General features: G+C 31.7%; 2 protein-coding genes across 2 annotated transcripts in view; one reads left to right on the forward strand and one right to left on the reverse strand.

Moving 5' to 3' along the window:
• Positions 1-53,888: 53,888 nt before the first annotated feature.
• LOC132926963 (T-box transcription factor TBX20-like) lies at positions 53,889-115,675 on the reverse strand. The gene is made up of 6 exons (XM_060991392.1): positions 114,592-115,675; positions 112,110-112,386; positions 93,651-93,924; positions 91,737-91,904; positions 56,286-56,362; positions 53,889-55,698 (listed from the first exon to the last, which is right to left on the reverse strand). Exons 1-6 carry the CDS (start codon positions 114,926-114,928, stop codon positions 55,065-55,067), a joined length of 1,767 nt encoding a protein of 588 aa, XP_060847375.1. The 5' UTR covers positions 114,929-115,675; the 3' UTR covers positions 53,889-55,064.
• A 28,123-nt stretch (positions 115,676-143,798) lies between these two features.
• LOC132925239 (zinc finger protein 271-like) overlaps positions 143,799-144,179 on the forward strand; it is a 702-nt gene continuing 321 nt past the window's right edge. Inside the window, exon 1 of the mRNA XM_060989649.1 lies at positions 143,799-144,179. This exon is cut by the window's right edge and continues 321 nt beyond it. Within this exon, the coding sequence (XP_060845632.1) occupies positions 143,799-144,179 (381 nt within the window).

Raw genomic sequence — 144,179 nt, forward strand, 5'->3', positions numbered from 1 at the left:
TAAGTGTGAACGAGGGATTTACAATATTTTGAACTAATTAGAACTTTTGTAGGTACAAACGTATACCTACTTATTGCAACAAGAAATGGGGCTACCGTGAAATTATTTTGTCTCTACTGCAAGACTTACGGCCACCTTTGAGTTTGTTATTGTGTTTTTCGCGATCGAGTTTATCGAAGCAAATATTATAATGTTAGCGAACCGTCGACGGACTACGAATCGCAGCGACCGCGCGTGAAATGGTCTCACGTAAAATAGTGTACGATATATTATTATATTAATCGAACTACTATTATTATTATTATTATCATCATCATCATCATCGTGAACGCGTCGAGATGATAATTATTCGTCGGCGTGCACCGATGCCGTGTAATAATAATAACACATCCGTACGTAATAATGTAATATATACATATTATATTATGAAAAAATTAAAAAAAATGTGCACTAATAATAATTGTTGAACCGCACAGCTGCATTACACTCATCTGTACCTAATAGTAATAATAATAATAATATTGCGGGCACGTCTCGCGCGGCATTCTGCGTGCCCAATAACAGACCATATCATATATATATATATATATATATACATACGAGTATTATAATAATAATATGTAATATACGAGTACATTATTATTATATAAACGAGTTTCTGGACCTAAAATCGGAACGATTTATTCGCCTACTCGGTCGGCCGCGGATTCAATATCGCCGCTTCGAATTTTATAGGTATGGTAATGGCCGGGTATGAGAAGTTATACTCGGGCGGCGATAACTAACTGCAACTGCGATAAATAATAACAGTCTGCACGACAATTGCATATATATGATGGTGCGGCAACAGCAAGTACACGCGTGTCACATTCCGGCCGCCCAAGGATCGATATAAATCCGATGGATAAAATAGTGATAATAATAATAATATTTTATGATTGCATAAACGCTGCGTGTGCCGGATTATTAGAGACTTTCGTTACGTCGTCGCCGGAAACGCTAACCTGAAACGCAAATTTTATTTTATTATACGCACGCGAATAACGTTTTTCCCTTTTTTTTTTTTTTACGACATTAATACGTTTTTCGTGTTTCGATTTTTTTTCTTTTCTATTTTTATGTGCGCTCAAATACAGGGTGACTCTTTTATCATTAAACACTCATTATATTTTGTCAAGTTTTTTTTTCAAAATATTTTGTTTTATGCTTATCTCAAACTGTATGAAATTTTTATTTTTTCACCCTTTTATTTAATAGTGAGACCACTATACAAACGTTGGATTTTCAAATGGCGACTTATATTTAAATTATACTATATAAATAGTGCTATTTTCTTAATGCATTTTAACGTTCAAATTATTATTTTTCGTTAATTTTTTAGCGAGATATATAGCTTTTTAAAGTTGGAAGGTTTTCGGTTTTTTATTGTACTTCTTGTTTCATATAATCAATAATCATACATTCATACGTAATAAACTCGTTATCGACTATCGACGCAGTGATGAACTTTGTAACGGTAGTTACCAACGCTTCACGGCCATAATAACCTGTAGGACGAACAACTTAAAACCTCAAACCATCCAACTTTGAGCAGCTATAACTCAGTAACAGTTAATTGAAAAATAATACTTTTAACGTTTAAATTCATGAAAAAAATAGTCCTTACTATTTTATGATACCTTAAATATAATAGGTTTCTACTTGAAAATAAAATTTTGAGTGATTTCAATATTAATTATAAGGGTGAAAAAAATAAAAAATTTATATAGTTTTAGAAAAGCATGAAATTAAAAATTTTGAAAAAAAAAATAATGAAAACACTTTTTGAAATAATGAGTGTTTAATGATAAAATAAACACCCTGTATACTTATTTTTTATAAGACATTTTTTTGACACTGAGTCACAATGCTTTGGTGGACACCACTATAAATACACCCCCACCCCCTCACCAACTCGCTTATATTATATAATATATACATTATATGACTTCCTTTAAATGTTAATATATATATATATAATATATATTATATTTACACTTAACCGGTCACAGGAGGGAAATAGAAGATCAAGTCATATTACATATTATTATTATTATTATTTTATTGTACTTGTTTGTGGGCACGTGACAGCATAATCTCCGTTTTTCGCGCTAATATTCCATTTATTTTACAAATTATACGACACTACGATCATAATAATAATATTATGTTATGTACGTTCTAACGGTTTATGTACAGGGGTATAGCAAAGTTATTTTTTTAATAGAGGGGCCAAGTCCATTAGGCTGACTGAGTGACTACAAATCAAAATTGACATAAATCTATAAATAAGTTTGTTTATTTATATAGTTTTAAACGTATTTTTTTATTTTATTTAATAGACCATTGTTTGGCAATAATATTTAGCTTAATATCACCGGACCACAGACTACTCATGTATATTTTTTCGAAAACGATAACAGCAGATTGATCAAACGTGAGTCACTCTAATGATCATTTAACAAATTTAACTCGCTAAATATAAACACTCATTTTCTGCAATATACAGTTACCTGAGCTGTATTGAGTATAGCAACTAGGTAGACCTTAAATGATACATAACATGTTCGCTAGGTATATTTTTTTGTGACATGCATAATAATATGTCAAATGCATATGATACAGTCCGTACTTTTCATTAATATTAGTAATATTACTGCTAATTTTTGTTCATAATCGTATTATATAAAATGTAGAATAAATGTATCCACGTCAATGTTTTCATCGAAAACCTGAATCCAATAATAATGTATGTTACATATTCTATGATGATAAACTTATTCCTATCACTCACCACTTCCAAATACTATAGTATTCACTGAAGGTTAAAAAGACTAAAAACGTTTAATGAGTATCACTGATCTTGTTAAAAATCTTATCGGTTAAGTTCGTAGGACACCAAACAGTGAAGTTAAGGAATAGAAAACAATTTAACGGATAAGTAAATATTTGTATAAAAATAATATACACTCTCTATACCTATAGCTATACGATTATAATTTTTACTTTAAAAATAAATTAATCCTATATATAATAGGTACTATATTGTAGGTACTATGGATATACATATATTTTCACATTACAGGAAAATCAATTTTACGTTTTATACGACTAAATATGTAAATATATCGCAACAATAAAAAAACTAAAAAACTAAACAAATATTAAGTATTTTAAGAAATGGAAAAATGTTGAGTCTGGTAGTGTACATTTCTGTATCCAGATAAAACACATAAAAAACACGATATCTTTCGCAGTGGTAGCGTTATTATCTGTTTTACTCGTAGATATAAAATAATAATAAGAGTGTTGGTACACGCGTCACGTATTTTTTAATATAATGCGTATTTATACGCAAACAAAAAAAAAAAAAAAGCTAATGACCACAATAATATATATTACACTTTTGCGTAGGTACGCAATAATATATGTACATAATATACATTGTTACACTTTGTGACTGTTTGGATTTAGACCTTTTGCATGTGTACCTATGATGGGTGATAAAGGCACATATTATTATTATATAAAACCGAATACGTGCAGTTAAAATGTATATACGGTTAATTTTGCAGTCCCGACGTTGACATCACCACAGTTTTGGTTTGAACGAAAAATAGGTAATGATTATTATAAGCTGACAATTTATATGGTCGAAATTACACTTGAAGGGCTTTAGTCACTTTATCGGCAGTGCGTATAAGGTGATTCATTTAAGTGTCTCCATTCATTGTTTCAAACCCTTAATTTTTTATAAAAAACTTTTTTTTTACATTAATCTGATGTTGTTACAAAGCAACATAATATATTTTGAATATGAAATCAAATGTTTAAAGTTAAAAATATGACAACAATAAAAAAAATAACGCTTTACAGTGTAGGTATACAATTATTTAAAATGTAACATTAAAACTTTCCATAATATTGAGCGTAGATGTAGACATTTAAATGGATCAACTTTTAGCTTCTATACACATGTACGCATATGTGTATAAAATAAATGTCAAAAAAACGGTTTGCTGTTATACACGTTAGATACAATGTAATTGATAAAAGGCCTTAAAATATAATAACATAATTATTTTTCACTCGCATCATACATTTTTTCGGTGATGTGCGTGACACTGGAAAATAGTAATATATAAGTGCGTACCTTGTAGCGTCTATTAGTTATATTAAACTTCAAAAATGTAACGCAAAAACACAATTTCATTTGAATATTGTTTATTATAAAATTGTGCGTAAATGTATGTATGTACTGGCTACTATGAATGCGTAGACAATTAATAATACGATAATATATAATGCGTATAAAAATATAAAAGCGATGTAGTATATAGCCAAACGACGAAAAAACTTGGTTTAAACTTAAACAGTATCGTCTATGTACCGAAAACGATATTTATTTAATTAACATATTGTAATAATTAAGATTAGATTCTTGTAGTTAATGGTCCAATTTTCCAAAGCTGTAAAAACGAACAAGTGGATCGAACAAAATCTTTGTTATTTGGATGGAATTGTTTTTAAAAATTGAGTTATTTTGTAAATTCCGTGGTTATAGATAAGAAATAATCATTAAGTTATGTTACTTACGTTCATATAGCAAAAATAACAACTGTTATTTTAAAAACATAAATCTCATTGCAAAAAATTTAGAATATTATTATATTTGTTATATTGATATCTGAAAGATAGATAATTACTGATTGCGTAAAATTATCATACACAAATTAATATGAATAATTAAACATTAATTTATGCATACGCGATACGTTACATAAAATATACTTTTTTTTTAAAAGAAGTACCTATCGGCTATCATGAATCCTATACAATACTTCAATCTTTGAGCTGTTTTTACATAGTTTTTGTTTAAGCGTAACACTTTTCTTTATTTTTTTCTGGTTTTAAGTTTTTGTACTTCGGTCTTAAGTTAATCGTATTTATTCTTTATTCTTAGTTGTTTTCATACATGAATTTGGTAATTAAATTGTATACATATACAATTTAATATATTTTATATGATTTTAATAATAGTTTATTTTTAATATTTTGTTAAATATAATGAAGTATAAATGCAGAACTGATATAGAAATTGTTTAAAATAAATTAACAGAGCATACAATACTGGTGCATTATGCTCAATAAATATTTTATTCATCTTGTTATGCATTTACGAGGCTAGAAGTGTTATATCTAAGTATATTATATTTATATGACATGTGTGCAGTTTAAGTTTACTTCGAAGTAAATCATTTTAAGAATGTTTTTCGTATGTCATGTTGTATATTTTTCTCGCTAAAAATAAATGTCTGAATCTGAATAGACTACATTTAAGCTTGAAAAAAGTAGTTTTTACTTAAATTATATATTTTGCAATAATATTTGGCAGAGTTATAATATCTATAAAGTGCCTATTACAGACTACTACTAAGATCATGAAAAGATTTTTTCAAAAAATCTACCTAAAGGTATATATTGTTTTATTCTAAGATGTTATTAATTATTATTTAGTGCATTTATATAAATTATAAATTTCCAACACATACTTTCAAGATAAAAATTTTAATTTTTTTCGAAATAACGAGTATTTATAGTTAAAAAAAATCACCATGCATATACCTAATATAATTTAAAATAATACATAGTTACATACCAGTGTAGTATTTGGTATTACATGGATAGGTGTGTAATGCGCACAAATTACACCTTTGTACATATTATGTGCTGCTAATGTTACAACTGACTATATGTAATTTTGCTAAAAAAAAAAAAACCATTATAATTTTATTATAATTATATTACCTATATATACCAGCTAACATGTATGTCGTATACAAAATAACTATGTTGTACTATAACGCTATCGGCTATATAATGCAGTAAATGACTTAATAATAACAGTAACGGACAGATAAAATAATACGTATTGCGAATATTGCAGTGCTCAATAATAATAATATTATTATAAAATTATATATTGCAATGCGAATTTTAAAATTAATGTATTTCAGGTTATGCGTAGGCTAGACTGCTAGAATATAAAGAGCATTATTGGTCCGACCGGTGATGGGCATCGCGAAAATAAAATGTTTTCCAACTTGCATTTTTCAAAAAAAATTTTTGAATCACTAATACCTATTAACTATTTACCTATTATAATAATATTATTTACTTATTACAGTGATCGGTTAAAATAATAACTCGTGTCGGAGAATGTTAATTTGTTTGTTTCAAACGATTTCTCTGTATTATTTTATTACTATGACTTAATTGTTTAATTGCAAACAGCAAAATATTTTAAAAATAAAATAATAACCCAAAATAATAGGTATGTTTGAAAAAATCTGTACAATTTGTACAAATGCATTAGAAAAAATCGATCATCTTCACTGTATATATTTTTTGGTAGAAACGTAGTTTATCTGTATAAAAGCTAACTATACACATGTATAATGTATATAGTATATACATTAGCTGAATTTACCTATAATGTTTGTGGGATGCTAATAGTACCTATACCTATTAATTACTATATTATATAGTATTTTGTATACGCAACGAGTAACGACTGTAATATTATTATTTATTACTATTAAAACAAACAAATACTATAAATAGCTCTGTATTTATAAAGTGTTTCAAAAATAAAATTGTTAACAGTTCCTTTTTAGCGCCGAAAAATAAACAACGTTTAATCACACACACACACACGGGGCGACAAACGAAGAAAAAAGAAGAAAAAACCGTTTCGCTTTTTATGTTTGTTTTTTTTCTCGTCTTCGACGTCGAAACACCTCGTGCAAAATAATATATTATAAACATTATTTTTCGACTAGTTCCAGAAACGTCATTCAGACGGATCATAAAAGTCTGTTTTAGTGTCGTAAAACAAATATGGGGACACGGAAAGGACGTATAATTCACGTTTAGGGGACCACCCAACACATACAGCAGCAACAGCAGCAGCGAACTCGCACCCTCGCCCCACACGACATCAAAAACATACCTACTACACACCGCGTCAGACGCATAATAATATATGCACACGCACACGGTCGTTTAATAATTGTTTGCGTCGGTCATGTTGTTTAACCCGTACGAGCGCATATTGTTGTTGTTGTTGTTGCAATGTTGTTGTTTTGTTTATTATTATTATTAATATTATTATCATTATATTATCGGCTTCCCGAGTGCAGCGGGCCGTTACTTTAATATGGTGATATTAAACAACGCGTGAGTTTGCCATCGGAAGGGGGTGCAAGTCGAAATTAGACGGAAGTCCTACTGCAACGCGACATCATTATATATGTTATTAACAATATAATTATCAAGAGTGTAGGTATGATGTGCGATTTGTACGTATATACAGGGACGCCCGCAGAAATGTAACTCAGGGGGGGCAAAAAAATTACAAGTACCTAAATAGGTACTTGTGGGAAGATTTACTGCTTCATCTTTCATCTACTAATTCTTTGTTATAGTATCAATATTACAGTATCATTAATAATTGTTTAAAAAGCTTAACTAATTTCAGTTTATATAAAATTACACTATTAGTTCTTATATTTATTAGAAAATATAAAATAAAGTTTAAACTAAAAACAAATTTTTGTGAATGAATTTACATATTACATCATATTTTATTATTTTATTCAAAAAGTAATGACAATCTCCTTTTGTTTAAAGCAAATAAATTAAATGAATCATCAATTTGTTGATTAAAAAATTGTATTTTGAATCAATTTTTTAATTGATTTAAAAATTAACGATAAATGTACCTATAAAAATAATAATGTAATAATATCTGTCAAAAAGTTTCAATTTCCGTCGACGATCGTAATGTTTTTTTTTTACAATTGAATACCTCCTTTATGACTTGTTAGATACAAGGATTGTCCAATAGTCGCTAAATACCTAAGACCAGCTTTAAGTAAAAAATTTCCATTTTTGTAACTAACACGAAAAATCTCAGGGGGGCAATTGCCCCTACTGGACCCCCTTCCGGGCGTCCCTGTATATATACCTATACGGCTATACATACATTTTGTTGCGGTGGACATCACGATTTTATTGCTGCAGGGTGGATCAGAACAAAGTAAATATTATTATATTTTTGTATTAAATATTATATTTTGAAGAATAAAAATGTATTGTTTTTTTTTGTAATTTTTTGAAGGAGCTTATTGTATTCGATCACACTTACTGGACAGTTGCACATTGAAAATAAGATTTTTTTGAAAAAGTAATATAAGTAACATTTTTGTAGTCCATAACAAAGAAATACAATTTTTTGAAATTTTTGATTGGCTGACGAAAGTTTGTTATCATTAACTAGGTATTTGTTTCTTTTGAGATTGCAGAAATAGATGTGCGACAATTACTGTAAACGAGACATAATATTATTCAGACAGAAAAAAAAAGTGTTGTGATTCAATACGATAGAGTGATGTATTAACAATTAATTAAAGAAGAAATTTGATGACTTGATCTAAGATTCCTAACATACTTCCCAAAATTGAAATGTTAAAAACATATAATTTTTTTTTTGGTATTTATAATATGAACTCTGTAGTCAGCTCCAGAGCGACGTTTATATTTAGCAGTAAGTTCTGTAAAAAAAAAAAAATTGTAGAGTTTAAACGTTAAACGAGCATGTGTCTTACTAAAAATTAATATTTTAAGTTCGTAGGATACCAAATGGAGGAAATTTAGGAATAGAAAAAAAATTAACAGATAAGTAGGTATAACATTATAATATATTTTGTTGATAGCATTAAGAATTCGTTTTAAGCGCCGTGGAACACTGCGGATGGATCATTCATATTATACAGTGAAAATATACTTTCTTCATCAGAGGAACTCAAGAAACATAACAGTTATCACGCGATAATTATACACATAACACTCTTGTTATGGAATATGATTATTATTGATCATAATAAATAATTTTTTACGCAATTGATAATAAACATGTAACATGATGTGACGCATAATATCATAAACCGCGTAGTTTAGTTATAAGCAGAAAACTTGTTAATCGTGGACAGCTTTTAATGTTTCAGAATTTCAGTTGGTAAACAAAAATATTTCACATATTCTCAATGGAAAATCGTTGATAGTTAAATAATATATATATATACATTATACATATATACAAAATTCATAGCCTTTTTAATATTCTGGATTTCTACAATTATAAATAGATAGTTATTTCATATTTTATCAAAAACAATAAACTATTATTCTTTATTTGAAAATTAAAAATAGCTTATGGTGCGGTTCGATACTTTGTGATTATGATCATAATAAATTCCATAACTGAGTTTACATAATCTTCTTATTATACTCGTAATATTATAGTAGAATGGAAAGCATCGCAAGTTAATGATATTTTTTTTTTAAACTCAGCTGAGTTATCTGTTTTTTTTTTTCAATTTAGATTGAAAATTAAATTAATAGACATTTTGAAATCATTAGTTATATTAGAAATCAAATTAACAAATACCCTAAACTTAACTTAAATTAAATTAAGAAGTTAAATAAATAAAAGTTTGATATACATATAAATATATAACTAATAAATCGTAGGTATAATAATTACTAGGAAAATAATTCAACATGTGTTATTGTTTTGTATGTATAAGGAGAATGAATGGTAAAATTCATTCACTATATTTTAGGTAGTATATTGTCTTTATGGTTATTTACATAATATTATGTTTATTTAAGGGCAATCGGTTGTGGTAAACACTAAGTATTAAATAGATATAGTAATTTGTATAATAATTAATAAAAAATAAAAATAATATTATATAATATTGATAATTCAATTATGAAATATGAAACGACGTCATACTATAATATAACGGTTTAATTGGTGTATACAACCTAAATATTTTAATATTATTATTAATTATAATACATTTTATGCAGTGCTAAAAGTTTAAAAACAAACTATATTGAGGAACAGCATTAACGATGTTTGGGTATTTATAGAAGAAGGTTTGTTTTTTTACACCCCCTCCAGCCCTGTCTGAACTTTTATGTGACAAATTGTTGGAAAGTTATAGTGATATATTAATATATCAATCGGAGAATGCATAAAAAATATTTATTTTATACTAGTTTAGTTTAAGCTCAGAAAAAACGAAGAAAAACTTAGTTAATTTAAAAGATGTTTGTACAAAAAGTAATACAGCTAAGTTTATGGTTGGCAATTAAAAATTTATTTCAACGTTTTAGCGAAGAATGTTAAATCCGTATTAAGACTCAGTAATTATAGTTTAAAAAATATAAAATAAATTAAGCTGAAACGTAGAGAATAGATTAATTATATTATTTTATACTCGTGTAAAAATAATTATTTTAATAAATATAACTTTGTCGCGGTGACATCGCGACAATAAGTATTTTTCATAATAATTAGGTACCTCTATATAGAAGTGCGAATCATTCGCGTTAAATTAATCACAGTCGACACGTATTGAATTGGTCGATTGCGTATTATAGCAAACTATGCGCATGACTAGTTTATAGTATTGAATTTTATAGAAAATATTACAGAAAGCTTTTGAACTTACCGATACCCAGTCCGGTATAGGACCACCTATTATATATGATCTATAGACTCTATACGATCAGTCTGTATCTCATTACATTACATAACAATATAATATAATATCATTATGTTGTATACATGTATATATAGGTTTTGTTGAAAATATTTTTATCTCCAAGTGTGCAAATTAGATTTCCGATCCCATCCAGGCCCGTCTTCCATAATAGCCGACTCAAGTGTACAAATAGCGGTTTTGAAACCGTTCACATGGGAAATCATTTTGAGTATATTATTATTATATACACCACGCGCGTATACACAGACACACATTCACGAACGCTATATATACTTGTTTATATTTTATTGTTATTTCATTATGATATACTTACACGCACTAGTAAACAATTATTTGAAAATCGTTTTGGCATTACGTTTCGTATATACAGGGAAAAGACAACATTTTAATCATTTACCAGAAAATAAAATATTATACGTACCTACCTTTAATATTATGTACCTACAACCCCGCACCTTTACATAACCGACCTCATATAGTTTAATGATAATATTTGATATTTTTGAAACGAATTTTTAGAGTAGCTATGCCTATTAAATACCCTGTTACGAGGCCTACAATTAAGAGCTCTTTCACACGAGACACAGACTGGCCTGCAGCCACAAGAATTGCGCTACAGTTTACAAAAGTGTCTCTCATTGATTCACACGAGACACTTGCCGTACACTAGTGTCTGATTAATAATTATGTAATACGTAATGTACGTGAGAACCGTACTCACAACTATTCGTAATCACGAAGGTGGACGAAGCAATACTGTTATATTTTCTTATTAAAAAAAAAAAATAAAAAAAAACCTGTTAAAAGGATTAAAAAGATTTATTGGGTACATCCTGTTTTTCAATCCAGAAAATATGAGAAAGGAAATTTTACTTGCTTGTTTACTGATTTACTTAAAAGTGAACAAAAATTGTTCAATCACTTTTGCATGTTCTCCAAGTCTTTTTTTGAACTGCGTGATTTATACTTCAGAATATTCGCACCATTATCGGTATCTGTGTGTTTACTGTCTATCGCGGTGAAAGTCAATCGAATTGAACTCCGCGCGAATAACCATACAAATTTACTGTGTATATTATCTAATTTGTTTTATATTCGTTACTTCCCAACGTTACAAATACTTAATTAATAAAATGATTTGCGTTCGTTCCCATGTCTTACGAAAAAATAGGTTAATTTGCTACTCCAACGTATTCATTCCGGTCTATTAAAAAAAAGTAATTATACAATGGTATTCGAATATTATCTTTTGAAACATAAATTTTAAATGCTGTAATTTTATCACGTCCACAAACTTGAATTAAACATGATCGTGATACAAGTATATGGATGAAGTTCGCGCGTGCATGATTTACGTTGTAATGTATACATGGATAGTGATATAGTCTTGGATAACTCAAAATGAAAATAAAAAAAAAATTCATTCAAAAAAAAATAATAATAATAATAAAAAATAATTAGTATAGGCGGCGTATATTATTTATTTTGTGATTAAATTATTTCCATACATATGTATTACACTTTTCCCGTTTAAAACATCTATTATTACATATTTACATATTATAATTTATACAATGGTTAATTGTACCTATACAGTTTTTATATTAACGATAAATATTGTCGAATATTTTTCTAAAAATATTTTTAAGTATACTTCACAATAATTCCACTGTAATCTATCATTAATCGACGATTACATAATATAATTGTATTTATCACCAAATAATGTTGTACTATGTTATTATTATTGACATAATTGCTAGTTATATAATAGGTATACAGTGAATGTAATAATTTACATACAATGTCGCGTGATCTAAAGAAAAAAAAATAGTAAAAAAACATTTGGAAAAATTATTTAATAGGTATTTCATTAATGTACAGCTATTATTATACTCCCACGATTGATACGGCGCGCGTATACATTTTGCTTGCTTGGTGTGTGAATATATAATCGAAATTAATGATGTTATGGCCTTCGACGTCCGTCGAAGTAATGGTGTACGATGAAAACATTATAGTACAGTGGGTAGGTAAAAAACGACAGCCGGCGGTGGACAGTAGTTGAGGGCCGTGTCACCCACATTATAATAGTAGGTAGGTATCGTATAAGCGAGCAAATAAGGTCAAAATTCTTGCTTATAGGGAGGATTGGGTTACTGGTAAGACTCAAGTGATATATATGATGTTGTCATATTTTCGACCGCATATATTATGTCTTAAGTATCTCAAATTATACCAAAAAGAAAACGTAATCTAACGTGACAAGCCCTATAAATATAACACGGTTGCCCCACAAGTCACAACCACTATTGCGTACATTCAATATGCTTTTATACGATTTTGTGTGATTTTGTGAGTGTGTGTGTGTGTGTTTTGTTTTGTGTAATACACTAAAAACTTGATATATTTATGCATAATTGTTTATAGTAGGTAAACATAAACGTACGAGGGTAATGAGGGTATACTTCGTTATTTTTAAAGAGAAAAAATACTACGACATACATTTTATTATTAATTAATAAAATACAAATACTTTAATAGTAAGTAATAGGTAAACGGTGCAGTTTATATATTAATAAATTGTACATTTTCGCGTTGTTTATCAGAATCTGCGCTACTGTAGTTTTTATCGACATTTATAGAAATAAAACTAGAAAAAAATGAAGCGAAATTTTGAATGAGTAGGAAATAAGCCATATAATAATTATTACTGTAATTTGATCTTATAGTTATTTTAAGCTATAATAAGATCAAAGTGTTTACTAACCCAATAATGTAAAATATGAATGTGTAAAATGTGTTTAAGGGATGATACGCAATGAAGGATCGAAGAGAATTAGAAATACTCAGACGCTTCTCATAATGTCTTTCCCAGAACCAATATAGTAATTTTCACACAAAAAATACTATATTTCATAACGATATAATCATCAATAAATTTTTCTTAGACAGATATAAGACATAAATTCGTGTGATTTAAATATTATAGGTATGTATTATGTCTTTAAATCTAATCATGAACTGCCTATCTTACTCCGAAATGCAGTCACTTGGAATATGTATACGAATAAGACGTTTCGTCCTGCAATGGCCGCCACAGAAGACGTCTATAGTGTTCCAACAATAATAAAGAGAATATCAGATGTACACGTACAAGTTTGAAATTGTCGCGTCCTCGAATAAAAGGGGTTCAGTAACGATTTTAAAACGTTCTGCAAAAGGACTGGCGCGCGGAGACGTCATCCGGGTCAGGAATTAAACTCGGGCCGATCCCTTTTAACGCGCCGCAGAGGGCAAAACACTGTATATATACGAATGCACTCGAATATATTATCGTCATATAACGTCTGCACAATACGACGCGCAATAATTTATTAGGCATTATCATCGTTATTATTATTATTATTATACATTTTTACGCTGTGCGAGCGCACGCGCGCGTGTGGAAGTCGTCCGACCGGAGTTGTTTTAATTTTCCGAAACATTGGGTCGCTGCGCATCGTGTTTTATATAATACAGCAGTATAATGTAATACGGTCGTGACGGTCGTCCAGTCGACGCGAAGGGAAAACGGATTATTATCCGGTCCACACTGTATCAGTCACTCGGGGTGCGGAGAGTAACAGCTTTGCCGAGGATAATTGGTCCATTAATTTTCGCAGCTTCTCCTCCGCGCGGTCCGCCGGCCGACACCTCGTCGCGATCGACCCGCGCCGCGACGCCGCCGGGGGATTACGAACGACTGCTGTTGCTCCTCCTCCTCCGCCGCCGCCGACACCGTCGCCGCCACGGCGCAAAACCGAAGGGAGAAAACGTTTTCGCCGAAAACGCGAAAACCCGCTGACTATATTACTGCTACCGCCGGTGCTTCCGCTCGCCGACAACACAAAAACATATAAATGTATATTGTATAATGCGATACGAAAAGTTTATATTATTATTATTATTATGTACACGATGCACCACTACAGCATCACGTAATCCTCCCTCTCGGTTCGCTTTATCGTCGGCTCGAACGACATCGCGCGTTTGTATATATAATAGGTACACGAGGTGATTCTTTAAAAGGTAAACACTCATTTTATCAAAAACAAGTATCAACGTATTTGGAAATATTCTTTTTTTTTCTTTATTAATTCACTACTAAAATCTAAAACTGGGTACTCGAAATCATATTTTCAAAAAAATTCGGTTTTTACAGTTTCCGACGACAGCGTATACATCATTAATATCATGCTCCAGATTAGAATATTAAAATAATATTGAAATTCTAACTATATAACAACTTATATAACTTAACTGTTGTTTAAAGTTATATAATATTATCAATACTGGGAATTATATGTGTACCGAAGAAATCGTTTATATTAACGGCATATGTTAATTGTTATAGATGACTGCAGTGTAATACCGGGTTTAGTGACCTGCTAATTTTAAAGGCATATAAAAAAAACGCCTATTGTTTATAATGAAAAGTTCTGATAATGTTTACATTTGCCTATGGTACTAAATATATAAAGATCCAATTGGCATTCAGAAAACACCTAAAAAAATTGAAAATCAAATCAGTTTTACTGCTCCAATTAGCAACGATGGACATAACCAAGTTAAGCTGATCTTTAATTTTTACATTTATATTTTATTAACTTAAATATTAAATTCTATGATATAAAACAACATTACTTATAGTAAAGTTTTTAGTGTTATTATATTATTTATTATAACTGATACGGTAGGTAACTAAATGTACTGTTTGCATTCAATGATAATTATTATTTTTATTTATTTAGATTTAAATAAATATGTATATAATATATTATGTGTGTGTGTGTGTGTGTGTGTGCGTATTATACATTATTTTAGTTTACAATAGAGCAATTTAAATGGTAAAAGTAGGAAATTAAATTTGTTATATCAGTGTGATCGGGTAAGTCATATTATAGGGTTATAGATATACGTAAAGGAAATTACAATGAATATTCATTTAAATTCCAAAAATATAAACAGCATATTTTTGCATATATTACCAAATATTTAGTAATTACAAAACACATTCAAAGTTTTTATACACACAATAATGTACGAATGCGTGTTTTGTAAGTTGTAGCTAAAGTAACAATTTTCTACATCATCACACAAATATGAATATATACTTTTTTTTAAATAATATTAAAACAAAAAAGTTTAACAAGTAAGATTAATTTACGATAATTTTATGTTTTAATTACCATAGTATAAAAAGTAAGAACATTAATGCTTTAAATATATATTCCAATTTCTAATTATCTAATTTTTGATTAAGTTATGTTACAGACATACGACGTTCCAAATGCTAACACGTGCATACTATTTTATTATAAAAACTACAAAACTTAAACCTAACAATAACTTATTATTTGTTTTTTGTAATCTAAAATATTTTTTTTAATTTTTAATTTTTGCATAATTCATGGATGCTAATGCCTATGAATTTTTTTATATCAATCTCAATTTGTTTCCATATTGTAATATACTTGTGACTTTTTACAACTTCAAAGAAAAAGTTTACAATTTCTGTTTACGTTAAAATCAAAGTTTAAAGTTAATGCATGTTATATTGATTTTGTTAATTATATAGTACTTATACGGGCAATTGGTAACAATAAATAATATTAATCTCTCAGATAATAATAGTAATAAATGTATAGTAAATACATTTTTGGATATTTTAATAATTTTAGGATAATTATGTAATTTTGAAAATTATTTTTTATAATTTATGCATGTATTTTAGTTATTTTTTTAATGAGTATACATTTCATTATACAATTAACTAAACTAAACAAAACTTAACGTATCTACTTTTTTTGTTGTTTATAAAACCAATTTAAGTGGTCTAACTATATATAGTTCGTATTTTGAGTGGTGGGTGTGGGATTCTGATCCCCTGTGGCCTTATTTATTTTTAGGGAATTACAAATACTTAAAAACGCTCGGTTAGTACATAAAATGTGACAGTTTATAGGTTTCCTCTCAGAGTATCCTCTGATGATACAACATTTTTCTCTAAATGAAAATCACTCTATTAACTAATAACTAATAACTACTAATCAAATATATTTAGATACCGTTGTTAGCTTATATTTATCATATTGTTTACAATTAACTAGGTACATAAACTATATATCTATCACCGAATTGTTACCATCAAAAATAGTTATACACTGATGAGGGGAGAAGTATAATTCACGAAAAAACAGCACTTTATTCAACCAGAAATATTACAATTTTAAACTATGCTGTAACAATAATTTTAAAATCGATAAATTTCTCTGAAAACTTAATTTATATGTTATTATTTATTATATTTATGTATATTCTCATTGTGCATTTGGGTACTTTTGAAAAATTTAATTTATTGTTATTTGAATAATTATTTATTTTCTATTGTATGTAGGTACTAGGTTCTTCTAATTTATGTATTTAAGATATTTATGTACTCGAATACTTAACAGCGTTTGAACATTTTTTAAATATAGCCCTCCACAACATATACGGACAAGAAAAACTAATAACTCTTCTTAGAGTTAATTAGAGAGTGCTAAATAGTCTTATTCAAATTATTGACAATGTGTGCCTATAGTCACTAACTTAATATTTTATTTATTTAAAGTCGTTAAAAGTCGCACGAACACAATCGATGATGATCACTATTCGTATCATAAAAATCATGTAGAATTATTTTAAAATTTGATCCACCATAAAAATACGCGATTTCCATTTGAAAATAATTACCGTGACTATGATGTTGACGATTTAACGATAAATTAATACTACATAGATTCGTGCATTTTATGATTGGTTATTTATTAGACAGTGATGACGACTTGCACGTTAATCAAAAACAAAGGCCGAATCCCAGATAAAGGTAAAACAATAATATACATTATTATAAATTTATGATCGTGCGAGTGGACAATAATTATTGCATTGAACAATAACGTATAATTTATTTATTGTCGCGACTCGCGATGGTATACTAATCAAGTATTAATGTATTAAATCCATGTTTAAGTGTTTGTAGACATATATAGGTACAGACATTAAAATATTTATTTATTTCAAAATCAAAGAGGTCAAAAGCACTGTTGAACTCAAGATTATAGCAAAATAGTTAATACCTAGCTATCTACCTTGCACACATCATACGTGCTATTCACAATTGCCAATTGGTAATGACCGATTGATTTACAGTTTACACCCAACGTATAAAATAATTTATTACTTTTGATTAAATTCAATTTTCAGTGCACAACAGTTTCGTTGATTTGACTACCGACAATCACATGTTAGTTTTACAAAACGGATTTTAGAAAAGTATATTTGTAGAAAGAGTGGTCCGATATTCGACAAATCACATTAAAACTATACTTCCCGATAGCAGATTGCAAGGTACAGTTTGTATGAACACTATGAACTATGTACATATATCTGTAGTTTTTTATTTTTTCCAGATCAAATTTACAAAATAGTGGTTTTTTATAAAATCGATTTTGCTGTCTTGCTATAATTCATAATATGTATAAATTATTCTAGTAACTCGAAACTTTCAAAATTATTTATAACGATAGTATACCAATAATATTACATTTTTTAGAGTTTGGTGGACTATGGATGTTTTAAATAATTTAACATATTGAAAAAGTTGTAAGTTATTTTTTTTAATATAAGTATTGAGTTATAGAGAGAAGTTAGAATTTTTTTTTTCTTTGTTCATACCTCATAATATATTAGGTATAATACTTTAATATATTATAACCCATGCTCAAAAGGCTATAAATAAATTATAGGTAGGTTCCTACAAGTGAATAATTATTTATTTATTTATTTTTTTTACTTATTCACATCGTTCATATTTTATACATTGTATTAGCTACAAAAACAACGTATTCCGATTATTGAATAGAAATTAATTATTAAATAAAAAAAAAAAAAACATTTCCATAATGTCATTTGTGAAAACGTATAAATGAACATTGTTACAAACAGTTCAACAATGAATTTGATTTTATGACAAATGCATTTTTGTAAACACAGCATGTATATATTATGCATTATTATTTTTGTTGCAAATATTTTGAAAACATATTATCAATGTAAAACGATAAAAAAAAATCGATCACTTTTATAACCGTAGTTTTGAAAAAAACTGTATAATCGTGACTCGTGTTGGTAATATAATAATATATTAATAAATTACACGGTACCATATCGATGGGGAGTTTGGAAAGCAGCTAAATCAACTCGTAGTGGTGATCGCAAGCAGTACCATACGAGAGATGATAAAGTATGGAGCGCAACGATCTAGGTTGCAAGTATATGTTATTATTATATTATTATAATATAATGTATAAATCATCATCGCGGCTCACTTAACAAAATTTGTTTTTTTCACACAAAATATATTTTTACTCGTGTTTGCCATTTTTATATTAATATATAATATAGTGTCATACTGCCGTAAATCACCCCGAAATATAATATTTTTCTGTGCACGTGTCTGCGAAGATTAAAGATAAATATTTTGTACCGTATAAAAAATTTAGGGCATCGCGCTAAGCTGCGTGCGTGTATAATTGGGTGGCGTATAGCCGCCGTTCAATTTATTTGGGGGACACTATTCTCGCCTCGGCTACATTGCAATCATTTTAACTCGGTATTGATGTCGAAAAATATAATATACAAACACAATTAATTGTAAAATATATATTTTGATATGTTATCGCGAATTCAAAAATCCTAATTAGTGCAGTTAAATCATTTCGTATAGGTACAGCTATAGAATTGCAAACCCCCTACACAAGTGTCATCCGAGGCGTTCGCCTCCGACAAGCCATCGCACTACCCCCCGGTGGCTACGTCCCTCGTCCAGACTGCGTGTATTCATTTATTATTGTTTGGAAATTCAAACATCATCTATCACGACGAGTATTATATTTGTATTGTTATAAGTTAAACAGTGCACACTTAAGTGGTTTGAGCAGACAGGACTAGCGCCTTTTCAGGTGTGGCGGGGTGAAGTATAGGTGTATGGACATTTTCCCTTGCGCCCGCAAAATGTTAAATTGATTATTCCCTCGGCGGCGACATCGGTATAGACTGCGGTGGTGCGACGACGGGGGCGCGCGTGGGTGACACGAAACGCCGAAAATAATACAATAATAATAATAAAAAAAATCATTTTTTTCTCACCGTTCACACGAACAACGCGAGACTGACGTGATTTAATCGATACGGTCGATTATTATATTACGCACAACGTTTTTGTCGCTGTCACACACACACACACACACACACACACGTGCAGTCCGTATCGTCTGTACAATAATATAATATATACAGCGCAACATAAAATAAAATACTAAAACGCAACGATATAATAATAATAATAATAATAATAATAATAATATAATGTATACACGAGGAAAAAAAAATGACCGTCGTATAATATTCTCCGTGTACTACCCGAGCCAAGACGTCGTCGGGCCCCCGCTCGGCGCACACACATCGTTTCCCGCTGAGCCGTTTTTATGCGGGCGCGTCCGATGCGTCCCGTGGGAATCTCTTCGTCGTCGTCGTCGTCGACAAAGTCCGCGATCGGGCCGGACCTCTCGTAATAATAATAATATTATATTGCTGTATACCTACCATACGCTCGTCTTATTATTATTGTTATTTTTACGGGGCCGGGCCGCGATTGCCGGAGCGCAGCGGCTCGTCGTCCGCCGATAACATCGGCTTCTGCAGCGAAATTCAGACGTTAAGAATGACAGATGCGTACGACGACTGAACGCGCTGCTGCGGCGCGCACGACGCGGCAATAATATTATAATTGATCGTTTACGATATTATTGTTTACTCTCTTCGATTCGTCATTTCGAACCGCCGGCCGTCGTCGAAACGATATACAGCGGTCGAGGTATACACATATTAATATTATACGAGATGGTTTTTTTTTTCCAGGTCGTCGGATTTATCGCCGTCCGATCGTCTCCGTATAGACGATTATTACCACCCCTCACAGCGCGCGCATCGAAAATTATTGTACGCACGCGCGCCTGTGCACAACACGTTAATATTATTATTATACACGTCAAATAATATGTATACCTACTACACGCGCGTTACGACGGTAATATTATATTTCATAATTTCACGTCCGTCCACGACTGATAGATAGACATCTCGTCCGGCAATAACGCGGGAGTCTATATAGACGACGGCTGCTGCGGCGGCTGAGCCCGAAGATAGAGGAAGAACGACAGCGAGAGATTGACGGAGACGGGGAGAAGGGATACCTCGTGGATTTGGTGACGTACGTTATCCGTACGGTCATCGCCGAACGGTATGAGGCGCTGTCGATTATCGTTCAGAGAATGCGCCTGCGGTATGCCACTGCGGTCCGGCGGCGGTGACGGAATCTCTCCTCCGTGATAATCCGTTTACTATTTCGTCGCTGTGTGTCGTTACGATGACATCATATTATTATTATTATTTTATAAGGGTATAACGGGGCTTGGACCCATTCTATAGTTTTATTCGGCTCAGGTTTTCGTATTTTAATACTCACGAGGTACACATACGGCGGATGAAATAGTTTCCGTACTGCAGGTTTAAGTGAATTTGGATACTATTCAAGGGCATACAATTATCATTAGTAATTAGTACGGAAGTTGAGAAATCAACTAATTCAAACTAATTTCACAAGAAATCATCACATTTAACCTACCCTAAAGCGAAGAATAGTACCACTTATCATTTTAGATAATCATAATGTTTTATCGTGTTTAATGTTTATTTTCTATTTCACGTACCAGGACGACTTTGTGGTCTAAATAATTTTGTACATTATAATTAGCAGTTATTAGATTTTCAAATGAGGAATAAATTATTTTGTTATCGAAGAAATCCGCAACGGAAGTGTGACGGGTCGTCAGTTGGTCTAAAGACTTAATGGCAAATACGAAGAAGGGATGTCGATTGGTTTTCCGGTTTAAAATTAAGATTTGATTTTCCCCAGATGCTTGGTTATCTTTAGCCATAGATTCATATAATACGATTACTAGACATTTATTAAGTTAATGGAAGATGACTGAAAAAATGCAGCAATTTAATAGCACTTTTGAAACCATTAGAATTAGCTACAGCTGTCTTTTGTACAGATAAAAAAGTTATCATATCCATTGTAAGGCCTCAAAAACAAATAGCTTGTTATCGAATAAATTAAAAATAAACATAAGTGACAATGTATTAAGGCAGAGCCTCGCCTAAAATTGTGTAGTAAATAATACTCAAAATGTGAACTTCTTAGTTCACTTATAGCACATATTTTGCTAATAATTTTTAATATTCATGTTTATTTTTCACCACGGCTCTTTCATAATAACAACCGATACCGCTATCAAACGATAACTGTTTCACTGTCAAGGTTACAGAGAAGTTTGTTTTATTATTATTTTTGAATAAAGTAACAACGATTACATTCATAACCAACGAGTTCCGTGTTTTTCTTCTACTCGAAATTCATCTGCCATATTTCGTTATCCCAAACTGCGACCAGCCTACCGTGGACTACCATCAACGCATCTTTCCGTAGCTAAGACATATTGGCTCCCCGAAAAAGAATCATCAACTCAAGACAACGCTAAGGTAAGAGTTTTTCACGCTGACGCATACTTCAGATTATTTGCTTATATTACTTAGTATTAAGAGATTTAGCTAGAAGTGTGTTTTCTGGTGAGCTAGAATTCCTAAGTTATGATTACGTAATGAGTGTTCTGGTACGTAGAAGGAATTTCGCACAACCAAAAATAACTCTGATACGACTGTCTAAAGTAGTTACATAATGTGCCACCACCCCACCAAATATTTGCCTTCCAGTTTGTATCGAACGAAATGTTAAACGCATTAAAACGCTAGAGAGCGGAGGGTTAAACAACTCCGATTTACTATATAAGAGCCAACCCAGTCGAACGTCGTAATTAGGATTTTAAAGAAATTTTGCGCGCACAACTCTTCGACGGCAATCATAAATCTTAGAACACAAAATTACCCGCCATCCTACTTTTGATTCGGAACAAGTCTAACGAATAGACATACTATCCACCCATGGTCCTTATCCTCGGAAGAGAATGCAAAAAACCCAGGGACTGGGCGCTGTCAAATTCGGTTAGGTTTACATTAAAAACTTACAAGATGAGAGGGTAGTGCGGGAGATACGCGTTTCGGGGTAAAAGATACTTGTAAAACCGAGTAAGAATACCAGAACATCGGTAAGTTCGGCAAGGGCGACGTAGTCTACTATACAAAGCACATCACCTATCTAAGGCCCACAAAGATTTTCATGTCGGATTCGTGCCAAAATGGTGGGGCCCGGTAAGACTAGCGAACCAGGTCGGAAAAAGAGTCTTTTTCGCCGACCAGCAACCACCACGGAAAATATATGTGTCCTACCTAAAACGCGCACCCATATAAATAAATAAAAATTTAATTACTGTACAAACCACCCTTTACAGAAAAAATTAGCTACATGGAAAGAGCCGACGGGTGGAGAATGGTAGCCGACCATGACCAACCACAGACAGCAGTTCAAGTGGCATGCATGTCAACCTACCAAATACTTCAAAACCCGGTGCGAGAGGCCATTTACCGTAGGGGCTGGGAAGACCAGGCGGCGAATTTTCTGAGGATGCTCAATGAACCGCGGTACAGTGCCCCGCAACAACCTCTACTACCGCCACGCCAGCCACCGCAAAACTCACCGGCAAATCAGTCATGGCAACAAGCGGCAGCAATGACAATGAGATGGCCTAGCCCCACGACGCCTATTGAGCCGGTACCGGAACTCAATGCGTCCGGAGCACCTCCCAAACCAGTAGTGAAGCAAATGACGAAACAACAGCTGGCTCGAAAACGTAGAAATTTAATGAAGCTGAAGGATAAGATAAAGGCTAAGAAGCAACTAGCAAGGCAGCAACGAGCAAGGCAACAACTCGGGCAACCTGCACCAACCGCGGATCCGGAAGCCGCCAGCTTCGTACCCGCCATCACCCAGGAGCAGCTAAACCACCGCTTGGGCCCACAGACACTAGCTGACAACACCTGGATTACTCGGTTTTCGTATTTGTTTGCACCGTGGCTCCCTCACAACAACTACTGATACTACTATGGCACCGACAATTGTTTCCTTGTCAAGGTTACAGACAAGTGATTTATTATTATTATTGAATAAAGTTTTCATAACCGACGAGTTTTTCTTTTACTCAAAATTCAATTTTTGATTGGAATAGGTACATGTATTTGTTGTGTATTGTTCTTTTTGGAAAATGTTTAGAGTTTAATAGCATATATATTTTCATCCATACGAGTTTTATCATGTGATTATAGATATGCATTTTGTTTTTCAAAGTCATTTTTGAGTATTTTTTTTGGTATAATAGGTCTGAGTATAGAGAAAGTCGTATATTTAACTTCAATTTTGTTAAGTGGATGTGTTTTACCCGTGTCGGTGGGCGGTAAGACCTACCTGTTTAAAATGCCATTACAAAGAGGGACTCAATTGTGTTCCAAATTTTTATTACTTTTGCATTGTTTTATTGTAAGTACCAAGTATCTATATATATAATACTATTATATTATTGTAGTCCAAAATAAAGCATATATAAGCAATATCATATTAACATTATATGTTCAAGTAAAATCCAATGGTTACAGAGATCAGGAATATAATGGCAATAATAATAATAATAATAAAAAAATACATGTCAGATACTCAGATGTCCTGCATATTGTCACATAGAATATAATTATACTTGATGTCACCCGTCCTTATTCTCACGGTATTTTGATATTTTTTTTTTTTTTTTTTTGTTATTATTGTGAACCAGTGTTTAAAATTCCTTTTCATAGAAACTTATCATCGTGGTTGGTGGCAAAGGTCCCCTGTCGCGCATATGACGAAATATATTACAAACACTGTGTCAATATTATTGATAGTTAAATAATTGTAAATTTGTAAAACATTTCTTCACAGTGAATTATATTTTTGCGCGTTTTTTTCTACAAATGTATATAACTTAACTTGCCCATGCAATAATTGAATGCGTTTTACATGTGCTCATTTTTGTACGCAACAATATTATATTGGTCATTGAATATAAAATATAGAAAGAAGTAGGTCCACCGAATATTATTCTAAGTTTCTAACAACTTATTCGAATATTGAAATAGGTTATGATAATATAAGTTGTGCAAAATATGCCAAATACATACATTATCGCGATAAACATGAATGTGCCGTGATTACAAATTATTTATGAACACAAGGCCACGATTCACTATGGATATATTTTAATATTATATTATCTCAATCAATCATTTACCAATGTATTTAAAACATACACTGGGATAAGTTAACTACAATCAGTTTTTAAGAATATTTTTGAAAATTATTCTTAATATTACTTTTAGTTAATAAAATGTAGTATTATATAATAATTATTATTATATAATTATAATTCAGTAAATAATTATAATTTTAGTTTTAGTTACAGATACATTTCGAAAAATAATATAATATTATAATATATAGTTAAATAAAGTATCACAAAGGTTTATGTTATGAATCATAACTTATGATTCTCAATTTAGGCATATACGGCGTTAAGCACAATTTTATTTTATATTTATTATTATTATTATTATTATTTAATGAATATTTGTATTTTTTACCACTGTTTTCATAATGCTCAAAAACACAATTTGTGTTTTCACAAATGAAAATAGCTGAGCGTAAAGCCGTGGATGTTATTTTATCATATTTTATATATTTAGATATTTTACGTATAACTTTGTTGGTTTTTCTCGATGTTCGTAAAATGTAATAATAAAAAAAAGATAGCGGCTCGTTACGAGTCACTGTGTAACGTTTGAATTACGTGCGTAAAAATACTTTTTTCAAACCACGTTGTTACATAATATATAGTAAAAGATAAAAACATTTTTTGCTTTGGTTACTGCAGAATAAAATTTATTTACCCATTTTTTAGTTTCATTTGCACGAGTCTATCCGTGAAAATATTTTATGAATTATTTTATGTTTAAGTATGAGTTCGTTGAAAAAAGTTTATTCCGACACTTGAGTAGAAAAATACGACGTTGTAAAAACCTAAATAGAAATTCATTTTAGATTCTGAGCAAATCTATGATTGATGTATTGGTTTTACAATGATGTGCTTTTTTAAAAAAAATTATATTTCTTACATCTGACGTCATCTCAAAGATCAATATAAATGCTTCGATTTTAAATTTATAAGATAGTTGATAGTATTAAATCTTGAGGGAACTTTTAGTATTCACAAACCAAGTAATTTATGTCTCAGTTGATAACATTGGGTGTGATTGTGTGAATTATTTCATGCATTAATATTATTAATTAAAACAAAATTGTATTTTGTAAGCTATAATATTTGATCAATTCAGCAGAAAGGGCACTATTATTGTATTATATTTCTATAGTAATACTATTAAAACTTCTTTAAAATTAACTTATAGTTCGATACAATATATATATCAGCTACAAGGTACCATACAGTTTAAAAAAAAATCAATTTAAAATGTTTCGGGTGTACTATATTTTATTATTATATTTTTATTTTGTTAAACCATTGGATTTTATTCATAATTAAAATTATTATTATTATTACGTTGACTTACTGACATTAAAAACCTTATAAACTTTTATGGACTAAAATAGGTATAATAGCAGTCAATAGATTTATAGATGTAGCCGATGTAGGCCTCCATCATGACTAGTTAGTAATGTTAGTATAATTACGACAAACTGTTGAACCTAATATCATTTAAATTACCTACCAATAATTATTATGCTATATTTTGTTTACACAATAATATTTTGTAATTTATAACGTTTTATTGCACAGTAAAAAATAATGTTGCGATTGGATAAAATCGATTTTTAGTCCACATCGCGTCCAACGTAATTCACGCGCAATTGACCACCCCGCAAACTAATAATAAAAAATAAAACGAATTTTGACCCAAAACCTACCCTCGAGGGAAACAAGCCCTCCGTGTTCTCTTATTAAGTTATTGCGAGAAATAATGCAGAAAATACAGTCAGAACGGTTTGTGTAGAATTGACCCAATTTAACCCTGCAGCGACAGTTTTGTGGAAAATACGACGTAACTAACAAATGGTTATGACGACGATAACTGCTATACGTGACGAAGGGTAGTATGCAACTAAACCATTAAAACTGAATCTAATTTGCTTGTTTTGTGTGAATTTCTATAGAAAAACGTCTTATATGGATGAAAATTATAATTCGTATGGGAACGACTTGGCATCCAAAGCGAATATACTTTTGGAACAATTTTTTTAAACCGATTGTTATGTGTATTATAATTTATAATGTATATGCGGTAATTGTATGCGACCTCATTATTATTATTATTATTATTATTGTATTATGTTACATTGTTACATGTTTAATATCACTTGTAATAGAAGACAGATGTATTTATAACTCAAAACTGAAATATCTCATGGTTGATTGTTTTGCGTGAAGACAATATTACCTATTATGATATGTTTTATAGGTTTTGAATATTCTTTAATCTTTAGATAATTAATAACCAGTTTTAATTTTATAAATACTATGCGTTGATACATATTATTCATATTAATATGCATAGTAAGTTCATAGATGATAGAAAATTATTTTAGTCAGAATTTAAAACTTATTAATCTGTGATAACTTAAAAATAATTACTAAAAATTTACATTTGTATAACCTTATAAAATTGCTATATATATATTTTTAATTAAGAATTTTTATACCTAATTATAAGAATTATTATGAATACAATTTTAATGTAGGTACGTTTAAAATTTGTAGCCAAAAATACCGAAAATGATTGAATTGAAACAAGAAAATTGGTACTCCAAATTAATGGCATCCAAAAATTTGGAAACAGAAAAACATTATCTACCTATACATAATGTATAATTTTATATTATTAGAAACTCGAATTTGAACATTTGAAGTGTAAATATGCATAATAATAATATATTATAAATAAATACTAAGATATGTTCTTAATTTATCAGAAAGTAGGTTATTTTATTACGAGTATAATATTAATATAGTAAATATAATAATTTGTGAATTTTTTATATTTCGGTTTTACTAAAAATCAGTAATTTTATCATTCATGAATCGAAAAATCATAAATAGTGGAAAATATGGAATGTGTATAAATTTCAAAGAAAAAATAATTTTTTGAAAATGTCTAAAAATATTTTAAAAATGGCTGTTTTCAGACTGTTGACCTATACAGACCCGAGCACATCGGACTGACCATGATATCATCGATAATAGTAAACTTGGCCTCAGATGTGAGATAATAATTTTCACCAAGAATGATGAGACAATGGGCTGCTAGTATTTTTCTGTCACGGTGATAACAGACCGGGACTTCCGAATTGTATGACTTTGTCAAAATTATCTTTCTCAAATGTGTCCTCAAATCGCCGAGATTATGGTCCGGTGGCATCTGCGAACTTGTTGTTAGAGATTTTTTGACATTTTATACATTTTCTAGACGTTATTTACAATAACTGCAGTATATTCTTTGTATATGCATGAATTTGCACGGATAGTAGACAGACTCCTATGAATCGAAATTTGGCGCTCTTTCAACGTGTACTGCAATATTTACAACGAAAAGACCAAGGTGGTATGCAATAACACAACCCAACCATAAAATTGGAACGTCCGACTGAAATCGAGAGTGTATATATGTATACGTCTTAAGAATCGTGTATAATTTCAGACAAAAAACATTTATTTTTGTCTTTTATTTTACACAAACTGTCTTTATTGTGATTTGCGATTAACCGCGTGTACTAGTGCTCGGTCACACTGCGCTGAAATATGTCGCGTCATACGTGATTTTATATAGAATATATGACTTATATTTCCCGTGGGGAGGGGGTGCAATACCCAACGTCGTAAGTAGTATAATGCAATATTGTTTATGTAACGACGCGCGAATTCAAAACCCGCATAATTTCTATATTGATAATCTATCAAAATTAGGTGTTATTCGAACGACTACTAACTTATTTTACGGATTTTATAATGTAATACGTTTAGGCCGAATAGTTCTGATATTTGTTTGGCCTATTTGCTCGCATTCTTTTAGAGCTCTCGAGGTCAGGAACATCGAAACCCCATGTACCCGCGTATACGGATGGAGCATAATTGATTATTATCATTGTGCGGAGAACGACTCCGGAAATCGGCACGCGTGGACTCGCGGTCCCCCGGGGGAGCCGCTATACCGTGTGGGAAAAATCGCTCGCGAAGACGCGGACCGCCGCAATCGAATTATTTAGTCGGTCGCGACCGCCGGGGAGGGGAAAAAAAAATAGAAAAGTGCGAGGGGTGCCTGACCCCGAGGGATGCGTACGAGCATCGATATAGATGTCGCGTAATGACGAAAATACATTATTATTATCGTCGCCGTCGATTGCCACCACAGTGCAGCAGTATATGCGCACTGCACATCACCGTTTTCGCCGTGTACATATCATATAGATGACGAGCTGCCGTCGGTCGCGTGTACGATATTATATTATTATTATTATTACTATTATTACTTTAATCGCCGGTCGAGCAGTGTATTATAATATCGTTGTGCGTAATAATAATAATAATAATAATATGTGCTCGCGACGGAAGAGCATTGCACTCGTCGTGACGAGAGGGGAAAACTGTTAACCTCGCAAGCCCGCGATCGCATATATATACCACTGCGTAATTGTATTACCACTTACCAGTGCATTACACGTTCGCGGTCAAACAGTGTTTACATTATAATAAATAATGTTGTTACGACATCGTTACACGTGCTGTGGGGACGCCGGTGCGGCGTGTCGTCAAAAATGGTTTTCAGAAAAACGTCAACCGAGATAATGACACGACAATTGTCGGTGGGAGGAGGCGGAGGAAATTAGGTATGACGGCTGATGGGTATATAAATAACAAGTCAAAACGTCGAAACCAAAATTATAATGAACGTCAAAATATCAATAATTAGGTTACGCTAGGTTAGGTCAAAAAAGCTACAAATACTTACATTTTATACGATATATTCACCTGCTAGTTAAAAATATCACCGATAAGGCGATAAATATGTATTGATTAATTTATCTTTTGCTGACTTGCAGTCAACAGAGCTATGAATGTTAGGGACTTTGGCACTCCGGGGCACTTATAAAATATCTCCATTCTTTTAATATACCAAAGGGGTGGTTTCAGTATTAAATAATTAAAAAATACATAAGACAACTCATATAAAACCATAGTTGTGTTTATAAGACAAGTACAGTAAGTTGTTTTTAAACAATTATTTTCTTCCCTTGGAAACTAAGTTCGAAAAATTCAACGTCACCATTGGAATTACGTTTGACATTTTGGGCGACCGTTAGATTGAGGGCGTTTGGTATACGTATTATTACTTATTATAGTTATTATTATATTACCATGCAATTACGTCCAGACGTAGATTTTGCTTTTTAGTAAGTAGTACGTACAATATAAAATAAAATATTAAATAATAAATAAAGGTAAAAATGAAGGTCAACATAATAATTTTAAATTACTTAATACTATAATTCACGCGTTAACTCACTAAAATATTTTAAACGCTAAAATCCAATTAAAAATAACCCGTAAAAAGAATTGTTTAGTTTTTTAAGTTTAAAATACCAAAAATATCCCCATTTTTGTCGGTCGGTCCGTTACAAATAGATCTACATTGCTAGAATTGTCGATTTCAAGTGTAAAATATTTTAATAGCACGGTTGAATAAAATACATGATTATAAAACGGTTTTATTCGAAGCAAATAATATACGCGAACAAGTATAAAAAAATAAAGGTACCACATTATAAATGTTATCAAATTATTTTTAAATTGAATTCGTAATAATTATATAATATAGTTTATTTCGTTTAAAGAAACACACAGTGAGCTTTCGGCTTTCCTAACTCGAAGCGATAGACAAATATTGCGTAATATTTGAATAGGACATTTTAATACGCATTTGAATATTTCATTTCTCGTGTTGACTCGTTTCTTACCTAATTTTTACATATTTGTATATACGTCCCGCTGTATCCGTTTATCCGGCAACGGATATAGACGTTGCGGAAGACCGAAAGGATATTAAGGATGGTCGGCGCTGCAGGGAAAACCGTAAACGTGGTATATAATATGCGGTAAACAGCCGTTACATATTGCTATTATTATTATTACTCCATTCGTATAATATAGTCATGGCGTGGTGTGCGTGCGGATGTATATAATGCGTTTTGCGGGTATATCTAATTCACCGGCGGAGGGCCCAGCGGCGTTGTCGGCGGCGATGATATATATATATATATATATATATATAGTATAATAATACTATCGCGATACGTATTATAATATGTATATATCAGCTATACGGTCGCGTTGTCGTCGTTATGTGTTCGCTAAGGTTTTGACGACGGTATCTATCTCCGTGTCGCACATTACATACACACGAAGTATCGTTGGTAGGTATTATATGTATAAATAGGGCCGAGTACACTTATACACATACATTATGTGTATATATATATATAGGTAGTGGGCACACGGGACGCGTAATTCGGTCGTTAATCCGCTATGCTCGTTTCGCCTCCCTCGACCACCCACCCACCACATCACGCCATTTTCATCCCCCTAAGCGAAGTCCTTTCGAGTCGGAACGCCTCAGTTGCTCAGTCTTCCGCCAAACCGTCCCTGTGGGTCGCTTCTATCGTGCGCGCGCGCGAATTCTTGCACTCGCCTTTTCGCCACCGCCGTCGCCGACAACGGAGTTTTCGCAAAATCCAACTAACCCTCACAGCCTTTGCAGCGTATAACACAACGGCGTTTATAATAAATATAATAATAATATAATGATGATGATGATAATAATGTATTAGGGTGTGTACGGGTAGTGCTTTTACCAGGGTGCAGATCGTTCCCGGACTCCGCATTCCTTGGACTTCTATAATAAACTTAAACTAAGTAAATTATACATATAAAGAGTTTTTGTCTGAAGTTTCTTTTCTTAATTAAAAATAAATCTAATAAACAAATAAAGAAATTGAATGTATTTTAATATTGTATTATAAGATCATTGCAGGATATTAAATTAATCTTTATAAATATAATATGTAACATAATTTAGTATTAAATTGTATAATCTACTTGTAATCATTTTTTAATTTTGTAAATAGGTATATATTATGAAATTGAGACCTAAAATATATTATATATGTAGTTTATTAAGTACTTATTTTCTATACTCAATCTTTTTTTTTATATATAAAAGGCCAATATATTTTTGTAACAAATATAATTTTCAAATCATGTACGTTATACATAAATACGTAAAATGTTTATAAAATTCAACTTATTAACAATATTTACAGTTAACAATGTGGTTATCATTTGAAAAAAAAATGATTGTATTGTCACAACCCATCAGACACTCCATAAATGATCTAAAACAGTAATTATTCGATAAAATGACGTTTAAGTAGTATATTTAAAAATCTGTTCTGTTCTTCGAATCTGTGCTTCGCTTCCACACCCTTCTCGGCGAGAAGTTCTCGTAGGTAATTTTTAACAAATATTTTGTTTAATATTAAAACAATATTGTACCGAACCAAATATTTAAAATAAAATAACTACCTAATTATATTTTATTTCCATAATTCATAGCTTACACACAATTTTAACACTCTTGCGATTATATTTAGGGGGGGGGGGGGCTTGATGGGCTGTTGGCTCCCCAAGTCCACCGCAATGATCATCACGCGAGTCGAATCAACCCGTATGCAAATATTATTAATATTACAACAGTGTTTCGGCAAGGCGGCGGGCACTATATTAATTTGTTTAGCCGTTTCTGCAGTTACAATAATACAAAATAACTACAAAACGATATTATTATATTGTGATTCGGGCCGACGACGCGTGGCTTGATATAATAACATTACGGTTTATAATATAAATGACGGCGGACAGGCGGTATCGCGCGTAACGCGGTCGTCGCCACGTCCGTCCGTCGGCGGTGGGCTGTCGGGCGTTGAACGGCGGCGGCGGCGGCGGTGGCGTGCGATATAGCAGCGCTGATGGAAATGTCACCGCGAACTCGAGTATAGAGCGAGTCGAAATAACGTCGCGCGGAAGAGCCGTGAGTTAGTGCGGGGGGGCGTTCGGGGATCGAGAACGTTATTATTGTATTATACGGCGTTTGCAGTGTATACACAGCATCCTGCAGAGACATACGCTCGGGCGAGTTCGAGTAAAACGCCCGCGAACCCCATCGCCGGTCCGACGGGCGGAGTCCTGCAGGGACGCCGCCACTGCCGCGAGCCAGCAGCACTGCCAGCCATCACTAGCAACCGCAGAGCGTCCGGGGATCGCGAGCGAAGACGTGAGCGCGTGAGAGGGGAGGGGGGGTTTCCGGCGGGGCGAGTGAGAGTGGCCTTTTTGCAGCAGCCGACCGTGTCTCGGTGGCGAAGGACTTGACGCTTGTTGCGGTGCGAACAGATTATATATATATACGCACACACACACACACACCGATACGCCGCGTATATATATTTTCTGTCTGCGCGGGAGGAGATGAGAAAAGTCGCGGCGGCGGTGGATCGCGTTGCCGGGGCGACCGATCACGGCTGCGGTGCGAGACGTGGTCCAGACCACGCCCGTCTCCTCTTCCACGCGCGCGACGACGCGTCCTTATCTCGCGAACGCCCGCGAAAACGCGCCCCCGGAAGTCCGGCGATCGGCGGAAAATCGGATTTCCGTTCCGTCCGCGACCGCCGACCGTCCGATGTGTGTACTTAATGGTACCGCCGTAACGACGCGTATATACAGAGTGGATCGACGAACGTGCGCTCGCCTCTTTTATTATTCGTCGACAATACAAGACATATATGCAGTTACTATAGCAAACACAACGTTGTATTTATCTAGTTATATAGTTTCTACGTTCTATGAAAAATATTTTTTTTCCAGATAGTGTAAAAATATTCAAAACCGGCGGTTTTGGGAATAAGTTGGTTTTAAATTGATGCAAAATAGTTAAGTTATTAACAAACTATTTTATTATTTCATTTCATCGTTATTTGTTTACAAAAGCATTGGTCATTAAATTCAAATTTAACACGTCTATTCCAGTGACCTACTCAAGAGAGTACACTCAAAACTCAAAACCAAATAGTTAATAGTGACTTTTCCCGGTTCTTCACTAATAATATACTTCTATTACATTTATTATTTATGATTTAGCTAGGTACTGCTGTTTGTAAGTTTACAACTGTATATTATGTATTTCATTTCACAAATCGTTCATTTTAAAAGACATTAAAAACTACTAGCTGTTCGTGAGGTCGAACGCTTCACTTTATATAAATAGGTAATAATTGTGGTTTTTGTTAGTGTTAAACACCCGATAGCAATTTTATAAGGAAAACATTTATTTTATCTTCTACTATAACTGTATATACTACATCTATATTAACTTTCATAACTAAACAAATTCAATACAATACTAATATTATGTTCTATGCACTTATAATATTTAGTAATACTCAACTAAATCTGACCATCCGTAGATTTTTGGAAACTGATTTAATTACGTCTATAAACATTTTAATTCCTTCATCTATAAAGGAAATATTGAACTTGATAGTAACAAAATATTAGGTATTTCATTTGAGTAAAATACAATGTACACCTCAATGAAAATTAAACACGTCATGTAATAACCACTATTTAATGTAGTTGTAATATTTATCATTTCGCTGTTTTAACAAAATAGTTTTTATTTTGTATTCGTTATTTTCGATTTGTATTTTATCACACCTCCCCTCCAAATGGACAATATTACGCGCCGTAGCGATATATAGCAATATTATATTATGAGATGTAATAAATTTGGATAACAGCACATTGATTAAAAAAATGAACTTTAGTTGGAAATACTCACTAAAAAATTAGTATTGAACGATTGAAAATAAAAACTTGACAATAATTACGAGTATATAAGCATATTATATTATATATTATAATATAACATATCAATTCACCGATTTGGCTATAAAGTTGTATACTGAAGACTGCAGATAAACACGATTAAAATACAATGTCTGATATCTGCTAGCTGTTTGTGTCGTATAAAGGATATTTGTTTCGCATTATGACAAGAAAAAAAAATTACACAACTATATGAAGAACGTTTCGTAACGTTCGATACATCAGACGAAGCATTGACCCCCTTCCTTGAAAAAATTCTGATTGCGTATTGATTAATAATGGTAGGTTTCAATATGACATAGCGTATATATAATGTTCATGTTAAGTTAAAGTATACGAAAGACGAATGATGTATACATTACAACTACGGCTGTGTGGATTAAGTACAATAAGTCCATCACACTTTAACAAAATGTACGACAAAATAATTATTCGATAATAATCTAATTAATACATTTTTTCTTCTGTAGGTATGATTTGGCTTTTTTTTTAAATATAATGAGTAACGACAGGATAATTGAACCATTTCAAGTGTTTGGCGTGTTGAAAATTATACCAACACAATTAATTTACATTTAAAGAAAGTAATATATTTTTACGTTTAACGGTGAGTATCTCAGTGCCTGAGTTAATAGGATTATTAATACATTATCTACAGAACACCGTGGGTTAATGTGTACAACCGTATAATGAATATATATATGTATTAATAATTTATATATTACATACTTATGCATACATGGATATAACTTACATTACCCGTAACATTTATAATATTTCATAAACTTCACAAGCACAATATATTTATTATACATATTATCAGTTATCACCCCGTATACGCAGAATAGGTAGAAATAGACAATTTAAAATCATTGATATATTATTACCTATACTATTATAGTGTTATGATTATTAAATTGCCGTTTTTCAAATTTCTGGTCGAGTGGTGATAATACTTACACAGTGTGTGTATAATATTATTATAATAATTAAGATAATTTTATTTGTACCTGTATCAAAACACACAAGTAAATTTAAATTTTATATTTTTTAGCTCAGTCGTTCTATACAAAATACATATAAACACTTTAAATATAACATTTTCAGCCACGTACCTACAATATTAGCTGCTGATACAAAACAAATATTGTCATATTATATAGGTACTTTCCTATATTTTATTGATTTACTCCAATGGCAGCTATACTTTTAGAAAAATGAAGAAAATAAAAAGAAAAAATAATATTCAACAAACTAAACGAATTAGGCAAACATACAATAATACTCACAGGCGTAGATATCGATAAATTATGAAAAATGAACAACTATTATTACCTATGTGCCAATCATGTAGAGTGCAAATAACAATCAAATAAATATATATATATATAGGTAGAAAAGAAAAAAAGAATGCAAATAAACGGAGAGAAGATCAGCGGAAGACCTTACCGAACAACATAATATTATATCAGTCACATGGGACCAAATATGAGCAAACCAATTGCCACAATTATTGATATTATGAATTCTATAACTAAATCTAATTATTATTCATATTGGAGGTATCTGCAACAGATATTTCATATGCATATGATCATCATATTGATGTATAAATCAAAATATTTCATAATGTAAAAATAAGTATAATTTCAAATTCGTTTTTAGTTTCAAAATCACACTTGGTTAGGTTGGGTCATGTATCGTTTTTGATATTTCGAGTAAAAAATTTAATAATAATTAGTTTTTAGTTTCTTCTATAATTGGTGAAAACGTTTTTTTTCATCGTTCGCATCATTCGTAAAGTTTAAAAATAATAAGCTACATTTTTAACATGTAATTTAAAGTTGATGTATTTTTAGTATGCATAAGATACTCGTATTTTTTCTAAGAAAACATAAGTCTTAGTCTAAGTCTAAGTCTTTTTTTTAAATATTTTGTCGATGACGAAATTGTATAGTTAATATTATTACAGGATTTACTTTTTACACAAAATTAAATTAATGTGAATTTTTAAAATGGCCCACCTCGAGTTTTTATCAAAATTAATTGTTTTACATTTTTTCATTAAGACAAAGGACGCACCTCGCTCATATGTGATTCAATGCTAAAATCACAAACGCCTTTTAATGTATTTAAAAAAAGGACTTGAAACCAAAATCTCTTTCAATCGTTTTTTTAATAAAATCTATTTCCAAGAATATTATTTTGTGTTGATATAACGTTTCATAATAGTCTATACTTTAAGATGTCGAATTTTTACAACAAGTCAAATCTTTTAATAAAAAAAAATCATATCTATGTGTTTTACGATTCAATATTATCTATTTAATACTCATAGATATGAGCCCTTTTCGGAAGTTCACAATTCAAATATACACCGACCAACTAGTATTTAGAATAGTGTTTTTCTTGTCGTTATTCAGTCTCTATCCAGACCCCCTTTTGTAAATACTAATTGCCGATCCCTGTATAATACCATGGTCATCAGTTGAACTGTTTAATCTAGATTGACGCGTCGTTACCTATTATGTATAACAGTGCATTATCGTATTATTGTAACGGCCGCGTGTCAGTAATTCATCGATCGAACATAACGAGTTGATTAATTAATATCGTGATCGTATAATAGAACGCGTGTTATATGTTGTTATCATTAGGTATAATGTAGGAAACCAAAGCAACGGTTTTACTTTTATATTCGTTCATATTGAGTGATTTTTTTTTAGTTTTTATTATTCATGAGAGGTAATTTTTCGTTTTGAGATAACACGTTTTATTTTTGTGATTTTGATTAATTACCTTAGGTGCCATAAACTTGTTTTTCGAGACTTCAAATCTAGGTAAAAATCTCTCGCTAAATTACTATGATAATAATAATAATTGTAATGTATAAAATACGTATATATATAATATGTATAAAGTTGAATATCATGTAAATTGTATGGGTTCGTATAATTATATAGCACAGTTAAAATTATTCAACGGGTTTTAATGTTCCGGCGAAACAAGGCGTGAAAAAAAATGAAAAAAATAAAAATAGTAATTTACCATATTATAATATTATACATAACCACACCGTATCAGAACGCTCATTAAACATCGATATTAAAAAGGGGACGTATTTATTTTCAAATTATCACTTTATATTAAAATATAATGCACTATATAGTGTTATAAAGGAAAAATGTACATGTACGTGGGAGTACAAAAAATAGATCTTTTATTATTTCATAATTTATTGTATAAAATAATTTTATCAGGATCTTCTTCTAACTCTCCAGTCATCGCTGTGAACTCTATTTTTATATTATCCTTCAAACTGATATTATAGACAAAGCCATTGCATTTAATTAATTATTTGGGTTTTGGATAGGCTATAAGAAAGTTCTTGATATATTTTGACTGAGTCAAGTTAGGTTAATGGGAATAAATTAAAAAACAAGTTTAAAGTTAGTATGATTAAATTAATATTATTATAATTCAGTTAAATTAATAATTTAATAGAAACTAACAATCAATTTAAGTTATATTTTTATTTTTAATATACCCAATACGTTTAAAATCATAAAATTAATAGCGAAAATATAATAAATGTAATATCGGATACGTACCTATATCATATTTTTTTCAAAAATCGTACTCATTTATTTTTTGCTTGCATAAATATTTTTATTAAATGCCCATAGTATAAACAATAAGTTATTTTTATTGAACAACAATGGCTAATGATGACATAAATATAATAATTCCTTATTTAATTATGTTTATTGTTTATAAATAAACTTAACTTAGATTTAATTGAAAGTTTCTAGTTATAAATTAAAGTTAATTTCTATAAATATAATTACGATAAATATTTATTCGGGTTTCAAGTTAACCAGTATAGTTTAAAAAGAAAACATTTGGACTATGTATACTATAATGTTTTGGGTTTTGGATTTGTCAAGGGTTTTTAGGAAGTTTTCGAATTCTAGTTAATTAGGGTGCAAGACTCAAGACATAATTTATTTAGGTACCTACATTAAATTTAAATCATTAAAATGACGACGGTAGTTTTTGGAAGGACTTTCGATGTGGCCAAACAAGCAATAGTTTGTATATGTTTCAGACTAAATCATTTCTATGACAGTAAAATATATAAGTATAGCAATAAATTGCACAAATTAAGATTTTTGAATTTACTCAAATAACTTTTAAATAATATATTAAACAACATACGAGTTATTTTTTTATTTTATTTTTATACATATAATTACATTAATGCAAAAAAAATCTGGTTCAGTAGTCGTAACACTAGAAGAACTTGTAACCCAATGCAAATTAATTTTTTCTTACCAATTCGATTTATATTAAAGTATAGTTCGGTCGCCCACCCATGATCACATCATATTATTCTTAACCTATACAGTTTTTATAGGCGTACCTACCTATATATATATATATATATATATATTGTAGTATACAATATATATATATTGTAGTATATTATTATCGTGTTCGGTGTTATATACGCGTTTAACATATATTTTATATAATGGATCTTTCGGTGGACAGATTCCTAATCCCGCGGCGTTGTCAATATAACACAGGACGACAGCCGGATTGATTGATCGATTGCCATTGTACATAAATATATTATATATTGTCGTTTTGGAGCGATCGTCGGGACACTCGTGCATTATATAGATATATATGTATACTACCGGTTTGACCTATATAATATATATTTATGCTATATATTCTCTGGAGAGGATTGTTTGTTTGTTTCACTATGTACCTACCTACACTCTGCACCCTACGCCGTTTTTCTATACAAAACGAGTTATCGACATTTTTTATCTTGTGCTCATTGAAAATTACAACTACAGGTCATAAAATAATGACAATAAAATTAATACGGCAATTGAAAACTTGTCGACCACTGAATATGCGTACAGTTATTGCTGATCGGTTCATAATGCAAACGGATATTGATGTTATTAATGTTATTACGACGCCGTAATAAAATTTCGTACAAACTTATTGGTATTGCATTATCTGTTTTCTATAGCGCGATATTATGTCGATAGGTATACAATAACGTAAAGAGCTGTTTTTATTATTCATATTTTTAATGCATTCGTATTTAAATACTTTAAACTATTCAAATGTATTTTCCATTGAGTATTTAAAATTTAATTACACTAAAAAATATTTCAAATATTTTTAAATAGGTATACTATGCATAATAATATATGAGCATTTTTAAATCTCACTGTTATCTCTTAAAGCTTTATCCAGGACTGGTATTTGACTTAGTAAGGTTTCTAAAGCATTATTTTCTACGTATGATAATTAAATATTTTTTAGTAATCGTATACTAGACACATAATATTGTATACTCGAGGGTGGGGAAACAATCATTGCCTAGACATAATGCGGCGCTCATATAGGAACGCATTTAAGCATAATATAATGAATATATACACTAGGACATTTTTTATAAAAATTTTATAATTTTAATCATAAAATCACAACGACGAGTATTTGGATAAATAACTATTTAACGTTTTAACGTGGTATTATAATATTATATTAAAAGCAAAAAAAAAAAAATAAAACATTGAACAAATCGATCGGGTGCAGTAATGACATACATATCTATAATGTTATAATGTATTAGGGATATACATAATGCCGGTGCATAACGATATTATATATTGTAATACAAAAACATTTATCATCGCGAGACACACGCGAAGATCGATTTGTTTTTTGTTTCGGGAACGCGTGTACGGAGAGAGAGGTACCTACCATGCTACCTATCGGTATCCGGCGATCTCGGCGTGGCATTATTTTATACATACATAATATTACGGCCGGATGATGGTTACGCGATGCAAGTAATTCGGGTGCGCCGGGATTTTCGTCAAGAGTTTTATTATCATTTGTTATAATACATAATATTATAATGAATTGGTGCGCGCGCGCGTGTGTGTGTGTGTGTCTGTTAATTTATTGTTGATTTTAAAAAATGGTCTCGTGATAATATATTATTTCCCCACAAAACGAGAAATTATTCAAAATCATATTTACCCGCGCGTCTAAGACATATTAAACACGTATATGTGTACCTACCTACGACCTACACAATATTACAATAACGACTACCATAATGTTGTGTACATATTATTATAAGTACACACACACGCGTGCGCGTCGTATACCTATTGCAGCCCATTTGCAGACGCGTTGTGTATGTATATAAAGTTACATAATAAATGCCACCAAGTCCTTGAGCGTCATCCCCGGGGTGTACGGCGCTGGTATATCATTTGAACAGGTATACTGTGTTTACGTATTTGAATACCAGATAGGTATATATATATTATTATGCACGTATGTGAAGGTATGAGACGATTGCGTTTTATGTGCAATACACACGACTATAATATAATAATAATATTGTTATTATTACCATTATAATACGATATAACTTATAATATACACGCGAGTCCAAAAACGGATAGATTTATATTATGAAAAAAATGAACTCGAGTTGGTTAGAGTTAGTTAATTATTGATTAATACGAATAGTTAGTTATTATAACCTCAAGTAATAATTTATTTGTTATAATAACATTATTAACGGAGAAAATATTTACTCATCTCAATTAAAAATGAGTTAATTAAATAGGTGTTTTCAATAAATATACCTGTGTCACACTCACCCACATTGATATTATAACATTTTTAATAATCATTTATTTAGAAAATAAATAAATCAGATGAATTAAAATGAAAAAAAATATTTTTTAAAATAGTTAATATACTAACCTTTAGTGTAAAATGTATTATGTATTATCCATAACATGTAAATATTATTTAGTGTGTGACGTATTTAGACCAAAGTGGCCTTTGAGCAACCTCTTGATTATTTTTGGCACTACATGGAACATATTCGAGGTAAATGTGTTTATCGGGGATTTTTCAAAAAACATTTGATATAAATGACTGATTGTTGGTACGCCAAATAATAGGTGTTCCGCAGAGATCATAATATAGTTACTGTATTTTGGTTGATCTGGTCATATGTTTCTAAAGTTTGTCGTGTATTTGTTTTCCCTGTCGAGTTTACCGTAAAATGTTACTCGTACGTACATTTTGTTTTGGAGGATTATAATTTTTAGGTATAATTGGCGTGTACATAACAAAACAAACTATATTACGTAACGTGCCTAATTTCAAATTATAACAGTGTTACATATACACATACAATATTAAGATATGTATGATATTGTAACATAGCTATAGGATGTCAAACCTTTCTACACCCGTGTGTCAAATAAAAAATAATAGTGAAATGAACTTTTTTACTTTTTATTTGTTAAACTTAAAAATTGTCTACAAATGATCTTTTTTTGGGCAGTTGCGTGTGTCATTTGTTCATCATTTCAGTTATTTAATAACGTATGTCAGAATTTACTATATACGTGGAGATTATTCTAACACGGAACGAGTATCGTGATAGGAATAAATCGTATTTAGGTTATATCTTAGATTTTGTAAAATAAAAAATCGAATTGTCATCTTCAGTTAAATTTATATCAATACAAACATTTAGACGAACGAATAATTTCATTTAATACATTTAAAGAACAATTTTATGCGACCTGCCATCAGTGTGTTTAAATATCAAATCACAATTATTCACTTGAGTGGCTAAAATAGTATTGTATACACGCTGTATACTGTTTACCCCGTTTGCTTGAGTCTGTCGTCGGCCGAGAATAAACATATTATACGCCTTTAAGAATAATGATAAAGGTAATAATATATAAGTGTCCTATACGCGCACCATTATATAATATTATGTTGTTTATACGTGTGCACATACGTAGTATATTAAAATATTAACAATATAAATAATAATGTGTGCCTGTCAAAAGCAATGACTAATCGTACGAAGTTATTTTTTATTTCACCTTCGTCCGCGGAATATTTGTTTAAGTCTTCGACATCAACGTGTGATCATTCGAAATAACAATGCGACGCGAATTGCTGACAAAACCGATACGGCTGGATGGGCATTAATAATGTTGCCATCATAATTGAATAAAAGACATTGGAAAATTATATACCACAATTTAGTCCCGACTCCGAAGTTGAAATGTCATTGTATTATATTGAATACGATTGTATTGTCGGAGTAAGATAAGAGATCGCGAAGATATTTAAAATGAATTGATTTTTTTGACAGTTCAATGCGTTTTAAGCCAACTGTGGTAAAGATTAAATAAGTGGTAACTTATTATACAAATCGCTTCGGCTAAAAAATGACATCGATTGTGTAAAATATAATGGATACCTTTTGATGATAAATGAATACTTAACTTGTTTGATGTAGCGTGATATTGTTTTTGGATTTGGACCTCTATAGCCTTTGAAAAAATCAAAATAATTAATTATTTAAATTTATTAATCAAAATGTTCTATAGTTTAATGTTATTGTGTATGATTTTGTTTGGGTTTATGTATATAAAAATTTTAAACATCTACATAATATACATCTGCATATATGCAAATAATTTTGTCAAAACTAATTTGATTGTTTCGTCTAATCATCTAAAGCATTCTGATCTTTTATAATTAAATTTATCTGTAATTTAAAATGTATAAAATAAATTATTTTAAATTTTAATTAATTATTAGGCTATATATTAAAAAAAAAAAAAAAAAATTAGTTGACTTTATTTGTACCTTATAAAAACAATAAATAATAGGATGAATTGATAAGAAATGTATACAATAATAATAATATAAAATATTTTCAGAATATAAAAAAATATTTGTTTATGATCCAAATCATTTTTAATTAAACTACATTAATTTTTTAAGACAATAAATAATATTTGTTCAAGTTTACAAAATGTATACAACCTAAATAGTAATTAATATTATTAATTTATTTTTTTTAAGTGAAAAAATTGATTTATTAATGGTATTAAATACAATTCATTGATGATGTTTTAAAGAATTCATTAAATTTATAAAAAAAAACTTACATAGCCAATGTTCTATTTATCATAGATTTTCAATGATTTTTCATATTATAACAATATAATATTATATAAATCAACGGAATGAAATTAGTTTTAATAACAATTTATTAAATTCTTCAATTTGATCGATCGCTTGTGCTGTCAATATTTATAATCTTTATTTTTATTATATTTATCGTTATTTTTGATAATTTTTATCCTTGTTAGCTAAAATATAGTTGATAGTAAAATAATATTGAAGAAATAATTAATAAATCTTAACAGTTGGTGTATTTTAATGTTAAAAAGAGTTTAACTTTATATGGATAGAACAATTTATTATGGTTGAATAGAAATAAAAATATAAATTAGCAATAATTGCTCAACTTAAATGGATAAAGGATCAATTCAAGTTCAACACATTTTTGTATTTTTTAAAGTGTTACTAACAATTACAGTTTTAAAAATTAATAATAATAACTATAATTCGATCATTATAGTTATTATTATATAAAATATAAATATATGATTACACACTGTTAACACTAAACTTGCATATTATATTATTATACTTTAACAAAAACAAATGTAGTTTTCGCGTTTTAGTGACTATGCGCGTGTAAATATATCAAGTTGTATTTGAAACACCTTGGCAAATAATATTATCCGAGCAAGAGATACAAGTTTACGAGTTGATATAAAAATTATACTCATAGAGCACGCCATACAATTTCTGCGGTTAAGTTGCACATCATTGGTTAGGTACGCCTTCGAATTCTAAAAGAACACATAATTATTAATTATATAACGTATAATATTACCATTGCATTGACCGGATGCGCTGGACATCTCATTTGGACGTTTTGTCTCGAATCGAAGTAGTACGATTATTAATTATTAAAGTGGAAGCATAAACAAAATACGTACTGGATTATGCGATGGTCCCCGTGTGTAATTTGATATAGGGGACGCCCGTTCCAATGATGTCACGATATTATACCGGTTTGGGATTTCAACGGCAGATATAATTCCAGAGGAATTCCATAGATTATCAATAATATTATTTTTGTCTTACCTATAAGAAAAAATAATTATTATTATTATCGTATAATGTTCACTACTAAAACACTGTGTGCATTCGACTTCGGTCGAAAACCAGCACGATTTCATGTTAAGAAACGTGGTGTCAACGTATTTTTTTGATAAATTATATTGTAGGTATTTATTTTATATTATTATGAAAATATTATAATTTATAATCATATTATATGTAGCCGGTTATTGTGGCATAACACAGCCTTAGTCAACAATTATTATTTTAGATTATAATGATATGTGTATTCACGGTATCGATGAAACTATTTCGTTTCGGTGTAGAGGACGTCGGACGCGACGAAATGCGTTCCGTAGGGTATTTGTCCAATGTCCACATGATATTATTATCGGCTTTCCGAACTAATAGTAGTGGAAATGAAAAACTGGCTATTATTGAATGCAAGACAAATAAAATAAAATACCATTACACGCCTAAATAACGGTTTACGATTGGCTATAATTTATAGAAAACGACTTGGCGTTTTTCCACCCCTGGGCAGCGCTATAAAACGAGTATCGCAGTCCTAAAAGCTGATGTATAGATCAATTTAATTTGGTGGGAAGGTATGGCCATTGATATTTGTTGAAAAAAAGTTGGCGGTCTTTCAAACAATAGAATTGTTTTGACGGCAATAAAAATACGAAGATTTTATTAAAAAAAAAAATATATATATATAAACTTGTATATGTATTATTGGATTCCTTAAAAATTATAATAGGTAATCAATAACGGTTAAATCGAATCAATACAAATGTAACAATATTATATATAATTTACAGTTTACACCCATAATATAATATTGAGTTCCAAATAATTAATATCTACTTTGATAAGCGGTCGCATAGCAAAACTGTTTGTCATATTATACATAATAATTTATCGTTGTGGCTTTTCAAACAGACGATTATAATTTATAATAATAATACATATATAGTTATTGGTCTGCACTGCAGACAAGAGGCGATCTAGTCGAAACGAGTTGCCATCGTCAGGTACCATCACGCATAACGCAATTTTGAGTGTAAATATAAAATACGGAGTAATCTCATGGTATTTATTTTCCGTCGGAATGACTTATTTTTGTAGTTGATATTTTGTAAGTGCTATTTACGATTTGAGAGGCTGCGACGAGTCACGAAAATCTATCACTGCGTGTTTTATATTGACAAACTTTGAAACCGAAAAAAAAAACCTACTTATTGTTTTAGCGTTCCGTACAAAATATAATCTTCTGTTATTACCGATTTGTTTTAAACAACTAAACATAGCAAAGTTTTAAAAGTTGAATTATATCGTTATTTCTATTAAGTTCGCAAGTGCTTAATGGCCGCAGCAGGGTAAGCCGTAAAGTTTTAGCAGGAGACATGTATATATATATAAAACAAACATAGCACTAGATACTCTTTATATATATATAATAGAACGGTCGTGTCTCCTAAAGTATATAATATTATGTATATACGGATCATATAACATATACATATATAAACGTAATTGGGATAATTTGGAAAATTTCAACCACAACGGCGTATATAAATTATACAATATATATATATATAATATTATACAGGTATATATCGTGTATGAAAGGATGGCTAAATATAGCGGTCCGAGCATAGATGCTGCGCGTTAACTATGTTCTGCGCATACTCAGGACGGCAGACTTACGTGTGCGCATATATTAAATAACACTATATATACATCGGACCGATAGAACGATAATGTCACATAATACCGTATAATATATATATATATATAGTGCTTAATCCTCGTCTCAGCGGAGCCGCGAGCCGGCGGAGTCTTTTCCTCCCCAACTTGTATATACATATATTATTATTATCATATTATGTGATAGTATTATATATGCGGGAGGTATATATATATATATTTATCTAAACTCTCCTCGTCGACTATATACACGATATTATGCGCGTATATATACGTATACCTATCGATGCCGGTCCTATACGGTACCATTATAATAATATTGTGTTCACATTGTTCGAAACTCTTCTGCGCCGTGTACGAGTCGAATTCGGTACCCGCGCCCGCGGTTTACCGTAATAACACCGGACACGGGTATAGGTAGGTATGTACCGCGATGACCTAACGGTAATCCCGCGCAGGACTTCCCACTGCGCTTTTCGGCCGGACGACGATTAGGCATTGTGGCCCCTTTACGCTCTCTCGGGCGTGTTGTATATTATTATTATTTACATACACGCGTATTATATATACAGGTATTCGATGTCACAAGATTTGTCACAGTCTGCGCGTGTTATTAAACGGATGTCCCGCGATGTCCGCATTCGAACGTGGCGGCGGCGTGTAAACGAGTACCTCTTTAGTGTACATAATCGAGCGCGCCGCGGTCAAGAGACTGCTGCAGTATTTATATAGGGTGGAGTGAGGCACGTTGTGGGTTTTAACGCAGAATTAGGGTTAAAATCATTTATCATCAATATCGGTTGATTTATTTACGGACTGAAACGCCGCACCTATCGCGTACATATACACCTATTATACGAGTTGAAAAATGTCTAGACAACGCCAAAGGAACTGCAGCCGCCCTCTATCGTAGATTAAACAAGCGGGGGTTTCACGATTGTATTTGGTGCACACTGGGGGGAGGCACGAATCTACCACACGTGAAAATATAAAAACGTCGGCCACGATGCGAGGGCTCTCGGCCCTCGAAGCCATTTTTTCGAGACCAAAAATTCCCAATATTACGGAATTTTTCTCTTGAAATTCTGATAATTTAAAATAATAAGGATTATTATATTCTGTAATGTAATAAATTGTTATTTTTTTTTTTTAATTTATATAATATGTCTGTGGTAAAATAAAATGTAAATAATAATATCATATTATTTTTTTTAGCGATCACCAGGGTTTTTATGAAAGTGTGAATTGGACCGCCAACCACAAAAAGTCAGACTAACCTCATTATATTGCACACTCTTATAATTTAAACCTAAACATTTTCATTTTACTAATTTCTAATATTGCATAATTACGACAAAAATCAATATTTTTAATCTACCGATAGTCATAATTTTCCATTGTAAGTCCGTGTAAAATGGAATGAAAATAATGTTTTTTTTACGTTTGAACGCAATTATTCGTGTTAAATATCACCAGGAAAAGGATTTCGGTATACGCGATTCGTGTGCAGTGGATGATGTATATCATAATATTATAAACGTTGGTAAATTTCGGTACGCCATATTATTAGTGTATACGCGGTCACACCAAATATAATAATAGGTGCACATATAATACGTCTTAATACGACACGTCGCGTTTTTGCATAGGTACAGTGACGACCGGACATCACGTAATCCGTTGTATTATATTATGTGCTATATAACGTCCGCGACATTCGCGTTATCGGCGCAGAATCGGAATTGTATTGCCGGCACAAGATCTAGAAGTACGTACGCGTGAAACGTGTATTGAGCAATAACAATATGATAATAATAGTTTAATATAACATGTAATAGTATCGACATCGCCGACTCGAATATTATTATCGCGTGATAGAATCGCGGTTTTCGAAATATAATATATTATGACTGCCGCCGAGCGGAACGAGCAATCGACTATATTATATTAACGCGGGTGTAACCTAACCGCCGGTGTGAGGTTTTTTTTCTCACTTACACGACATAAAACAATGCTACATAAATATTATTACGGTTCATTATGTTATTATGTACAATATAATACAAACCCGTAGACGTGGAGTCTGTGCCGCGTTCGAGTTACTCGAGAGTTTCACGCCGCCGCCACGACCTATCCGCATCGATTGGAAAGTACAATAAATATACGCACGTGAAATGTTGTATTATGCGCGTACTTGCTGCACGATGGTGGTTACTGCTGCAGCGCGCACACGGTGCAGAAAGGTCGTCGCGGTTCCGAATATTGTTCAAAGTAGTTTTCGAGGGAACATCAAAACATGTAGCAATATACGATCTACCTCGTAGATGCTGTTATATCAAGGACCAGATGTTATCGATGACTTTTACATTATTTTTTTTTTTCGTTTTAGATGACTTACGCTATCTTCGCTATCCTGGCTAAAAATGAGTGCCAATAACAAACGGGTCGACGTTTTATTTTGTATTTTTTGAAATGTTAAGGTAATGTTTAGTAATATCAGCAAATGTATAACTATTTTCCACTAACCGTAAGTGAAAAGCCAAAAGTTTATTAAACACCATATAAAAATACATATATATATATAATACCTCGCGGGACTAACCTTTTGCAACTTAAATAATTTTTTTGTAATTAAGTTTTAAAATTTTTATATTAAACATTTTTATTTTTTTTGTTTTTCGTAGTTCATGAATATACTTTTTAAGGAATTAACCTCGAAGCCCTAATTATAACGTATTATTGGTATTATTATTATTATTATTATTATTATTATTAGGAACTAAGTTTAGAAACTGAGTTAACTAAAAAAAATTATTTAATAAAATGTTGTTAATAAAATTGTTTTTTGGGGGTAAGGGGGGGGTCTACATGTGGTTTCTATTTTTAACTCTGAACCCTGCGTTAAATAATTGACAAAACAGTGTACACTTAGTAGAATAACTGTGCAAAATACTAATACGCAACATTGGGCAAATTAATGATATTTTTTAACTCAATATATATAACTATTTTTTTTCTGAGTAAATTAATAAATATTTTAAATACATGAATTATAAAATTGATTTAAAATTAAAAAATACTATTAATCTCAACTTAAATTAATAATTTAAGTTGATTTTTTATTTAAAAAAATTGTCATTAAATATAAATAAATAAGTAGTGGTAAATTTAACAATCGTTGTTAGATATTTCTGCCGGTTCTTGCCTATACTTTGTTCTTACGGCGAAAAAGTTTAGTAATTTTATCAGGACACATCACGGATAAGTGTTATTAAATACTTAGTTTTATCCAACTTTTGTTTTAAATTTTAATTCACCACCGAAAATAAATAATGGCCACTTATGTAATTATATTGAATGATACTGATTAAATGGGTGACTAATTTTTTTTTCTGTATTATTAGTTTTTACTGTTATCGATTTGCTTTTATTCTAAAATAATAATACGTATAGAATTTTTTTGTAAATAAAATATATTTTTTCTGGCAATTTATTTTTCATTCTACGTAGATCATGTAGATAAATATGATATTATATCGTTCTTATAGTGACCATACAACTTATGTAATGACACTTTTTTTAAATGAACTTATCGATAAACTGCATAATATTTGTATCATTCAACTGGTAGATTCCAAGGGTTATTAATATTATCAAGCCACAATATTATTGTATATTTTCGGCTATCTGTAGTAAGGAAGGAATAATAGTAGGATTATATTTTGTCGAAAATGACGGGACAAGGATACGCTGCAGATAACCAGATTTATAATACAGATCGGCGGGCTTTTTCACATGACTAGTAAAAAGTTTAAAAAAATCGATTATTATTTATTATACTTAATTTCTCAAAAACCTAATGTCCTACTTTGGATTTTAAAATTAAAAAACTACCGTATAAATATATAAATCTTTTCTTCGAATGTCGCAGTAATGTATTGTAATGACTTTAAATCATCCGATATTTCCAAAAACATTAATTTACTCGACGACTAAACGGACGCGTTTGCCTTCAACAAAATCGCTCTATATATAATATAATGCGATATAATATTATAATATCGTTGTAGACCAAATACATAATATTATTATACTATTACCATACAGGTGCATACCGGGTTATAGCTTTATAGCAGGTTACCTATACTATTACCACTACTACCATTGCTACTAACTACTACATACGTTATGCATAAACGTATCCTGGTATAATATATATGTATGCATTATAATATAGGGACGTGATCCCTCGAGGCAAGTCGTAAATATCGCATACACAGGCCGCGCCGAACCCGGTGCGTCGGCCGAGATGAGTTTGGCTTTTCAAACGCGTATATACCGGCGCGAGCGTTTTAATTTATTGATATTTTCGTATATTGTGTTTAATTAACTCATGAAAGAGGAGGTGTTTCGGCGATCTCTATGCGACGGACGTGTGGCGCGGTATTAGTATAATTATTATATTGTTTTTATCACATCAATAATCAAATTGCGGCGTGTATATTATATAGCTGTGTGTACAATATAATATTTTTGGTAACGCATAACCCAACACGGAAGAAATCTTTTATAATGACGTCCGGAGGACCGGGAAAAATATAGGTCGTAATAACCGACAGACATAATTTATTAGTTGTTTATCATTTATAATATGCGTACAACTAATTAACCCATCGTTTGAAATTCGATTTTTACGCATCAAACTCGTCAGAAAAATATCCTGCTACGCGGAAAGCTGAATTTAAAAAACTCTAGGAACGCGACGAAAACCGTAAAAAAAAAAATTAAATAATAACGATGAAAAATAGTTTTAGAGCATGATTTAAGGGGCCGCTACACCAGCATTTGTTTTCTCTGTCTATCTGACAGAAGAGTATTTCCTATGCATTAATCGGATAGATTTTTAATATTTACATTTTTTTTAGTATGTTTTAATTTAAAATAATTTCGATTATTTTTAACCATTGATAATTTATTCAAAATTTTAAATATTAAACATCTATCCGGTCAGTGCACAGGAAATACTGTTCTTTATAAAATATATTATAATAGGTGCTTTTGCCCTAAACTGAACCAGAGAGTCGTAATCGTGGAAATACGGTTGCTATATTATATGGGAGATATACTGCAGAGAAAACAAATTCTGGTGTAGCGGCCCCTTAATGTTGTCTATCGTTCGTTAGATCGCGGTTCGAAGTCGTTTGGTTGATTTCCATGTTGTTTGTCGCACGACTAAGTGAACGTTTTGCTAAAACCATAATATGTCGGATTGGAGCCACTGCAAGTTCGGTGTCGTGCTATGTCATGATTTATCAATCTTCTTCGATTACACACACACACACACATACACGACTTATACAAGTCTGACCGCTGCAGCAGTAACGTTTCGTTTACCGTGGTGACCCGTAACGCCACACGTATATATATATATATATATTACGCAGGGCGGCATTTATTGATGAGATTGGTAATATCATTTGCCGACCGACACAAATTGAATTGTATCTATCCGATACACGCACGCCGATGCGGTCCGATTCTATTATACAGTCGTTTCCTACATATATATATATATATATATTGCCGCAGGGGTATATAACGCGCAAAATCTCCGATGCGAATGGTCAACGGCGGCCAACGGTAATTTGATTTTTCTCCTCTTTCCCTCGCACAATCGCTGCGACTGCGCCGCTGTCACCGTCTCTCCGTGTGTCCGTCTCGCCGCGGATGACGCACGATCGAATAACAATAAAATCGAAACGAACAATACCTATCTAATGGGTTATACTGCAATCAGTGCCACATGACATAAAACCAAAAGCGGTAAAGTCAACGATGACGATTTACTCGAGTTGGTCGAGTTCAGCCAACGTCCGCGCGACGCTAAGTATTATTATTCTTACACAAAATAATATTATATTCGACTGTAAAAGGTCTGAGCCGGATCCGCGGAGAATATATAGGTACTCGCTACTCAGTATAGAAAAAGTTTAATATTTTTTTTTTGTTTTTCATCTCTATTTGAAATAATTTATGTGCCAAATTATAAAATCTAGAATTAATAATATGATATTATGTTTTATTTATTTGAAATTATTGTCTACGATGTGATTAAACCAAAACAATATTTAATTAACTTTAAGTTTTAATCACACTCGTGAATTTGTTCCACACGATTTTAACAATCTGCGCGTGCCGATTATTATAATATAGAACTTCGGGTGGCTTTCGAAGATTATCCAGCATTTCTGGTATTTTTAAATTTTGGAAAATATAATTCGGTTTTATTTTCAATCCACACTTCTATATCTTGTGTTCGTCACAGAAACACAATTTCCAAAAACAGTAAGAAAACACTAGCAAGGGGAAAACGTTTCTTCACCACTATAGGTATAGTAGTTAGTCGGGAAATCTGTAGGTTCGTTAGCGGAGGTCTGCCGGTAGTGCTATGCACGGTCCGTTATTTTAAAGACCGGACCGGACTTGAGATTTTAAGAAGGGTCCGAATTCGGATCAGACCACACTTAAAAGTTAAACAAAAGACCAAATTCGGACCGAACCCATGGCTACGTATTATTTATACACCGGACCGGACCAGTTATTAAATTTATTCATATGGAGTAGACCGGGACCGGACTTCCGATTCGATCTTAAAACATTTCGGACCATTCATGGACCGGATCGTAAGGTTCAGTCAATATAAGTCCAGACCGAACAATGATGCGTTTTGTAGTACACTAGACAGATTTTGTTTTGAAGTGAGCTATCTATAGTATTTATAGTCAATAGTGTTACGTAACAATAACTTATTTAGATTCTAAGAACCGCGATTGGGACCCAACCGAATCGGACTGAACTATTCTCATTTTTTTTTTTTTTTTTTTTTTTTTTGAAACCAAACTGGGCTGAAAATAATGCATTTTATCTGAGGAATGGACTGATTTATTACTCCTGAAAAATATTGAACCGGACCGAACCGATGATTCAATAGTTTTTGTATGTTAGGACCGGACTGACTATGATCGGACCACGCAGAGCACTAGGGTCTGGTGATGGGAGTTGTCACAAATCGCTACCGCCCGGGAACGACGGAAATAAAAAAAAAAACGGCCTGTGCACGACGTTCATACGCCGTAGTACAAAACTATGAACAATATTAAAATATTTAGCCGCGAGGTCAAAATGTTTTTTCATTATAATACATCATGCATGATGGTAAGTGCACAATACATAGTTTAATCATTAATACAATAATTGCGTCGCTTTATTTGTAAACATATTATTACATAAAATATATATTACGGATTATACAGATAATATTATTGTAGTTTTTTCGTTATATAATATGACGTACTTACATAATAATAGGTATAGACAGACACAAGCACATAGTATTTTAATGTTCTGGCGGTGGAAACGCGAAACGCTGGTGCGAGTAAAACATAATAATTTTTATAATGATGATAATAACATAATAATATTCAATAATAATAATGTATAATATATAGGTAGGTAATAATATTGTTGAACGATTCGACACGTATACGACAATAATATTAATATATTATTATCTCAAGCACGACATCATCACGGTATGTTAAATATCGTTTAAAACACCGACGGCGGCGACGGACATTCGAAAATATGTAATATAATAATAATAATAATAATAATAATAATAATTATAATAATAAAACGAATAATACAACGACATATCGAGTCACACATGCGGTAAATCGACCATCATCGACATGGTGATGTACATATATATATATATAATAGTAATAATGATAACGTTAAAAAGGAAATGAAAAATGAAAAAGAAAAAAAGAAACTTTAAACGTTTTCCGTCATCAGCACCGGTACGGCATAATCCCATGCATATATATATATACAACTGTGAAAAGCCATCGGTCACACAATCTATCATCGGCGATGATCGATTGACTTCACTCGACCCGTTACCGGCGAGTGTTTCGGCCGTAGAATACCGGAAATCCGGGACGACGACCCAAAGACGGAAAACGCTGTACACAATAATAATAATATATATATATATATTGTTTTATACACATTGCAAACCCCACTCGGAGGTCCGACGTCTTACGGGATATTAGGAAAAATATATCCGAATAAACAACGATCAAAATCCGATGGTCAAACGAAGGAAATCGAATGAATATAAATCAAAAAATAATTTGACGAATAAAAACATTTAGTTTAAGTGTCTATTTATTTTAAACAATTTTTTTACTCGGACTTTTTCCGTTTATTCGGACTTTTTTTTTACCGTTTACCATTTTTACAGATACACTATATTATTATCGTATAAATGTAAACAAAAATATAATACACGAATCGTTTCCGGTCTATAGCGCACATGCACGCGGGAAGGATGCTTCCGGTGTTACTAGTGCGGCGTCGTCCGGTGGCCGCCACCGAGAGGCGAACGGTCTGACGAACAGGCCGTGTCCGGCGAGGACGGCGACGGCGACCGGACCGCGGCCGGGACCGCTGACAGTTGTGGCGGTGTCACCAAGTACGGCGAAAACCTGAATCCGTTGGCGGCCGCTGCCGCCGCTTGGTGTTGTTGGTACAAACTCTGGTGGTGTTGCTGTTGTTGTTGGTGATGGTGGTGCTGTTGTTGTTGTTGCTGCTGCTGCTGTTGATGGTGGTGGTGGTGCTGCTGCTGCTGCTGCTGGTGAGCGGCGGCGGCTGCAGCGGCCGCAGCCGCCGCCATGGCCGTGGGACCGCCGCCGCCGGCCGCGGCCAACTGTTGGTAGAGACCGGCCGGGCCCTGCATCGACGCCCACTGGTTCCACAGGTGTTGGCCGCCGGCCGCCGCGGCCGCGTTGTATATGCCGCATAACGGGCCGTACGGGCCGCTCACGGCTGCCGCGGCCGCTGCCGCCCGCAAGAAGAGCTGCGACCTGGCTGCCAGCACAGCCCGTTCTTCAGCGGTCAGCTGACTGAGACCGCCGCCCGGGTCCAACAACGGCGTCCTGAGCATATGGTGCTCGCTCAACATCGACTCCATCGTTTCCCTGCAACAGTCGACCCGTGTGTAAGTCGGTAATAATAGCCGTTTGGTGTGGGTGGTGGGTGGTTGCCGGTTAGGGTGTTTAGATTTAGAACTCGACGTCCATTTAATTATATCGTATTCATGACGAGTGAGAAAAAAAAGGGCATTTAAAGTCTAAAATATTATGTGTTTATTGTGTATTAAACCCGCGTGGATGCAAATTATAGACTGTTCTTAGAAGTATTTTCAAAACAAAAATAATTGTGTGGAATATCACAACATTTGTCAGTCGAGTATTGCCAACCACCAAAGTCTGTCAGGAAGTGATTATGAGACTGACTGAGGTACGTATATTTTGTCTGCGGATCATACTAATTTGAATAATGCTGAGCCGCAACGTTATTATAAATGCTTTTATGTATATTATATTGATTTGCAGGGGAACGCGTGTTGCAATGTCTATTTTTGCAAAGGAAAATAATTCACTCCTATATACATTATATTTGCGGGGCCTCACGTTACGATTCCGGTCCCTCACAAGTGTTGTCTATATCCAGTTAAATAATATATTACGTATTAGTGACGAGGTAACCATTAAGATCGATTTACCTTTCGAATTCGGTCAGCCTCGACGAATCCCGGAAACCTTTGGCAAACGGATTGCTGTCGATTTTCAACTTGGTTATCTGTAAAATGAGAAAATTAAAAATTAATAAATAACATTGTATATTTTATAGACGGTAGCAGAATTTGATGGTACACTATTATATTGGTAAAAGTTTGCTACCGAATAGCAAATCGTTCATATAACTTAGTCAGCTCATTGAGACACGATATTTTCGGTAAATACCGCGGTATTTACCAAATCACTATCAGTCCTAGTTTAAACGTTGTGTAAGAACGGTGGCGGGCGGACGACCGAGCGAATAAATAATATGACGTATAATAATTATCATTATCGTCATCACTGTATATAAACCATTGCTGCCACAGTTGCCGAGACTCGACGTGTCCATGACATGTCGGACGTGTGGGCCGCAATATATATAGGTAAATACCGGTATACCACATACCACAATAAATTATACGCGCGGGATGTCCTGACAACGGCCGGGTGTCTAGCGGTGTATGTACCTACTTAATATATATATATATGTGTGTATTTACCGCGCACATAACAATATTATGTAATACACACATATATATATATATTATAATATTATGCTCGCCCGACGACTACCTGTCCCGCTTATTTGTAGTTGTCACCACGGGGAAGATGCGACGAGTCCGCGCGTAATGGATATCGATTTGTTTCGGTGAGGTCTCCAACGAACGGCCGTCATACCTATATGTACGTATTATATGACTATTATACGTAGGTACATATATAGTAATAATATGTACACATACGCATTGTTATTATAGTGATATTATTGTGTGTATATAGATATTATATTTATATAGGTAATATATAGGATAGGATACCCGCGGTGTGTATTTATCACGGCGCGAAAAAAAATACCGACCCGAACGAGACTTTGATAAGTGGCTCGACGACCACCCTGCCCCTCCCGCCGCGCAACCGACACTCGACGAGACTGTAGACGAAGAGTGGTTAAAAAATAATGGCCGCCCATAACCGCATATATTATATATAAGCAAGTATAAGTATATATGCGTATACAACATTAATATAATACATATATATATATATTTATATACCACGGTTACCGCACTCTCGGGTGACGTATGAGCGTTTCCGACGAGGTGTCGGTGCTGCGCTCAGGGTGGCCTAATTATGTATGCGACGTAGACGGACGACGACGACGACGTGAGAGCCGTGGCTGTGGGTGTGGCATTTCGACGGGCCGGTCGAGCGCGGCGGGGGAGGCTTCGCACTTCCGGTAACCGTATTACACATACCGCGCTAATGCGTGTATATATATATAAAAACACCAATATAATGTATAATGGTACATGTGTATGAGTATGTGTATATGTGTGTGTGTGTGTGGTGCGTCTCAGGGTCGTCACGTACGACGGTCATCAAACCGCTTTTTACCGCCCCTCTTCCCACCCATTCGCCCACTCACCGGCCATCGTCTCTGCTGTAGCCGGTGGTCCCCGCTCATATATTATATTATTGTAATAATAGTAATAATATATATATATGTATCACACTGAATTATATTATAATACTATTCTGATAATGTATTATAAACAAAACGATATCGTTCCGCGACTAAATTAAAACAAAAAATTTTTTTTTTAAAATTGGCGTGCCCTAATACGAAAAGGCCGATTACAATGTGGATGCCCGCGAATAAGACGTGATGATTTCGGATTTACTATAATTATTATTCGTAATTTAAACGTTTCTACGAGTGTGAATTGCGTTTTATCGAATTGCTATTAAAATCGTCGACGGACGATTCTTCGTAGATGAAGTAAAGATGTCGTAGAGAAAAGTAAATTACTGCAATATCCTTTTGACGGCGGCGTTCCGCGCACAATACGTTTCTATTTGTACCTACACTGAAAATAACTCTCGTCTTATTTGTCGGTCTAAAAATAATACTGAAGATGGGTGAAATACTGAAATACGAGACTGAATATAAAATAATATGTTCTCGACACCGCAGCCTGTCTACTGAATGATGATGCGTATGTTTTTAAATTATAACAACGACATTTTAATGAAATACACTGCACTGTTGGAGTTTTCTTGACTTTTTTGCTTTGACAGCGTTAAAAAGGAACTTTTTTCGCAATTATTTCGGGTTTTTTTTTAAATTGTATTTATAATAATCGTGCCAATAGATCTTATTAATGTGCCATATTATGACAAAGGGTCCGCCTATCCGCCGTCAACCAAAATCTGTAAGTCTCATAGCAATAAATTATAGAACTCCGAAAAACAATTTTTAAGGATTAATTAATTTATATATAATATCCATATTTACTATAAGAAAATCAATGCCATAGTATATTAAACCGATCTTTAAATTTCTACTAAACCGATGTAATACTGTAATACTAATACACCAGATTCGGAAATCGGAAATACTGTTTGTCAATCCTGACACTCAGGTATGTGGGAAATGGAAAGGGAAATGCTGTTTATAAATTATTGTTCCGAACAGGTTCGTACACTTTGCAACAACGTGTAAAAATATGGTCCAAACGGGATCTCCCCGAAAATATAACCCACGCTAGAAAAATAAACCTCTCAAGGTCCAAGACCATTTAGACGTAATAATTTACTTATTATAATATCATTTCTGTCATCCGCCAAACCAGACTTCGATCGTATTAAAGTGTTGATATAGCCACTGGGTAACATGTTTATTATCTATGATATTTGAAAATCCACGATATTATTTTATTTCATAGATTATGTTTTCTGCTAGGACGTTTTCATTCTGTATATATACTTGTTTTCCAAATATTTAAATCGATTATATTATGTATTGTCAATAACAATATTATTTACAATGTCATAAACATGTTTTGTTTTACTTATAACGCGATGAGCAGTTTTCGAAATCGTATGCCAAAAATGAAGATAACGTTTACCACGTTTACCCAAAAAAATCTGAGTGGGCTCCCTCCCTCCTTCATCATATACGCACATCGCACACACACCCCACACAGGTTACGCCTATGACAACGATGATAGACGTCGCTCGTGGCACGAACGCAACGCGAGAGTCCGCGCGACCGTAATTTATAACGCACATAGGTAGGTACATACATCTACACCTACCTGTACGTATATAACACATATAGCAACGTGTCTATGCACGCGCACGCCGAGCGGTATTATCGTGTCGGTACGAAAATTACAGGGCAAACGACCTATCGATAGGTCATTAATACTGTATTAGAACAAATCGGAATTAAACGGCCGTATTGAATTCCTCACTCTCCCTCTCTCCGTGCTCGCGGTCTTTTTTTATTATTTTATATGTGTACACATATATATATATATATATATATACATATTTTTTATAATAAAATAATATCTTTTCATGTTCGCCGCCGCACACGTAAATTACAACGGTAATAATAATAATAATAATGTATTTTTTTTTTTATACAAATTATTATTATCTCTCTACATCTCCACCGTATAGGTGTACGTATTGTACGGGTAAAAAGTGTGCAATAACATGACGGCGGCGGACAGTATTACGGGTAGGTACCATATATTATAATACAATATATTAATATGAATAATGCGTTTCTTTTCGTTATCGATCGCGGTCCTCGTGCTGCGACGGCAAAGATCGCGGCGGTCGACCGCGATTTATCGGCTTTTAATTATTGTGATATAGGTCCGACGGCGGTCCCGCACGCAGTCAAATCGGATCCGTCGCCGGGCGACCGGCTGGAGACCCATCGATTCCGCAATAGTGTACGGACAGTTTTAAAATAACTTATGGATTCTGCCTTCAGTACAAATTTTTACACGAAATCTTCCTGGTTACTACTTATCTGTATAAATTCATTAAAAAATAAATTTACACAATATTTTGATTATTCAAAACAATATTATATTCTTATTTGTTAGATACGTGCCATAATAAAATGTCGATAATTTTATTATCGAATACCAAACGAAAGATTTAGTTTTTGATGCAGGTGTACCTACATATAATTTGACATAAATTTACAAAAATTTAATAATTATAACCATGTACGACTATTGTTTAATAGTTACATTTTTAACATATACAATATACCTGTACATATTACTAATCTACAAAATAATGTTATCAAGTACCGGATCCAATAAATATTAAGCTAAATTAAGATTTGTAATCCTAGCTTGTTCAAGAAGTTCATATTTTCTCTACTACTTTAAGTAAAACTTCAAATTGCCGGAATTGATAGAATCGGAAGAATCAGAATTTAGTTAATTTTCTAACCTTTGTGAAAAAATTGATGTATCATAATTAAAAATATTAGTACTTATGACTGGTACATTCTATGTATTGTCAGCTTGGCCTTCTTGCATACATAATTATTATAATCAATAAGTTAACAAGCAATAACCAAAAAAAAGTTCAAAAAAATACCATCATGTATATTTATTGCACGCCTTAATACCAATTTTTAAATTTAGTACTTAAGAATAAAATATTTGCCAACAATCCCAAAGCTCAAAATATTATTAATAAATTTTAACAATTAGCAAAATAATATTAATCTTAGTATGTATTTTCTATAATGCTATTATTTTACAAAAATAAAAATTCTAACTATAATAATTATTATTATAGTTATGTATAATTTTTAATCTTTTACGATATTTTACGTTTTGAAACGTTACGAAAATAGCACCAGATATTAAATAAAACATTGTTTTGATTTTTTTTCTTATTCAGTTTGGCGCGATAGGTGTATTGTAAAAAGTTTTAAAAAAACCATGTTTATATTTTAATGCCAAGTACTACCTGTAAGTAGTAAATAAATTACATAAAGTGTGTACAATTTATAATTTTTTTCGAAACATTATAATAATTTTAAACATTTTGTTAAAAATAAAAAACCCGATATTATGTATAGAAAACGGAAATAGCTTTAGAAAATTGCTTAGTATTAATAATTGTATCTAATACCTAAATTACTGCAGATGGTATTCTTTTTTTATTCCAAAAGTTGGCATATGATGCGGTGATTTTGTAGTTTATTTCGTTTAAATCCCGCTCTAATCTTTCGAGCGCACTATCACAGACAGCAATGTCAGCACAAGCTTCAGTAACCAATTCGGCACATATGTCAACTGCAGCTTGCGTGACACTGGAATCCGATAGAGAAGCTCAAACATTTCGTTGCGTGTAGAAATTCACTAATTGCCTACGATAAAAATGTCGTCTGAAATGTATTCCTACGGTACGGCATATTGTATTAAAGTGCTGTAACGACATCAAAAACAATTTAAATTGGGACTTTGGTTTTCCTAAGATGTTTGGGAATGTTTAAAATCGTTGATGTGATGCCAACTGTTTGATAATATGCGTTTTCGTTGATCATCAGCGTAATGACGTTACAATAATCGGTGTACTTTCAGTGACCGATAATATTCGTTGATATGGCGAACCACTGCATCGCCAACGGACCACGACTGATTAGGTGAAAACCTACAGGTTTGTGTTTTGAACTTTGCACCGTGACCGTGCTTATATATAACATCGAAGGTTGCGTAAGATTTTTAATAACTGCTGCAAAACTCGTCCAATCGTTTTTATGCTATTTTAATATGTATATCGCAATCCGCGCGTATCAGGGACGATCCATTTATATGTGCTGAGTTATATGCGCCAAATTATATAGCTTATTAGGTCACGTATATTATATACAACGATAGCGGAGTATAGGTGAACTCGGTTGTGGGAATAATAACGAATTTTAAAGATGATCTCATCGCGATATTATGATAATATATCATTATTCGCAATCCTATATAATAGTATTCACGATTGACTGGTAGGTACACATCGGCTATCCCACAACAAACTAGCGATCGCGGACTAGTTGATTGCAATAATATAATTTAATGACACGTACACTCGTGAAAAGACATATGTATATATCATGTATTCATGTTAATACGCACATTATATACGTATACATCTGTAGGCATCCGGGTATGGTATTAAAAATGTGGAATTGGATTTGGCGTGGCACGTCCGAAAACGATTTTCGGTCCACATATTATTATTATTATTATTATTATTACATAAATATTAATATCTGTAAGAGCCGACACGGTGTATACACTGGGCGACGAGATATTCTATATTATGATGATGGTGTTCCCGAGCGGTGTGTTTGAATTTACGTTGGAACCGACTAAACGGCGACGAGCCAATAATGCGATATTAACACAGATGTATATAATATGTATAGTATAGGTACATATTATATAGGTACGTATTAACTATTATTTTAATATACACGACACAGACGTATATTATAATATTCGACCTGGTATATTATTATATATATACGATCGCGGCATGTTTAATAATAATAATACTACGTTGGTACGTCCCGAGTCAGTATAATATTATTGTTATTATTATTATTATTACTCATACGATTTCGGTCGATTGGGTTTGAAAAAACGTAGGCATAACAGAAGCTCGCGGTGTCTATCGAGCCGGTAGTCGTTCTCGTCGGCACAACTGCAGCGGCGGCGGAGGCTGCAGCGTTCATCATCACGTCGCCCAAACGGGCTGTCACTATAATAATATTATATATTATAGGCGAACACCGCCGCCATATAACGTTATTATAATGCCGAAATCGATAATTAAACGGGTTCGGACTCATTACGCCCGTAATATATATATAATAATAATATTATTATTATTATATTATTATTTTTATAACGCGGGCCGGTCGACTGTAGGCTATTATAACGTTTATGTCGGAACGCGCGTGTAATAAATTTCGGATGTGAGAAAAATTAAAATAAAAAAATCAAATTCATAAGCTCGGACCCGCCGAATAATGATATACGATAATAATTCATCGCCGCTCAACCCTTTAGGTATATACGTGTGAGTTGTGTGTGTAATATTATTTATAAATCGGCTACTTACTACTACATAATATTATAATATTTTAATAATATCATAATGGTATATATATATATTACTATTAATATGCAAAGATCGCCGCCGAAACGTTTTCGAACAATAATTATTAATCATAATAACAGTATGCTATAGACATTATATTACTATCGACGGACAGTCTCTGGCGGCTTGGACTCATTTCGCGTAACATTTCATTAGACGGTTTATATTATTATTAACATTCAAGTGAGAAATAAGCGCGCGGACGGGTGAACGCGCGTGAAATAGCTGCCGGACTGCGCGTTACAGCTATTATAATAGTATAAATGTATATATTATAGTATGAAAGTCGATCATCTGGTCACAAACCAAAAATGAAGTGCAATCAAGTCTCTCAATCCCGCTGACGACTATTGGCCACTTATGATAATTATTTTTACCAAATGCCTACTGTATTACTATACAATTCGTATTATATAATATATAAATTTATTATATTATGTAAAGAGATTCTTTTAAAGTTAAACATTATTGACGTTTTTGTAATTTTTTTTGTTTTATACATAGCTTAGAAGCGATTAAAAAATGTAATTTTGAAAAAATAATTTTAGCAGTATATTCTTAAAAAATCGATTATGTACTTATAATTAAATATTGAGCGAATCGTTAAGCTATCTGTTAGTATATCTAAGTAACAAGCTGTAAGTTTGTTTGTTCAATCGATTTAAGTTATTTAGTAGTCAATTATTAGTAGTTAGTTGCTAGTCATAGGAGTTTTTATTACTCCACTTTAAACAAAACAACAACGATTAAAAATAGTATTGTAAAAATATGTTTTTCAAAAATGCTGTTTTGCTGCAATGAATATACTTCATATTATGCAACGACGCAAATTATTGTTTATTATTGATATGTTTTTTCGTCCGGTGCAGTGTGCTTATATTGCATTATAAAATATGAGGCAAGCCGGTGTGGACGTGTTGTACCACAGTCATTGCATAATGTTAGCGAGGTGTTAATGTTATTATCTGCATTAACGAACCGACGGGTTCGCACAATTCATTCAACGCGCGTTTAATTGCGGGAAAAACGTTGGATTCACTTCAACTTTCGTCGTTGTTTCCCGTTAATCTATTATTATTGTTTATAATTATCATCTTTTAATATTACGTCATCATTTTAAATTTAATAACCCCCCATCAATAATGTTTTTTATGTTTTTATTATATTATTTATGTCCTTTGGGTACCTATCATAATTTTCATCATGGTCCAATAATAATAAAAAAATATAGAAATATAGAAAACCATCAGGAAATTGTTGCAGTCGATATAATATCCTTTCATTTCGATTAACTTATAAGTTCGCGTATAAATATTGATTGATATACAAAGTAATCGATCCATTTATGTACATTTTAGGAACATGTATTTTTGGTTACAAATTCCGAAGCAGAAGAAGGTTTGGAATAATACTTTCGATACATAATAATCGTTTTTCGAACGAGTAGTTCATAAGTTATAAATATCTAAAGTTAAGAATAAGAATAATATATACTTCACGCATCTTAATTTTAAATATATATAACTAAATTACCAACTGTAATTAACTATAGTCGTTCGAAGTTCAATGTTTTATATGTAGGTGCTGGAATAATCCAAAAAATATTCTGCAAAAAACATACAGCGATGTATACAAACCCTATCCATATAGTTAATAGTTATATAATATGAGAGTAATATTATATGCTTTCATGGTTTACATCTAAAAATGTTCATTTGACCAGTGTCTCATCCTGATTGCCAACCTCAAATAGTATTTATTATTTTAGTTAACTAAAGATCTATATTATGCCAAATTTCTTAACATTATAATAAATTAATTTTGTAATGCAAATTTTAATTTCTCCCGATTAGACCATATATACCTATTTGTTATTTAGTAATTTAATACTCATAATATTCGTATATATATATAATATAAAATATTGATAACACAATTGCGGTATAAATTCACTAACGATAATACATAGGTTTTTGAAAAATCGTTTTTGAACGTGATATTTTTATACATACAATATAATATAATTTATACTTATTTTTCCGAAACAAATACTTCTTTAAATTTCAAAAAAAAAAAAACATAAAAACCACACACGCACGATCATCACACTCGAGTAAAATTGTTACTTTGCCGTCTTTGAGATTAGTTAACTATACTCATTATATGTATAACCCACACGGATAGCAATAAAAAGTATAATATTACAACAGTGCATGAACAATAATTCTAAGGCGAGCGCACTGAAATAAATGGTCCGCGACGACGGTGGAACATATTATACATGTAGTCGGTGGTTTATTATTTTATTTATGCAGTATCGTTAAATGAGAAAAAATCGACCGTAAATTAGTAGGTACCTACGAAGAATATATATTCTATTTTCGTTCTAATATATTATTATATCTTTGTTGGTCATTGTATTTTCAATACAATCAAAATTAATTTATATTTGTATATTACCTATATAGTTCAAGTAAAAACAAATAATTCTTCTACATGAACTTTAAATCTAATTCCTATGAAGCGCAAAAATTGTATGATTTGTAGAGTTTTTCATCTAAAACCTCAAAAAAATGAACTTGGTCATCGATTGAGCTTTGAGCTTATGCACATTCAAAGTACATTCACGTGAGCTATGTAATTACTTATATTTATTTACATATTATTTATCAGCATAGGAAACTGCAGTTTTAAATTATTTTGTAAAATATACTACGTGCGACCGATTTGTATTATACATATTATTATAGTAACTATACCGAATTTATATAACCGTATTTGAATTCGTATGTATTATTTCAACGCGATAAATCGGTTGCTGATGTAATCGCGGGTGGAAGACAGTGACCTAACGCGAAAAAAAATGCTTTAAAATCGGTCGATCGGCCGACGGTATAGTGGTGCGGCAAAAAAAGCATATATATAATTCGCAAGACGTGTGGAGAGCGGAAAACCTTCAAAAATCTATACTCGATAACATTATAATATATCGTGTTTGGCGGGAGGTGGGAAAACGGCAAACGCGTTACCCCGCGAGCGACCCGAAACGAAAACAGACGAGGATACAATATATTATTATAATAATATATAGGACGGAAATTGAATTAATAAAACCACTCGGGCAGAGACCGCGACACGAGGTTAATAAATAATAGCTGTCGTACACAGTGTAGGGTTATATTAGAATGTTATGAATCGCGAGGGGCGGGTCATGTGAGAGACAAAAGAAAAATATAATAACAGTGAATTGAAAAATTAAGTCCTAATATATACAATTCTGGAACCATGGTATACTGTAAGGCGGTCCGTCCAGAGATTTCTGGGTTATAAGTGTTAAGCCCTCGACAGCGTATACAATGTGGAAGGGAGATGTATAATATAGAATATAGATTATTAGTATACATATATCGTATCGGAAATTTCAGATCGAATTTTGAAGACGACAATTTATTACAGCGCTAGACAATATACTTTAATGAAAAATAATAAATCTTCTAACGGTTAATATTTTATATGGGTATAGCCGGTATAGGTATGTATATTACGTTTCTACTAAAAATTATTTACGTCTTCAGAAAATTTGGAAAAAAAATTGGCAGAAAACTTAAAATTGAGATACGATAATAATTTACCACAATTCTTACATTTCACTGGGTTATTATTTTCAACAATTAATTCATTATTATTTCGAAAAATATTAAGATTATTATTATCTTTCAAAACAATTAGGTATTTTAAATATTTTGAGCGGAGTTAAATGTATTGATTTTACAATGTGTGTTTTTTTTCTTGTCTGCAGACATTCATCACTCATCATATATATGACAATAATATTTTGATTTTCAAAAATTGTGGTGGTTTCTAGGTAAAAAATTGGATCTAGTAGATACTTCGAAGGGTCAGAAGTAAAAACTTCTCAGTATTTTTTTTTTATTATTGGGAATACCAAATAATTAAAATAAGGAAAAACGGGAAGTTATATATAAAAATTCAACTTTTGGAAAATCTACGAGTAAAAATGGATAATTGAAAATTTCACTAAATGCATAATATATTATTGTTATTTATTTACGATAAAGTTTTCAAAATATTTCGATTGTTTTTCAGCTATTTATAGGCATCATGAGAAATGTTAAATTAAATTTTTTTTTATAAACAATTAAAAATTATTCGTAGCCTAGAAATGTTTGAAAATGTATTACAAAACTCTTCATATTATGTTATTAATTTCTCAATTAAATATATCGAAAATCTGTAGTCACAATATTTTTTTTATAAGAACTCAAAGTTAGAATTATGAAAAAATTTATAAAAATTATTAAATTATTCTGTAGTTAGTAATTGATACAAAATTGTATTAAAAAAAAAAGTTAAGAGTCCCGTTCGTGATGTTTACAATAAGGGGAAATATTTAGGCAACATACAATCTCGTCGCCACCGACCGTGGCCTTTATTATATGTTAGTCATAAATAATAATGAGTGAGCAAGGTTGTACACGTTAATGCTGGGCTTTCAACGCAGTCACATTGTTTTGTATAAGCATTATTTGAAAAAAAATTTAATTTTAATGAAAAATAACAATTTTTAAATTTTTATCAAATAGTATTGATTAATTTGTTATAATTGAAAAAATAGCCGCTACGCTAACATTTGTTTTCTCTATTTATCTCCTTCTCCTATACGGTATAGGAACAAAATTATTCCGTATTTCCACGATTACGACTCTCTAGTTCAGTTTAGTTTTTTAATAATAGGTGCCTTTTCCTAAACTGAACCAGAGAGTCGTAGGTAATCATAGAAATACGGAATATCTTTGTTCTAATATTATATTGGAAATAATTAAGAGAGAAAACAAATGTTGTCATAGTGGCCCCTTATATAATCATAAATACCTACTTGAAACTGTCCACCATTATATTATCATAATTTAATCAACATTTTAGAAATTAGTTTTTCATGGTATTAAGTTAAGGCTTTAAAATATGATACAATTTTCTCACACAGCAATTTATTTTATAGATTTTTTGTATCGAAAAGATATACGTACACCTACAACGGTTTAATTAGACGGCATTGAAAAGCTCAAATCGGACGGTTTGTCACTTTATGACAAAAATAATTTTCTCATAGGTATTTATATAATTATTTATCGTTCAATTCAAACCTGTTATGTATTATGAAATATTTTCTTCGCTGTCCGTTTTTTATATAGTTTATTTTTAAAATGATTGTACCGCTCATCCAAATATTCGTAGAAAACATAGAGTTCTCTATTTTCAGTCAAAATATTTATTACTTTTACCGAGGTAAATATTCTATATATACTTTAAACGTATACTTTTATATTACATTTTTTTTCGAACGATTTTAAGAACGAGAGTCTTTAATGACTTTCGACATGGCCAACACCCTCCCTCCCTTAAATCAATTTTCACCAACCGCGGGTATACCCTGCTACAACACACTCGCCTCCGCGACGACACGGTGAACGTAAACGACAGGTGATATAATCGTTATCGTTATAATGTTATTGTTATTATTATTATAATATAGGTATACGTAATGCCTATAGTATTACATTATATATTCTTCGCGGTTTTCGCGGCAGTGTCGAGCGCAATAACAATAATAATAATAATAATAATCGTGGCGGACGAAGAAGAAGAAAAAGAAGGCGGCGGCGGCGGCGGCGGCGTTTTAAATTACAGGGCGAGGTGCCGCACAACATTGATTGGTTATTAATAGCGACGTTGCACACAATAATAGCTACCTATAATAATATTATACAACCCGCGCACATGCACACACACACACACACACACACACACACACACATATAAACGCACACAGATTATATACACGCGCATACACGACCGAAGGTGTTTTCCCGCGTCACTCCTCCCGGCCCATCGATGCGCTCTCGTGAATAATAATAATAATAATAATATCTTCCTGCACACGATAGCCCGGCAATAATAATAATAGTAATAGTATAATATTATAATAATGCGCGAGTGTTTTTTTTTTTTTTTTCGTCTCCTGCGGCCGTCCCGGTCGGGTCTTTTCCTTTTCTCGAATCTTCACGCGGACGACGGGCGGACGGGCGGGCGGGCGGGCGGGCGTGCGCGCGTAATAAATGTAAAACGAATCTGGGCGCGCGCGAGCACACACACCACGCACACGCTGCAGCCACGTCCGATCGGCCGCCGACAAACGCGCGAGAAATAAATATATTATTATTATTGCCCAGAACGTTGTTAAACGCGTGTTGTAGATATTAATAACGATATTTTATACGGTGAAGAAATTTAGTGAACACGACTTTTTATCGGCTCCGTTAATCGACGCGTTATCGGCGCTGTTAAATCTTAATTATATCGTCTCTGAACGCGACGTTAGCTAGGCATAATATAATATAATGTACGAGTACTAATACATTATATTGTGATGGTCGTCGTCGTCGTCGTCGTCGCTGGTCCGAGAGCCAAACCTCATATACACGCGACTCTGTATATACGTATATATATATATTATAATATAGCAACACAGACGAGCCCCTAGCGTTTCCGGTGTGTGTGTGTGTGCGAACACGATGAACCGATTTGGCACGCACACCCATCCGCGTTTGTGTTTCGCGTCATACAGACGGAACACAATCGATCAGCTAAACAGTATGATACTTCGTAATTTCGAAAAGTATATACGAACTTTCATGAAAATATTCCTTTTTATACAACATTTTAAAGTCGATAGAATAAATGGCGTTTTTGGAAAATAATTGTATTTTCTACTTGTATATTTTTCTTATCGTCAACAATTTTAATGTTTTTTGAACGACAGCACACGTTTTAGATTTCATTTTCCAAAGTAGGTAAGTTGGTTTTCTAAAAATTTGAATTGGCTCATAAAAATAGAATTTTGAACGAGTAGTTATAACTTTATCATGGTTATAGGTATTTAAAGTTTAAACGAAATGAGTATAGACTGGCAAAGGCCGAGTACCCCGTTCAATGTTGGCCAAACAGATTATTTCATATTAGATACTATATTAATACAAGTTGATACTTATCACTATAGATAATTATTCATAGAAATTAAAATTCTATATATTAAACTTCGTACAAGAGTTTTGAAATTTGGAAGATAAAATTTAAATGTATGCAGTCATAAGAAAAAACTTTAAAACAATAAAAATAAATAGAAATAGAAAGTATGACTTTTTTCTTCAAAAATGTAGTTTTTTAATAAATTACCTAAGTATTTTAAATTATTCAAAAAAAAATATTTATATTTTTTTAGAAAATGGGTTCAGCTTTTATATAATAACGTTGTATAATAAATATTAGTAAGCGTCAAGTGATGATCAATTTGAAGGTGCGATGGTGGGGACAGGGGACACATCGAGGTCTGTGATGATATCATATAATAGTCCGTTCGTAAACGTCAATGGAATTTATTGACTCAAGAGTCAAGATGTCATAATATTTGTTATGCGAAAGTTATGCAAGGAGAAATTATAGACAAAATACTTCCATCAATTTAAGTGTAATTAATTACAGATTTTTTTTTTATGCTATTATACACGAGTAATGAACGGAGGATGAAGGTGTGACGCCGTAACAAACCACGGACATAGGTATATAACACAAAATAGATAATAGGTAAAAAAAAGTTTACTGCAGGATATATTATTATAGCCATTTGTTTACAAATATACTAATAAAAAAATATAACACTATATAATATAAGAGATACAAAATATCGAAAGTTCAATAGTTATATAGACCAAAAATGTCAAGCCCATTATAAATAACTAATAAGAACTGCGGATGATGGCTATAATATATGAAAGTAAAATATTAAATTAAATTACATTGTAAAATATTAAATTTTCTATGTAATAATAAATATTATCTCAAATAAAGAAAAAAATATGCTGAAAATGCTATTACTCAAAACACCTACATTTAAAAAGAAATAATGTTTTCACTCGCTTTTAAGCAGCATAATCCATTGCTTAACATCTATTATTATTATTACACTCGCGACAATATTATAATCGTATACACCATTAGACAGTTTTGTAACCAACACACTTATTTTTAAAGAAATCAAATAATTATATTATTATTTTAATTGTCAGACAACTGTATAACTAAGCTGTTACATTAATAATTTAAGCATCACCTTTAAACGACGTTCCAGTTCCGCATGTGTAGGTATGATGTCTCGTGTTTTAATAACTCGGCTATTAAAAATACGATTTCGTGTATGTAATATATATATATATATATATAGAGAGAGAGATGAGTCTGCACGACTGAAATGAAGTTAAATAATCGGTTTCGTCGTGGTCGTTTTTCTTTTTGCCAACGTGTAAATCGTAGTGCGTACTTCCTATATACATGACGTACATACACACACACACACACACGTACATATATACACACAGTGCGGCGGCGGTATGACGCGCTAGATGGCCTGTGAAAAGCCTTCCGAATTAGTGAACTATATTCATCGGGAGTTCTTGGCGACATCGATATAATTAGCGGGGCGATAGACGAACGCCACGGGCGGGCGCGCCCGTGATTTATCGCCCCCGCGGGAGCGGACGGACGTGCGTTTTGGTACGTTGCCTAAAAAAATACGCCTTCGCACGCCGCCGCCGCGACACCGCACTTACACCCGAAAACACTAAATTAACCGACCGAAACAAATGTTCTGGACGACACGGCGTTATTGGACCAAAGTGTTTCTAATATAATTCAAAATCTCTTGTAATACGTTCCTGTATACATGCGATATTATATTATGCCGTCCTTCTCCCCGATGATAATACAAGTCCATCTATCCGTGTCGGTCCTTTATACTCGGATAACCCCAAGGCAAAAAAAATAACCCTACGGCAATATAATTACGTATTATGCAACTCAGCTTATTTATATGAACTCTGCGTTTCGGCGACTCGCAAGTTTTGTGTAGGCCGCGGCGACATTATATATACACCAGACACATTTCGTCCCAAATCGCTACTGATTAGCATTCGAGAGCTAACTGCCGGTGTAAGATTTAGTTGGCAGTACGGTGTGGGGTCCTCGAATAAATGAGCAAGAAGTATATAATCATTTATTGCTCATGAAATAATATTACAATTCTCTTTGTTTCCCTATGATGTAAACTGTGGTAAATGATCAATCATTAAAAAAAAAAATTGATTACATTGTATACAATATACGTAATAATATGTAAGAGCATATTACAATACTACCTATTTTAAAAACAAAAGTTAAAACTAGAATTTTTTAGTTACATAAAATCATGAATTGCAGATAATTTTCAGCCGAGTTTTAAATAAAACTCACTTAGAGTAATACTTGGTTTAAACAATTTTTAGCAAATAATTATAAGATAAATGTTACCTAATAATTATATTATACTATAACTATATATATCAAGACCATCAAGTGCGTCATCACAGACCACAATAATTATCAAGAATTCCAATAACGTTTTTTTAATAATTACTTCATTTGTGGGTGTTCACCGTTGAATAATTACAAATTTGTGGGTGAGGTTACTTGTTATGTATATTATTATAAGTGGGTCGGGGACATCATGGGATAGTGATGCGTGTACTTGGAGCTCTTTTAAATCTACTTCTACCGTCTCCGACCATTTTATCGAATTTTGCGGCCTTTATTCTCTGTTATTATGATTTATTATGTACAAGTAATTGTGCCAAAGGCGTACCCTACTAATATAATACTATTACTGCATTATAATAGTTTGTAAACGCCCGGGATTCAGTCGCGCGCGGTGTTTATTTTTAATAGCGCACGAGTATAATTTGTTGCTGCAACGACATTGAAAAGCTCTTGCTGAGACGCGATAAATAATAAAATGAAATTTTGTCGACCGTTGTGAATAATACGGTTTGCCGTGTATGCGGTTTTCTTGGAATCTTTCCCGAGAATCGGTCGGACGCGTAATAAAATTTAAACTCTCGTGTCAATCCGTAATGATACATTATAAATCACGGCATTCAACTATACGTATAAAATATAATATATAGTCGAACGTATCGTACGAAGTATGGAAGTAACGATCTATGTATTATATACCTATATATTGGATTCGCAATCATTATTCTGTATTATAATACCTATATGTTACTATATAGCAAAACCAAGCACGATGATGATATACATGACTTATTTTAGAGGTCATTGCGTAAAAACAATTTACATTGCAGCCCGTGCAAAAACCTAACATAATCAAAATAGGTAAGGTACCTCCTAGATAGATTATTATATAACGAAACAGTGCAAAAAATATCACGAAACGTATCAAGATGATATTGCACAAAAATAAACATAATACCTATAAATTTGGAATCTAATAAGAGGATCTCAGTTAATTATATTATATTTGTTTGTTTTCTCTCTCCCTATCAGGCATATTCGCAACACGGCAAATGTACGTTAAGCAGAACCAATTTTGGGCTGTTAGCTTTAGTATTAATGCGGATTGACAGATTATTAACAAACATAAAGTTCAGAGCATTTTCTCTGTCTGTACGTTGGCACGATTTTCCAAATGTATTCTGTGTATTATACGGATATATATATATTAACTAGTCATATCAGTATAGTGATATTGACGTTTTGGTACGACCGTTCGCGTTCATTTCACCATTCAAAACATTGTGCGTCATCGGAAACAAAACGCCGCAGTTGATGATTTTGTCAGTAAATAAAAACTGTTATATTATAATATCATAATATAGGTATAGGCAGTATGGTAATAATTATACTTATTATTTTAAAGGGCCCGTCGTGGAGCCGCACGAACGCATCGTCGTGGTGGTCAGAGATAATATTATAATGATGACGATAATAATAATAATTTAATATTATATATAAGAGGTGGGCCGGGCGAGAACGCAGATTATAATAGTTTACGTACAGTAATAGTATCACAGGCGACGAAGGGGCTGGGCCGCGACGAGGTGACGGGTCATTACTGTACATATACAGGTGTACATTGTATTCAAATTGCGTGTTCTTGTCGATCGGCGGATCACCGAAAAAGTCGTAATTTATCGAGCCTCGGGAATCGACCGTAGCATATTATCTTATAATAATATACGAATCACATAATAAATCTTAAACATTACACGTGCCAGTGGCGCGTGATGGTTGTACCGGGAATAGGGAGCATTCGCCATTCCTCTGCTATAGCATTTTACCGAAGGACCAAAGTTATAATGCTTTACCCCCTTTACATCCCGGTTCTTGTTTAATCAGTGAGTTAAAATAATACGATATAAAATATTTTTATCCAGCGATAATAATGACAAAAAGTATAATATGCGGAGATCTAATAAGATGTTATAGAAAAGCCGCGGTTCTTATAATTTTCGCCAATCGAGAAACAGCGTTTTGTGATTCTATAAAATATTATAGTTATGTTGTAACTCGAATTGTTTGTGCAGTTAATTTCTCCGTCGGCGAAACGCTATTTTAAGTGATATATATGTATTGAAATTACTAAAATGATACTCCTAAACGCGTGCGGTAGCCTGGAACGCTTTCGAGAAATTAAATTTAACGTGACGACAGCGTCATCGTAAATGAGCTATACAAATGATATTATATTGTAAGATGTGTAGTGGCGTGTTTATTATTGCGAGGAGGGAGTGATATGGATGGATGATTTTTTTTATATTGCGAAAAAACAGAGTTGGCGATATTTTGTCAACGAATGTCTATATAATAACAATCAAACATAATATTCAATTACCGAATGTTGTGTTTGAAAAAATAAACTTGTAATATTTTAAATGTATATAATATACTATACTCGTATATTATTAACACTATATAATATATTAAAATTATAATTTTTAAGTTTAAATTATAGTTGTAATACGTTGTAATATATTTTAGCGAAACAATTTAGCTAAAAATTATTTTAACCTTATTGGTGCAGTTAATGGGTAATCATATTATACATAATAAAGGCATTGTTACTGTATTTATATAACATTATTAAGTAATCAAAACGTTATGAGAATTTACCACTGGATGGTGAATGGGGCGGAGCTCTCTTCGAGTTAGTGAGCTCTGAGTAAATGCACGTCCCCCACACGAGAAAAAATCTCAAATACATCATTGAACGCAAATATATATATATATATAGTATAGAATATATAGCTGTTAAAACCGAAACCAACCGTGTCTTGCAGATTCGTGTTTCATAGAATTTTATATTTGTAGGTTTAATGCGATACATAATATATATACCAATAAACTGCAACTTGAGAGAGTTAAAGAAAAAATAACATTTGGGCCGTTATTACCTTCTTCCGGCCTAAAACAAGCTTTTTAAGTAGTTTTATTTTTGTCCCGATTATATTTTTATCTTTTGAGACTAACCTTGAAACGTCCACCCCTCGAAGTCTTATAATGTATTTTCATTGTAAAATTCATCTTATTTTTATAGTTTACAACAATGTTACATTCATTACACAATGTTTGCTAATTTCCTTTTAACTTTTTTAAAAATCGACCGCTATCCATGTTTTTTTTTAAATTAATATTAATAGATTGGTGTGTTAAATGGGCGATTTTCGTTTACTCGTCTATCTCGTTGATTTAGATTTGGACATAAGTTTATAGTGACGTGGTGCGTTCGATACCAAAGTATGACGAAAGCCGGTGTTTGGCAAGTATATTTAATTTTAATATAAAAGTTCTTAGTATTTTTATTACAGACTCGTACTCCTCGACTACCTTTAATCTCTGTCGGCGATAACCAAGACACCAACTGTTGGAAATGTGTCGTGTATACGCATAGCAAACGTTGTATAATATTATAAATCACTGATATCATAATAATATGTTATATATTTTATAGATGTGTGGTGCGAGATAAAAGGGGATTAGTTAATTTGGCCATCATCTGAATATTTTACACTATTTTATAGCAAAAAAAAAAAAAAAAAATCTATATGCACGTGGTGTTATCGAAATATTTGATTTCTTTTAAATTATCCATCATGAGAAAAATTAATAATCCATTACAGTCCAGTTATATAAAAACGAGACGTTTTACTGACTGCTTATTCCAAGCCTCGTGCACAGTATTATGACGCATGTGATTCGGTGAAAAGACAATAAATCATAAAATATCGTGTAGGCATAGTTCGGCGAGATACTTTTTTTCAGTGGTGGAGGAGGGGGCTCGAGGTAGTAGAAGGAGTCGAGAGCGGGAATGCTCGCGTGCGCACTCGTTACCGGTAGCCGGACGGCGCGGCGGCGACTTGACGCGTCCGTCTTTTAACAGTTTTTAACGGTCTCTCACTCTCACTCATTCCGACTCTCTCGCCGCAGCGCGCGTCGCGTCGTCGGCGGTGGCGGTGGCGTTGGAATGCGGTGGCCCGGGGGCAATAAATTACCCCGAGTTGGCACCCCTGGCGCGGTGTGTGGCCGCTGCCGATCTCGCGCCCACCGCGAGAGCGCACACACAATATACACACACACACACACACTAATAATATGATATATTTAAACACTTACAAACACATACGCGCGTTATGCGAACGTCACACGAAAACGACATTATTAATATTAAATTCCGAACGAGTACCCATCCCGGGGGGGGGAGGGGGCGGAAGTCAGTATTCTCCGAAAAACCTCGGAAAACGCGTCGCATAATGACAATTAGTTGTATATTACGATATAGCTGGGAGACGCGCGAAACATTCAAGAAAAACATTTTTACCCTAACGCCCCTGCTGTCGTACACATTTGTACCTGCGGATATAACAAATCGCCCACACGTAGCACGGACTCAACCACTTTGCGCACATTTATACCTATAAAATACTACTCATTCGTTTACAATTTTACGACTCGTTTGTGCGCAAATAGTTTGGATTGTGAACAATGGTTACTCTTTTTTTTTTAAATAGTTTATGAACATTTTCAGATAAAATAAATATAGAAAATAATAACAAATTATAATAATAATAGTGTGTTATGATTTAGGAGTTGAAAACAGGATTTCGTTGTTCATAATTTTATGCTTTAACGGGTAAGTTTAATCAATCACAAAATTTGCAAAAAATATTATTACCCGCGTGCGTAAGTAAATTTCCAGTTTCTACCCGTTAATCTAATGGATCTAATCATTTTAATGTGATAATCGAGTTTTGATAATGAAACACGTAATTTTGTTTAGGTGGAAAATGATCTAAGGTTTTTAAAAGCCAAACCAATGGACAAAAAAAAAGATAACAAACATTCAAGACGTCGCGATGTGTCAACAACTAAAAATATCTAAAATCTCAATAACAAATTTCACCATTGGATTTTGTTCTTAATTTTCTTGTGCTGCACTAACTTCTAATACGTAATTCATAGAAACGACTAGTTAACTTTATAGAAAATCGTCAACGCGTGTATATTTATATAACACAGACTTACAGTGTAGAAAGAACATTCAAAACACGGGTTCAAATACACAATATTATAATCGACATCCAAGCCGTCTAATTATGTTTATTGTTAATACAGACTAAATTATGGTAGATTATATACACTATGGCGTCACGAAAATAATATGAAAGGACGATTAGGTAATAAGTATAATAATAATGCGAATATGAATCTATACGAGAGTTGGGATAACTAATACAGAGAACTTATTCGTTTTTTTTCCACACGTTATCGCAAGATTTGATAACGACATTACACGCCGCTACGGTGTTAAGCCCAAGATTTGTGGTACATTCATCGACATTATTCAACAGTAGGTATACCGGTATGGTAGTCAATTAAGGTTAATATAATATTTATAGTCACAAATATGAATATATTATATTCACACACATCGGTAAATTACCTATAACGTCTGTTCAAAGCGCCACTTGTATATACCTATACGATTGAGACGAATGCGATAAGATTCCGATCCGTAAGTTTACCAGACAACTCGAGTTCAGTCCGAAGAAACGTCTGTGTTATAAAAAAAATAAATAAAACATCACGAATACTGTATTTACAACAAGCAATAATATACTTTCCTCGCAGAATCTGAATAAACGAGCCGCTCGTGAACCGGTTGTGGTAGCGCATATTTTATTATTTACATAAACGGGCGACAATATAAAATGAACTATTTTCACCACGTTTCACTCCTCCTACCGGTAGGGAGTCTTTTAACGGTTTTTCCTCGCCACCACCGATTCAGCTCACAATCACGCCACACAGCGATGCCGATAAGTCGTCTGACACAACGAGGCGAACAAAATTTCATTTGCCGACGCCATCCGACAACGACCGGTTTTGAGTGCATCACGCGCGACGACGACATTTTCTGACTGTATATAATAATATGCTATAAAGAGTATATACTATATAGGGTGTGCTTAATGTGGTGAATTTTCCATCGACTCTTTTTATTTGTTATTTATATTTTAAAAGATTCCATATATATATACTATATATAGACTGTTATATTGTATAAATAAGCAGAGATTGGCCGATCCTATTTAATGGGTTCTTGTTTTTATTTACTTTGAATGAAACTTATATAACTATCTATGAATAATATTTCAAATTTCAATAGGTCGCAATTGTATTTGAGAAAGAGGGCGGTGTTTGGAAACAGTCGAGGGCATGAACCTCAGCAACCACGAAAAAAGCATGCAGCCGTATATGTTTATGGCACATTCTGCAGGATTATGTTTTATAATGATATGTTTATACTTTAGTATAGATATTTAACCAGTGTTTCAACCATTTTGACAAAAATGAAATATTGAATGTATCATTATTCTACATACGAGTACGATAGAAAGAATTAGAGAAAACTTCAAGGGCGGGGAGGGTGTGTTCTTTTATGCAAAAACTTCGGTACAATATTATTGCAATCCAATTATTTGTATAATAATTATTAATAAATTATTATATATTATAGTTATTAATTGGTAGGTATCAAATGAAGTATTAGTTGCATGCAGATTGCAGTTAGGAATTTTACCAATACCTACATATCAACATATCATTATATATGTACCTAATTATGCTGTCTTAAGTTGAGAATTGTAAAAGTTAGTTCACATATAGCTAGCTTTCAATCAAAGCGCTTTGTGGTATATAATATTTATATATTATTCGACTGCTGCGATTCAACTCAATTAGCAGCAAAGAATATTTTATTAAGGTAGTAGGTACTTGAAAATATTAATATCAATATGAAAACATGTTATAGAATTGTTCGTTTTTATAATTTTATCATATGAAACTACAAATTACAATAACTCGTATAATATTATACTATACTAATTACAATTTATGGGCTGGTATCGACAGTATCGTAATAATTATAGCTACAAATCGAGTGAATAAAACTATAGCTTGCCCGAGATTATGAAATAGGGAGTTACTACCCAAGCTGAACATATCATTACTTAATAATTAATAATATATTTTTATGGTGGTATAATAGAAATATTAACAGCTTTATTACATGGCGGTAACACGCGCGGAATAGATAGATTATAATATAATGTATATAAATATCTAAATAAATATAATTTTGGATGAGACGTAATAGACTTGGAAACTGCCTACTGAACCACTTATTTTTCAACCCCCTTAACTACTACCGATAACTTCGTTACACCAGAACTGACATTATATTATATTATACAAATAATACTTGTAAGAAATTAACTTTAGTTGTCTTTCATAATTTACCAAGTAATGAATTACATTTTTTTAATTATGATTTTTTACATTTTTGCGGCGGACATTATAATTTACGAATTCGTTTTAACGGTCGGAAAACAATAATTATCTTCTAAAACATTTTAGAAAGTAATGAAAAAAAAGTTTGATAACTTTTTTACTCGCTGAGTTTATAGTAGTGCGCCCATTGAACGCCTTTTAACGTATTGTTTAATGTTTTTTCATATATTATATTATATTTTTACATATAAAATCTGTACGTATTTCATACATCTTACATACATAGGTAACTTTAATGATTCGATTTATCACGCCATTCGCCTGCAGTATAAATCAGCCACACCATAATAATTATAAAAGTATGTTCATCATAGCTATTATACATATTTTATACCAGTGAATTTACTCTTATTCATAATATATTATATTTGTGGGCAATTATTACTATATGTTATAGAATATAGGTACTTCAGTTGCATAAATGTCATATTATAATGGCTTATGCCGTCGCACCTATTTGTAAGAGGCATGTGCGGCTCTGCAGACTTATAATTTATGAATTATAGATATGGGGAGATACCGTTTTTTTCAAATGTCATCAGAACATGCGATTTTTTCCAATAAGTTCAATATTAAAATATAGTATAGGACATATAGGTATTAGGTACGCACATAAAGATAACATTTTATTATACGTTGTATTATTGTGTGTGCGTGTTGCCGTGGTCGAACGTATACTTTTCGTACGTAAATTTGATAGAAACGCGACGACGGCAGTATAATAGTGATGATTAGGGCCCGGATTTAAATGCACTTAAAACCATACAGATATGTTCTAAAAAATAGCCAAAAATGCCCTTAAAAAATGCATTTTACCACAAAAATGACCTTAAAAATGCACTTAAAAAATACAATTTACCACAAAAATGACCTTAAAAATGCCATATATATTTTTTTATACAAATTGTAATTTATAAATGACATAATAATTATTTTATTAAAAAAAAACTGAAAATTTGAAATATTGACTGATATGATGTTGAAACGCATGTTTTGGCTGTTTTAGGGGAAATATTATTCATTCTAAACATACCAAAATATACACTTAAGATTATGTTAAATTCTACGTTAAGCTATTTTACCTATAAAATGTTCAGCATTGCATTGAACAATAATATATTGTTTAATATTTTCAAACACCAACGATCTTCTGTTGTCCGAAAGAATATTTTTATATGTTGAAAAACTTCGTTCGACGTCCACTGATGTTATAGGAGCATATTTAAAATGACAAATGTCATCTGGTGACAAATGTCTATATATTATACTTGTATATTATACAAATATGCATTAAAAACGAAAAAATGACCGAAAAAAGCTAAAATATGTTCTAAAAATGAAAAAATATTGAAATATGCAAAAAAAAGCAAAAAAATGCAAAATAAAAATTTCACCTTTGAAGTCTCTGTTACATGAATCAAATTATAAACTTGGAAAGCATTGTCTAGGATTAATCAAAAAATGATGCATTTTGCATTGGAATCCGGGCCCTAGTGATGATATTATTCATTTATATTATATGCGCGTACCAGTATACTGTAGACACAATATATGCACACATACACATGTAATTTATTATTAAGTTAGTTAGACCGCCACAGTCAACTTGTACAATTTTAATATGGAGTGGTTTAAAAATATGGTATATTTTGTATTTCATAATATCATTTGATATGCACTATATAGATGTATAGATACCGAGTACGTATAAAGCTCGAACAAGGGGTATTTCAAAGGATGTCTACTACTAAAAGCTACTAAAGTATTAAGTATTACACTATTTTAGTTTATTAATAAAAGAATTTAATGTTTAAAATCTAAACTATCGATTGTACATATATAAAAAAATGTATATAGACATGATCCGTTTTTTTTAAATTCTATATTTACGCAACAAACTCTTTTATTTTCTGTTTTTCTTATTTAAAAAATCTATAAATTACTTCATTTAATTTGTATATATATATATATATATATATATCAATACGTCAACTTTTTATATGTACATTTAACGAACAAACTTATAACATATAATCTGGAGTTGCACCTGATTTATTTTTGAAAAATTTGAGTTCTCAATGGTACTATAGTCATCAGTCGTAGATATTAGATGCATAAAAGTTATTGCTTTGAATATAATTTACAATAAGAAAGCATCTAAAACCATTATTCTGCTATAAATTCACAACGCCATTATTATATCATCGTATTGCTTTATATTATTATAATTTAATAAAATATATATCTCATCAAGCCATCCATATATTATATTATAACTTATAAGTTAGTTAATGTACACTTTGCGTATAATCTTGATAGTTCCAATGTAGTTAAGTGTTCTGAAGTAAAGTACTTGTATATGCACGGTTACCGAATCATTATAATGTATGTACCGTGCCAAAAACCTAACTAATTAAAAAAAATTGTACTTCTCGTAGTCGAATAATGTGGAAACTTATACGTAGATAACAATTAAAAATGGTTGGCGTCATTATTCTATATAATATTATGTATAGAAAATGTAATGCTTCATTGTTATACTATTAGCCAAACACAAACTAATTCGAAATACCTTAAACATTAAACAATAATCGACCACACACGTGTTATAATATATATAATTTTACATCGCATCATGCAACGGGGACTTACAATTAAAATTTTATTTATATGATATTATTGTTTTGTTTTATATAAAACAATTTAATAAGTGGGAGTTTCGGAAGTAAAAATGGTTTAATTTTAAAAGCAATTAATATTTCACAGCATAATAAGTTAAAATAATAAATACAGTCAAAAAGAATTTAATACGTTTAAATAAATAATTTGTAATGGGTCAAAAATAAGGTAAGGTAAGATTTTAATTACTTTCGATACATTTTTGGGTTGATTTTTTTTTATTCCTTGAATACTTAAAATGTGTGTCCTTTTACTATAAAGTATTATTATATACAACTTATTTACACTACCTATGGCCATATCCTATCGCCTAGCACCCTAATAAAATAATTATCTCTCGTAATAAATTATATATTAGTATAAGTAGCTATATACATAGATTCATAATTATAGATTTCGAATATAAATTACCAAAAATTCGTTAAAATATGCATTCAAAAAATAATTATATACCATAGTTAAAAATCTTTTTAATAGTATAGTAAATTTTTGTCAATATGGTATTAATTATTATACAAGCATAATATATATATATATTTTAATTACTATCGTATGCCATCATAACTATTTCATATTATCTTTATAATATATAGACAAGTAAATACAAACTTCCTGATTTTGAAAATAAAATAAAATATATTTTGAATAACAACTATCTGCAGTAACATAGTAATATAATAATTAATAACATACTTATACTATACAGACTATCTAAAAAAAAAAAAAAAAATTGAAATGTGTTTAAAATATCTACTTTGCTTATTTATTTAATTTGTATGATTCTGCAGTTATCAACAAAATTGTAAATAATATTAATTACCCTATTGATTTTTCATTCTATAAAAAACAATATGAAGTTGTGTTCGTCTCCGGTTTCATAATAAATTACGCATTAGTGAATTTATTACACTCAAAATTTCAAATTATGAAAAATAATACAAAATAAACTTAATAAAATAAATAAATAATACTATGATCATGGCTTAAAGGTTCCAATAAATCATCATAAACATAAACGTAAAATAGTAAAAATATTTTTAAATAAATGTGTAAAATGAAAAAAAACATAAAAATGATAATGATTACATAAAAAAATATATGCCGACAGCATTTATAAATTTACATTTGATAAATATTTTTTGAAAGAATAGTCTACAAATATTTTAAACGTTGGCATAAAATATCATATCCAATCTTTTCCCTCACTAACATATATCTAATAGAAAAGTTTTAACAAAAAGTTGTTATTGTACACGGGTATAATATATAAACGTATGGAAACTAAAAATTTCTTATTTTGCGTTTCGAGTCAAATGTGTGCGTCACTAATTTTTAATTCTCGACCAAATCCGTCGTCACGCGAAATCTTCGAGTTCGCATAGATAGCCCTGCAGCAACAGCACAGGGTCGCGCCGAAATGTTTCACAAACACAAAACCGAGACGAGAGCGCGCGCTCGCAACTGGACGATAACGACGTGTAAAAATCGGAAAGGCGAACACGAAACGACAACACAATATTGTAATAGTATAACGATGACCATCGGCCGTATTGCAATTATTTTCGCTTTTCCGCGTTCGCCCTGTATAATCAGAAATACACGCGCGTATATAATATACATACCTATGTATACACGTAACGTACATATTACGAGCGCGCATCGCGTTTTTGACCTTTCGTCTTTTCCCTCGCACACCATTAGTCACGTCCTCGCCACGCAAATTGTCAAACGTTTTTTTTTCTTCTTTTTATTTTTTTTTTCTCTCTACACACTTTTTTTTTTCGCTCTCTCTCCGCGTCGGAACACACGCATAGCCGTATATTGCGTACGTCTGCGTACACATCATATACACGTCTATATTGTATACACATTATATTTAGGTATGCCGCATGTATATCATACACGTATACGATTGATGGGTTGGCGCGGCGGCGAGCGTTTTTTTTTTTTCTCCACTCGTCGACCGCCTTGCCGCCGCGCGTATATACATATTACACGACTATATATACATAATATTATTATATCCTCTTCGCGCACACACACACACACACACACACACGCACACTCTCCCTCACACGCATTATACTGTACGTTGACGTCGGAAGTTTTGCACGTCGTCAACGCGACGAAACCGCCGAGAGACGTTTATATAAATATAATGATGATAATAATAATAATAATAATAATATAAAACGAACGAACGGCGCGACGACTGCTGCTGGTACGGCGGCTTCGGTGTTGGCGAGCTCGTCCAATTAGGAGGTGTCGCGATCGCCGCCAATTATTAACGACGACGACGACGCACCGCGTGTACACATAATAATAATAATATATTATCGTCATTATACCGCGCCGTCTCGAGCACGGTATTTATGTGTGATATATATATTGTACGCCCGAGTTTTATTTTCACTTTGAAAGTTTTCGGTCACGAAATAATAATAGAACAATATAATTATAATATTTCATTGTACGGAGATGCTGCCGACCTACTGCAGACCACCGTGGTGTACGCCGATTTTTTTTTTTTGCCATACTTGTTGGTTGCATTATAATATACACATGTACCTATCGCAATGTGAGAACGTACAAGTACAGAGGGAAGAGAAAGAGGAAAGCGGAAAAATCAATAGTGATGGTTTCGACAAAACTTTAAGAGACAAATGAAAATAGTGCGATAAAATTATTTTCCTTCCCCTTTTTTAAGATAGTCCTGCAAACGTATTTTAACTTTTTATTCTTGTTATTTGTTTTAAAACTTGATATTTACTCTGTTAATAATATTATTGCCATACGTAATTAATTTTAATAGTTACATATTACATATACTCATGTGGGGAGAGGACCGTTCTATACTGGTCAAAAGGGGCGAGTTTCAAGTTTTAGGGACGTTAAACTAAAAGAGATTTATTGTTTTTTTTTCTGATAGAACCGTAGAAGTATAAAAACCTTAGGTAAAACCTTCGCCTCCATTATATCAGATTTCTAGTCATATGTTGAATAAGGGTGCCATTACACTAATGATGACGGACGCTCGGCACTGTGTACACGAAGGTCATCAATAGGTATAGCGAAATGATTTCGTACACACAAGTTACGCTTGGTAATGTTCCAGAAATTTCACTTTTGAAATGTATACAAGTAAAATGCGAAGAGGTGCGACAAAAAAAAATTAACGAGCTTCTCCAAAAATCTGTCATCATAAATTGACCTCAAAATACCTGATGAATATACTCTGTCGTGGCAAGATGGCAGTCAATTTATTTGTGATGGTAAAAAAAACGTTCTAAAAAATTACAAAACTTTGACAATAATGAAGAAATCGTATAGTTGATTTGCTGACAAAACGTTGAAAAATATTTTAGTGCTACTATATTGTATATTATTATATTTAATATACATACAATGTTGAATATTCATGCAAATATTTTTAAATAAAATAGTAATACTAACATTACCAACTGTTTAGTACTATTATTTTTCAAATAAATCACAGGTACACATTATTATAGGTATATATTTAAAATTACAAAGGAACGAATAAATGTTCGCTATTTTTATTCGTTATACATGACGTAAGTATATTACTCATAGCTTTTCACTATTTTTTCTTTCAACATGGTTTGTTAGCAGTTTAACACTGAAATTATTACAGGTCACGCTAAATTATAAATTATTACCCATAATTTCTTTTAAAGATTAGGAAAATTAAAACTAAAAAATACTCCCCCAAAAAAAAATAGTCATTTGAAAATATTTTATTAAATCATATTCTTGCTAACGAGTAACGAATAACGATCTGCAATACCTATTGAATTTATATGACTAAAAACGTTGACTTGATAAAATTAGGTAGATTTTATAAATATATACCTACTATAATATATGCTTTGGCCCACAGGTGGTAGATAGCCTAATAACGTATTGCACAATATGTATATTTTACAAACTAAATGTGTTCAGAAATCAAATGTATGATTATTGATTACATATTTTTGTAAGATTTAAAACAAAAAACAAAAATCGTAGACAAAATGCTACTATTACAAATTGCGTTTATTGTAAATACAAAAATGATAAAACCGTCCTAATCTGAATTAACGAATATAGACAATCGCATATAGGATCTAGATAGTATTTTAATAAGTATATTTTCCGTATAGGTTGTAATATTTATAAAAAAAAAATCTCGCGATTTATTTGTCCAGAAGATGTAAAATAAGTGTATCAGTCAAATACGCGTATCGGTCTAGATTATATCGTAAATACACGTCATAAGCTCCACTTCACATACAACGTCTCTAGATTATAATTTTTTATCATTACAATATTACTTAATCACAGTGTACCTGAAATAAATTGTACTACAATAGAAATGGAACATTGAGGGAGAAGAAAAAAATACCGAGCAATAACGCAACGACACCAAAAGTGAGACTAATTATAACCGTACGACGTTATTATTACGACAACGAGAGCGTTTATGTTTGGCCAGTCGGTACTATGTAAAACGCGGGAAATGGACTGGTGCGGTGACGCCAGAACTTTTAATCCCGCCGCTGCAGCTAGCGGTCCGACCTTTGGCCGACCGTCACGAGGGCGGTTACGACGGTTTATCGAATTTTTCTTGTCGATTCTTTTTTTACTCCCGAGAGATTATGACATGGGTCCGACCCTGAACGACATTCTTTTTCATGCATACAGACATTTTCATTTTAAAGACACTGTTCGGATGTTTATGATAATTTATAGTGTCTATTAGTCCGTCGTATGCGAATTCCGTTCACGTTTCGCGTTAAAAAGTTGGTAGGGATTCAATCGAGTAGTTCTTACGGAATAACTGTCGCATTGTTTTGCACGCGACTTTTGGAAGACTTTGAGGTACTTATATATAGATATGAAAATCATTCTCGAGTATAATATTATTATTAATGTATATAAACAACAATAACTGTAGTTGTGATTAATTTATTAAGGTATCGGTCGAATGACAACAAGCTATGTATAATACATATACTTCCATATTAAATATATGCACATTCTACATACACATTATGATTTAGAACAAATTTAATATTAATAGTTTAGCTTAGAAAAATGGGTTTAAGTAAGTTTTTTCGATGATATTGGGGTATAATTAAAAATTCATAAATTAGGTCACTAGATTGTGTTGTATATTAAGTGATAAATAACAAAAATAAAATATTATGTTAAGCCATCGATATATTATACTATACGTATATATAAGTGGTTGTGAGTCGTCCGTGCTAAATATTTTGATTACATTTCAAGTAGGCAAGTACAAGGTACTTACTTAAATATAGTGCAGTCACAGTTTATATTTACATCCTGAGCACTGTATCACTTAAAAAACTATTTCAGGTAAAACCATGTAGGTAAATTTCAATTTCGTATGGTCATGAAATTGATCTATCTGAAAAAACGCGAGGCTAAACGAACTTAAAGTGTAAATAAATGTTTTTTCACTACATAATTTATGTGACTACGTACATATTACATAGTTATGTAGGTACAGCGAATGCGTGTTGTACTATAATGACTATTACTTTGCGTTCACCGCACTAGTTTATTCTTTTATAACATGACAAATTTACTCTAAAAAGTTTTTTTATAATATAAAATTATTTTAAATAATATGATGGGTATAGTAATCTTATGGATTAAAAAAATAAATAACAAACATCCGTTTTTATGAGATTTTATTATACTTTTAAATAAAGGTAAAAATATTTTGTTCCAATATTTAAAAAATAAAATAAAATAAAATAAAATACATTCACCATTCTCCCCCGGCAACCACGTAAAGAAATTGGTCGTGAGACGCCATTAATATTATTAATATATGTTTTTTTAAACCGATTGACAATTTTATGCGAACGAAACGAAATCACTGTTATTAATAGTTAACAGTCAAAAGAATTTCCAAAAAGTTTTGACGACACGCATAATAAATAATAATATTAGGTATAACCTACCTACCTATTATCTAATAAAATAATAAAAAACAAATAAGTTTTTGTGGAACCTTTTCCGGAATTATTTACGCATACCTTTATTGGAATGACACGAATGCGATTTTATAATGTTTTATATTTATATTATTTACAAATCGTGGTCAAACGAACTTCTCGAACTATGGTATGGTGGATTGGGTGTATATATATATTATACGATATAGTATAACTAACACGCAATTTGCACTTTAATATTTAAAACTGTCGTTCGTCATTTCCGCAGTTGTTTACCTCATCGAAAACGTTCCTCCCCCAAACGATTCGCCGACTACAAATACAAACCACACTACCAGATGTTGTACGAATATGTATAATATAATAATATACACAGTAACTGTAATTATTCAAAACGACATAGTCTAGTTCACGCGAACTGTGTTCGGCACACACGCTCCATTCAACAATATTCTCGACATTTGAACTTTTTAAAAGCGTCAGAAAATATTTCAAATTCAAAACAATTATATAACCCTAATATAATATGCACGGTTTTAATATTTAAGCATTCCTTCTACTGTTGTTGTTGTTGTTGTTGATAACTTTTGGGAATTTCGATGTTTTTTAATTTGTTGATTAAGATGTTTTCCTGATAAATTATAATAATATAATTTTATATTACAATATCACAAAACAAATTGTCTTCTATTCAATATTCATTTTTGTAAAGTATTCACTTAAATCGTTTAATGATTTGAACGTGTCATAATTATAATGTATCATTTTAGTAATCGATACATATATAATATAATATTCAGCAAGTGCAGCTATTGTTGTATTATCGTGGAAGTAGAAACGATTCAGGAATGATCAAATATTTCTTTTTTCCTCTGACCACACAAATACTGTCTAGGTCTCGTACTTATTGAGGAGTATGGGAGAAGAACTTATGTGCGTGTGGCAAGGAGTGAGGATGTCGCAGTGCGTGCATGCAGCGTTCGCCCGAGCGGAATGACGATTATAAAAAAATAGACAGTACACTTAATAATAATACTCGTGTCGGACTACGACGCCGGGCAACACTGAATAAACGTATACATATATAATATGTTGTATAATTGACATCATACATAGCTCACGTCCTAGAAGCGAATTAACGCCAACGTATACTGTATAATACGGGTTTTATATAATTTTCGTTTCTATAGTTTATTTTTCCATCGCGTAAACGACTCGCGTCCGTTGTTGCACACGTGAATGCACCGGCGGTCTAATTGGACTAAATCGGTCCTGACGATTTAGAAGAAAAAAAATGCCATTTCCCGCTTGCCCGTCGGCGTTCAAGCACACGTACGATCACAATTATATATATATCAGGTATATAACGGCTGTCTATATACACTACAGTGGCTGAAGGAACGAAAATAATATAACGTACTACATACACAGCATATTATATTATATGTACCGTGTGTTTCGACAAGTTGGTCCACCGTAGATCCACTTACGTTTTGTATAGTGGTTTATATATTATGCATTTTTAAACTCGTGTCAAACTAACTGAAATATATTTTGTTTTACTAGAAAAAACTTTGAAACGGTCGTTTTATATAATCAGCAGGCCCAGTGCACGCAAACTGCGACCGAAAATTGTAGGGGTCTCGTATTTTACATGTTTCTTGTACAACAAACATAATATCGGTAAAATATGATTTTCTTTTTTAAATACTAAACTGTTTTTTTTATATATAACCTTATTTTCTACTTTTTTAATAAGGTATGTAAAATCATTGTTCAATAATCATTATTTTATGGTTTTTTTTCTAATACAATCTATGTATTTGCATGTGCTCAAAAACTAAAAATCATCATATAAATATAAAACAAAATTAAGAATTAATCAAAATAAGTTTTCAAATTTGGATACGTATGGACTAGGGTCCCAATAAAATGATGTTGGCCTAACTTATTTTAATCGGGCTCTATGCCTCACATATTATATAGCTTATGTGAATGACTTAAAAGTATCAAATTATTATTCAATATTTACAGATATGTTTACATTCATGGCTAGAGCATATAATTATACAAGAAGTATAACTGACTACGGAGGAAGAGGATTCGATTGAGCATAATATTACGAGTATGCACGCCAATACACCCTGTATATTATAGAGCTTATGCTGTGGCCTATGGGAGGACAGAGACGGCGGTGGGTCTTGTCTTCTGTTTAGAAACGGTCCGCCGCCTCTGTGATAAATCGCGAACCGTTTCTCATGACTGTTTCTCGCTCTCCCCTTGATCCAAATCAAAAGCTAAAACGAAACGCGCGCGTGTTGAACAAACATATGCGCCGAACCACCAGCTATATAATATATATATTATAATTTGGGATGGGGCGCTAGGATTTTGAATTCACAAACCCTCGAATACTTCGAGTTTTTTTTCAAAAATACGAATAATTTAGTTGGACAAAATTCGATATTTAAATTTAAACTATTTTGAATTTTCGAAAAATTTAAATAGTTTCAGCATATTTATACAAATTAGAGTACATGACAGCAGATGATTTATACATTTTTTTTTCCTTAAATGTTTTTTTTGTTTTCTGTGATAATATTATTTTACTATTATAATTGGCTAATTTTAAAATAGTTCAGCAAAATTCTAAAGTTTAAAATAAATGTTCATAATATTGTGTATCACAGTCGTCAATAAGTAACAATAATAAAAATAGGTAATAGTATACATTTGATCGCTGAACTGTAACCTGCGAATGCAAATATACTATATTTTCTAGTTTTCTACAAAAGCACCAAACCGCTCTTTGACGCGCGAGAGTAACGCGTGTAAATCGTTAGGTATATTAACTAACATTTTAATGTTACTAAATCTTCAACTATACGTTTTTGTTATGCTATTAAACTGTGTTTACTCACCAATTGGTTCTGGTACGCAGTGACGGCCGTGAACGTCGTTTCCGGATACACGAACGTCTTATACTCTTCGGATTCCAAGTCCACGACGGATTGTCCGGCTGTCGACTCGCCGTTTCTCTTCACCAGGTGTATGCGCGGCTGGTACTTGTGCATTGAGTTTAACACCAACTGTGGGCCAAAAATCGTCATTTATTATCATCGTCGTCGAAATCATCGGCATTCAGTTGTCATCACCATGTCGATTAGGTAAATAAAATCGTATGATTATTTTGTTGGCACATATTTAAGTTTTGGGTCAACGCGCATATTCAAATCGATTTTCGATTCTGTTCTCAAACAACCACCGACAGAACATTACCAAAGAATTGTGTACTTGACGACGATCGTTTTCGATGGTCTACAATAGCCGAATCGCATAAAAAAAAAGACGGACGAATTGAAAAACTCGTACCACGCGCCAGTAAGAGTTTTATAATAAAAGCTATCACATTTTTTCGCTGGATGAACCGTAACTGCAACAACTGCAGCGCATCAATAGAATTCGTTCCGTCCATATAATAATATTATAATGTATGCAGTTATAATCGACACTCGCGCGCCTTTTGCAAAAAAAAAAAACACGATTAGACTCGTTATTGGGACATATAATAAATAGCATCATATTGTGACTCGAAAAAAAAAACACTGCGCTTCTGTTACGCACACACGCATGTTATACGCATTGTAATGTATTATTTTAATTTGTGAGCCGTGCGGTGTGTACGCAGTGGCGGTAGCGATGTTTGTTTAACGCAACGGAGGGCGTCCGCGCGGATTAAAACCTCCCTCTGCGGCTAATTTCACGGGCGCGGTGACTAACTACAGCTCACCCGCTCACTTCATGGCATGTGCGTTTTCGTTTAGACGTTGTATGATACGACAACAATATATAATAAAATAATATGTCACATTAAAAACGGTCGGATTGAATAATATTAATAATAACAATAAAATAATAATAATATATAAAGTGATATTTTAATCGCTCGGGGCGAACCGTTTATAATCGTATTGTGCATAATATTAAAATATGATATATCGATGCAAATACAAACACGGGCTGCGGTGTCGAGAGGGAAACCGCGAATAATTGTTTTTGTATTGTGGGCCGAGAAGAATTGGTTTTTTTTCGGACCACCTCGAAACCGATAAATTCAAATAGTGAATTAACGTGAATGGAAAAAATAATTTACTCAGCCAATAATTGCACTTGATTACTAATTTTTTATAATTTTAATCGTTAATGTCGCGGTAACTGGCAAGCGAATCTTTATATAGGTATATGAAAATAATTGTTTTTAGTACTTCTATATTTTTTGAAATTATATATAGAAGGTATGAATTAATAAGAATAAATATTTAATAAGATACGACTGAACTTCAAAATATTGATTAAACCATATTATATAGAGAATATATGAGTTGGTCTCAAAATCACCTTATGACGTTCAGATTTCTGTCAAAAGTTAACATTACATATTTTTTTGGAAAATATAAAACAATTAATTATAAAGATACCCGATTTTAAGTAAGATATTGGATTTAAAAATTAATTGATCGGCGAATAGACCAATCCTTGTTCATCCGACTTATTTCAATACCACCAAACTCTTTAATAGAATTGTTGCCTAAAAGGCAAACGGATGAACTATATGATGTACTTATATGATGTGTAGGTCCATTTATTTGCTACTAGATATACACACTCAACACTTACAAATTCCCACTGCACTTTTACAATTTCAAACCACGTTCAAATAGTACACTATATTATTTGTTATTTAATTTCTCTTGGCATTCGGACATTGACAGTTTTATGATATCATTATTAGTACTTAGTAATAACGGTTATTATTGCAGAGGAAGATTACTCACGTGTCCGTGCTTGTCCATCTCGTTGTTGGTGAGCTTGACCTTCTCGAATGACACAACCTGCTTGCGCAGCTGATCGCCAGTGAACGGCGAGTCGGGGTGCGTGTACAGCCTGTGCGGGGCGGGTGGGTCAGCCTTGCCGGCCACTAGCCACGAAGAACGGTGGTACGCGTAACGGTAACGCTTGTTGTCTACCGGTACAATGTCCATGAGCACAGCGTACCGCTGGTCCGCCCGCAACCCCGTGAACGATACCCGAACAGTCGGGAACATCCTCCTGCACAACAAAATGTCAATTAGTTATATGATGCACGAACGTCGTAAAATTGCAGCACAATTGTGAATTGAAAAGGTGAATTCACCAAGCATGATGATCTTTGCACGTCATAGTTTTTCTTCGATAATGAGTTAATTCTAATTCTGATTTATTGGACATTTTAAGTGTATATCTGCCTAGGTACTTAAAGACTATATTTTTAATCATTTAGGTTTTTAGACACAATTTCAGACTAATGAGTTATCATAATATGTGGTGACGCAAACATGTCTTTTCTACCACCGTTTTTCACGGTACGTAGCTATATTGTTAATGTTGACGCATAGTATACCGACATTTAAGTGAGTAATTTCTGAGTTATTAAACTTTATACACTAAATATGAATTAGTTGTAATACAGGGTTAGCCTAGTTCACCAGAGGCCATTTGTGGTAGCATCAAGTATTTATGTATAAAACAAATATTTGCTTCGCTGGAAAACCACTTACTCTTACTGTTTTTATATTAAAATAAAAAAAAAAATATTTTATAAAAGTTATATACAACTCTAGAGAACGTAATATCTACATGTACCGTCTCGTACAGCATTGTTTATTTGAGTTGAACAGAAACTATTCTGTGTCGTTAGCTTTAATATTAACATTATAATACCTTTGATCAAACTTATATGGTTGTGAGTTAGTATTTTTATTTTTATTTTTTAAGCTATAATTATGAAGTTAAAAATGATGTTTTTGATAACTTTATTATAAAATTAATAATTTAACCATACTTAAAGTAACCATATTTTAATACCTATTAGCTTTATGGTAGTTATCATGAAAAATAATACATTGAATTAAAATCATGCATGAGTACTACATTTATAATTGTAGCTAAAACTAAGATTTATTAATTTGTTATTAAATTACGTATTATACAATGATTTAATAAAATATTTAAAAATGCACAACAATCATTATTTGTAAGCTATGGCAATAAAAAGCGAATCAAGCATATCTTTTTTAACCGAGTAAAGTTAATATTTCTCTCATCAATATTAATTTTTAGAGCCTTTAGAGTATAATATGTTGTTTGTTAACTGTTAAATTAAATTATAACTATATTGTGTTCTTATATACAGTTGTTTTAACACATACGTTATAAAAAAAATGTTGTAATTATTTACGCTTAGGCAAATAGTTGAAACAGTCGGATTATATTAAATAATATAATACAAATGTATCGAACATACAATAAAAACGTATAAATTAAGTATTTTTACATTAAATTACACATATTATAATATAATATTCGTAAAAAATTTAAGGGTGTGGAAAATAGAAAAACGTGGTACTTATCAACTATAAAATCATAATTTAAATATGTTATTATTAGTTTATCGTTTTGCGTGCATTCGATAAGGCGCTAATAAATACTTAAACGAGATTTGCATCGAGTACAATAATTACGACGATGGACGCGTGTTCATACCGCGCTCACGGCAGTCACGGCATAACAATAGATCACGTGACGTACAAGAGCCATGATGCAAGCCGCGGAGCGATGGATTGGCGTGAAATAGAATGGAGTTGTCCGCACAAAGCCCGCGGTAACGAAACAGGGGACGACGACGGAAAAAGGGCGTATATAAGTCCGCAGCAGCAGCAGCGAACGTACGTGATATGGCATAGGTGCGTGCGTGAGATATGTAAAATATATTATATTCGCGTACATAGGGACATAGGGTATAATATTATGTATAACGACACAACGTCATGTACGTATTGTATACAGACATCGCAAGCTAGTTAGATCGGACGAAATAACTACGCCATAGTATACGTTATACAGAGTGATTCACTAAGCGTTTTCAAAAATATTATTTTGTAAATAATTTGCAAAAAAAAAAATTCTTCGTTAAAAGACAGTAGCTATTGTATCGCCCACAGGACACTTGAATTATATAGTATGAAAAATCTCAAAATATTTAAAATATGATCTTTAAATATAAGTATCAAATAATCCTGAAAATCAAAATTTGAATAAATTCATTATTATAAATAAAAGAAATTGCGACGAACGTGTTTGGCGAATCACCCTGTATGTAGCACGATTTCGTACATCACTATACATATATAATGTGTATGTGTTTGTGTGTGTGTGTGTTTGTATGTTGCGACCACAGCAGAAGTTAAATTGAATTCCCGGCCTTTCGTTTCCAAAACGCTGACAGGCTCCAAAGCCGGGCGCGCATAATTTGTGCGAAATCCCTAGTCTTATATCGTCGTATATAATAATATGTAGACACGTATTCTACACGTATTGCACGCTAAGAACCTCCGCCACCGAGGATATTTCCATGAAAAACCGCTTATACGAACGACCTCGGCGAGTGCGGAGATGATAAAAAAAAGGGACATTTCCACCCCAATTCGGACGTTGGTCGCCGTCCGGCGCTCGCATATCGTACATAATATAATATTATGTGTACGAACAATTTATTCGTCGTATATATAATATAATATAATAATAACATTATATAACCGTCGCGACCCATTATTGTTGTCCCTAACTGAGCAGATGACGTATCGCAGTCTTCGCCAGCACGTTCTTTATTGCTCACATATATATATATTAAGTACTTGTGCTCTGCTTACAAAGAAGCAGTCGACATACTGCACCGTTTGCGCTTTCCAATAAAGACTTTACCTATATATATATATACACTCCATCACGGTGCTCTGGTTCCCGCGATTTTTACAGTACCGGAACGCTTTGCAGACGATTGTCCGTTATATTTTATCAACCTATTTCATTGCTCGCCGTTATGGTATATTATTAAATCGGTTACTTATAGACTATTATTGACAACCGCGAAGACATAACAATGGCATTTTTCCGGATTAATTGTTTCGTATATTCTAATCGCTTAGGCTAAGCGGCTTAGCATTAACATAATGTTGATATTACATAAATTAAACATGCTTAGAACAATCTACTAAGCACAAAAAACCACTGAAAATAAGTTTTTTTTCAATCATTATCTGAACAAAATATTTTTATCTTCATTCAATAAAAATAATTATAATTTTATCCTTTTTTTATCCAAACACATTTTGGTTTCGTTTTCTAAAACCTTAATGCTTAACAGAATAAGATAAAAAAAAAATCTTCAACTGAGCTCAATACTGCACTAATGAGTTATATATTTTTTTTTCGACCAGTGGACATCCGCGACCAAATTTTAATAATGATCATCAGGCCTCCATATAGTATATACATATATTATATATATTGTATACTATATACAGTATAGTATATATATAATGACCGGTTATCAACAATGTTATAAAGTCAATTTTAAATGCTCACTAAATAATTCTTAGTTTTTGTTTTCACTTATAATCTTATAATAATAAGATATATTAAATATTGCAAACTCTTAATGTCGAATGTATAACATCACGGGTAACTTTTTTTGAATTTTAGAAAGTGTTCACGTTTATTTGTACGGCTATTTTAGACGCGCGATTTTTCGACAACGCATTAGTAGTCTCTCTCGTTCAAAAGTTTTTAAGGTGAATAAGTGTGCATTTAAAAACGGGATTATATAAGACACATATCGTAGGACATCCACAGGATATTGAGACGTATAATAATGCACGGACACGTCGTGCAGTGTATCGTATTCTGGGCGAGTTCAACGGCAAGAAACTTATGCGTCCATAAAGCGTCATTTCCGTATTCTATGCCTTCTACATAGTGTGCGTGTAACAATAATCATAATTATTAGTTCACTTGCGATACGGTAGGTGTAGAATTTTACGGATCCAAGTAAATGAAAATTCTTATTTTGCACGACGTTTGAACCACGCAACAACGATAATAATATTATAATGACGAATGTAATTCTGTAATTCCGTATAGTTTGCGTGAAATGTGAATTATACTTTAATAACTTATAAAAGGGCTATGCGTCATCCGCGGTGCACAAATCGTGAGTTGCAAATATCTTTTTAAATACAAATCACAGCTCGAATTCCAAAAGTGAATTAACTATATTAGTGTGTAACTCGATATTGGCTTGCACGAACTATACAGGCTAGATATTATAAAAAGAAGTGGATTCATAAATTAAAAATTACTATTGTCACCGTACTTCTTAATATTTTACCATTTGTAATAAAATAAAATTAATATTGATTATGTTTTTATTTATTTTAACTCAAAACAGTCAAAACTTAAATTTAACACATATATATATATTATATGTACATTACCTAATATACTTATATTTGCTGTGTTCTGAAACGATGATTATTCATGGTGATAGTGTTAAAAGTCGAAACAGCTGTATCTACATTATTTTCAATATCAATATTGGAGCTCATATACTGTCAAACAATTTATAAATAAAAATAATAACTTGTTATACAGGAGTGGTTCTGTTGGAATTTAATATTTTAGACTGAACTGACGATAAGGTTTATATCTCGTTCAATGTGGGTTGAATCTGGAATTATGATTGCTGAAAATAATGGCTTCTTCAAAGACTAGGTACTTATTGTCAATAATCAAAAAGTTATTGATTTTTCTTCAATTTTATTTGTGATCATTGACTCACCCCTAACTGTCACTCCCATATAAATATATAATAACTATCAGGTGTTATATACTAATATCCATGGTATATATTATGTTGTGTCGGATCGACAGCCCTGCAGCAGATAGTCTGTACCAAAAAAATAATTGACGGAAACATCATTGAAAATGATAAGAACCAAAATTAAATCCAGAAATTAAGAGGTTTCCTCTCTTACCCCCGAGGGATACCTCCTCCCATTTTCTACAGTGACTTTAATAATATATATTATAATCGGGTCCAACCGATTCACGGGCGATGTTAATTTTATTTTTTCGCTCGAGTCTATCCACCGCATAATTTATGTACCTGTAGGTGGTGGTGGCGTACAGGTATTACGTGGTTATGTATACATGTGGTATTAAATATATACGTGTGTCACGAGAAGGAAATCTCGCGCGCGTATATTATAATAATAATATTACACGTATGTGTATATAGGTTCAACATATTTACGTTGTTCGACGACCCACCTCGTTCCCACCCGCTGATTCTGAAAACCAAATCCACGTAAGAAATATTATGACCGTGTGGTTTGTTGTGGTTGCTACAATATTATTATTATTTCGAGTGATTCCGGACGGAACGCGACGAGGGAGCTCGCAGGAGGCGTTATTCGTGTGGCGTGTCGTAATCGTAAAAACGACCGCTCCGGTTATGAATCAAACACACCACACACGAGGTGGCTAAAAACCTGTTTTAACACATTTTTGTTTGTCTCCCCCGTCTCTCTCGCTACAAATTTAGCAAACGCTCATTTACATGTTTATATACAGCACCGCGTGCGACAAAACTAAAATAATAATAATAATACGATATCCTTTCGAGCGAGATCACTATCGAATCTGATAAGAATAAATAATTAGGCAAGGACTTATAATGACCGAGTTTTTGTGACTATAACGAGCGATACCGAAATAATAATAATCATTTTTCTTATTCATACCATAATAATATATAGACTGCATGTGGGCATACGACGACGTACAGATAGATATCGTAGTCGTCGTTGTCGTCGTAATAACACACAGGACTTCTGTGGTGTTACATAGTCAGTATCCGTAGTAAGTCCGTACGCTAAACATTGACTAAACGTGCGTGTTACTTATACCGTATTCTTATAAAAATTCTTATACATGCACCCAACAGGAAGCAATCGAGTACTATACCTTGGACGGAACAGTCGCATTCGTCTGAAAGTTGATTAAACACTTTACCAGAGCCGAAACTATTAAGCGGATATAGTTACTATTTCCTGCTCAACTTCCCCGAGGAAGTCTATTTGAATTTTGAATTAAAGCATAAGTACCTAATGCGTCCATCGGTCGTAACTACCGAAACGTTTAAACGTTTTGTTCGTTACAGAAAAGTGCAAACAAATGCACTAAGTTTTTATTTATTTGCCGACAATATAATAACTTTGCAATAAATCGAAAAACCTGATTCGTTCAGTAGAATTTAAATAATGTTTTACGTTTTCAAATCAACGGACAATTTACGTATACGGTTTTTTTAACGCATATTTTCGGCTGTGGGCCGCAGACAGCGATAATTTGACACACGAAATACGCGGGAGACGTTAGATTATATATTTGTATCGAATCATTATGATGGCTGATGCTATACATAATATCGTAGTCGTTATAAACCACTACCTACGTCTCGGTTATAGTCACTAGTCGCTGTCAAAATACGGTAGGTATAATGTTTTCCCATTTGATCGATCTACCGCCGCGCCACGACCACTTTGCGCAGATGTTATGACGTCGGGTTACCGGATGGATCTCGATTATCGAGAAATCGGTGGGAACAAACTGCAGGGGTGGGAGCTAGGCCACTAGCTATCGGTCTACTTATTCTTTTTTTAACTCGACTATATTACATGCACCTATCATAGTAAAAAATTTAAACGCTAGAAATGACTGACTATATCATAAGTAATCATTTGAATAAATAAATCTACGAAAGCGATATATATAGGTACTTAGATATTATGCCTTTCAACTTTCAAGTATCTATTTAAACTATTTGCTATGGTTTACGATACACAAATATTACCAATAATCACATAAAAACTAATGAATGTTATTCGTCAAAAGTCGTCCGGAATTCGAAATATCAACTAAGCGTAGTCTTTAAAACGTGCATTACGACATTGAGCTACATCGAACTGTTATAGAAAAATAATCAACTCATCGCGGTCGTGTGTCGTAAATACAAAACTGACTAGACCTTAACTCATCAACGCGTTAACGTCCTAAATCAGTCTTGGATACTATTTAATATATTTTTTTAACATGTATGTCATAATTTCGGATGATATATTTACAGGTTTACTGAACATTATATGCCAAAAGAAAATAACAATGCTCGAAAGACGGAAAGAGGAAACACACTTATTTGTCGGTTAAACGTTTTACATACCGAAACGATTCAAGACAATTATGATAAAATATGTAAATTATAAACGGCACGATAGTAATAATAATAAAATTTAATGCGATGCCATTCCGTTCCGTAAACTTTTATAACTCGTCGCCACAGGTCGATTGACAAAAAACTACGTTCCCGCGACAATTATTAAATTTCTAGCGAAATAATAATAATGTTGTATATTATTAATATTATTTATTGCTAACTGCTGTAATAATAATTGTATGATGGTCTGTTTCAAAAACCCTATCGTACCTATCCAACTGCAGCATCATTGCGTTGCCGTCCGGAAATGTAAATTATTAAAACACATTAAGTATTCTCATCCAGTCAGTATATAAAGTACCAAACGTTTAATATTATACAAAGATCTTTTAACATCTTTTTCTGTTAATTTTTTCCGCCGATTCATTGACAACGACTTCCATAACCGGTTTTTCTCTCTATTTAAACACGGATTATTACTTCCAATATAATAATTGTTGGTTAGGCGTACATAATATTATATAATGTGTTTTTGACTTTTGATTTTTTACTCGATTCTATCACGCACGTGAATCCCGTCTGTCCATATACTTCTTATATTATTATTTTGACGGATCCGCGCCAATGACATTACACAATTCGCAATAAATATATAGTGCAATTTAAATCATATCGTTACTACGCTTAGCGGGTTTTTTTTTTCAAAGTTTCACAGTTTGTCACGTTTTCTGATATCGTAAAGTAACGTAGTCACTCTAAATAAATAAAATGTATAATTATTTACATTTTAGAATATTGGCTCCTATGAGATGGAACAAAAACCAATGAAAACTGTCGAAAAGTAAGAGATAATTTCTTATCAACTCATTAAATTGTTCAAAATTTGAATGCAGTAACAAGTATTATTATTTTTTGGGGATCTACTAAATCTATTAAATAAGCTCATTGAGTAAAATTGTCGAATATTTATAAAAGTCTTTAGACAAAATTTATAAATATATTTCTTATAGATATATCTCGCGCCACTTTTTAAGGGGTTAGGTATAGGCAATTTTAATGACTATAAAATAAAAATCTAATATTGTATGTATATTTAAACACTGATCAAAAGTAAGTTACAAGAGGAACGCCAGCACCATTATAATGTGTTGTGTAATTACGAAATTAGTGAAATTGATTAGAAATTATAGATAAAAAAATCTAAATAAAACTTATAAAGATTAGAAATTCGTCTGTGTAATATATTTTAAATTCTGAACAAACCGGAGCAATGAATGTATTAATTATTTTATATTGATGTGTTTTTTTTGTGTCATGTATGTCTATCATCATCTTTAGGAACATAAAAATATTTTTATTTTCAACTTAAAGTGTGGTTAATTGAGAAAATGGGATCTAGTTTATCGTAGTTAGTAATTAGTATATTTGTGAGATGATAGAAGTTAAAAAAATACATTTTTTACTACTTTTCTTGATAATTTAAAAAAATTAGGGGAAAATGGAAATTTGTATATTAAACCGGGTATTGCTAAAATTTAATTCTTTATAATTAATAGACTTAGATCAAAATCGTGTAGCTCAACTATAACTATTTTTTAAATTAATAAGTTATTTGTTACTAAATAAATATGCAAATTACATGTTTTATATAGTACTCATCAACGAGTTAATATTTTATTGAGAAGTCATACTTAATCATTCTTATCAGTTGGAGTTTAGACTTCCGGAACGCAATAGAAAGTAAAATGGTTCTTTATTTAATTATTTTAAATAGTTTACAAAAATTATTTGTATAGTAATATCGTATGAAAACATGAATCAGTCTTTGGAATGTAAAAGTATGTAAATAAAGTTTATTTCCTCGGCATGTTTTATAAGACATATTATTATTTATAAAACACAGAAAAGGTTTTTATTTACTGCAAAAATACGCAACTAAAAATCGATTTTATCTTGTATTGTGATTTAAAAAAAAAAAAATTTGGAACATCCATCATACCAAGTGTAATTGCAGACGTCGTAATTTGGGATTTATGAGAATGCGATAAACGGAAAACTACCATAAGAGTGTTGTGTACAAAAATAAATATTGTTTTTAGAAAATAAAACGAGCTATTACAATAGTATGAACACAATATACGTCGAAAATAATTGTTAAAGTGTCATCGATACAGCAGGTTTCGTCGTGAGTATATCAGTAAAACCATATAGGAGACCAGTTTAAAAATGAAACTACATCGTGAAAATTTAAAACGTTAAATTGTTGTATCACATAATAACTCATACACTTGCAGATCAGTAGAGCACACGATAGCCGATATGGTTGAACATAAAAATGGATATATACATCATATTGGCTATTGGAACAATATATAAAACGAGTATATATACAGAATATCTTAAATGTATTCATTAATTTACGAATACCTATATCGTATGTCGTAAAAATGGCAAATATTTTAACGAAAAAAATATCTTATATTTCCACTATCTGCTTATTGTTTTGAAAGGTGATAAAAAATATATATAAATTCAAGTAAAGAGCTTCTGCTGTACATTAGGTTTAAACAAAATAAATCATCGTGTACACCGCGAAAAAAAACAATCCTAAACGAAGGAGATAGGCAAATAACAATATGAAGTGTATACGTTATAAAATAGAACTAAACGAACGGTTTTTTTTTGTATATTTAAATGACTGAAAACATCTTATGAGGGATTACATTATACTGAATTGGTAATAGGTAACAATATTTTTTTGAGGAAAGTTTTAATTTTTATCGTATTTTTAACATTTTAAGTTATTAGTCCCTCACCACTAAATATTACCATATTTCTGTATTATACATATTATCTTTAGTAAAAAAAATATTTAAAATGTTTGCAAATTGTACCTATTATTTTATACATTTAATATTTTACTTATATTACCTATAAGCTATAACTCTCCTTAACCGATAAAAAGTATCGGTATTTCGTAACCTCGCCAAAGCTGTCCCTTCTTCCGTGACACGACCCGTACACTTGGTTTTTTTTTCTCTATCGAAAACCTTACGAACGCCCACACGCCCACGAGAGCGTAAAATGTTTAAAATTCCGTCTTCTGTGCTATGTATATATTATATACATACGCATATAATATACATAAGCCGATACCCACCCGCACCTGCTGCACAGCCCGAAGCGGAGAGCTTTACAGCGCGCGACGTGAGTTATTGTGGTAATATTCAAATTACCCCCGAGGCACAATAAAGTGGAAAAAGAAAAACTTCGACTGCCCCACCCCAATACCACCCCTCTTCGTCCGATTCCATATAATACCTCACCTTCCCGGCCCACAGCCATTTTTCTTTCTTTTCACTCACCCCAACCCCCTACCACCACTTGCCCGAGGGCAATAAATGTATATACACTGCTACTGCTGCTGCTGCTGCTGCTCGTCTGCTCCCGCGGCGGAGGGTTTTCGGTTACTTAGCAACGGACCTGGTTTTTGCTGCGGTTCTCTCCTGATGGATATGACCCTATATATATATATATATTATCCCCTCATTCACCCATCATCCCCGCAACTAGGTCCTCTTTCGCGAAGGCTGCAAACTGGCTCTCGCACTCGAACGGTCTTTTCACCACCACACCACCACCGCAACCGCTACTACCCTGTAATTCCTTTTCGTCTCTGAATTATTAACCTGCGGGGCGATGGTGGGCCGTTATACTCACACGCACGTATCCCCGTATACGTGTATATTAAGCCAAGTTTGTCGGTGTGTGTGTGTATATATATATATACACATAATATTATGGTGCTATGGCGTTGAACGGCGGAAGTAGACGAGGGGACGACGGAAGACGACGAGGATGTGATGCGCATATATACCCGCGTGTGCGTGAGTACTACAAAGGGAGAGAAAAATATATATAATATCGAGTACGATATTTATATATATATACTTGGTGAGACGAAACGGGCTGCGGGAGGAATAGCGTTCACGTGATGTCAATGCAAAACGGCATTATTATATATATATCCCCTGCGTGCCGGACGAGCGGCGGCGTGTGTGCGCTTACGAACAGTCGTCGTCCTCGTCTCCGCCGAATACACTACTTGAGTAAATGTTTGACGACGACGACATTGCGGTCGAGGGAGACGTGCCGTTATGCACACACACACTCACACATATACATATTTCAATATATGATGCTATATTATGTATATACAAATGATATGTAAAATAACGCGCGTGCACGCATTGTGTTTGTATTACGGGCGAGGGGGGTCGCACGCAAATATAGCGCACATGTAGGACTATACCTACTGTAGTCCCGGAGGGGGTGAGGGGATGAGGTGGTAAAGGGTGGAAAAGCTAAAAAAAAAAAAAAAGTAAATAGTCGTAGCTGGCTATTTAAATAAACGGCACACACACACACACACATACGTGGCGAATAGTATTACGGGGCTGTACATATAGCAGAGGGACGTATATTATACGTGTGACATATATGTATATATGTGTATATTATATATACAAACCGTATAATATAGTGTACATATGCGTGTAGGTATACATCAGTATAGGGCGAACCCTTTTGCGGCGCCACGGTCGTTATTCAAATATCGTATATTGCGCGCGTATATATATATATATATAGGTACGTATACCGTTATATTATTATGTTCGCGTTCAATATGTCGCGACGTTTTTATTCATTTCCCAAATGAAAACGTTATGGACATATTGCATAATATCGTACGGGGTGTCTCGCCGCGTGTTTGTGTGTTTGTCCTCGTACGCGCCGTTTATATCTAGCTATTACCCTATAGTGTACCACGTTCCCCCATATCAGTCTGCCTTGGCCTCAAGACACGCCCAATTGTTTGTGAATATATAATGTATTCTACAACAACCGTATGACGAATACATATTATTACATATACCCATAGAGTGGCTAATTCTATTTTTGAAAATGTTTACACGGCTTAGCACTATACTATGAATATTGGCGATCTAAAACGAAAACGAATATACCAGCTAGTACACATTTTTTTCGATTTAAGACTTGTCGGACACGGTCACATTTGGGATATATAGAAAAAAATCGACTACAACCAGAAAGTTATTATTCCTGCAAAAGTATTATCATAATTAATATGTATTGCAATAATTTCTATAGTTGAAAGCTAATGTACTAATTTATTAGATATCACTTTTTACAGAAAACCAGTTATTAACAATGTTATCTATATCATATACTCTATACATAATAAGTACGTATTGTATATTAGTGGTAACAGCTAAATCATGTGATTTAAATATTATTTTTGGTACTCACATTAGTTAATATTGTTGTTATTTTATGGTTTTGTATAATATGCAATTATAATATAAATATTATAAACGGTATTTCAAATTTTAACGAACACTGCGATAAGCTCGATTAATTGATTTCGATTAAATATACGTATAAAAACCTAAACATGTAAATGGGATAGCACCAAATTTATTACATTGTTACACCACAATAAACAATAAGAATTCGTTTGGCGATTTAAAAAAAAAAGTTGAAACTTTTATAGAACATATCAGTGAGTAGGTACATATCGTACGATTAATTAGATTTGTTTTAAGAAAAATTATATTAACTATGATTTTAGTAATTATAAAATAATTGACATTTTTTTTTTTTTTTTTGTAGACATAATAATATGTGATTGCTGCAGATAGATTAGCGTACAAGTACAATCGCAGTATTTGAATAATTTCGTGTTTGGGGCATCAGTTATATAATTCTTATTTATTAGTATCCGTGGTACATCGAATATACAAAACTGCTGCAGTACGTACGCACCAAGTGCACGTTTATATACTGCAAACCATCGAACACATTATTTAAAAAATATATCACATACATGTTGGAAAAAATCTTTTAAGCAGATAACTATATTTATAATCTCTTGTTGACCACGTGTTCGCGTGTAAAAACGTGTGATCGAATGTACTTAATAAAGCATAATTTTCGAAATTCAATCGAACCGAGATAGATAATGATATTTGATATTTTATGGCTCGCGTGGTAAACTACTATAAAAATAATAATAATAACACTAATATACTTTGTAAGAGTTGAAATGGATAAAGTATATAGCAATATAAAATAGACAGTGTAATAATATAATAATAATATTAAGTCGTTGTGTAATATTTCTCAAAGCAATAAAAAAAATTAAATTAATGTGTGTTCGTGGTAATCATCTCTTGTCATCCCGTCGTCAATCTGAATAGTTCAAAAATCAAGATAAAAACATCACAGACTATGAAAAAACAATTTTCACGAACCCATAGAATTTATATGAATAAAAGGATGAGATTTTTTTCCATTTGTATATAATTTTGTAATGTTATATACTCTTATATACTCATGTGTAACGACTAACGATATCATACGAAATACTCTATCTCTCACACACACACGTTATATGTAACGTTGCATCGACATACTTATAAAACGTAATATTCATTCATTATTCACTTTCAGAATTGGAACTATAATATACCTTTATTAAAAAATACGAAGTTAAAATGTAAGTATAAGCTTACTAACACCAAAGTCTAACTTCACGTGATCATATGAGTACTATTGAAACTTATCTGCAGATATTATGAGAAGTAAAACTGTTTAAATTAAACATATTCATTTATATACATATAGACAGTATACACCTATAAATATTAAGAAAATCTGATTTATTGAATAATCAATGCATATGTACTATTCAGACCTTTGACTATAATATAGTACATTGAATTTAGGGAAAAACTGTTGTCAAGTCGGTGTAACTGCAATCTGATAAATGGACAGTGAACAATATACGAAACCTACGGATCCGCGTAGTGCTCGTGTAAAGTTGCATCGGCCGACGTTATAAATGGATTGGGATGTTAAAAAAAGAAAAGACTTCCCGTCGACGAAACCTCGCACAATTGCCACGCGTGCGTGCACATGCCACATAATACTGCGCCTGGGTAACGGTTACCTGTACAATATAATAATGCCATAACAGTATACCTTAGTTCCTATAACCCGTGCAATCGTTGCAGATCAGTTGAATGCACTCTCGGTGCAATTGCGTGATGCGTTTTCCTAATCGTCACGTCGTCGGAAGAGTATTATGATAATTGAACAATTATTGTTGTCGTAGGTACGTTGTCGTTGCAGCGTGTAATCAAACGCGTGCAACAATAATCGCTGTACATCACAGGCGACGAGCCTAATTAAGCACTATGCGTGAATATAACATGTTATAGGTAAGATATATTTAGATCTACGCGTGTACACATGCATTGTGCAACTACCTCCGATGTATATGTTTATGCGCGACGTCGGAAATCTACCTTCCTGGTCCCAAGCGATTCTATGATTACTGCGGGACAGTAACCTGTGTGTAAACAATATCGCAACCCATATATCTAACCTAACCATCGCAAACCGTGCCGGATTTAGACGAAAATGTTCTCGAGCGTATCGTATACGTATATAGTTACTGTTTAATCGGTGGAAAATGGAAATAATTTAGACGGTTTTAGGGGTGTCGGAACCGATATTTATTAAGGAGCAAAATGCATGCAATTTCTAGTAACGAGGCATGGCGGCCATACAGAAAAATAAAATCAAACATTTTCAGTAGTCAATGACGAAGTTATAGGAAAAACAATCTTGCCGATGCCTTGTTAAATAGTCGGACTTTTATCATTTTTCTTTTCTTATTTTTTTTTTTTTTTTTTTTGAAAAAGGAAATATTGTTTAGGTCGAAATAGACTCCAAATCCTTAATAACACTAGAAAAATGTTTCAAAATACTCAAAAATCTATGACGTATATATGACGTTTATTTTAATTTCAGAAAAAAAAGTATTTTTTAAAATTGAAATCCAATTTAACCTAAATTAAGTCTTAAAAAATAATCATAAAAACTGACTATTTTCGAGATTTAAGAATTTTTCCTGTAAGGTAAGTTTTGTACAAAAATCGTGTGGACTCCAACACCTTTAACAATATTTAGTCGAAACGATCAAAATAAGGAAAGAATAAAGATATCACCTCTGTCGTTTTATAAAATGTATCGCTTATAACTAAATCAGTCAGAAAAGAATATTGCTTTTTTACAAATGACTACATTAACTTCAGACTTAAGGTCTTTTGCAACTTCTTATTTCATTTATCAAATTATGGTTTTACTCTAAAAGTAAATAGTGTTTATTTAATTATAAATTAATTATGCCAAAATGTAATTTTACCGTCAACGATAATACAATGTAATTAACAGAATAGGAAAAATAGAATTAAATTAAATTATTTCTATAGTCATAATATGCAAGACACTTGATTGTATTAATTATTTAGATTTCCCAATATTTCGTTTTGTAATTAAACAGATTTTTTTTTTTTACAAATAGTATATAATCACGAAATTACCGGATATGTAAAAATTAAATTAAATACTTCTTTAATGACCATTGGCCATTGACCATTGACCATTGATCAGGGATTATATCTAAACAAATTTATCCAACATAATATGTTATTATAATACATCATGTGTGCTTATTGTATACCAGTAAACGGAGGTCATAGATCCGATGTATAAACATGTATGAAAGCCGGTGAATGCTGGTAAGTAAAAGATTATATATTAAATATTTATATACGACATGATACAGTTTAATATAATTTATAATAATATGCATGAGTACCAAAATCATTATTATTTATAAGTTACAATATTATTAAATGATTTAAATTAAATGTGCATTTACCACGATGTCGGAAAACTTTCGCGAGAAAACAAAGTTTTCGACGGTATAGCGCAGTGATATGATCTAAAAACCAAAATATTTCGGAACTAATAAGAAATGGATATAGGACCAATTTTTATAATACTAGGTAATTACTTCTTTTTTTTTAATTGTATATTTGTTGTTATATAAATACAATTTATAAAGGTATATCTAACTAATTTCACGCCTAATAAATAGTAATAAATAATAATAGTGGATCTAAATTGTTCTTATTTATTTAGCGCACACGACCATGTATTTCAGTATTTTAATTCACAGCGCGAGATAATGATATAAATGTCGATGTTAGTTGAAATTAATATTTTTATTAAAACATAAATACTGAGGAGAGGCGATAATATCACGTGTTCGAATTATAGATAATACATTTATTTATACGATTTTTCCGAAAATATTATTACGCTAACACTTTATTACCATCATATTATTATCATAAATTAAGTATTAAATTTATCAAGCAATATTGTATGTTCAATCTATGATATTATAAAAAAATATTATTACTTTATCTTTTCGTAGTACAACACTAAATAAATAACAATTATTTTTACGGATATACTATAGAGGTCGTTAAAAATTGCGCACGTTATCGACTTTATTGATTTTAGTGAACTGTCTCCGATAGCTGATTATGAGGTTAATTTTTATTCCGTCTCGATATAATAATTGATTCGAGGTATGAAGAATATAATATGTATAATATGAAATAAAATGAAATTAATAGATGATAAGCCATGGAAATTAAAATATATTCAATTCGTGTAATATGTTAAACGATGGCATTGCACACGTATTCGATGTAGTTCGATTATAGACAATTGCTTTTATATTTTAGTATATTATCAAATATCTATAGTTGCACACCTATTTTCAGTTTACTTTTACATTATTTAATTATGATTATTGATATTTCATTTAAAACTTTTAATATTTACTACAGGAAATCGACATTTTATTATGTTTTATAATCAAATATAGGTATTTTTTTATTCAAACAAAATATATTATTTGAAGTTAAAGAAATAAAAAATAATCTTAATTGCACCTAAAAACACGAATGTTTGACAGCGTGACAAAATATAATTTTTACAACTTTTATGAAAATTAAATACTGTAAATCTGTATATCACTATAGATCAGCTAAAATAATTATTAAATAAATATATATTATATTGCCTATTAAATATAATTATAATTTAGGTAGTGAATATTATAGGTAATACACTTTTGACAAGTATGCGAGATGTAACGAAATCGTATTAAAAAGTATACCTAAATATTTTTAAATGAATAACTTTTGTGCAATTATGGTTTGAGTATAATATTATTATTTATTAACTTTAGTTTTTCACATTATAATATTCAAATAATAAAAATATTAATTTTTTATATTTGACTTTATTAAGGTGGAGTGTTAAAATGTATAGGTAGGTGTATAAAATGGTTTTACATTTTTAAACGCTTCAATAATTTCATTATAAGTACCGTTGAAAATCAAATGTAAATCCAACTCGTGTTGTCAAATTAAAGTGTCATTAGCGTTCGACTTGTGTGGTAAAACGTTTAGGATAATTTAATTCCATCTATAGAAATATTTAATGATGTTAGTACTCGTCGGACGTATTATTATAATGTTTACTTCATATTTTCCCACTCGAAACGAAAACGTACAAAATGAAATATATACATTTAAATTCATTATATAAAAATGAAATTTAAAAAATGGAAAAATGAAAATGTTTGCTAGATATATTATTATAAAACGTTGACGTAGTGTATATTACGAGAATAGGACTTTAAAATTGTATTCAATCGTTATACTATATTAATGTCGATAAAAAGTAAATAATATGTTCCGACAAATTCAAATGAAATTTATTTAAATACATTTGAACGTCTTAAAGTTTTGTAAACGAAACCACAGGAACTGGTGAAACCGCTAGGATGAGTATATTTGGATAGATTGCATACCTAATTAGTAGTTTTTGTTTGATGCAAGCGTTGAGGCCATGTTTTTACACGTAAAATGTATTCGCGTCATACTACATACATACATACGCCCTTTACGTTTGATTTGACTCATTAGTGTTTCATAGGTAGACTAATAATAAATTATTATTATCAATGCAAAGTTATACGCTAAACGTTTATAGGTAACGTTCTGTATATATTATGCAGTCGGGTAATATAGCAGTATTTATATATAGTAGAACTAATAATGTGTTCAACTCTCCGATGTTATATTATTATAATATGATAACTGCAATTACGTAAATGTTGTTTACTGACCTGCCCGTCTTCGTGATGATCATCTCGGTGCCGAGCTCGTTGAACTTGTCCCACAGATCTTTGGTTTCCAACCGGCAGCTGACGTGCTGCAGCTCTTCCGAGTTGCACCGTTCCTCCAGCACCGGATTTGCCACCGCGGTGGTCGCCACGGCCGACGGCGGCGGCGGGCTGGACGTAGACGACGATATTACTATCTCGTCGGCCGGCGAATCGCGGGACGATCGGATCGTGACCATCGTGTCGCTGCTGAGACGCCGTTTCCTCAGCGGTTTTCCGTCTACAAAAGCCGGCACGATAAATGAAACAAACAAAAAGAAAAACATTTTCATTTTCACGGGCTAGGCATGCCTCTATACACACGTATATTTTATATTATATAAGTGCCCTGGGACCAAACCAACTAACCTCTACTCCTCCCCCCCCCCCGGCTCATTTCCAGCGCCACCATTTACGAAAAAATAGGTGTAGCAAAAAATAGGTGTAGCAAAAAATATCGGTTTAACTGTAGCTATAACAAAAAACCAAATGTACATGGATCCGATTGTATTTCAAGAAAATATTATAACATATTATACTAATAATTAGTTAGTATACAGATGTTCAATTAATTGTTATTGATAACTAACCCGGCATAGAATAGTAAAATAGTTTAGGGTTTAAAATAAAAATTCCCAAATTTACCAATTTCAAATTTTGGGTGAATTTTAGCATTTAACGAAGAAAAAATTTTGGGATTCTAGGTTATTCTTTTTATTGATAAAATTAGTTATATTATAAAATCATTTTTCAATCAACGTTCAAATTTAGTCAAAAGCGCCATTGAAAATTGAAATACTTAAACTAACCAAATTATTAATCACCTATCCTGTTACGTCGTGATAAATTATATATATTGATTCTATCGATTAAACGAACAAAAAGTTATTTACGAAATTTGATAAACCGAGTAGATACTTCAAAACCAACAACTAGCTGTTCTTTATGGCTCAATATATACTCATAATCATAACTCATAGTAAACTTTTATGAAATAAGTGTAAAGGTAGACGTAACCTCCCAAGAAATAGTAACTTGCAAATATATCGGCTATTTCGAAATGAAATACAGATTTTATTTTTCAAAACCCATTTTTTTTTTATTATTATTACTATAATGAAACATTTTTATACAAATAAATAACGATTATTATACTTAATATAGATGATATTGACAGTAGATATAACTTACTATAAGTTTTATAGAGACTTATATTTATTATACATTAACGAACGTGTTGGCCATTGGTTATTTTTTTTTCTTATCAAATTGTTCAACACGTTTTCGTCAAAAATGTTAACTTACTATATATACATGCAATAACGTAGATAGAATAATGAAATGCACACTGTACATATTATTATAATAGCATGTGGTTCGCGCTTGTATATTATTAATTTATGTTTCAAACAATGGGTAGGTGGGTTATGTGAGAAGAGGTTTGTATAAATTTAAATAAAACCCATACAACATGTATACAAATTAATGTATATTACTATTTTCTCTTTCGAGGTGTTTGCTATTTTTATTGATCGTCATATATTAATCTTCGCGTTATCTACACCATTGACGGGCGACAGTAACAACAAACGATTATGAAAGTGAATCGAGAGAATATTATAAATTATAATATTGTGTACGAGCAGGCCAGGTATACATGCACTGCAATCTACGAGTAGACTAAAGTCTATACAAATATCATAAAAATCGTCATAACCGTGATTAAATAGGTAATAGGTGCCTATACATATATATTATTATAATCGTCGTGACACATTGTAAACAAATCGATCAGTGAAATCATCGTCGTGTCAACTTTACACCATAACGACAAATAATCGTTTAATTCCTGCAATAGTCGACTATTGTACTGTATATAGGAAGTAGATATAGGTATACAACATTGTGTTTTAACTACGCGAGTTGTGTAATTTGTATATCGTATACATACATATATATATATATAGAGAGAAAGAATAATTGATATCAAAACAAAACACACTTAAACGTGTCATGTCTAACACGAGTCGATATTGAAACGTTTTATCTACGATTGTTGTTTACGAGCGGACGGTGGCAATATTATAATCATATTGTACCTATATACTGTGTTATCGGCGTTGGCGGAGTCGTCGAACGTGTGTGTATATAATATATCGACCGTCGAACTATTTGTTATAGCCGGAATGGAACTCAGGTGTGCAAACACGATAAGAAAAACGAAAATCGAATTTTCCCACGGTCGATCTCCTCGAACACGCGGCGTACGTATACAAGGATCAAGGACACGTTATAATAATAATGTACAATAATTCGACATGAAAATATATATTATACGGCAAGACGACACACACACACACCGTTTGTGCGTGAGTACATGTTGTACGGTATTTTATATTAGTTTTATATTATAATATCGTTATTGCCTGACGCGTGTCATCCTCACCTTCGTCGTCGTCAGTGGCGGCGGCGGCGACGGTCTGATGGTGACGGCGGCGGTGGTGATTGTGATGGTGGTGCACGTGGTGACGGCGCTGGTCCCGGTCGTCGCCGTCGTCCGGCGGCGACGGTGTGGACAGCGAGGACGACGACGACTGTTTGTCGGCGGCAGCGGCGGCCGTAGCGGTGGCCGCGGCGGGCTGTTTTCCCGCGATCGCGGCGGCCGCTGCTACGGCGGCGGCCGCGGCCACTGCGCCCTGGTCGCGCCGCGCCAGTATGGCGGCCACCGAAAAGTCCGTGGCGCACGGCCGCAGAGTAAAGTTCTGTTCCATCGCCGGCACCATATACCTACGCGCCGGACGCCGAAACGCAACGTCTGCAACGGACCTTTGGCCTGCTCTCACCCGGTCTCTGTTGTACCGCGGTTGCGGTATAGTCGCACGCGCGAATACCGAACCGAACCGATAGCGCGATGAACGGTTTGAATACGACCGCGACGACGGCGATGTATAATATCGATGAACGGGTTTATCGCGTGTACAACGATCGAAAGTCGCGACGATATCTACGATAATGGAGTTATCGTCCGCGGAAAAATAACGACAACACTATGTTGTTGGCTCGGCCGTGTCGGTATATTATAATGATATGGCAGATTGCTGTATCATATTATTATTGATATTTTGTTTTCGTCAATGTTTACAATAATAGTCATTATTCCGACATCGTTTCCGCAATATCACACAAACGACAATATATCAATATAATTATATTGACGTACGAGACGTATACTGACTTTCGACACGGACGTCTACTGGCACGGCAAATTATTATACAATATTATAATTTTAAAAAAATCGCTGGTATACCATAATAATATTGCAGTATTGCAGCGTAGTGATGTGTGCGTGCGCGGGCCCGGGAATCTTGTGAAACGCGTGTTGTTATGTGCGACCGACGGACGATAAAAACGGACGCACACGCGCCGCGGGTGACAATCGACGAACCGGCGACCGGTCTCGTGTATGAGTGAGCCGGCCGTCGCCGTCGTCGCAGTCGCAGTTGCAATCGTCGTCGTCGGCGGCGGCGGCGGCGTGCGTCGTACGTTACGCTCTGTGCGTGTTCGTAAATGCGCTCCGATGCTTGTGTGTGTGTGTGTGTGTGTGTGTGTGTGTGTGTGTGTCCGCAGTTGTATGTGTGTAATTGTCTATGTGCTTTTGTGTGTGTGTGTGTGGTTCCCCACTCCGCCACAGGTCGGCACAATGGGTTTTTCTGTTACGCCCCGGACCACTCCTCCGAGGACCGGAGACCGCGGTGAATGGGCGGCGCGAAAACTCCACCACGTCCACCTCCTCCTCGTCCTCTTCCGCGTCGTCGTCGTCGTCGTCCTCCTCCTCCTCCTCCGGGACACTCGCCACCCGCCGCCACCTCCGTCGCCGACGCCAATTTCGACGTCGTCATCCGCGGCACCCGCAGACCGTTCGACACTATAGCACACCGCGCGCGCCGCCACAGCCGCCCACCGACAGTAATAACATCGATCAAACGATTATCAAACCGCAATGAAAGCGATTATATTACTATTATTATTATTATTATTATTATTGTTGTTGTTGTTGTTGTTGTTGTGTGTGCCGCGCGTACACGAAGACGCGTATAGTAGTGGCGATAAAAAAATAACACGTCGCCGTCACTAAACACACTACCGTTTAATGGATAGGTATACGCGCCGCGCGTATTTATTATAAAGTATTTTACAGGCGCTTTTCTTGGGCGCCGGCTGTGTCTATATGTACAGTATATACATGTCACACACGATACGACTCATTACTACTCCCAGTGAGTCGTCACAACCTTACCTACCTCAAAACGTATATGTGTATGCCATCGTGAAAATGATTTTAAAAATTCAAAACGGATATACGAGTACATATATAATATTATATTATGTAGGTATGTAATATAGTCCAAAATAATTTATAATCTACATACCTATGAGTGTTATATAAGAATATTTTTTTAAAAATGGACGATAGATCTTAATACTCTAATTTCCACCTTAGCAACCTTTTTACAGTTTTAGGTAGGTTTATAGGTATTAATTATATTATACTATAGTTCGAAGAGGCATCCTAAACGGGCGAGACTCTATTCGACCAAAAGCTCAATATTTATACTTTATGTTACATCCTACATGTATAGAAAATATATTAAAAATATAAGTCGCTTGTATGAATAAAAATACTTAAGTACCTAAATAATTGTTGTCATTTATTATTTTATCGGTGGTCGTCGAATTTGATTATGACGGCTGCAGTTCATAGATAGATGTATAAAAATACTTATATATTTGTCTTTTCTAACTTTATAATATTATACATAACATTATGTTTCTAAACGTGAAAAGCACATGTACCTAGTTCATGATTATAGACTATAATAACCACTGTAGGTACTATTTCAATATAATAATTTTCAATAGCAAAAATTATATCGTCATAATATTATTTGTATTGTATATATAGACATTACATATTTTTTATAAATTTATATTTTTAATACTTTTTATAAGTATAACATAAAGTAAATATTAAATGTTTTGGTTTGGCCAAGAAAAAGTTCTACAATAATTTTTCATATAAATTTAAAGTTTCGATATTAAATACTTTCAACTGTATAATATAACGATCATATAGTTGCATACACTGCAGATGTAGTTTTAATATTTTATGAAACTTTATAATAGTATATAGTTCATGTTATTTATCATATGAATATATATATATGAAACCGTATCAACTAATAGGTACCTAAAAAAATGTGCCATAAAATGATATCTTATTTAAATTAAATTTATTAAGCTTATCGTTTCTGCGAATATTATCATATTTAAATAATTATTAGGTACTTATATTTGAATCTAGCATCTAAATAATATTTATTATTCTAAGAAGAATAACTATTCTCATCACTTCAGCTTTTACGTTTCTGTTATCAGTTCTATCAAGTATTTATATATACATATTTAACGACGCAATTAAAAACAGTTCTAAAAATCATATTAAACGTTTTAATGTTTTGTGTATAATACTCGTACATATTATTATGTCATAATAATTGGCATAATATAAACAGCTATAATAATTATTATAATTACAGCTTATTGATTTCTATGAATATATACCTATATTTATTTAGTCTATATTTTTAATATTTTCATATTATTATAGATTAAATATTATTGTACATATCATCTTCCAGAGTCCTTGTCGTCCACGATCTCTTATAATTCCGCTGCAATGTAGTGAAGCATCAAAAATATATATACCTACTTATAAATAGGTATTTTTTCTCCTATCTGCCAAAATGTACTTATACTTTTTTTATACTACTACTTTTTAGCTTACTGAAAAATAAGGAATCACGGAATAGCTACATGCCACCACATAGTGCTCGACTAAAATTTGTATAAGCACTTTCCGCTATAGGAAAAGTATTACTTCGAAAGCGATCGCTGGCACAGTATATTAAACCAAAGTAAATCCTTAATTTCTTATAGAAATTACCATTTAACAATCGATTATTTCTTATAAATGATATTGTATGAGTTGTACTTATAAATATTATAATACTTATTTAAATCAATACTTACCATATTAATTTATCCACTTAATATACGCTTCACAATATTTAAGGAACAGCAATGGACCAATAATAGTTAATTATAAACATGATATAATGGCCCATGGTACCTAATCGTTTTATTAGTTCATTAAAATAAAGTTATTTTTTTCAAATATTATTTAACTATATGTACATTATGCACTACTAATAAAAGTAAAATATATATTATTTAGTTTATATCATTGTATAATAAATATGCACCTAATTAAATGGCCAATACGTACGTTTCCTAATAATAATAGCTATAGGTATATTATTGGATCTAATAACATTTGAGTACATATATAACACTCACGTAGTACATACATAGATATAACAAGATACAATTATACTGTATAATAGCGTGACAAAAAGTTTAGTAAACATTGAAAGGTGTGTATGCATGTGTAACGTTTATACTTAATTAAACAGTACATATCAAGACAATAACACAGGTACCTGGTACATTTTAATAATATATACAAGTTGATGATTACTATCTAAAATATACTTAAGTTTTAATAATATGAATTACCTATTAAATAGTAAATATTATGTAAGTAAATAATGAGAAAATAATAACAGCTAAATAAAAACCGTTTTTTAAATCCACACATGCAACTATACTATGGTTTCTTATATTTCATGATATTAAAATAAATAATCTTAAGGAGGAAGAAGAGCTATATTTATTTATTTTTTGTTCTTGTAAATTACTCACTAAAATAATAATTATTGTATTACTATAACAACATAATGTTATAGCCAAGGGAGCTTTAAGGTTTTAACAACTTGGGAAATTTATTAGGATACAATGGATACATTTATTAACAAAAAACCCGGGAAAACACAAAAAACAAAAAAAAATTAAAGAAGAACGAATATCATAAAATTATATTAAATTAGTTTTCGACATGGTTATTTTTTCTGTAACTATTTTTAAGACTTATATAAGTATTTATTTTGAAAATATGTTACATCTTTGAATCTTTCCTACTTATATAAAAGAAATACCTCCTCAGTGTTAATAATTACTATCCAATCTCAGAAATATCAATTATTCTTATACTATTAAAAAAATTATTTATACGAAACAACATCATAATTTACGATCTAAATGGCTTTCGCGTATAAAAATTAACTATCACAAACCTTAACCCCATATGTTATAGGTGACCTAAAAAAAAATATTATAAATTCTCAATTAATAAATATACATTGTAAATAAATGTAATTTACACAACTTTTGTAAAGGCCTTCGATTTAATCAATCACCATTTATTGATTTTACAACTCTATACAAAATATATGCGGGTTTCTTGATTATCTCTTCTTATATAAAATAATAAATACATTATTATTATTATATTATCATTTATCAGTGTCAATTTATATGTGTACGGTTTTTTATTTTTTCGACAATATTCTAGGTCATAACTTCAGTTTTTCGTCGTAAAAGAAATATGTGCTCTCGTGAATGAATATAATAATATAACAATATTGTATTATATTATATTATTATATAAATCGCCACTCGAACGTGAATCACTAAACATACAGCCGGCACGCGTTCCCGCTGTGGTCACTCCGCGCATTTATATATATATAATATATTATTATACGATTCAATTCCAATATTATAACAATGATGTGTACGTACTTAAACGAGATCATGGTTTTTTTTTTTCAGCGGGGGTGGTTCGTTGTTGTACGTCTGGACAGCTCTACACTTGGCCGAGTGATACACGATGTCGTTCCGCGAAAAAGCCAGTCCTCGCAAATCGTAAGCATCATTATGTGGATGCTGCAGGATATATCATATATATATATATAATATAACAACCCGTGTGTATATAAAGGATACCGTGTTGTCGTCGTAAAATCGCGATGGATAAATATAAACGACCACCATGACACGGGTTAGAGAACAATAATATTCTCGTTACGTGAAAAGGTATATTATTCGAAACATATTATAATATGCCATTGTACGTATTACGCGTATATTATATTATAAAATATTTTATAACAATACAGCGCGTGTGTCTTCATCAGTCATCGCATGATCATAATCTAGCGAGGAGGGCCGCAGTGCACCCTGACATATTTTTATATTTGCAGGAGCGAATATATTGTTTTGCCCTCTCCACGAGTTTATGATCTAATTCATGGAATATTACAATATATTACGTTGCGTTTATATTTTTAAGCAGCTCTAGTAGGTACGATTGAGCTTGAATATAATTTTGTTACGTGTATTTTTTATAAAATTAAATAATTACTATTTCGTAATTATATAAGAGACTCCTATTTATTGGTAGTACACTTAAAGTTTTATTCATTCCAATATGGATAATAGTATGAATATTGTTATATTTTCACTTATTTTACAATTTTACAAAACGCGTAAAAGACCGTTTGATGGATATTCACATGTATATGGATTTATTGTTGATAAAGAGTATATATTTAGGATATAGAAGGGTGTCACCTCCTCCACTAGTCCACTTACTATATTTTAAAACGCAATAGGTAAAAAGTTTTTTTATTACATTTTTTCCCCTCTCTCAGCTCAAAAGATTATTCCAAGTATCATTATTCATTACTGCTACATTCTTCAAATTTATAGGCATAAAGGACTTAAAAAAAAAATAATTAAATATTTTACTACATTCTTTTCGGGTGCACAGCAATAATAATTTTTTACATTTAATATAAGATCGGATTTCATTATTTTCAATAGTGAATACTTGTATAATAATAAACATTAAAGATAAATATAAAGTGTTAAAGTGCGGCAAACATGTATCATCTATATGCAGTTTATACGTAATATCTAGTATACAAGAAATTATTTTGAATTTAAATATAGATTATTCGTTTCTTCCAAAATAGTTTCAATTTTTAAAGATATTTTTTTTAGTTAATTTTAATTCATTAAATCATCACACTAATTAATTAGTTATAAACTTATAAGTTTAGATATGGAGTGCACAATCGATATTGCAAAATATTTTAAGTTAAAACGATTTAAAATTATGTAGAAAATCATATTTTAATAAAAAAAATAATATTAATTTTTACTATTTAATTAAATTATGTTACGACTACTCGTATATAATAGTATTAAGAAAACAATAAATTTATTGCTTAAGCATTGCAAATTATTCATAATATTGTTTATTATAGCCAAGTTTAATAATTTATGTACATATATTATAGATAAAGTTAGATAATAATATATAATATATTAATATAATAATAATAAAAACCATATTTATTATCATTATATTATGTGATAATTGTTATGTCTGCAGTGTTCATTATTATATTCAAACGACTGTACCTATTAAAATAACATATAAAATATAATATAAGCTAGGTAATATAATTTAACCGATATGAATTGATAATTCATCATAAACTGTTAATAACATAATTATTATAAAATTACAACTTTATTCTGTATAGTAATAATTGTAAGTGTACCTAACTATAATAATTATTATACTACGTTGTATAGGTACTTGTGTTAAATGATTTGTTTTAATGATTAATGGAAATCGTCGGTTGTAAGGTCATGCATGACGATATGCATAATATTAAATTCTTTCTTCATTATGATAATATAATACTCGTAATATAGACTTAGACAATAGATATATACAATAAACATAACACATTTACGACCTTACGATTAACGGTTATGATTTTAGTTAAATAACAAATATTTTATATAACTATATATTATTATATATCCATCACTCAGCATCTGTATTATATATGTCGTTTTAAAATTATTCATATTAGAGCAAACTTTTTCTGTTTAATTTATTACGAATTTATTGTGAGTGGACTATGTGGAGTTTATAGTTTCTGGACATTTTAAATACATTTTATGTTTTTGCATCATATAGGTACTTCTTCAACTCGTACTGAACAATATTGTTCAACGATTAACTAACGTAAATATCACGTTTAATTTATATTTTATCAAAAGTATTTTTCAAAAGTGAACCATGCACCGAAAATGTCCATTTATTGACTTTCGGACTTGCGATTCCGCAGTTTCGTATAATATTGTATTACATTATGTATAGCCAATCTGTTGCGGCGATCGAATAAATATATAATCCACCGATTCGTATTGGTCATATTATTATTTTTTATTAAACATTATATAATATATAAGATATTTATCTCCATACAGCAATAATATAAATGTCATAATAAGATGTCCGCAATTTCGAATTTAACATTTGTTTGGATAAATCGTCTATCCAAACGACATACGCATTAACTTTTATTTGCCATTCGAATTGTTTTTATTTGCAACAGCAGCAAAGCACAATATATAATACAAAAACCATAACATTTGGCTCTCATCAATAACTAGTTTATCCAGTTTGCATAATAACTCTATGTAAATTCGTTTTACCCTATCTTTACGTCGGTCGTTCTACAATTGATTAAAAAAGAGGGGGCAAAATATGAAATACATAACGCGCATACATACATATATTATTAAAAATATATCATGATGCATGTTCGTTTTGTCCGATCCAAATCGAAATAATCATATCGTATCGATCTTAAATACAATAAATTTTACCACACATGATATTTATTTTCAAATTAAACTGTATTTCTATTATATATTATATATGCCTGTATAAGTTTAGGGTATATGTTTTAGTAATATGAGACTGAATATGTTCGTGTGTATAATAATACAATTGTAAAAAGATTTAAATGGCTATGCATAATATTATATAATATTATGATATTAAATCAATTATGGTTTTGGAAAATTTCAACCTATATACTCGTAGTAGCTCAGCCATAATATATTATTATACTCGTATGTTCATAATTTTTTCGATCACAACATATTATTTTAAATTACACATAAAAACATATGATATGCATATTATAAAAAACAATTTCAGATTTAATAAAATGCTCTTTAGATAAAAATATTTTGACATGAAAACAAGTGTGATAAAATGGATCGAACATAATACGAAGAGAATGTGTGTATCATAAACGAAACGTTTTGTAAGTGCTGCTTAAAATTCTGTCAAAAAAAAAAAAAATAGTTTAAACACTATGCTTGATAATATACATAAAATTAATATTACACACGATTATGATAATCGTTACAGATAGCTAGTTGTTATACAAACGTGAAACGAATAACGTCATAACGATAACCGGATAATAACTAATATGAATTCTTATAGATCCATTATAGAAGTAGAGATAATAAACATGAGTTGTGCGGTCGTCCTATTATGGGTGGTCTAGATGTCATGACAACATGTGAACTTCGGTAGTCAATATAACCAACAAAAACATCCGTTATTACGATAAAACGTTTTGTCTCCTATAGATAATAGATATCGCTAAGCAAATTAATCATGTATCACGTCGTTTATAATTTTAAATAATGTGAAATGTGAATTAATTTTAATAATGAAAGTTTAACGATACCGCGAATGTTACAAAAAATAATATTTTACAAATAATCGTGTCCTCGTGTCTATTTGACAATAATTTACCTACACATACATGTATTGATGTATTCAGTAGCTGCAGCTTATAATAAACGATATTAAATTTATATAGTCAAAATATTCAAAATAATATGTCATTAAATTCGTTTGAACATTTTTTAGTAATACATTATTAGGTAGGTATACCACTTTACGGGGTGATTTACCGGCAAGCATTTTTAACCCCATCATTTATTATTAAACTATTTATATATTCAAATTATATTTTTGGAATTTTTAAGTATACCCACTTTTTCTGGTCGATATTTTCAAATACTTAAATTTTTTATATCATTCGAGGAGTATCCTATGGTGATAAAAATCTTTTTAGTCGTTTTTTTATTGTAAATCATCCATCAGATTTTTTAATCATGTTGACATATTATTTAATTTAAAATGTATTAACTACATGCATACAGTAGTTTTTGATTTATTAATACTTGTGTTTAATAATTGTAATATAGTTCTTAAAATTATTGTACATAAAAATCATAAAATATATGTGATATTTAATCAAGAACTTATTATAAAATTAAAATTTTTTTTACAGATCATAGAAAATTGTAATCAATACTAAACAAAACGCACTTTATTCTTTCCCACACGAAACAACTTTCAAAATCGTAATAATCTAATACCACAGTATCCAATAACAGCAATATAAACAAATCAGTGGTGTATCCAGGGGAGGGGCCACAGGGACCATGCCCCCCTCGTTGGCCGTATTTACTATTTTTTGTTTTAAAGATTTATATTTATTTGTATACGTGAACGCATACTACAATATGTCTTATACAATTTTAGACAGTGTGTGCCCCCTCCCCCACCTAAAAAAAAATTCTGGATACGCCACTGAAACAAATACCTACTTGCATTTTTTTAAATTTTCATAACCACCTTTAAGAAAGCAGTTATTATTACTGTTATATTGTTATAGCAGTAATTAAATTGTATAGTGTGTTGTATTACTCATATTATACATTTATTATTATTTTTTTTTTTATAATAAAATGATCTATACTCAGTGAATATAGCAGTATAGTGTATTAGTGTATGTATTATAATAATACTTTATAAAGTTAATCAAAGTCAATAAATTAACAACACTCATCTACTTCCCTTCAAATTATCTAACTGCTAAATCAAATTACTCAAATTTATCCAAATGGTCAATATTTAGCAAGAAATATAAACAACAATTTATCAACTATTTTAATTTCAACTCATCTTTGTACGTACATTGTATGTAATCTCCAATAGCCAAAATAAAACAAAAATTAAAAATCGGGTAATAAAAATAAGACAACGTTAACTATTATTAACTTAATCAATTTAATTATTCATTTATTCTTATGAAATAATACGACAATACCTACTTAAAAGTCTAAAGGCAAGTGGCAATGTAATAATAAATTATTATAATATTAAAGTCTGATGTTTCCTTTCATGTGACCATTGAAGTAAGTTGTAGACACTGCAGGTTTATAGTATAACTACAATAATACAATTCAGAATAACTGAATATATTGTACTACTATTTTTATCAATATTAAGATTTAGAATTGCTATTGGTATAAAGATTGGGGGATAAAAGTCAATGAAGCAATTGTACATTCACTCTAAGGCAAAAAGTCTGCCCCCCCCCCCGTCTACCATGACGACAATATTTAACTCTCCCAATCGTCCAAAACGTCCGTTACTTAGACCTACGCATAGACCGTCAACTAACTTGGACAACTCATACCCATATCAAAAGACTCGCCTAAAATAACCGCTTTCGCCTTCTTCGTTATTTACTCACATCACATCACATCAACTTAAAAAACAAACTTCTCTTGTATAAACTTCTGCTCAAACTGGACCTAACCTAACGTGCGTGAAAATGCCCCCCCCCCCCACCACCACGACCAATTTTTTTGAAAATTATGTATTTATGTACTTATTTTGCAAGTAATTTGCAAACATTTGCAAATTGGTTTTCAGGATTTGAAAATTGGTTTTTCAGGATTTGAAAATCATTTTCTTGAACGCTATAAGCAAAATAAGACAGGGGGCCAACTTCACACAGCCCCCCTTATTTTGAGCTACGAATTTCAAAACGACACCAACATTTTACAAATAATTTGCAAACAATTGCAAAATAAGTACATAATTTTCAAAAAAATTGGTCATGGTGGTGGGGGGGGGCAAACTTCACGCACGTCCTAACCTAACCAGATGGGCGTATGGTATTCAACTATGGGGTGCAGCTAACAAAACGTTGCAAAAACCTTTTACAAACGCTTATACTCTAAGTTTCACCACCATCGCAATCCATTGATTTCCGAACTATCCACCAACGCTGTGTTCTGGTGACCCCAAAAGGCGACTCAAACGTACCCGGTGTCGAGATCTGCTAAATTAAAACGATTATACTTCCCTCCCTTTTCTTTGTATTCAATCTCTTCTCTCTTTACTTACTAAAAATAAACTCTTACCCTTAAGTGCCTCCCATAGGTGGCTTCTTATCTCCTGTCACTCGTGCCATGTTACCTCCATCGCACACGCTTATTGTAAAATATTATTTAATTACACAATATTAATAATATCAGGGGCGTACACAGGGGGGGGGTGTCAGGGAGATATGACACCCCCCTTAAAAATAAGCATCTGTTCAAATTATGAAACAAGGACTAAAAATACTAAAAAAAAAGGTCAATTCGTGCAAATAATTATGATATGACACCCCCTTAAAAAAATCCTGCGTACGCCACTGAATATTATTGTGTTTTAAATAATAAACGTAAAAAAAAAAAGAATTTAGAATAATTGTTATTCATTGTTATTTATTTACATTGATAAACATTATATTTTACATTATTATTGATATACATTATCAAATCGTCAACGTGTTGGTAGAAAACCCCCGAGGTCAGGCCGGGTTTGTCGTCGATGCTGTTGATTGCGGTCGAGGACGCTGAACTGCGGGAGTCAGCGGTACCAGGGTCGCAGGCACTAATCGCTACTCGTTGTTCAGCGGCGGTGGCCGTGTCATCCGCGCCAGTGGTGTCGACGGCGCGGTGGCACTATGTGCTACTCGTTCAACGGCCCATCAGTCATCACGAACGCGGTCATACAACATACATTCCTGTTACCCGTGTCACGATAGTTGGCTTTCAATATTTTTTCACAATGTTTCACAACAGGTGTACAATATTTATCTACACTATTTTATTAACCTACCTACCTGTATTATTATAAATAATTATTATAAATAAATATCAGTTTAAATATGGCCACAACCATTTGGCGTTTTATCCGAAAACGCGGCACGTAAACAATTACTATCATTATTATTGATAATAATAAAATTGGCTCACATATATTTATAATATAATATATATAAATATTTGTTAGAACTCGTTGATCATAATAAATAATATCACAAGTATCACATAATATTATATTTAATACCATTTTCCATTATTAAATATTAATATAAAATTATGATATTATCCAATATTAGGTACGCGTAAAAGTTTTAAGGTTCCACGACAATGTTTTTAAATTTTAATAAAATAATTAATATCGTTATTTAACGTTTAAATTAGTAATTTTAACTTAAAATATCTATAGCAAATAATTGTCATTGTATATTTTTTAGATTTTGCGGTTTCATTGGTTTCAATATACACTATATTATGTATGAGAATGAAGAATATTGTATTAATTTTTCAAAATTTAGATTAAAAAAAACAAAAAGTTTTTTACGAATTTCAGACTATACCTTGTTATTCTGGATTATAAATTAAAGTACTTACTGGGAATTTTTAATTTTGACTTATAGTGTAAACTAGATCCCATTTTCTATCCAAAACCACTCTCAAAGTTGGAAATTGAAGCATTTAACCGACTATTTATCATTATTATACAAACATATAACAACAAAAAACACTACATCATTGTAAAATCAATAATATTTATCACTCCCCTAAGAATTTAAGATAAATTTTTAACATCACAACATACTCATCCTTTTTAAATTATATGAAAAATATAAGTATTTGAATATACCTTATTATGCTCATAAAATAAACTTAAAAATTCCAAATTCAAAGTTTGAATAAGAAATTGATTAAATTATGTATTTTAATGAATAAGACGGGGATGTGCACGTGTTCGTAGAATCACCTTGTATATTATCAATAACGTGGCGTCGACCAGGAACTAGGAAGACTACTCGCAGAATAATATTAAGTCTGTGTCTGTGTCTTGTTATTATTTTTATCGCGTGAATTTACTGTTCATTTTAAAGTTTAAACTTTTGCAAGACCATTATTATTTGAGGAATAATATCGTCGACAGCTGTGGTTCATACACTGTAATTTAATAATGCGGTTGGTGTTGGTGGGAGTAATCTAAAAAAACGTCTGCAGTATAGTTTTATATACTTTACTTGTATTAAAATGTCTGCTGATGCACATATGGGGTAAAAATAAGCGAAAAAAATCGACAAAGTCATGGAATCTATTTATTGATGGCTAAAATACAAAAAAAGTTGCATGTCACTTACAGAACAGCATTTTTAATTTTTTAAATTTATGAAAAAATATTGATCAAATATTTTTATAAGTACCCAAATTGAGTTCAATTTTTATTATTTTGTTTTCTAAAGTTATTTTATTATAAGATATTGTACTACAGATCAATAATAATTTAATAACTTATTTATAATTATATTAATATATATACCTACTACATTAATATATTTGAAATGTTTTTGATATTTTTTTTTTATGTATTTAAAATGAACCAATTGTGATAAGTCAACATTTTTCTTCTTTATAAAATAATCGGCATACATACGACTTAGTTTTGTTGAACTTAAAAACATTAAATTTCGTGTCAACTAAATATTCAATACAGTTTTTTTGGTGTCTGGAAGAGGAAAGCTTAGCTCAATCGCAATTAATATCGCACGATTAAAATACGAACAAATTATAATCACCTTTTTGTAGGAATTTGCACAATAAGTTATAGTAGGTGGTACCTAATTGTAGTAGACTTTATAAGTTTAATAGCTCAGATTACATTTTTCACATATTTTGTAATGATTGAGAAAAATGCTAGTAAGTTAGTCGGGGACTATTATATATCTCTAAATCATTACTTGTTAAATAATTATAAATTGATGATATTACCTCTCTGATTCCTGTGTCAACTTGCTTGTTGCAATCGCAGTTCGTATTCAAGATATAATGTGATGTGATTGATTTATATATTAAAATAATTACACCTTTATTTTTAAATTAACTAATTATATTTAACTTTATTTTATAAAGACATGAATTATATATTAACAAATGTTTTAACAAATTTTAACAATTATTTAATTGTATACACCTTTTGGTTAACGATCTGCGTAGTCTTTTACACTCGTTTATGAATCCTTATACAAAAAGACGGCTACAACACACCACGGGCCTGTCGGCGACTACCAGTCTCCTTATATATCTAATTCTTATACAGATAAGAGTGTGTGCGTGTGTATATGTGCATATGTGTGAGTTTTATCTTATATTTAAAGCTATCAATTATTATAATTATTATACGTATGTTATTATTACAATTATTATATATGTTATTGTATACTATTAAATATTATTTATTATACATTTAACATTTAAGATATATGATGGCTAAGCGCACATCATTACAATTTAATATTAATATTTCTCTCATCCATAGGTGCATCTATATACTTTATAAACATACTGGCCAACTATAGATCAAGACGAAGTACTTACTAAGTACCTACGATAATAGTAAAAATATCATAAAAAAATTAAGAAAAATCAATTCATTTTTAGTAAAACTATATAAATACACGAGATTTATGGACATAGGAAATTTAAAAAAAAAAAACATTTTCAACCATCCAATAGTGTTTGCCTATTGCGATAACTGTTTAAAAGTTATAACTTTGTAACAGTTGTAACACTATGTAAAAATATGGTCCAAATAATTCGCAACATTTTATTCAAATCGAATATTCCCGCCGTCTATATATGGAATACTTTCAACTTCCTATACTAATCATACCCCCATATACTCACAAAAATTACACGAATGACGCTAAAAATAACAAGGCATATTATATAATAAGTATGATTAATGGAACATTTAAAATAAATACATTTTAAGTATAAATTAACAAAATTAGCACTAATAACATTGAAAAAATAGCACTAAAAATCTAAAATGCTTAAAATAAATAATATGCAACATACAATATTTGTACACGTGAAACCCTCGATGCATATATAGAATCAAAATAGTAAATACACACTGCAGTGTAGCTCATTGGGCTATTTTTATCAACCACACCTATTCTAAAGCAACAATTAGCAAACAATAGTGAAATTAAACCCCCTCTAACTGACACCTCTAAATAGCGGACAGTCTGTAAATAGCGAATTTTTATAGGGAACAATAAATTATAAACTTTCTACAAACCGAACCCAGCAGGTCTAAATATCGGACACCATTTCAGCGACCGGGCGAGTGTGGTGTCCGGTATTTAAAGGTTTCATGTATAAAACTAAAACAACTCTCAAAACTACATATCTGACTTAGCATTTTTTATCTATTCACTCAAACCTTGATAGTTTCGGCGCCATGCCGTCACGCCCGTCGCGCGAAATCGTATGTGATGGTTTTATTCACTCGGAGAGTGTCGATCCTTATCGTACTTATTATTATTATTATTATTATACCATGCACGGAACGTGAATCTGATTGGCGGCGGCAGCATCGGTGGCGGATCGATTTGCTGCGGAACGGATGGATTATTCGATATGATATTATGATATATATACAATATATTATAATATGGTGTACTATTGTCTTGTGCGTGCCGTGACGGCGGCGGCGTTCGGGCACCTTATATAGTGTCGAGATGATAATAACAATACTAATAACAATAATAATGCGAATCGGACGGATTTCGCGAGACCGTATCGTATAAAGTGAAATAACCATAATAATATAATATCACCAGGGGCGGACTGTGCAACGGAGATAATAATCGCTCCTGCAGTGTGTGCGGCAGCGGCGGTCGGCCGGACACACGTCGTCGTAATACGCGTGTAATAATCATAAATTCGAAATAATAATAATAATAATAATGGTAAGCGGCAATAATGACTGCGGATGTGGCTGCGCGAGTCGTAACATAACACAATAATATGTACCTGTATAATATACAGTCGGCGTTATATCATTAGACGGTATATGTAGGTATATAAAATACGCCGTGTGGCGCGATTTTCCCGACGAAACGTTCTCTCCTCCGATCACCCGCCCAGGACCAGACACAATGGAACAATGCAACGCGATCCTACGGAATGATTACATATTATAATACGCGTGCACACGAATTTTTCCGATGAAAATCCGTTAGTTTCCGATTCGTTTTTTCGATTTCCGTCGAGGCGGCGACGTACCTACCTGTGGGGGTAGGTATATGTATACACATATTATTATTGTTATTAACCGCATCACCGCCGCGTAAACGCTCTCCACAATGGAAACACGCCGGCCTGACAGAAATCAAAATTCCGTGATGCGAGGATAACGTCGGACTGTAGGAGGTTATATTTCGGTATACTGTAATCATAATGTTTCGTCGTTGGCGATATATTGTACGTTGTACGTATATTACGCACATAATATATATATATATTATACAACGATAATATTATATGAATTATCCTTAGTCCGCGGCTGTTGCGTCGACCGTGTGGTTACCCCGTTATACCTATTATACGTCGTGTAAATGGTAGGATATTAAAAAAAAATGGGTACTATTCGATAGCAGTGTATCGCACTGCAACACGCGTGTGTGCTAAACACATAAATTATACAGGATGATCCGCCAAGCATAGGATTTTTACCCTACGCATTTTCCTTATGATAAATTCAAGACCTATCATACTTAGAGATCTTATTTCAAAAAGAAATATCATGAAATTTATAGAGTATCCTGTAGCGATATACAAATTTTTATTTTCCAAACAAGAATTAAGTATTATTATTTTTTTTATTGTAGGTATAGTTCCTAATTTTATTGAAAACGTTAAAATAGATAAACCGTAAAACAATTTTCCTTATAGTACCTATTATAGCTCCATTATATATAGTCCTAGTGACCTATTCTAATTAATGTGACAGCGAAAAAGGATGGTTCTTGTTTGAAATCATAAAGCTTGAACCACTACTCCAGAATACTTCTTATAAATGGTATAAAAGGCCTATGTGAGTATTTGAAAATATGGTTTTTAAGTAGGTATATAATTAATATTAATGTCAACAATCATAATTTGAATAAATGCATTATTAAAGAATAATAAGGGTTGGTGAGTATGACCGGCGAATCACCCTTTAAATATGTCTACAAATGTATAGTAATTACCTATATATATCGAATAATGTAAAATGCGTGTATACGTGTTATTAAACCGAACCACGCGAATAGACTTTCCACCGCTGTGCCCCTTTCAGTCAGCCTCGCGCACAATATACATAGTTGGTCATCTTAGTTCGGCGAAATATTGATAAAGTATATTCATGTACGCAATATGCGCGCAAAACAATGGAAAACGTGATCGAAATACTATATTATTATTACATCCGTATTCGCCGACAGCGCGGCGGCCATTGCGATTTGACCGATTTATATAATTTGTTGCAGTCATCGACATTCACCGTCGTCGTGCGGATATAATATTATATACGTTATAATAATATAGGATATATACCTATATAAAGGTGTACCTATATACGCGTTCCAACGCCACAGTCTGCGCCGCCCACCGATTGTAGCCACCCACCACTTGAGTGATATTATATTATACCTATTTTTTTTTTTAACAATCCAAGTCGACCGATATCAGATATTTACGACTAATATATAAAACCATATGCCGATATTTGGAAAATCAGCGTTTTATAAAGCAAAACGGTGCTAGAGTATATAATATAGATAATATTTATGAGCACTTCCATAGCAGCCAGTATGTATAATTAAACAGTAAAATGTTTCGTTTTTTCTTTGGCGGTAATTTTTAATAGAAAATCGAATCTAGTTGTATGGTAAAGATTGAGAAAACAAAATTAATGATTTTCTGGCACTTTTCTCAATAATCAGTAAAAACAAAATATAACAATATAATATATACTATACATAAACTAGTTTTTGACAAGATATTTTGCTTTATTTTGTTTTAATTCAAAAACTATAAAAAATCGTAGAAACATGACATTTTCATCAATTGCTTATACTATATTATCATTTTATACACGTATAATATATTTAATAATTTTTTAATTTTTTTGAACTATTTATATAAAATTTAAAATAATTTTTTTTTTTTTTAATCCCAACGAACTACTTATGGTTATGAACAATATTTTATTAAAATTTCAAACCTTTTATAGGTATGAATATTAAAAATGGGTACTTGTCGGTTATCGCGACTACCTAGCGAGACAAACTGAATGGTGGTTATTATTAGCATTGGTGATATACATAGGACTGTTATAAAATTATAAAATTATATTAAATAGTTATATAAAAATAATTACAATTAATTTAAAAATATAAAATATAATATACTAGGTAGGTAGATTGATAACGGTTTAAAAGAAAAACGCGACTACCGTAAAAATGTTATAAAGTTATAACTACATAAATTAATTTGCTTAGTATATTTTAACTAATATAGTTAAATCAAAAATGCTTTTCCAGTTTTTTTAATTTTTGTAGACTCTAGTTCTTATACCTTTTATTTTGAGAGTTCCTACAGGATATTATACAAGATTTTAAATTAAAAAAAGTTACACAGTTAAGTTGTCTACTAGTTACCTACTTTATTAAATATCTATGTATTGTGTTTACTGTTCGATGTTTATATATTATTAAAATAAATAATAATAATTTAATAATAATAACAACAACAACAATAATAATAATAATAATAATAATTAATAATATATATTCCGCGAAGAGATAATAATATTGTCGTGTCATACATCATACACACACATATATTATTATATTTAAGTGTATATAATATCTTCTTTATTGTATATAAATATCACGCCGTCGTATGTCTCGGAAGACGCTATATACAGTAGTAAACCAGTACATATATAATATGTGTGTGTATAATCCCGGATGCTGCGGAGACGCGGGACCATGTACGCGCAAGGGTAATAAAAAGCTATGTCGGCTTTAGAATATAATATTATATTATATCGACGGCGATCGAGGACGACAAATTCTGAAGAACCCTTTGGCGGTGTGGTATAATGGAAATCGTCGTGTGCACACAAATACATACATTCACACGGTTTCTGGTATACAGCCGGTCGACACGACCGCGAAAGAGTGTCTGCCAGCGAACTCGCCCGCCTGTTTTATCTAAATACCCTATATATGCATCAGCGGACGCGTCGTATAGAGATAACGGCTGTATATTGCCGCGTGGATGCTGCGCCGCTCCGCCGTCCGTACCAAACGGTTATGTTTCTCGACACATCAGCGTGGAGCGTATAACTTTTATCTTCGTCTGTTTTTCTCTCCTCCTCTGTCTTCCACTCTCTCTCTCTCTCTCACACACACACACACTCACACTCACTTACTCCTTATTCTCTACCCCGTACCCCCTGTTCACACCCCTCAACCACGGCGTACACTCGATCCAATGGCGTTCGCGAAACGCATTGCCGCCGATCTCCTTCGGCCGCTGCGGTGTCCTGCATATTGCCCGACTGGGAGCAATAACCCTATTCGTTTTTACGAGTCTCTCGTCCTACATCAGCTCTTCGGGTCCTTTCAGTATCGTCTTATCGTAATCTCCCGTCTCCCCGTCCCTCCAGCACTCCAGACACGTCTCTCGCAAGTGGCCCGCCCGCGTGATCCCTTCGTCGGGGTTGTTTCACTGCATATCACGTCGTCTTCTCTCTCTCCATACTTATATATTATGTATATATATACGTGTGTAGTGCATAATGTATATAATATACACCAACGATAATATTATTATTATTATTATTATATATACGCCATTGCGACAGATATTATGCTGTTACATATATAATATTATAATATGTAGTCCATATACCCCGTACTACAATATAAGTATATTATATATGTATACATAAATTTGCCATTTAAAAAAAGTAAAACATTCTCAGACAACGATGGTGGTGAAAACACCATGTATCATAATACATTTTATTGTACATATTGTGTACCTAAGTATTTTTAAGATTTTTTTAAATTTAGCAAACCGAAAATGCAATGGATATTATTTTTGATTAATAACTCCTAATTCCTACGATATATAATGTGTTACTGTTTCAAATATCGACAATTAATCGATTAAAATTTATATTATATATATCATTTATTATTGTTAATTTGTAACAATAATTAAGTTTTTAAATTTCGGTCAACATATTTACTTACACTGTAAGTATACTATATTTTTATATTTAATTTCTCTAATTAAATTTTCAATTAATGATTGATAAGAAGGTAGAAAAATACCCATCATGAACCTATCTACTAATTTTTGTTTTTTATTACATAAAATTAACGATTAAGTTACTTTTCTCGTTCAAAAGCAAAGTACCTAATTTAATTACAATTTTATTAGAGTAACGAATAAATTAGTAATTACTCAACTTTAGTACTATATGTATAAAAGTAATAAGTACAAGTAAAACACACAACTGTAATATTGCAGTATACACCTGTTTAAATTGTTCATTGTATAATTATCTAGTATGATAGTTTGAACCGATCATTTTTATTCGACTAAAATTACAATACATTACTAAAAACTTTTCCAAGTACATAGTTTTTCAGTAAACCGTAGGTCATGTTGCGTTATTGCTTTTACATTACATCCCCAAATTCCAAATAGGTACTTATATTAACCAAATCTAACTTAACCTTACTATAGAGTAGGTTTATAATGTTTCTATACAAAACTCTTTTCTGCAGAACGTACCCACGATTTATATTCTAAAGATTAAAAACGGCATCTCAAATATACCGCAAAGAGCCATTTATTATTTACCGAAGTCATGAATCGAACGTAATTTAGGTACCTACTTTTTAATTATATTATCCGATAATAATAAAATATATTAATTTGTATTCTATATTGATTTCAGGAACGATATATATATATATAACAACTTTCATCTAAAGAGGCGTATCTACTGTAGCAGGTGTACAGGTATACATGCTAGCTATTATTGTGTGTTGGCTATTGTACGTAAAACATGTTATTATTTATTGTATTGTAGTACAATATACTAATATATTGACATAAATATTAATGTATTCGACATGTATATAATACAAACTATATATTTTTGATATTTTATAATATTAAGAATTAATATTGGCTACAAAAAACTGTATAGATAATAAAGAATCCTGAATCACATCACACTTTTAGATACATACTTTCCGGAAGAATGAGTAGGTATATATCTGTAGTATATAGAAGCTTTTTTCCAAAAAACGTTCTGGTAATGAGATAAACAGGCACCTATTATTTGTAAGACAAAAAAATACCTATACTTTTGAACTACGGCACTTATAAAGGTTTACAGAAGCCAGTAAGAGGTATATGTCTGTAGCATATCCAATATGGATATCCATTCTTTAATATCTAAACGAAAAGTGTTAGAAAACATCTAGCTAGCTTATTATAGTTTAAATTTTTATTTTAGTTTTATTACTTTAAGGATTAAACACATATACGTAAAAAGTAAAAAGTTATATTACTAACTGAGTAACAATAGTACGTGTTACTTTTTTTTATAAAGTAAATTCTTATTTAAAGAGTTAAGCTTTTTGTAACCTGCGATATTAATATAATATTATGTTGTTGCTAATTCAATTGAACATGTAACTTTTATAAATTAAAAATAATGACTTTTCAACTTAAAATTACATTAACTTAGCTTTTTATATTAATTTATTAACTTATTGAGTTATGTATGACAGTTAATATGACAAACAATTGTGCTTATAAGAATATTTTCAAATATCACTTTGCAAACAAAACTTAAGAAAAAAAAAATGTAATCAATAATTAAATGTATTTGAATATAAGAGGAATAACGTACATAGTTAAAATAAAAGAATAATGTACCTCAGTACCTAAATGTTAAAAATGCATACAAGCGTACATACATTTAGAAAAAAAATGCTCTCATAAAAATTTTCAATTTTCAACTCATTATTATGTAAAATATATTTAAACTTGCTATAAATTGAAAAATTATATAAAACATTTAACGAGAATAACATCTAAACTTTACTGATGTAGCACATATAAATACTTATATATAGGTACTCGTATATTACAAATATTATGAATATGTCATAAATAATGTAAAATAATAAGTGAATCGGCAGATTTGACGTGTAGCCGTATATTTTTACGTACAGCCACATATTTTGTTGGATGTAGTTGCAGAATTTGCTGACAATATGATTGGTTTTTTTATTATTATTATGTTTTGACTTATGAAGGTTAAACGTTTACTTTTGCGTGCGGCAATATTTTTTTTTAATGAATTTCGCAAAATCGTGTAGCTAGTTAACAAAGATCTGCGGACCAAGTATAACAAAATATAAAATGTGTACGAAATGCGTATACATTCTAATACATATATGCGTATACATATCTATAATATTATAGAGTATAGGTAATCATGATGGCGATCGTGATCAAGTTGCTAGCCCTATAATAATGTTTTAATATACATACAATAATATTTATATAATAGCCACTATGAAAGCATTATTGCTGAATAATAATACTCAAGTGAAATTACAATAGTATTATATTGTATTATATATTAGTATGCACGTTTACTTGGAAATGCATTTGAAATAAACATTATGAATTAAGATAATAATATAACTATGCAGATTCTTAGAATGGTTCTCGAACAACTTTTTCGGGATGCAAATAATATTGTGCGTGTGCAGTGATGTGTTTCGTAATAAAACATACAGTACCAAATTCAAAAAAGAAAACGAATTCATACAAAAATACAGTAGATAGGTAGGCATGTATTTTAAATAAACATTATTATGTATAGATATATTCGTATATAAACGTAGTAGCAAGCTGCATTAGCATGTCCGTGAATAATATTATTATGCATCCTGAACAAATCACTTATAACACGTTTTTTATGTTAAAACAATTTTTTTCTGCTGAAAACCAACAACTATATTATGTTATATTAAATGTTCTTAGCCTATAATTTATCTGTTAAAATAAAATTAAAACTTACAATTATAAATACGTTTTAAGGAATTTAAAAATCGACAACATAATAATTTATAAAATAACATCTGAATTATTATAAACTATTTTTCGATATTTAAGTAGACGATGCACAAAGTTATCTGATTATGCAAAAGGAAAATTATATTTTTTTATAACAATATACATTTTAACCTTTTGTATTTTTGTAACAATCTTCAGTTATCTCATGCAATGTGAAATGTGATGCATTATGAAATGTATAATAAATAATAATAGGTAAAATCCCGTGTGTATTATTGCAGTCTTAGTATACGTTTTTTTAGCTAACCTAACTTAAATATATATATTTTGAAATATTGTGGGTAAAAATAATGTATGTTTTAGTGGTTTATATACGCATGGACTGTAATATACTAAAGCAAGGGTTGGCGTAGTAAGACCATGAAGAGAAAAAAACTGGACATTCAAAAATATTATTCTTTCATGCTTTGTTACACATAGAAATTTGTTTTTTAACTCTTCTGTTTTTAGTATAAAAATAATTTGTATAGATATTTATATTTTTTTCTTTATTTTCAGTTATTGTACAAACTTGAAAATAAAGTGAACGCTCGGCATGTAATTTATGATTAATTTTTTTTTAGATTATCAACCCCATTCTACGGGGGGGCCTAGAAACTAACTGCTGACAACTGGATTATAGAGTTGGTATATCGAGGAATAGTAATAATTATAAAATTCATATTTAATTCGAATGAAATAACAAATCAAATAATGATAATATCACATAATATTATATTATATCAAATATATAAAATTTATCAACAAAAAGCCTACACATATTGCACTTCATATAGACTATAGAGTAATTTTAACTTATTAATTATTGCCAAACACATATTCACAGACTAGCTGCCTATCTTTTGATGTCACAAGGATATAAAATTCGTAATACTATATTAAACCTTAAAGGTGTAAATCATGCATATTATGCAGTGCCACACATTATGTGATTCAAGAGTATAGGAGCTGCGAATTTTGAATTTTTTGGTAGATGGTTACCCCTAATTCCAAAATACCTATATTATCAAAAATGTACTACGTATAAAAATAAATTATAGAATGATATTATTATGGCTATTAATCAATACTTATTTTTGAAAGCGATTTGATGGATGGGTGGTCGTGGTATATTTTTCATTCAATAATAGTAATCCCTTTTTATATTTGAGTGTGCGCCACTGAATATAATATGTGAATCTAAGGTATATTATTATTATCGACAACCTTTGAACTAAGCAAATTGATTTGATAGTAGATATAGATAAATACATTTGTATAATATATATATATATATATTCGATAAATAATTGTATTTATCAAATTAACGCATTTATCGTGTACTTACATACAATTTACTAAATGCCAATATAGGTAAATAAATCAAAGATGCGCGTCATAACAAAATTACTTGCACTTAGTGTTTTCGTGTTGCATCTTTATTTTCAGGTTCAACACAAGTGTCAACAATTTAACATAAAATAAACTATTTTAATTTGGTTTTTTTTTTGCATACTGTATAGATATGGTATTATGTTGTATAATATATGCATCGACTTTAATTAAATCTAGCACGGTTCCATTAACAGATATAGAAGAACCATAATAACATTGTTTTGTGGAATTTCGATGTACACGATTGAACGCGTTTTTTAAACTATAAAACTACATATACACGTGTACAATATATTTATAATATATATATGTACCGATGATCGTATACCTATACTTTAATATAACTGCAGTAGTGCAGTATAGTGTGATGGAAGACATGCCGCAGTACAGCGTTCTTCATTAAATCCATTATATTATAGATTGTCCAGACCAACTACAAAGTAAAAAACGCCGATTTGACCGATAACTCCGATCCGAGCGGTTTCGTGTCGCGCTGATGATATATTATAATTTATGGTGTTATAATATAGGCGGTTTAAACGGCGGATGGGAGGGGACGAGGATAGGGTGGGCGCAACAATTTAAAGAAATTCTAATCTGCCGCGCATTGATGGATTTTCGTTGGCGCCCGAAGCACGTTTTATTATATATACATATATAAAATTATTATCATCGACATTACCACACCAGCACTATATTATACATATATAATATTTGTACATATTACGTATATTATATTGTACGCGGCGTATTATATTATTATGTTAAATGATAATTTACGGCGCGCTCGAAGATGTTCAAGTGAATAATAAAAGCGGAACATAATATATTATATATATACAAGATATTATAATATAGATGAGCGTCGAGTAGACTATATCTGTTTTGTTTATAAAAACGACGATACATTATTTTTCTATTATTATTTATAGCGCGGCCGACACGTTAAACTTACTATACGCATCCACAGCCACCGCAATAATAATAAAAATAATAATAATATTAATAGTATTAGTATTAGTAGTAGTAGTAGTAGTAGTAGTAGTAGTAATAGTGGTAGTAGAAATAATAACACTATAGCCGCCGCCGCACACGTGTGCACTGCGTTAATTTACATGTCATCCATAACTTAACGCCAAGCCTGCTCAGTCTCCGGCGGTAGCGCGTTCGAGTGTTTTCATCAATTAGTATGTGAACCCCGCGGAATCCTACATGCTGCTGCTGCTACAACCGTGTGCCGTCACAGAGTCCTAATGGTTCTGACGGCTGTTTAATATTGTTGTCGTGTCCGTGATCTATACATTTAATGTATGATAAAGCTCACGCCACTATAGTCTCGCGTAATCGCGTGAGACCTGTGATGGCGTGGACATAATTTTTTAATGGCTCGAGAAGGATTCCAAAGATAGTAAAAAAAAAACATAGACACTATTATGTCCTTTTGACGTAAAAATTTCCCAGAACCTCAGGTATGACAACGCCAAAGTTGTTCAGAAGAAGGAGGCGCCAACGGGACCATTTGTCATCCCCAATACAGTCTTGATGTTTCTAATATTTTAGTGGATTTGACTATGTTTTTAAATATGTATATTAATTATTAGGGTGCGGTTGAATCTAATAAATCGTGAACATAATATGTTTAATTTACTATAAAATCTATGTTTTGATACATATAAAATTCAAAATATCAAGCAATGATTTAAAATAGTTAGTAGCATCAAGGATGAAGGATCCCTTATGAAGAAAATAAATTGCAATCTTTATATTTATGTATCTAAACTAAATTAATAATAAAATAATTTATTAAAAAGAAATATAAACAAGTTCATATAAGTACGTATAAATAAAAAATAATGAAATAAAATAAAAACTTATAAAACAATTAATTACAATATGTATGTAATAAATGTGGTTAATAACAAAATACTTCCATATCCGTTGTAGCAGTTGTAAAAACTGAACCTTTTTTATCATTCTAATAGTTCCACCTATTATTTACGAGTACATTATAGAATTTTAAAATTTAGGAGACTCGTTACTTCGGAAGCTTACCAATAATTGCGCTTAAAAAAACCATATAATATAGGTACAATTTTTGCTCAAAATGTGTAAGGTTAGGTTATATTTTAAGCTATTTATAGAAATTTGACATATTATGTTCAAATTTAGTCCAAATAACATATTTAATCGATAAATAATAATGTAATTAATTGTGATAATTCAGTATCATTATTTGTGTGGACTTAACAATTTTGTAATGTATATTTTTCGTTCAGAATCGTTTTTCATATATATATATATATATATATTATACATACATAATATTATACATGCATGATGCATATTGCAGATATATCAATATATCATTTTATTCAAATTTAACCTGTTCATTGTTATGATCCACTCAACGTCACTTATTTCCACTTTTTTCTACTGTTTTTCTAGATTATATAGTATTGTGAACTTTAAACTTATTATTCCAAAAGTACTAATTAATTCTCTAATGTTGATAATTACGAAACACCAATGTCAAATTTAAAAATTTAAACAATTTTAACTGCTCCTAAGTCCTAAGGCGATGACAGACACAAAACAAAGTACAACACAAAGCATTATCGCTCAAAATTAAAAAATTAATTTATCAAGAGGCCTGTGCGTAACCTGTTTTTATGCTCAAAAGCTTACCTTACAGAAAAAAACTCTTATACCTCATAAAGCGATTCGATTTCGATAATATATACCTATTATATCTAATATGTATATAAATATTAGCTAAAAACTTCTTACAAGGAGGGCATCATTAAACTTTGATTATTAAAATTCAATTTCTAAATTCAATATTCAACTGCAGGGCTGTGGCCAGTAATTCTAAAGTCGATTTACTAAAACGCTTTTAAAACATCGCCCTTAGGACTATCACTGCAGTCTACTATTTTTAAAGAAACAACGCAAATTACCGTGAATCGTGATATGTTGCTGGCAATGCTGTCTACAATAGCAGGCGAAATCTAAAGGTTTACTAACAAATATAAGACGTCAGTGGCGCCGAACTAAAATTTAATAGTAGGCACAACAACATATTTGGGATGCCCACCCAAACTTATAAAAATAAACAGATGGGCGATCCCCCACACCACACTTTGATCATCTAAGTTCTTAAGTTTAATAATGATAAATTATAAAATTACAAGATGGTTAAAATGTAAAAAATTGCTTTTAGCCTAGTTTTAAAATTATTTTGTAGGCACGCACAATAATCATTTTAATTATAAAAAAGATAAAATTTAGTATTATACATTGATTATTATTGTTATATATACAATTGGAATTTATTATTACTCAACAAAATAATATAATTAAATATAAAAATAAAAACCACCAATGTGTACATACGAATACTTACATTTTTTATTTTAGTGTTGATAAAAATTCGGAGGGTTGGTCAAAAACCTTTATAATTTAATTTTAAATCTTACATACATTTTAGTCGTGAAACCATGTTTTTTTTTTAAATAAGCATTTCAAGTTCAAATTATTTTAACCAAAGTCTTCAAAATCACGAAAATGTATATGTCATTTTGTAGTTTAAAAATGCTGAATTTTATTGTTAACTCATGAAAATTGAAAACGAATGCTATAATATAGAACTACCTATATGTTAATATTTGTTTAACTTATAAGAAAGAGTAAGTCCTTGTTTAAAGCAGAGGTTAAATTCTTAGAAAACAAATTACCGAAAAAAAACATTAAGTGAAACAAACATTATTATAATATGTTCATGCCAATAAAATATATCAATGAATTATATTAAATATATTATTTTTATAAAAAAAATTGTATGATTTAATGATTTCCGGTTCAGCCACCGTTCATAAAATTAGTTTAAACTTATTTATTGTTTTCGATATAATTACTTTAAACAGAGATAAACACAACACTGGCTTGAAACATTGTGTTGACAATTAATAATCTAATTCCCTGTACATTATATTGTAAATACGTTATTTAAAATACTCACGTTCTCGTAGCAGTTAGCATGTACCTAGATACCATAATAAACTTAATAAATTAAATTATTTATTGCGATTGAGAAAATACGTGTGCGATAATTCATTTGCTCTTAGCTGCCATTTGCAGACTGTATACCGGCGACGCATACAGTTGAAAATCGGTATTTCTGTGATCTATGTAATATGCCGTTCTCTCAGAAAAACAATCTGACCAAATATCAGCGGACGCGTACGGATGAAAAATCGCACCGATGTGACGTGTGTGATAAGGCGTTCTCTCAGAAAAACAATCTGACCATACACCGGCGGACACACACTGGTGAAAAACCGTATCCGTGCGACGTGTGTGATAAGGCGTTCTCTCGAAAAAGCGATCTGACCATACACCGGCGGACACACACTGGTGAAAAACCGTACCCGTGCGACGTGTGTGTTATGGCGTTCTCTCGAAAAACCCATCTTACCAGACACCAGCGGACGCATACGGGTGAAAAACCCTACACATGCGACGCTTGTAATAAGGCGTTCTCTGAAAAATACAATCTCACTAGACACCAGCGGACG

This window comes from Rhopalosiphum padi, chromosome 3 (genome assembly GCF_020882245.1).
Source record: "Rhopalosiphum padi isolate XX-2018 chromosome 3, ASM2088224v1, whole genome shotgun sequence".
Taxonomy (NCBI): domain Eukaryota; kingdom Metazoa; phylum Arthropoda; class Insecta; order Hemiptera; family Aphididae; genus Rhopalosiphum; species Rhopalosiphum padi.

Excerpts from the sequence above, each read along its gene's own strand:
- LOC132926963 (XM_060991392.1), bottom strand. The coding sequence starts at position 114,928 with ATGGTGCCGGCGATGGAACAGAACTTTACTCTGCGGCCGTGCGCCACG. Across the intron at positions 56,363-91,736 it reads CTGCGTACCAGAACCAATTG|ATAACCAAGTTGAAAATCGA; the intron begins GTGAGTAAACAC and ends CTCATTTTACAG. Across the intron at positions 55,699-56,285 it reads AGGCTGACCGAATTCGAAAG|GGAAACGATGGAGTCGATGT; the intron begins GTAAATCGATCT and ends CGACTGTTGCAG.